This window comes from Chelonia mydas, chromosome 25 (assembly GCF_015237465.2).
Source record: "Chelonia mydas isolate rCheMyd1 chromosome 25, rCheMyd1.pri.v2, whole genome shotgun sequence".
NCBI classification, from domain to species: Eukaryota; Metazoa; Chordata; order Testudines; family Cheloniidae; genus Chelonia; species Chelonia mydas.
This window is the reverse complement of record NC_057858.1, coordinates 7595467-7712301: the sequence shown is the minus strand read 5'-3', so window position 1 is coordinate 7712301 and position 116835 is coordinate 7595467. Positions and strand designations below refer to the sequence as shown.

The 116835-nt window shown below is 49.0% G+C and overlaps 3 protein-coding genes across 9 annotated transcripts; 1 reads left to right on the top strand and 2 right to left on the bottom strand.

Annotated features, from left to right (window-relative positions):
- The first annotated feature begins 13170 nt into the window (after nucleotides 1-13170).
- ZBTB7A (zinc finger and BTB domain containing 7A) lies at nucleotides 13171-47825 on the top strand. Of its 2 annotated transcripts, none has more exons than XM_037885751.2 (3): nucleotides 13171-13413; nucleotides 31929-33133; nucleotides 38286-47825. In XM_037885751.2, exons 2-3 carry the CDS (start codon nucleotides 31944-31946, stop codon nucleotides 38737-38739), a joined length of 1644 nt encoding a protein of 547 aa, XP_037741679.1. In that variant the 5' UTR covers nucleotides 13171-13413; nucleotides 31929-31943; the 3' UTR covers nucleotides 38740-47825. The 2 variants fall into 2 exon arrangements, with proteins under 2 accessions (XP_037741679.1, XP_007072171.1); XM_007072109.4 differs by lacking the exon at nucleotides 13171-13413 and adding an exon at nucleotides 14701-15355.
- Nucleotides 47826-50367: 2542 nt separating this feature from the next.
- LOC102942053 (forkhead box protein L2) lies at nucleotides 50368-67310 on the bottom strand. Of its 3 annotated transcripts, XR_006287488.1 has the most exons (5): nucleotides 63602-67310; nucleotides 61646-61818; nucleotides 58449-60268; nucleotides 51282-51349; nucleotides 50368-51129 (listed from the first exon to the last, which is right to left on the bottom strand). XR_006287488.1 is itself a non-coding variant. In XM_037885749.2 (4 exons), exons 2-4 carry the CDS (start codon nucleotides 63932-63934, stop codon nucleotides 59983-59985), a joined length of 792 nt encoding a protein of 263 aa, XP_037741677.1. In that variant the 5' UTR covers nucleotides 63935-64023; nucleotides 65313-67310; the 3' UTR covers nucleotides 57423-59982. The 3 variants fall into 3 exon arrangements, 1 of the variants encoding a protein (XP_037741677.1); XR_005223359.2 differs by having other exon boundaries at nucleotides 50368-51349; XM_037885749.2 differs by lacking the exons at nucleotides 50368-51129; nucleotides 51282-51349 and having other exon boundaries at nucleotides 57423-60268; nucleotides 63602-64023; nucleotides 65313-67310.
- A 2027-nt stretch (nucleotides 67311-69337) lies between these two features.
- Nucleotides 69338-105666, bottom strand: PIAS4 (protein inhibitor of activated STAT 4). Of its 4 annotated transcripts, XR_006287418.1 has the most exons (12): nucleotides 105513-105666; nucleotides 100731-101160; nucleotides 91903-91987; nucleotides 90115-90156; nucleotides 89560-89650; nucleotides 89030-89158; nucleotides 88836-88941; nucleotides 85376-85449; nucleotides 84999-85159; nucleotides 79185-79315; nucleotides 71979-72430; nucleotides 69338-69564 (listed from the first exon to the last, which is right to left on the bottom strand). XR_006287418.1 is itself a non-coding variant. In XM_043535654.1 (11 exons), exons 1-11 carry the CDS (start codon nucleotides 105537-105539, stop codon nucleotides 72225-72227), a joined length of 1482 nt encoding a protein of 493 aa, XP_043391589.1. In that variant the 5' UTR covers nucleotides 105540-105666; the 3' UTR covers nucleotides 69338-72224. The 4 variants fall into 4 exon arrangements, 2 of the variants coding, with proteins under 2 accessions (XP_043391589.1, XP_043391590.1); XM_043535654.1 differs by having other exon boundaries at nucleotides 69338-72430; XM_043535655.1 differs by lacking the exon at nucleotides 105513-105666 and adding an exon at nucleotides 104249-104401 and having other exon boundaries at nucleotides 69338-72430.
- Nucleotides 105667-116835: the final 11169 nt, after the last annotated feature.

The following is a 116835-nucleotide window of genomic DNA, read 5'->3' as shown; positions in this document are numbered from 1 at the left end:
CGAAATAAATCCATGGTACACTCACAGCTTGAATACTGCATGCAGCTGTGGTCGTCCATCTCAAGAGATGTATTAGAATTGGGAAAAGGTACAAAGAAGGTCAACAAAAATTATACAGGGGTGAGGAACAGGTTCTAGACAGATGAAAATCTGGGGCCTATTGTTTGGAGATAAGAGATGATGGAGGGTGGGAGATATGAGAGAGGTCTATAAAATCATGACGGGGGTGGAGAAAGTGAACAGGGAAGTGTTGTTTACCCCTTCACATAACAAGAATCAGGGGTCACCCCATGAAATTAACAGGCAGCAGGTTTAAAACAAACCAGGAAGTATGTCACACAACACAGTCAACCTGTGGAACTCATTGCCAGGGGATGTTATGAAGGCCAAAAGTATGACTGGGTTCAAAAAAGGATTAGATCAGTTCATGGAGGGTACGTCCATCAATGGCTATTAGCCAAGATGGTCAAGGATGCAGCCCCATGCCCTGGGTGTCCCTAAACCTGTGACTGCTGGAAGCTCGGACTGGACAGCGGGGGATGGATCACTTGATAATTGCCCTGTTCTGTTCATTCCCTCTGAAGCATCTGGCACTGGCCACTGTCAGAAGATAGGATCCTGGGCTAGATTGATCTTACCCAGTGTGGCCATTCGTATGCTTCAAGGCATAAGTTAACCATGGCTGTCAGGAAGAAACTTCTATTGGCAAGTGATTCCTCTAATAGGTAATTATGGGATCGTGCTGCTTGCACCTGCTACAGGCTGCTTGCTGTTGGTTTCTGGATGAGATGCACCAGTGGTCTGGCAGGCCCTGTAAGGAAGCTGCAGTGAGATCCATTCTTGTATCTTAAAGCTACGAGCTGCTCGGTTTCACTGAGCTGCCCAGCATCGGATTCAACCCTGGCCACCTCCAGTGGAAGGTAGGGGATGCAAAATTATTTCAGCACCATGGATCTTGGACCTTAACAGCAATCAATAGTATGTCGAAGCAAGAGGCACTTCTCGTTACCCTGAATTCTGCCCCCAGAACATTGTGTGGGGGTGTGCTGGGGATCGTGGGTGCTAGTGGGGAGTGAATAACCTCTGTCTCCCTAGCTGTAGTGGAGAAGCATAGAGTTTGCCTCTACAATATTGTTTTGGAGAAATCCACAATTTAAAAGGGGGATGGGCGCTGAGTCAAAAATGTGTCACTGTTCCCCTGCCTTCACAGCAAGAGAGACACGGTTGACATCGCTCTTCTTCCAGAGAGAAATCAGCCTAGTTTAGTGCCCAAATGTAGCTGTTCCCAAAAAATTCATCATATGGCTTTAAAAAATAGTTTCCCTGAGTTGTAAAGTGAAACTGACCCAACCAGTGCAGATGCTTGGAAAGCAGATATGGATAATCAGCTGCTGTTCGCAGTATACACGGAGTCCTGCATTCGTTTTTGAGCCTCTGGACAGAGCAAATGCTGGGCAAAATGGCACCCTCCGACGAACGGAGTGGGGAGTGTGGCACGTGACGTAGCAGCGAAGCGGACCCGGCTTATGCCCCAGGCAGCCTGAAACACTTAAAATAATGGCACTCGAGCAGCAAGAAGCTAATTAAAGAAAAGCTACCCCATGCTCTGGACGGTTGCGTGTGAGAAATGGAAGGTGAAATCCTGGCCCCGCTGAAATCAACCGGAGTTTTGCTGTTGACATGAAGATGACCAAAAGAATCTGCTCGTGGGTGCTCCTGGAACTGGAGCTAGTCGGGGGGGGGAGTCAGATGAAAGTTTTTGGGGGCCAGAATTTGCCAGTGCAGAAGTGAAAAGCTTTTCCACGACAGTTTGATTTTGATGACGGTTTGAGGGAACGCAGCGCTGTTCCTGCCAGCGTGGGTATGCCTACGCTGCAAGGAAATACCCGCAGCTGGCCCACGAGCGGCAAGGGTCCCAGGATCTGGGCTTTTGCCCAAGCCCAAATTGTCGATCCTGCACGAGACCCCCGGGCTTCCAGGCTGCCTGGTCCCCATCCCCTTCCACTGACAATTTTGAACTGTTTGGGCTTCTCTCTGAATGGGAATGAAACAAAATAGCAAAATCCTCGGTGAACAGATTTTCCTTTCTCAGCCCAGCTCTGTTGTACAGATGTTAGTTTGGCCTGCTCTGTTGCGTGGTGGCCTGCCTGTCTGGAATTGGCTACGGTTCTTGGACCACTTCTTTTTTTCTTGCCACTTCCCTGTTAGGGTCGGTGACTTTAATAGCCTTCTTTCCAAACTCAAGATTTTACGCCTGACTGTCATGCAGATTGGTGTCTCTACAGTCTGCTGATATCTGGTCCACGTACCCAGCCTTTGGGTTCCCTGTTGGCCATCTTCCAGCCATGATCCTTGCAAGGGCTGGCTATGGTTATAATACACTTCTCAATATTCAGATCATTTGTTTAGATGCTAACAGGCCCCTTGGGAAGCCCTTGTTTAAGGTTCCAGATCAGTGGTTGGATAGATGTACAGATAAATCAAAGGCATTAACACAACAATGTCCACTGTCATGCAGCTTTGGGAGCCGAACACAGGCACCCAACTCCCTTAGGCATCTTTGAAAATCCCAGTCTGGGTTTCTGAGGTTCAGCTTCCACCAGCGGCACCGAAAGCAGAACGAGAAGCTGTGCTGGCTCAGGCATTTGACATAATTCTTGAGGAGCCCTGACAGCAGCAGGTGAGAATGTTCCTACGTGCTTGTTTCAGACACGAGTCTGGACCAAAATTTAGATTAAAAAATATATATATTTTCCAAAGCCTCATATCACTGGAAACATCTTCATAAATGGAGATGTGCGGGGGTGATGGGCAGGTGCACTGGAAGAGTCTTTAACCAAACGCTCGCCAGCCACCGGTAAAACTAGCTGGATGGATTTTCATTATCCAAGCTCAGAAACGGAAATGGATACAAGTCAGGACTGCAGAGGGAATTGCATTTTAAAAATTCTCTCCGTCTTTAACAATCGGCGGGATGGTGGTAATGCAGGTAAGGAAAAGTAGTTATAAAGCTTTTGTAGAACGCGGACTTAACACCCGCTTGGAACTGGGCCACCAGAACCCCCAATGCAGATGCAATCGAGCACCGTGGAGAGCACTGACGGATTGTCTACCTAGGCTGCAAGCAGGAAATGGTCGCAGGAAATTGAACGTTCTCTGAATGATAGGTCTCCCTACCTCCTGTGTGAAATCCGTGTCTCACTTATGGATGCAAAAACTCCCTCTCCAACAGTGAGTGGAGGGGTGCACCCCCTGCCTACCTGGTGCTGCCTGCAGGGCTGCCCCAGAGACGTGTGGATTTGCAGGATTGAGCCAGCTCTGGGAGCTACACTACATGAAGTCTGGTGCGATGCCATCAACCATAGTCCCTCTGGCTGGCACAGTGGTCCTTAATAGACTATGCGTGTTTGATGAAATTCACACAGGGTTTTGCAGAACATAGGGCAGGATGCTGCCCTGAAATGTTTGATCTCAATGTTTTCAGTAGACAGCGCCCCATTATTTACTGGGGAGATTGGCATTATAGTGTTTTAGGTACTGTACACAGGGATAACAAGACAGTCAGGTACCAAAGCGGCCCTAATTCTGCCATTTCCTCCCTGGGGACGTCAGTGGGGCTCTGGGAAGGTGCAGAGGTCGCCCTGTGCAGATCCGGGCGCAGGACTGCGGGCTTGAGACAAAAGAAAAGATTGTCCCCATTTTGCAGAGGGGCAGATGATGGGACTTGCCCAAAGTCTGCTCCTACGTGCTGCAGGAATACAAATAATCAAGTCACCTGGGAAATCTCTGGCGGAGGTGGGAATTGAATGTACAGCAACTCCGCCTGAATGCATTTCTTTAGATATCAGTGCTTTCTGTCTCCAGAAAGATTTACCTGGACCAGCTCTTCCTCTGAGGAGTCTAGAATAAGTTTAACAGGCAGCTTCCAAGGCATCTCACACATGCGTCCATCCTCTTTCTGCCTGGCCCTGCTTGCCATGTGGAACCAGCTAATTGCAAAGTATGACAATTGCTTAGGTGAATGCATTCATACGCATGGAGCGTAATGATGCCTTCATTCCCAGCTCTCTGTCCCTGTGCTATCTGGGGGTGTCCTGCATAAAGTAGAGACATGACCATCTCCATACTGGCTGGAGCCTTGCTAGCTTGGGGGTAGCCTATCTGTCTGTGATCTGATGTAGCAGGGACCCTTTGGCTGATGGAGACCAGGGGATACCTGGTAGGGGGCAGGGAATTCTTGGTGGCACTTCTGTCTGAGTCCGAGATTAAATGGAGTCAGTCCTGCTGGCTTCTGGGCAGTGTGTTTAAACTCCTCTCTTGCCCCAAGTGGAGCAGCAGAATCGCCCTGCCCTTGCTGGGAGTCTGTGCTTGGAGAAAGCAGAGAGCTGAGGGGAGCCGTGCTCTCTCCTCCCTGTCAGTGCTTGGCCCAGTGAGGATGGGAGAGCCTGGGGGTGACCTGGAGCCCAGTGCTTCCAAACCTGCTGGGTGCGTCCATGCACAGGCCCACGCGTGGGGCTGGCAATGCAGCCAAAATGGGGTCAGGCCCTGGCTGAGCAGGATCGCCAGTCGCGGAGAGCTCCTCGGTCCCAGGTGCTGCCTTAAGAAAAACCCAGTGGGGCAGGTGCTTTTCCCTTTTCAGTGGAGGATTCCATACCTAACCCGTGTTTAAAACCCGTCCGCACTCGTGTGCGCTGTGGCCCTGCGGGCTGAGGCTCTCAAAGCACTTTGCAATCATTGGGCGAATTGTAGGTAAATATGGTTCCCCCCCTGGTTTTTGGGTTTTTTTTTTTTGGGGGGGGGGGGGGAAGAACTGAGGCACAAAGAAGGGATGTGACCCTCATGGAAGCAGCTCCATCACTGTGTGACAATCTCACCAGAGTTGTTGGGGGCACTAGTACCTTCCCCACCTGCTGTGAAAATCTTTCTCCATTTGCACGCTGTTGCCTTGAGTAACAGCAGCGTTGTGCTTGCTCTGAATGAAACGCTGGGCTATTTATCAGTACCTAGCTCTTATACAGAGATTTTCATGTTTAGAGCTTAAAGCGCTTTGCAAAGGAGAGTAGCAGCATGCTCCCCATTTTACAGATGGGGAAACTAAGGCACAAGGCAGTTGAGCTGACATGCTCAAGGTCACTCAACAAGCCAGGGGTAGAGGAGGGCACTTGAACCCAGATCTCCTGACTCCCAGGCTAGTGCTCCAGCCACAAAGCCATGCTGCCTCCCTCGCATAGTGGACAGTAGCTGATGTCAGCATCAGTCCTCTCTCCCACGGTGGGAATGACTTGGGACCAGGAGTCTGTCCCGTGAATGCAGCAGTCGTGGGAAAGCACTGGAGGGCAGAGCATTGTAATTACCAGCAGCGTAGGCAGCAGCCGTGGTGGCTCGTAGTGACATGGACGGTGAGCACCGAGTTTGGTCTCTGTGGTCTTGGCCGAAGCTACAAAGAAAGAGGCCAGTTGCTGTCAGGGCTGGTGGAATAATTCTGCTCTCGCTTCGCTGGACCCTCAGCCTGCAATGACCAATCCACGCCAGCTGAGGATCCGTCTCCGGGAGAGGAGGTGGGGAGGGAGCTGCCGGAGCTATTGCCCTGAGGTTACAAGCCCTACACCTCCTGCCATTCCTTACGGGGGACGCCCTTAGCCCGTGCACGCACCTCACGAAAACGCCCATCGGCCGGTTTCACTTCCTGCCCCCCAACCCAGATCCTCTTCTCCCCGCCGGGGCTAGGAAAATGTGCCCTGTGCTTTAAAATAACCGTATCCCGTCTGTATTTGATGTAGAGGGTGGGTGGCATTGTATTAACACAGAGCACTGTCCCGACTCCCAGTCTTCCGCCCGCACAGCTATAGGCCTTGCTTCCCCCAAATAAAGGGGAAATAAAATACCAACCAACCAACCAAACCCACCTTCTAGCGTGTTGTTAGAGACTAGAAAGAGCTGGGTAGTTTAGAGAAGGAAGGAAGGTCTTGTGGACTCCAGGCTCTGCTATAGGCTTCCTGTAGCACCTAGAAGGCCTAACTGTTAGCGGGGCCCTATTCTGTTCTGGTTCTGACACCACAGCCTTTGCCAGAGCACTACACACATAGAGGAGGAGACGATTCTCTCTCTGGGGAGCTCACAATCTACATAGACAAGACCGCCAAAGGATGGCAGAAAGGAAACCGTGTTTAATCTCTCCGGACCTCCATTGCTCATCTGTGCAAAGGTAATAGCACTTCCGTTGTCTCTTGTGGCTATTTAGATTGGAAGGTCTTTGGGGCAGGGACTGTCTCGTACTGTGTGTTTGTGCAGCGCACAACACAACTGGGCCCTGGTCTCAGCTGGGGCCACCTGGCATACCACAATACGGCCAACATTCCTGGCATTGTCCCTGGGCGAGTTCAGGTAAAGGGTTGGGTGTTTCCGACACTCTGTCTGTGAAAGTCTCGGGTTCGGGGCTGAGATTTAAATCTATATAGTCCTAGAGCCCAAAATACCTTCCCATGTGACCTTGGGCAAGTCACATGCCCTCTTTGCCTCAGTTTCCCCACCTATGGATTAGAATGTCTACCATGCCAAGGTGTTGTGAAGGTCAGCTCGGTAATGTTTGTAAAGTGCTTTGGGATCTGTGCCTGGAAGTGTTGCTATGGATGCACCTAGTGCATGGTACCTCCGCACAACTTCCAAGCTCTGCCAGCCTAAGCCGCAAGGGGGACATGCTTTGTTCTAAGCCTGCGACTGCAGTTTCGTAAGCCCGGCGGGAGTGGGGCAGTGAATCCTGACTGCTCTAACCAGTAGGCTATATTTCCATGTGCCAAATGAGCTAGGTTCCCAGCATGCTTTGAAATGTGATCCCAGCTTCTGTTCCCGAAGAGTCCTAATCATGCCTCATTAAAGTCAGAAGATCTCTGTGCACAGCACAGTTTGGCCTGCCTATGTTATGCTGGCTGAGGGGGTATAGCCCATTGTCATTATTACTTTATTATTTGTATTGTGGCAACATGTAGGAGCCCAGGTCCTGGACTATTGTGCTAACAGGTGCTGTATAAACACGGCATGTTGTCTGACGTGTGAACACGCCTTCTGAGAGTTCTGATGAAAGGCACATTATGGTTTTACCTACTCCAAGCATTCAAAAATCACCAGGTTGCCTTAACATTCATGCAGGTTTTTTCAAATAATAAATGTTGGGTTCTTTTTAATTCGCTTTCTGGTCTTTGAACCTTCAGGGGTCACATTTTCAACCCTTTCTTTGCAGTCAGGAGTGCCAGAAATTTACTTTGTTAAGAAAGTGAAAGCTGAGAATCACCGAACTCCAGAAACTGGGGTTTTACGACAAAAAAACATGTTAAAGGGGGAGTGTTGGCAAAACTGCACTGGCCCCTCCATTTAGGCCCCAAATGGATTTTTATGTTTTTGAAAGAGTTCATGCAAAACTGCCCAATAATAGGGATATTTTGGTGATTTTCTTGGTTTGCTTCCTTAATTCAGGCAAAAAGGCTTCTATGGGTGGCATGATTTTAGCTTTTCACCTGCTGCTATGGAAACTCAAAGAACAGCCTAGTGCAAAGAGAACAAAACTGACTAGTAATAGAAAGTGAAACTGACCTGGCTAGTGTATTTCAAAGTCTTTGCTGAGTGAGTGGCAAAGAAACAAATGGTGTCACTGAGGCAAAGTGATTAAAATTATTTATAATCATCTGACGTGGTGTTGGTCTAGTGTGTAAGGCAGGTGGGGTACGAATCAGGACACCTGGGTTCCATTTCCAATGCTGCCCCAGCTCAATGTGTAACTTCACATCAGTCACTTTCTCTTTCTGGGCCAGATCCAAAGTCTTTCAACGGGCGTTCGATCAGGGCTTCTGTTCTTTGCTCTGCCAGGGTGAAAAATGAGGACGATGATACCTACCCATTTGTAAAGTGCTTTGAGCTCCTCACGTGAAAAGTAATGAAATAAAGGCAGGGTATTATTAGTAGCAATCCAGGTACTGAATGATAAACAGACAAGCGGTTTTTATCTTGAGTGTCGCAGTAAGTCTGCAGATCTGTTGATTAGTCCTCACTGGGATGGTGGGGGAGCTGTTTATATTTGATCCCTTTGGGTTTTGTTTCTCTCTACACGTTTTTGAGGTTTTGATTTCTTCCCTTTGTGAGTTGATGCACTGAAAAAAATCGGTGACACTTTAAAAGCAAACAACGCCTCGCCCAGCTCCCTCTTCGTGTCTCCCCAATTGGTTGCCAAATGTTTAAGCTGATTTGCTCTAGAAAAGCGTGTAAGTGTGTGGGGATGTGTGTGGGTGCATACACACTCGTGTGCACATTTGCATGCTTGCTGTGTAGCCTAGCGGATAGAGTACTGCACGGTGGGTCTCGAGCCCTGCGTTCTATTTCCAGCTCTGCTACTAGCCTGCTGGGTGACCTTGGGCAAGTCATATTCCCTGCCTGCAAAATGGGGCTAATGATACTGATCGTCTTTGTAAAGTGCTTTGAGATTGACTGATGAAAAGTGGTATGATAGGAGCTAGGGATTAGTGGGTGGGGGGGTGCATGATTGCACTTGCTTATTGGTGGTATGTGGGCATTTGTGCTTGTGGGGCTGTGTGAATGCAAGGAAGCCTTGTCTGTGCTTTCAACATGTCAGCTCCCTGATTCTGGTGGCCACTGGCAACACGAGCACTCCCCTGTAGGCCTCTGCGGGTTAGCGATAGGCACACGCCAACCCTTCAAGCGTCTCCCTGGAGGGCCCAGCCCTTGATCCACTGGCCACTCGCAACATTTGCAAAGACGCTGTCAGATCATCTCTCTGCTTAGCACACAGCACTTAGACATGTTTAAAGGGAAACAAGCACAAGTTAGTTGAACAAAGAGAAGCAATTCGAGAGATAGTGAGTCAAGTCGAAGTATTGGAAACAAAGGGTTACGCACAAAGAAAAATCATAACACACATTCTAGAACGTAGACTTATTTAACTAGATATGTTCACGTCTTACAGAACCGAGCTCACCCCAAAGTCCTGACAGCGATTTACAGCTGGGCCTGGCTGAGATCCCTGGGTCATGAGATGAAACACACTGCCAGCTTGTCTCCTAGGTGAAGGAATCCTGAGTGTCTCTTTCTGCAACCCCAGATATATCAAAACAGTCCTTCCGTCTTCACTCATAAACCAGACAGGACCCTCTTGCTGATTATTCCTTTCTGTAGATTTTGCAATCTCTTGTCGATTTCACAGTCTTGATTAGTTTGTGGCTCAGTTGCAAATAAGCATCCATTGTGAAGCAGTCAATACAGATACGACCAGACAGAGAGATAAGCATCTGTTACCCCCTGCCTGAAAGGGTTATCCCCTGTTACCCCCATGTGTGAGACACGCCACCTTCTAATTACCTGCCTTAAGAACATAATTTTCAGTATAGACACATAACTCCTTAAATATTATCCGTACATACATTTTGCAATGGTTCTGATGGTCAGCAGGATACTAGCTTGATAGAGACTTTACATGCCATCCTTTGGTGAACTAATATGCCTATATCTGGACCAGGGAATCCCTGTAAAACTGTGCCCTCTGCCAGTCAGCATCAACAAGTCCCTGGGTCACAGCGAGTGTGTGTGTGTGTGTACACGCATGCACAATTTTAAACATGCCCACTTTCCCCTCCTATGAAACCCAATGTTACCATGGGGGCAGACTTTAAAAATCACTCATATCTTTCAGGTGAGATCTGGAAAGCAAAGGTCCCCCTGTATATTCTGTGGTGACATTAAAGTACCCAGAATACTGTTTATAGAAGCAGAGGTCATCACCAGGGTCCTTGGCCAAAATCCACCCCCCACCTCCCATGATCTCTTGTATGGTGTGATGTGCAGCAGTTGGCGACAGCCCTCCCACCGATTGTGGTGACGCTCCAGCAGTGCTATGGGGAGCTATGCTGTGCGACTCTTCTGTATGAAACGCGTTAAAGGGGCATTGCTTGTAACCGGGCTTGGCAGGAATTGATTTTTATTTTTTTCCCCTAATTTCAACAGATAACGTTGATGTTTAAAAACAAACATTTATTTTTATCTATTTAAATTTTCACAGTTGCATAAAATTATGGGGTAAAGTATCTTTTTGCCCCCCGATTTTTGGCTATTTAAATTTTCATAGTTGTGGAGAAATCAGACACTAATTATTTACTAACAATCGATGTTGTGATTCAAAAAGTTAAAGCCTTATAAATGTTCAAACACAAACTGTCAACATCACATGTCAAAACATACCAAGTAAATAGCCTTGAATCAAACTCTAAGAAGTTTGCAGGCAGCTTTGTCCTAACTTTGCCTATCTGTACATTTCTGTTGTTATTAATGGAAACATTAAGTGTGCGGTGAAATTGACATTTATTGACATTTACTGATAAACATTGAATCCTTCCAGACCCACTTGTAACAGCTAGGGAGGTCTGTGCTGAGCTGGATACTCCAAAGGGGCAGAATCCCACATTTTAAGGCTTTCACAGCAGAAAGTCGACCCCCTACCTTAGTCTTAAAGGGCTCGTTGCCCTAAATTGCTTTGGTGGAGTCCCTGGAAGGCCAGGGGTGATCAGACTATGGAGACAAGCAACAAGTTTACATACCAGCTCGTTATGTCCCTGTCCTGAGCTGATTATCATGCTATTCTGTGCTGTACCCAAGCAAGGCCAAAAGCCATCTGTGGACTCATCTGTTCCTACCCCCTTCCACTTGATCAGCACTGAGGAGCATTTCTATACTTGTAACTTTGCCAACACCAAGCATTCAAAAATCACTCCCCCGCCCCAAAAACGAGACAACAATAAGGTTTTGAGCTTCTATTTTTTTTTTTTGGGGGGGGGGGGTAAAGGGGAGTCATGTTATCAAGCTTTTTCCTGCAACCACCGGAGCTAGAAACTTACTTTAAAATGAAAGCTGAGCTTCTCCCCAAATCACATGACTCTGGGAGCTGGGGCCTTAAGTGAAACACCAAATAATGGCAGCCCTGAGCGTGAGGACTCGCACCCACAGATCTCCTCCTCCGTTACCAAACTGCACGCCTCGCCAGCTGCCCAAGCAGGCTTTCCCAAAAAGACCTTGGGGCGGCACCAGTGAAAGGTGATTGAATAATGAATTTGACAAATATCGTGCTTTTTTTCTAAGGCAGTGGTTTTCAACCTTCTTTCATTTGTGGACCGCTAAAAAATGTCAACCCCTTTGGAAATCTTAGACATAGTCTGCAGGCCCCCAGGGGTCTGCGGACCACAGGTTGAACACCACTATTCTAAGGATTTGATTTATATTTTTCCCCCCATATACAGAGCTGGGGCAACCGTTCAGACATAGGCATCAAATAGTTCATATGCCAGATTTCATACCATTTTCCAGCTTTCTAAGGCTTGTGGTGGTTTCTTCATCACTGGCCATTTTAAAAGCAGGATTGGGTGTTTTTCTCAAAGATCTGCTGTAGCTCAAACAGGAATTATTTTGGGGTAAGTTCTATGGCCTTTGGTATGCAAGAGATGGGCCAAGATGATTTCCATGGTCCCTTCTGGCCTTAGAATCCATCAACTATTCACCCAAGGCCAAGATTTTGAGTAGTGTTGGGTGATTTTGAGCCCCTGAAATGTTGGGGTGCCAGTTAGAGATACCTTACGTGGGCCTGATTTTCAGAAGGGCGAGTGCTAAGCATTTTCTCAAAATCACAGGAAAGGGGGGGTGATCACAGTGTGAACATCTGCACAAGCTGCTGAGCGAAGCATCTCATTTTGGCATCAAGTAGGTGCAACTGGTTAATTTTTTCCAGTCTGAGCTTTGGGTACAGATTATACAGGGCGGGTTGTTCTGATTTCATTGAAGGGGGGAGATAGTATACAGTTTCTTGATTGCAGACTGAAAATTTATACGGGAACCTCCTAACGGGAAGAATATATTGAGGTCCATTAATTGGGCTGAGACACACATGATCTTGGTTCTAGTCTGTTCACCAGGTTCTTAGGCCGTGCCCATCGCCCTAGTATCTGAGCATCTTCCTGCAGAGCATTAAGCGACGTGAGGAACATCTGTCAGGACCTACATCCTGGATCTGTCATAGACTTCCTGTGTGGGTAACTCGGTCTCTGGTCGGGGGGTGCTAATACCCAAGAGCTGTTCTAAGGTTAACTGGTTAATGTGTTGTCAGATCTGATGGCACTATAGAAACCCCTGCGAGTAAATAAAATGTAATTGGGCAGCCTACGGGCCGAGGCAGCATAACAGGATTTTCCCATCTCTTGTTTTTTGGAGCTGGGCAGTTTGCTTGAGGCTACCTCTGGGGCGTGAGTGATTTTCTGTGGACCACTCACTGTGTCACCCCCCAATATGACACCTAGTAAGAGACAGTCCCTGCCTCAAAGAGTTTACCGTCTAAATAGACAAGACAAACAAAGGGTGGAAGGGGAGACTGAGGCACGGAGCAGGGAAGTGACTTATCCACGGTCACCCAGCAGCTCAGCGGCTGAACCCAGAGGAGAACCCAGGTGTCCTGATTCGAGGGTGACCAGATGTCCCGATTTTAAAGGCAAAGTCCTGATTTTTGGGTCTTTTTCTTATATCGGCTCCAATACCCCCCCCCCCCGCCCCGATTTTTCACACTTGCTGTCTGGTCACCCTACCTGATTCCCAGCCCTCCACTCCAGCCACTAAAGGGGAACGATTAGTAACAGTCCAATTTGTACTCGGCGGTCTCCAGCGCTTTCCAGTGGCGTCTCTCCAGCCTCTTTCCAAATATCGTCACCCCTGTTGTACCCAGGGGGTAAACTGAGGCACAGAGCGGCCGCTGTGACTGGGCGAAAGCGGCCCCGGGAAGCACGAGGCCAAGATGGGGAACCGGAGCCCACCTCTCCCCATGCCTGTAGCCATGACCCAACTCCCCAGGGGGGGGGGCTGTAGCAGCTGAGACCAAACAAACTGCTTCCACGTGTGAGCACGTGTGTGTGTGTGTGTCTGGGAACACAACAGCTCCCTTCTCCCCAAGTGTGCGCTGGGTTAGATAACAGGGATTGCAGCCAGGGAGGGATGCAGGGGAATGGTGCAGATCCCCTCTCCCGCTGGGGCTGAGGCTGGATCTCTTGGGGAGCCGGGGCAGGAGTGTGTCCTGCCCACTCTCTCTCTCTCTCTCTCTGTCTGCTGGGACTGGCAGAGCCTGTTTGCGTTGCCCTTGCACTGAGGCTCGCCGCCGGGGGAGGGCGAGGGGAGGCTGCTGCACCTTTAAGAGAAGGGAGGACCCCTTTGCCCTTAGAGAAACCAGGAAGGGAGTTCAGCATCATACGGGGCTTTGCATATACAGTTACAGTAGGGGCAGTAACACCAGAGAGAGAGAGGGAGAGCTGGCCGGGAACTGACTCCAAACTCCAGGCGGACCCCCCCCCACCCCCCAGCCCCGCCACCCCCAGGACCAGCAAGGTAAGACTCCGGGGGGATCGGGCTGTCTCTGGTGGCCCTTTGGGGTGGGGAGGTGCTGAATCAAGGGGACATTTCACCCCACCCCCCCCCACGCCTCCCCCCCACCCCCACCTCGAACAGGGAGGCTGCTTTGGAAGGAGGAAAGTCCCTTCCCCCCCCCCCGCCCCCGGCTTGTGCTTTACTTTATTCCCCCCCTCTCCCCCCAACTTTATAAACCTCCAGATTTTTTTAATGGGGGGGGGGTTGTCCGAGAATTTATAGCAGCTGAGGGGGGGTTGCAAAGGGAGGGGGCAGAGGGTGAGCAGCGCGCGTGTGTGCGGGGGGGGGGGGATTCATTTTCTTCTCCACGTTCTAGGGAGGGTGTTTTTAATCTGCTTGCTTGTCTCTCTGCATTTGGCAGTAGCAAGGCTGGTCCAGGCTGCTGGGGTTGCAATGTGGTGGGGGGGCAGCTTGGGGGGGTTGCAAATAACTTTGCGGCCATGCAGTTAATGCAGTCCCCCCCCCACCCTCTATTCTCTGCTGCGTGCATACGTTGTACTTGGCTGGGCTGGTGCTTCCTGGGGGGGGGAGTTTTTTTGAGGGGGGGCTTGCAAGCAAATGGGGGGGAGACTCGCAAAGAGGGGTGGGAAAAGGAGGCTCGTGGGAGTTGTAGTTTCCCCGCCCCTCTCGGCCTTGCAGGTGCAATGGGGCCGTGGACTACAACTCCCAGGTTGCCCCGCGCAAGGCCGGGCGCCTCCAAACCAACCCTGGCCGGGAGGTGTGTTGAAGGGCAGGCGGCCGAGCCAATGGGAAGAGGACCTCCGCCCCTCCTTCCCGCCCGGCTCCGCCTGGCCAATGGCGGACCGAGGGCGCTGCGAGAGTGGGGGGCGGGATGCGGAGGCGCCGCCGAGAGGAGCTCGGCCAGCGGGGCAGCGCCCCCCCCCCCCGGCACTTCCGCCCCCCCCCGCCCCCTTCACGGGCAGCCCAGCCCTGGGGCGGGGGAGGCGGGGCCCCCGGCCCCCGCGCTCAGGAAAGGCCGCGGATGCGGGGCCTAGTGTAGGCCCAAGCCTGGGTGGTGGCCGCAGGGCTCAGGCCCGGCCTCCTGCCCCCACCCCCAGCTCAGGCCTCCATTGGTCGCTGGCAGCCCGGCGAGGGGAGGGGTGTGGCGCGCGGCCAGGCTCCCGCGGGGAGGGGGCCGGATTGCGGTGGGGCTTGGCGCCCTGCTGAGGGGGGAGGGGCGGGGCCGGGCCTCGGCGCCCAGCCCAGGGCAGGGAGCCGGGTGGGGGCCCTGGGGGGGCTGGGCCCAAGGTCGCCCAGGAGCACAAGGCCGCCCCAGGGCGCGGGGAAGGAGGGGGGGGAAGGGGAGCCGGCTCTCCCCTCCCCTCCCCTCCCCTCCCTTGGCAGCCAGAGCAGGCGTGGGGAGGCAGCTCCTGGGCTCCCGCCTCACGCCCCCGGGCAGTGGCACCAGGCTGCAGCTGGATCATCCCCCCCTGGCGCGTTGCAGGGTGCGGGGGGGGGGGGGAGCCCTGGGGAGGACCCCTCCCCATCGGCCTGGCTGTGCACGGATTCAGCCAGTCAGTGGCACCGAGAGGAGAAACCGCCCTGCCAGCCCCCTTGGAGCGGTGCAGCCCTCGAGTCTCTCGAAGCTGGCAAGTTGCTGCAGAGGCTGGAATGTGGAGACCAAGCCAGTATCGCAAAGGGTTCGGCATCACTGGCTCAGGCTAGTGGGACCGAGGGGCTTCTCTACCTCGGCCCGTGTTCAAGGCCTTCCTTGGCCCCCCTCCTCTGAAACCACAGCTGATCCTTGAGTTGGGGATCGGGGAGCTATAAATCAAGCCCATGCTTTGGGCCCCGAGCCAGTCTAAAAAGCTCTCCCATAGAGGCCAGGAAATATATCTGAAGGTCATTGCACGCTTCCCATCGTGAACCACAGCTCTTGCGGGGCTGGTCCATTAGATAACAGGTGGGTGAGTTGTGGTGACCATGGTTTGGAGCTGGAGGCTGGTTCCTAGCTAGGTAGCTAGCTAGCTGGGGAATGGGAGTGCTGCTGTCTGTTCTCTGTAGGTAAAGGTTTATACTGAGATCATGGAAAATGTTAAATGTGAATTTGTTGAACCTGTATGTAGCTTACAGTTCACAAGATGTCAGACCTTTCTGTCATTCTTCTCGGGGATCTTTATGCTCCCAAAGTTTGTGCATTAGCTACTGCTTGGTCTAATAAAATGCATCACATTGAGGACCAATATGGCTACCTACATCTTCTACTTACTACAGCATTTTTAGCAGACTTCCCAGTGGTTCCCTGGAGGGTCCATTATTTCCAAGCAGCAGCCTGGACAGCGAATGGTCCTGACTCCCTGTAATGGCCTCTTGGCAGGATTTACAGCTGGTTCCTGAGTTAAACTAACAAGATTACCCACCTCTCTGCTAATTTTCTGCCATTAAATGTATTATTTATATCGCTCCCAAAGTGTATTAGGCACTTTATGGACAAATAGTTAGAGAAGATGCCTGCCCTGAAGGGTTTACAGTCTAAGCAGGTGGAAGGATGAGGATTGGTGGTTGTGTGCAGTGCAACAGCAGAGAAGCAGTTAATTCCATGATTTTTTTGTTAGTACTTTGGTTGAGGAGATGTGACAGAATATTACAGTTTGCCTTAGAGTGAAGGAGCAACCTATGGTCATTTATGAGGGTTGATTTGGAGAAAGCAGCAGGTTTACCAATTACAGCAGTTTGCTTACGGATGTTGTTTTTAAACTTTTTTTTTTTAAAGTCTCTGAACGGGTGATTGGAGAGGAGCCATTGCTGTTTAATATTCATTCTGGCCGTTGTTCAGGCTTGTTCTGGGAAAAGAGGGAGTGCAGCGGCACAACCCAAATGTGGATGAGGTGGTGGGATTTTTCCACCATGCCTTAATTGTGCATAGGGAGAGTTTTGCAGTGCCGGAGTTCTAATAAATTAGATGGTGGATAAAAGTTATTCCGTGCTTTATGCTGATCTGTGGCTTTGTGTGGCCTTTTCTGAGCTCAGAAATGCACCTTGTTGCATTGTGGTACTGGGATCGGATCATACTTAGCCATACTCTATACTTACTTTTTTCTTAAGGGCATGTGCTGAGCACTGGAGGATCCTGTTGACTTTGGCTGGACTTGGGGCTACCCATAACCTCTGAATGTCAGGCCTCCAGTGCTTTACAACTCCAGTACTGTACTAATCTGTATGAATGGGAATTGAAGACTGAAAGGTTTTTTTTCTTATGGCTACGCTTTTGCAGCCATAAGTAACTGCATTTTGTCAGTGAACCCAAAGCTCGCTAATAAGTTAGAAAGTCTAAAGTTGAGGCACCCTGGCCCAGATCCTCAAAGGTGTTTAGGCTCCTAACTCCCACTGATTTCAATAGAAGTTAGGAGCCTACGTACCTTTGAAAATCTGGGCCAGTGTTACCATTAAGCTGTTAAATTAGCATTTTGTTCACCTAAGTGGTTATTTGGGTGCCAAAGTACAAATTTTAGAACCCAGTTTAGAATTGAACATCCGAACGTAAGTGCCTGTTTTAGAAATCTAGGCCTGTGAAATTGCACTTGTAAACTTGAAAATCAAACCCGAACATTGGAGATGTGCCACTGAATCTTGATTAAAAGTGACAGTCTTAGGATACTACGTTTATTGAACGCAAAGTCATCTGTGACAGACAATTAGACTTCCACTTGTTATCTTGCTAATCAAAGCAATAAACAGTCATCCTGAACTTTGGAGAGACCAGCATGTCTTTGTAATTAAAAGCCTTTTGATGAGCAATATTTGAGAGAGAGAGAAAATTAGCATCTTGGATGGTGAGAAATATTTGTGCAAAATCCCATGACCCTTGGAGCCGAAATGGGATTGGTTTTTTTTCTGTACTTCTGATTGGTCACATTGCCAGCCAGTCAGTAGTGTGTCCATGCCTTCAGTACCTGAACTCAGAGCATCCTGCTAATCCTGGAACAGCTCCAATACGGTGTCAGAACAGGAGTAAAGGAGGTCACACAGGCATTGGGATTCTATACAAATACCTGAGACAATTGTTTTGTTTCTCCTCATACTCCCATACAGTATCTTGATGCTGCACATAATCTTGCATCACACTGTCGAAAGCTCAAATGTTGCGGATGGATTCTGGAGAAAGGACTGGATAATGTTCTTAGCTGTCCAAATGGCAGTAGGGTGGAGCAGGGCGTAGGGTGATCACTTGTGGAGTCAGAGAAGAATTTCACCTCAAAGACCCAGTGCATGATGTGGTTTTTCACTTTCCTCTGAAGCATTAGGCTTTGGCCTCTGTTCTATTTGGGAGACAGGACCACAAGTGGGTTCTGCTCTGATATGACAGGGGGTGGGACACTGTACTAAAGGGACTGCTCTGGTATGGCTTTAGGTAGAAGACAAGACTCAATAAGGGGAGCTAGTGGTCTGCTCTGGTATGACAAGGAGTGGGAGACGGACTCCTGGTGTGCTCTAGCATAGCGGCAGGTGGCAGACAGGACTAGTGAATCCTCGGTCCCCAATGACACACAGCCCCAGAGTTTGCTGTGGGTGTTTGGCACTTCCATGACTACTTTTCTTTTTCATTTTTTCTTTCCATCCCTACTGTTCTTTAAAGCCCCTCAGAGTCATGGTCTGAAATGCCACAAAATTATACCTCATTCTCTGGAAGGGCACGTAACACTCCTTTCACAGCAGATCATGCATGTGGAGCAGTGCTGCCCAATGTATTTTAACACCATCTATTATTCTGATTGCACTCTTAAAGTTCTGATTGACAAACCCAGCTATTCTGCACTGGAAACCAGGAAGTAGACAATTTTTTTTCTCCCTTCCTGTTTCTGAATGCATCTCCAGTAGAGTGCTGTGCAAGTCACTGGAGCTTGGGCTTGTTGCTACAGGTAGATATTCTCTCCTTACCCAAAGTCTCCTGCCCCAACAGGTAGAGAGGACAGGAGGTGCTGTTCAGCATTCCCCTCCTTCGTATCTGTACAATCAAGTATTATGCTGGAGGAAAAAAAGTTAATGGCAGGACAGAGTTCCTAGGAATTTATTTTATTGCATGCTTACTCCTGGGATTTGTTTTTGCACTTCAAGTAATGAGCAATAAGACAAGAACTATCTGCTTATCCACAAACCAGGCATTACATAAGTGCCGGTCCTGCCTTGTGTGCTTTGCTTTGTCAGTGAACCTAAGCCTTCGTCTTTTTATTTTTTCCTTCCTGGTATGGAAAAGATTATTAGCCTTTGAGGCAATCAGAATGATATGAGACCTTTAAACTCTAAGGCTAGAGGGAGCAGGAAAGGAAACGTATTTGAGGGAGGGTTTTGGTCAGGGTGGAGGGGAGTAGAGACTCAAAAGGGAAGCTGTAAAATGGTTGCAGTTTTGAAGATGACTGACTGGGCCTCGGAATCCGAGGGCAGTGGGGAAACTAGGTTTCAAAACATATCCAAAGCTAGCCTGAATATGTCTGTTTGCAAGACAGAATAGTAAATGTGCGTGAGATCATGTGGGGGTGAGACATCATGGGAGGGGTGCGTGAATTGAAAAGAGAATGTGTAGATAAAACAATAAAGGATGGGATTGCGAAGAAGTGATTTGGGAATGAAGGGGACTAGTCCTGTGAGGTGCCCAGTTCTGCAGGTTGCCCAAGGTTGACGCTCTGAGAGAAGCTCTGGTTGCATGATGGGAGTCCTGCTTGAGTAAGGAATGCAGGATTTGGCCTCAAATGCCTGGTGTCCGCTTGTGCCCTGACTTCCAAGTAGCTAGAACAGAAACATGGCCTCTGTAGGAGGCCCGTATCCTCACCGTCTTCTAGTCCAGATGGAAATTTATGGACTGACGCCCCCTCTCCTCCACCGTGTGCCAGAGTCCCTCCATGGCCCCCTGCCAGGTGAGGTCAGAGAGTCCTTCCTCGGTGGTGTGCTGTGGAGTGGGTTAGCACTGGAGCCTGTTTCATTTTTTTTAATGGTGATTCTTCAGACTGATGCCAAGACTATTTGGTGACGGGTGTTGCTCTTTGAAATTTTGTTGGCTCTTTTTTGTGTGTGCAGAGCTTGGTTGCCTTCAGGTTTACAGAGCCAACAAGACACAACGCTTCAACTCTGTCCTTAAAACAGAAGCCCTCATGTCTTAACTAATTCAATTCCAGGAATGCTCCCTCGCACCCCCCCGACCCCTTTTCAAAAATGGTGAAGTCTGAGGTTTCCTAAGGGAGTTAAGTGCCCAGAGACTGTAAGAGTTGGACATTTCAGGAAGTAAAGCTGTCTTTGAAAATCCTATCCTAACTGTGGTTTTGTAGTGATGCATTCTGGTCACTTTAAATATTTCCCTCTTAAAAATAAGTAATGATCTTAAAATCACCACAATCTGTTTGTTTGTTTATGGCAATACCAGAGAAACTTAGGGGGAGGAGAAAGTCCATTGGACTGTGATAGGCATGCAGATAAATTTGCTCTTGGCCTTGAGAGTTTGATCCAGCAGTGGAAAAAAAGACCTCCCATTAAACCATGTGTATGGGAGGAGATTGTCATTGGTGTCTGACTGTTTGAATAGTGCACTATTGTAGTGTACAAGCAAACAGGTTTGGTACGCACACAGGTCTTGACTGTGTTGCTACACATAAACATGTATCAAGACACGTTCCTGTGAGATTAAATGTGATCCCTGATGACACAGGAGAAAATTGGCAAGGAGATCTGGGTGGAATAACCAGTTAAGACAAACCTTGCAACACAGAAGTTTGCCCTACTTTTTAATGTCAGTGGTTAAAACGGCCGTTTGTTGACGTAGCATAGAATCATCCCCTGGTGTCTCCTGTGCTGCCCGTCTATAGGTTAGCTGGCTGGGCTGGGTTGTATTTAGCCGCGTGTAGGGCTTGCTTCTGCTATGCCTTAACTGAAGGGTTTCCTTGTCTTAATGTACGATGTGCCATACTGGGTCAGACCATTGGTATCTAATCACTGTCCTGCTTCCTATGTTAACCAATACCTCATGCCTCAACAGAAGGTGAACTGCCCCAATACACTCTGCAAGTGTGATGCAACACACGTGGGTACTTCCTGACCCCTGCAGTAATCAGGATGTGCCGTAAAGCAGGAAGATTTGATTACCCCAAGTTAGTTTGCATGGCCACAGATGTTGACTATAATAGCCAGTCCTTTAATAATCAGCTATAGTATTTTTCTTATTCCTATGGTAAAACATTCAAACCATGTAGGCCTTGTCCTGAGATACACGGAGCACCTGCCACTCCTCTCTAAGAGTTCAGAACATCTCGGGTAGGGCCCTACGTAGAGCGATACTGCTTTTTGTTCTGAATTTACCTGTTGTCATTGTCAGGTGTCCACTTGCCTTGTGGCACAGCCAGAAAAAGGAGTGGCTTTCGCTTTACCCTCCACAATCTTAATTCTCACGCTCATCCCTTCTGTTGTTGTTTGTATTATGGTAATACCTAGAGGCCTGAGGGGCTGGGCACTGTGCAAACACACAGCAGGGGATAAACTCTGCCCCCCTCCCCCAAAGAAATCAATTTAAATAGAGGAGGCAGACAAAGGGAGGACAACAGAGGCGCAAAGAAGTGAGGTGACTTGCCTAAGGTCACACAAGTCAGTTGCAGAGCTGGAATAGATTCCAAGTCTCCTAACTCCTAGTCCAGGGTCTCTACCAGTTAGATCACACTGCCTCTGATTTTTCTAGTCTCTAAACTAAATCCTAGTGGATTTGTCCTCATCATCAGACAATGAATCCGGTCTATTTAGCTTAACAAAGAGAATGTTAAGGGGTGACTTGATCATAGTCTGTAAGTACCAACATGGGGAACAAATATTGAATAAAGAGCTATTCCATGCCATCTAGCAGAGAAAGGTGTAATATGGCTGGAATGTGGCTGGAAGCTGAACTTGACAAACTCAGACTAGAAATAAGGCGGATATATTTATTGGTGAGAGTAATTAATCACTGGAACAATTTACCAACGGTCATGGTGAATTCTCCATCACTGACCATTTTTTGAATCAAGATTGGATGCCTTTCTAAAAGTATGCTCTAGGCATTATTTTGGAGGGGTTCCCTTGCCTGATTACATTCAGGAGGTCAGACTGGATTATCCCAATGGTCCCTTCTGGCCTTGGAATCTCTGACTATCTTGCTCATCTTCTATAGCCATATGTCTAGGGCCCTACCAAATTCTCACTCCATTTTGGTCAATTTCACAGTAATAGGATTTTAAAAATAGTAAATTTTAATGATTTCAGCTATTTAAATCTGAAATTTCCTGGTGGTGTAACTGTTGGGGTCCTGACCCAACTCTGAAGGCAGCCGCGCAGAAGTGAGGGTGGCCTGTTATGGTATTGCCACCCTTACTTCTGCGCTGCTGCTGGCCGGGTGCTGCCTTCAGAGCTGGGCACCTGGCCAGCAGCTGCCGGCCTCCCAGCTCTGGAAGCAGTTGCAGTAGTAAGGGTGGCAATACCGCACCCCCACTACAATAACCTTGTGACCGCCCCCCGCACCGTTAACCTCTTTGGGTCAGAGCCCTCAGTTTGAGAAGCGCTGGTCTCCCCTGTGAAGTCTGTATAGTATAAGGTAAAAGTGCACAAAAGACAAGATTTCACGGTCTGTGGTGTGTTTTTCACAGTCGTGAATTTGGTAGGGCCTTACATATGACTGAAGAAATTATCCCCTTTTATAGAGGCTTTCTCTATTGGGTCGTCATGTGAAATGCATGTACATTTTAACAGTGCCAGAAACTGAAGGACAAGTAATGAATCTCTTTGCTGGTGGGGTGCAGTGTCCCTAATAATCTCCTCTCTTACAATGAGGAATCCCAGCCCTTTAACCTCTTATTACATTCAAACAGAGCCACTGATGCCAGGAAGTCAGTTCAATTTGGGTAGCAATTATCTCCCTGTTTCATCCCAGCTCTATGCAGGAGGAAGTACGGATCCGGGTCGCTGTTTAGTCAGAGAGAGGAGGAGGAGGGAGGAGGAGGAGAAGATAGACATTCTTCCTTGCAGAAGTTTCAGTGATTTGGCAGAGGGCAAGGCTGGAGGAGGGTTGTCCCTAATCCTTTGTACTTAATAGCGCCTTTGACCTGAGCATCTCAAAGAGCTTTGCATGAAATTGTGTGTCAGACCAGTTCTGAGGTAGCTGAGTGGTGAGGTGCCTGTCTGATAGATGAGGTACAGAAGGAAGAAGTGACTTAGGGTATGTCCACACTGCAATTCAACCCCTGCAGCTGGCCTCTGTCAGCTGACTTGGGCTCGCACTGCAGGGGTGTAAAAGTGTGGTGGAGATATTTGGGCTTGGACTGGAGCCCAAGCTTTGGGACTCCTGAGCCCAAACGTTTACACCACAACTTTACAGTCCTGCAAGCTGGAGTCAGTTGATGTGGGCCAGCCAGGGGTGTTTAATTGCAGTGTTGTAAACACACTGAGTGCAGAGCTGGGAGTAGGACTTGGATGTCCTGACTCTCAATTCTCTGCTTTAACCACTCCAGTGCACTGCCTCTCCAACACACATGGCTGGTCAGCATGTCCCGGAGTAGGGCGGTAAATGATATCTAGTCAGCTGGATCTTTGCTAAGTCATCCCTCAGCTGTTTTCATCTTTGACACAGCAATAAAAGGAAAAAATATGAATGCTAAAATTGTTGTAAACAGGGTGGCTTGTAAATTTCAAATCAGTGGCTTGGGATGCCTTCCCTCAGCTCTCCGTAACTTACCCGGCTGATGGGGCATTGCTGAATTACCTGCTAATGCCATGTGTTTCCAGGAGTTCCACCCATACTTCTGGGTGGTGGTAATGCTCGGTATTTGCCTAATGCTAGAGGTTCTTTTGATGATGGTTTTTACCTAGTGCTGGGAACTGGACAAGACCTGTCTGCCTCCTGAGTTTAAGATCTAACTCAAAAGAATTCAGATGCCAAAACAACAGACTGGAGTTTTTGTGTGTGCCAATTTTAGATGCAAATGTCCCTGACCAATTCAGATGCTCTGCCAAATATATTGGCCCTAGACTGGCTTCTCTGAAGGCACACACAGGATGCAGCCGTTTCTGATCGAGGAAATGGTTGACGATTTAAGGAGGTTTTTCCGTGTTGCCTTGCCCCTTTTTTGGTCAATGATCGGAGAGGAGAGCTCCGAGGAAAACCTGCCTTGTCATTTGCCATCACTGGAACTTCTGCACGGTACTGCGCTGTTGGAGGTGTTTGTATTTTTTTCATGTGAAGTAAAACCAAGGTTCTTTATCACTTGTGGTCAGGCGTCCCACGGCACTTGTTGGAAGACCAATGGGCATTAATTCAACTTCTTTCCAAACTTCAGATTGAGTAATTACTCTGTAGTCTTCCTGTCTAACACCGCCAGGGGAATTTAATGGGATGTGGGAGTCCTCTTTTCATTTTGTAAACTGTTGTGTGCTGTGTACGTTCCACTCCAGAGGTGGCTGCATTTCAGTGGTGGGTAGTTCCTGCATGCCAAGTATATGGCTTGTACAGTACTTTGGGCTAAGAAGTGAACCATAAATACAAATGGGGAGCAAGCAAAACTCGTTGTAGTTAGAGGCTGGAGAATTGGTGGTAAAAAAATCCAAAATGTTTTTTTTACTTTTACCCTTGAACAGGTACCTGGTATAAAAAGCAGAGTCATAAAATGGGGATCTGGTATCCCTATATGCCTTGCTGCTGCTTCTACCCTGACGTGCTCTTCTCCACAGCAGTAAGAGGCAGATCTCTGGCAGGTCAAACCTGGGTCTGGCAGGTGAATGGGGGCAGGTTATGTGATGGACCCTAGGACAAGAGCAGGTCATCTAATGATCTGATTGAAATGGATCTGTTTTTGCCATAATCTAGGTACGCTGGTGCCTTCTCCAGCATCTCATCCATTTCAGCCTTAGTCAACAAATCTAGGGTTTGTGGCCCCAGAGCCGCAGTCCCATAGATCCAAACATGGCAATGTTTGTAAGGAAAAGAAACCACAAAATGCACCTTTTGGGGTTCAGTAATAGCCCGTGTGGCATTTTGCTTTTAGATTCACAAGTCGGTCTGGGGGGGTGGCTGAAAGTCATTTCCATCTGACATCTGTGCAGCAGCTGACTTGAGATGCATGTGGTGGTCAGTTTTGATTCCTAGTAGAGAGGTGTTCACGTCAAAAAGCCACTGCCACACTAGGCACTAGTGCCAAGGCCCACCTTTTCCAGAACAGGGTTGGGGGGGGCATTCTGGGGTACCCATGATAAAAAGGGAGGTAATGTAATCAGCATGGGGAGTCAGGAGACATGGGTTCTGTTCCTGGCTCATTGACTTTGGACAAGTCGGCTTACCCTCTCTGTGTCTGTTACCCCAGCAGTGAAATGAAAATGATGCGTACCCCCCATTGAGATCAGTGGATGTAAAAGTTCTCTCATTGCTAAGGAGGTACCATTTATCTGTTAATACAGAGCATTTCATCCTCCTACACTGTCAATCCAGTGCTTTGCACTAGCTCTGAATTGCCTTTTAATATTCTAAACCATGTCATTGGTTTCTATTGACATCCAGGGTCTTCATCTCAAGAACATCCTTTTGTTTTGAAGGTCCACATAATTCAGATACTCTGATGGCACTACATTGCCAACAGCACATTCCTTTTGGGAAGCGGTTGAATTTTAATAGAGACATGGTGGCATGGCAGAGATGAAGCGGGCTGCTATTGAGTAGGCAAACACCCTACTTTAGGAATGCTTCATTTCCTCCTGACTGCCATCTTCCCACCGTTGGCTCTGTGCTGTGTTCTTGAGGCCTCTGCAGAGTTTAGGGAGGATCCTAGGCAGGAAGAGACCTGCTCAGGCTTGCCCTGTAATGCTGCAGAAACTGGTGGCGGCAGAGATGGCTCATGCTCCGAATGGACTGAGAGCTGCGTTTCTCTCAAGAGATCAAGGGCTGCAGACAATGAGTGGGAAGGGGGAACGAGGATGACTGTTCCCTAAATATAAATTGAACAGACAAGGACTTGCGCTGTGTGACCTATAATGGGGGTGAGCTATTCATAGTGGGGAAAATTCCCATTTCTCCAGCTGGTGGTGAGTGAGGGATCCAGTAATGTTTGGGCTTTGGGCAACAAGCTATTGACTTTTTTTTTTTTTTTTAAAAGAGCAACGTTATTTTAATAATCCTCAGCAGCACTCCTGGCTGTACCCTGAGCAATAGGACATAAGCAGTGGCCTTGTGTGACATCTGGGGTCAAATGGCAAGCACCTTCAGCTCTTCCATGCTGTTATTCCCATGAAGCCTTGCGCCTTAAAACCAAGTAACAATGGGACCCTGAAGCCATCCGTCCCTCTCACCAATGAGCGAGATGATTTAGCCCTAAACTATTGTGTAACATTGTTATTAAACAGCTGATGTGTTGCAAGAGCTGGTGGCATTCTGGCAGCGGGGAAGGAGCCCTGTACTTTATTTATAAAGTGCTTTGGGATCTTCAGGAGGAAGGATGCTTTGCAAACATCTAGTACTTTTACTGGCTAACCAACCACCTGTGACTTATCTGCCTATACCATATGGTTCAGAGCCCTCATTAGCCAATCAGATTCCTCCTTTCATCCAGCTAAACTTTAAATAAATGCAGGACAGTACGAGAAAAAATTAAACAAGCTCCTCCCTCAGGCAAACCTGGTCATTAAACAGCATGACATCAACCATTTTAGCTTTGACCCTGACATGACACGGGCATGTCACTTGAATTCAAAACCTCACCTTTCCGAATTCCCATAAACTGCTGACTCCAATGGCAGTCATTTTGGAATCTGTCTTAAATAAACCAGTTACAATTTGTGAGTTGTCATGTTTCTGCTTTTTTTTTTTTTTTAATTAATTTGTCTGCAAGCCCTGAAAGGAGTTAAAATGACCTTTCTTTGTGAAAATAACTTCCCTGTTACAAGTAACAGCTCAGATTATCGAAATAGGAAGAGATGGGAGTAGGGGGGAGTATTTCTCTTCCACTTTGTACATTTCATATCCCTTTGTGTATTGTCACTTTCAGTGTTTCCCCAGCAGAATCTGGGCCTGTCTACATTAAGAACAGTTTTGCTGGTACAGCTATCCCAGCAAAAACCTTTACTGTGGATGCAGTTAGGTTGGTATAAAAATGCTTGTACCAGTATAGCTAACCAGCTGGTTTGTGTTAAACAGCATGAACTGTACTGACATAAACACAGTTACACCAATATAACTCTGTCTACAATAAGGCTTTTACCAGCATAGCTGCGTTGATCTAAAAAAAAAACCCCCCAGACCACCCCCTAACTGCTATGTCAGTAGAATTTTTTAGTGTAGACCAGGTTTCAGTTAGTTTCCCTTGTTGTATGGCCCTTTTGAGGGAAGGGTTACTGTGCGACCCTTTTTTCAAATTGACTGTATTTAAAGTTGACAGTGTACCTTGATACACATGGATATAATTTTGGAACCTCTGAAATGCAGCCCCTTCTGGGGTGAAACGTAGCATCTTTATAACAGCACCTAGCAACGCAATCTAGGACAGCGAGCGTAGACTGTCGTATTCAGCTGGAGAAAAATCTGCATGGGAGATTTAGGTCAGCTGCGGCTCTGTGGCTCACTCAGCCCTCGGCTTGGCAGTTGTGCATAGCCTGAAAGCCCTCAGCACACCTGTCCGTTGAGCACTGCACTGAGACCCATCAAACTCATTTCATACAAGTCACCGAAAACCCCATGGCTCCTGAGGCCTTAGAGTTGCTACTGACATGGGATGCTTTGCAACCTGTAAGGGTGCAAGTCTCCCTGTCCCATTACTAACCCTCTGCGTGTTTTAATAACCTTGCCATTCAGAGTCCCTGAATAAGGGAACAGTGTGTGTGATTTCTGCCAGCTGTTCGGAAGAACTTAGCAAGCGGTAGGCAAGGTGAAAAGCCTTTGTGCTGTTGGCTGAAGTTTTCTAACCAGCGCTGCTGTAATACAGAAGCTGTTTGCTCACGGATAACTGAGGATGCTCACTGGGGGGGTTGGGGAAAATGTGCTAGGAAGTGTATGTTTTTTAAGCTCCTTCACGTTCTCAGCTGCTGTAAATTTGAACCCCAGATCACCACAAAAGGCATTTTGTCCAGAATAAGTTGTGAAGTGTACCACTTTCCATGCCAAGACTGGAAAGTCTCATGACCCAGCCACCATTCCCACACTATGCTGTCGATTGTGTCGATTGTCCCGGCTCCCAAGTTGTGTGGGATTAACCCTTGCTTGGATGGTTGCCTTGTGCCCCAGCTATGGCTGGGCATGACAAACCCCAGCTGTGTGAGTGCTGCAGGCTGGCTGGCCAAAAGATTATTTCCCAAAACTTCCAAATGCTTTACCCAACTCAAATTCTTTCTAAAAGAGGGGGAACCTCCCTCCAGCATCTAATCTGGGGAAATCTCTAAATTGCATTTTTAGGACCAGACCAAAACCCACTCGCTTAGCGGGATAGCAGTCTGTCTTGCACGTTTGGCAGTTCCTATTTTCAAAGGCAGAATTCTGCCCATAGTCACCCACTTGTGAGCCCCCGTGAGTCAGTGGGGATGCATGATTGTAAATTAGGCCAATTCCATCTATTTAGGTACTATGTAGTATTTGAACACCTTACCATTGCTAATAAACATATCCTTGCACAGCAGCCTGTGAGGAAGGGAAGGAATTATTTACCCCCATTTTACAGATGGGTGGAGGGGGGAAATGAGGTACAGAGCAATGAAGTGACTTGCCCAAGATCACCCAGAGAGTCTGTGGCAGAGCCAGGAATTGAACCAACATCTACTGAGTCCCCATTCAGGGCTTTAACCACGAAACCATCTTTCCTCCTCCCTTTTCTCTGCACTTCATCTCAAAAACCCATGAGCCCAGAATCTAGGTCAAATTTTGTGCTTAGTTTTAACCTGTGCAACCATATTTCATCCCTTGCAGCTGGGGTCTGTTCCTTCCAGGCCGGGAATGTTTCAGCCCCTGTAAAGCGTCTGCATTTTACATGCCGTGAGACACCACAGCCCAGCTGATCCGTGTTAGTGGCTACCCTCTAATGGATGTGCTTAAGGCCCTTCTCCATCAGCTCCTATCAGTGTGAATGGAGGGACTCCCAATTGCTTCCTTGGATGGATGCACTTGCACCATGCAACTTTGGGATTTTAAAGCCGGTTCGTGCCTTGCTGCTGCTCAAATCGATATGTTTCATTAGGATTGAGCCCTTGGAGAACGTCTGCTGTGACAAGCGCTCTCAAACGCCAAAACCGTCCATCCAGGACCCCGTTTGATTTCGTCCCTGACTGACCCATGTGTGTGTTAGGCCGGACCTCAGGGCGAGGTTTGAGCTGGTCTTTGAGCTATTTGAGTGAGCAAAAAGGTAGTAGGAGTTTTTTAAATAGAGGAAAGTGCAGCAAAATCCCCTCCTCTTGGGCTGAGATAACTCATGGAAAGTTTCAACTTGAAAGCGCTGCTGGGAAAGTTAAGGAAAGTAGGCGTGTGCATGTCTATAAAGACTGTTTTACAACCGTAGCTATTGTGACCGGTTGCTGCCTACTGCTGCTGTAACATAGCGCTATCAATTGCTTCCTTGTGTAGTTAGTTCTGTGCCTGACTCTGCCACTGATTCATTATTTCACTTTGCACAGGTCACGTCCCTTCTCAGGGCCTCAGTTCCCGCTGCTTGGGCACCCCACGGCCAGCGGTATCAGCTGCTGCTGGAGCGACCTGGGGCCAGCGGCTCTGGCCGCTACTTGGGAGGCCCCAGGCAGCTGGCTCTGGGGACTACGTGAGCAGCAGCCAGTGCAGCTGGTCCCACAGACCGTCCAAGAAGCGGTCCTGGGGGCAGCCCTGGGGAGTGCCTGAGCAGTGGTCCTAGAGCCAGCCACACTGGCTGCTGTTCTGGGGGGCCCCAGGCAGCTGGCTCTGGGGACTGCGCGAGCAGCCGCCAGTGCGGCTGGTCCCAGGGACTGCCCAAGCAGTCATCCTGGGGGTGGCCCCGGGGACCACCCGAGCAGCTGTCCCGGGTCCAGCCATATCAGCTGCTGCTCACATGTCCCTGGGCAGCTGGCTCCAGGGACCTCTGGAACAGCGGCCAGTGTGGCTGGTTCCGGGAAGCACCTGAGCAGCTGTCTTGGGAGTGCCCTGGGGATCGCCCGAGCAGCAGCAGTCCCGGGATGGCTGGAGCAGCAGCCCCAGGGGTGCCCAGAGGCCGTCCGGAGAGCAGTCCCTGGGAGCAGCAGCCAGAGGGCAGTCAACCCCCAGGGCTGGAACAGGGCCCCAGAAGTAGAGATTTAGGCAGGGGTATTTTTGTAAAAGTCAGGGACAGGTCATGGGCTGTGAATTTTCATTTATTGCCCATGTTCTGTCCATGACTTTTACCAAAAAGACCCATGACTAAATCTTAGCCTTAATTATGATTGATTGTATTATTATGCTAGAGACCCCTGCTGAGGTGGGAGGTCTGTTGTAGCAGGCGCTGTACATACTTAGCGAGAGCCAACTCCTGCCCCAAAGAGCTTACAGTCTTAACAGGCAACACGGACAAAGGGCGGGAGACAGGAATTATCCCTATCCCTGTTTTACAGATGGGAAACTGAGGCCAAGGGAGGTGAAGTGACTTGCCCAAGGTTGCCCAGGGACTCTGTGCTGGAGGTTGGAATTGAACGTGGATCACCTGATTCCCAGCCTAGTGCCTTAACCACAAGACCAAAACGCTGCCGTTACTCCTGGCTGGCAGGTCACTTGAGAAAGTAGAAAAGGTCTGAATGGCCACAGTAGGAAGTTAAGCAGAGCCGCTTTGTCTAGCTTGCCTGCTAGGGCTCATTAAGAATGTTAGAAATAGGTATTTCGCTTGGAGAATAACGTGTGTGAGGTTGGTGCGCCAGGTGAATCGTGGCCTTTGTACAGGGCCGAGCACGCTGTCAGCACTTCCCCATCGTTTCAGGAGCAGCTTTGTCGCAAGGCTCTTTCCTTCCGTGAATGGGAGTGCAGCTGATCAACTGCCAGAGCGGGGCTCGTTGGGGAAAGGGGACCGGGGGGGGGGGGGAAGAGGTACAGCCTGAGGTTTTATAGGGTCCAGTGGGAGCTAAGATGGCCCCTCCGCTCAGTCTGCCAAGGCAGTGGAAAGGCTGCTGGGGTGTCCAGCTGGCATGTCAGGAGCACAGGCAGCTGGGCGAGTGGGGGGAGGGTGTGACGGAAAGTGCTCCACCGGGGCACCCTGCTTCCATTCAGTGCATGCGGGCAGAGAAGGAACAGAGGTGGAGCCCATGGGCACTACAAGTGGCAATGCAGCTAAAGGGATGGGGGTCGCTACTCAGCTGCACGGTGGCCCACTGGGATAGGACGAGTGGCCCAGTGGGTTGTGCACCGGGCTGGGGACGTGGGAGGCTTGGGTTCAATTCCTGGTACGGCCGAACGCTTCCTGCGTGACCTCGGGCAAGTCCGTTAATCCATGCTGGGCCTCACGCCCCCGCCTGTCAGCCGGGCTGATGCCTGCCTATCTCCCAGAGCCGGGGGAGGGTAAATCCAGCCAGCACAGTGCCCACATGCGTCCCCAGCTGGAGCAGAGAGAGGAACTCCACCAGAGGGACGATTCATAGGGGCAAGAGGGATTCAACCTCCACTACCCGTTGGGTCCGTGGCGCCTCTGCTCACTGTGCCAGCTGCTCTTGGGGCTATTCCGGGAGCTGGGCTAGGTTGCCGTGCTCATTTCAGCCGGGTTACAGTGGGCTGGCGTCCTCGGTTCTGCTGCATAAACTTCAGCAGCTTCCACAACTCTAGGGGGATGCTGTGTGGTGATGGCTGGCGGCACAGGGTGGGGAGCCGCGGAGGCCCAGAGAACAACAGGGTCTGTCTGTGTCCGGCAGCCTCAATAATGAAGCCCCTTCATATCCATCGAGCCCAAGTCCTGTCTCTCTTCTCCCACAGGGAACCCTACTAATTCCACAAGCGTTTAAATCCCCGCTGTCCTCAGGTCTCTGACCTGGGCCCGTCCTCCTATGGTGGGGCCTTGGGCAGCAGGTTGGGGAAGGTTTCGTTATTTCCCTCTCCCTACAGGCCTGTGCTCTTCAGTGCTGTGGCTGTCTGTGCCCTTCCCAAAGGGCGGGATGTGTTGGTGCGTGTGCCCTGAGCCAGGCATTGCACCAGAGCTGCTGAAGCTGTCTCACTCCTTCCCCAGCAAGTCCTTTGTGGATTGTGCCACGAGTTTCTCTCTTTCTTTTCTCCGATTGCCTCTCAGACCTAGGGCGACTTAGCAGGGGATCTCTCCAAAGGAGATGGCAGGGTGGGAGGAGCAAGAGACCAACCAAGTCTGTGACTGTAGAAATGTTCAGTGCAAAGAGGACCTGGGGGCCGGGGCGGGTGCACTGGATGTCTAGTATGAAGGCTGCATGCGTGTCTGGCACGTAGATTGCCCCATGTAAAGGCCAACAGACAATAAATAAGACCCATGGTGGGAGATGCTTTTTACAGTCCGAACGCCTTTTAGCAATGAAGGGCTCTAGATCTGATCCTGCTTTTTTTTTTTCTCGTCTCTTCCCAGCCCTTGGTGTTGAAAATGGCTGGTGGCGTGGACGGCCCCATCGGGATCCCGTTCCCCGATCACAGCAGCGACATCCTGAGCAGCCTGAACGAGCAGAGGAACAACGGGCTGCTGTGTGACGTGGTCATCTTGGTGGACAGTCAGGAGTTTCCCACCCACCGCTCTGTCCTGGCGGCCTGCAGCCAATACTTCAAAAAGCTCTTCACCTCAGGGTTAGTGGTGGACCAGCAAAACGTATACGAGATAGACTTTGTGAGCGTGGACGCCCTGTCGGCTCTGCTCGATTTCGCTTACACTGCGACCCTGACCGTCAGCACTTCGAACGTCAACGAGATCCTCAATGCCGCCAAACTGCTGGAGATCCAGGCGGTAACAGAGGTTTGCACGGATCTCCTAGACAGGAAGATTCTGGCCAAAAATGACCAGATGGATTTAGTAGATCAAATTGATCAAAGGAACCATCTCAGAGCAAAAGAGTACCTGGAGTTCTTCCAGAGCAACCCCATCAACGGCCACCAAGGCAACTTTCCATGGACCAACCAAGACTTGAGAGACCTTCAGAGACTGAACTTCCAAGGGCAAGAGGATGACAAGGAGCCGGATTGCAACGGCATGGACTTCTACTCACAAGCCCCCCCAAATGAAAGACCAAAGGTGAACGACGGTGACCCCGACAGCAACCATGCCATGTGGCTGGACAGAGAGGAAGAGGAGGCCCCGGGAGCCTTATTCCCACCTTCCCAGAATGGACATTACAGTGGACACAGCCTGACGGCACAAGGAGAAGAGGAGGCAGCTTCAGGGGGTCACCTGGACCAGCAGGAAGCCAGTAACTCTCCCAGCTTCGTTCCTGGGGGAGCAGAGGCTGAGGAGGCTGAGGCTAGAGAGGTGGACGGGCTGGCCGCCAGTGCCCTGCTGCAGCAGATGATCAGTTCCGTGGGAAGGCAGCAGCTGGGTGAGGACGACCAGAAAGACGACGACGGGGTGATGGATTATTACTTGAAATACTTCAGCAGCTCTCATGATAGCGACGTGTATCCGTCCTGGTCCCAGAAGGTGGAGAAGAAGATCAGGGCGAAAGCATTCCAGAAGTGCCCCATCTGTGACAAGGTGATCCAAGGAGCTGGCAAGCTGCCCCGCCACATCCGCACCCACACGGGCGAGAAACCCTACGAGTGCAACATCTGCAAAGTCCGATTCACCAGGTGAGGGGCAGAGGGGGGCAGCAAGGGCGGAGGAGTGGAATTGCACAAGCTGGCTGGCTGCTTATGGCTCGGGTGGGTTGGGGGTGGATCAGCCTTGCACAATCCCCCCCCCGCCCCGCCTGCAGTGAGTCATTTCCTTTTTTGATGGGCAAGTGACAAGTGATTTTTTTTTTTTTGGGTGCCCAGTTTGAGAAACCCTGACTTAGAAAGTGCTGAGCTAGCCCCCCTTCTGGAAATTGGGGCCCTTCAACAATGTCAAATGCCCTGAATCTCTATAGTCACTGATTTTATCTTGGCCATGCCTGGGATTTGCAAAGGGGACCAGTGTAGGCTGGGCATCTGGGGGAGCTTGGATTTCCGAGCAGTTTCCCACCCCCATATCCTTGCCATCCTTGGGTGAGTCGCTTTCTTTGGCCAGCGGGGGCTGTTTAATGTAGATGACCCTTTAGAAATGGCCCCGTCTAAAGACTGAAACATCCAGAGCCCGTAGAATTGCGCAAAGATATCTGGAGGTAGAATTTGGCCTGTCCTCTGCAAACTTTCTCTCTCTGCAAACTGCCCTGAGCAGAGCTGCTGCTGCCTGGTGATGCTGGTTCCGAGAGGAAGGGGTCGGGACTGTCTCTCTTCCTCCCCCTTTCCCCCACCAATTTAAAAATCAACTTTTTGTGGCCCCCTAGGGGCATGGGTTGTTTCAGCCCCATTCCTAATGCGGGTCTGTCTGTGCTTCCCTCTGCCGCGGGTGTGCCGAAGAAAGGGGTTATTGTTCGAGTTCCTCTGATTCACTTTAGTCCACGTGCTACAAAGAGGCCTCCTCGTTTCAGCCTTCACGTCTGATTGCAGCGCGAGGCTGGGGGTTCCGCCCAGATCTCTCCGCCCAGTGCCAAGCGATTGCGTGGGCTGGCTGACAAAGAAGCCAAACAGCCTCGCCCGCTGAGCCTGTTTTCTGCTTACGTAAATAGTCCTGGACTCAGGAGCACCAGTGGGGTTCGATTCCCGCGTGGAGCCTGGGGGGGAGGATCAAGCCAAGTAAACGCTGAGCTCACGGGCCTGATTCTGATCTGCCCCCTGCTGGTGTAAATCAGAAGTGACTGGGTAAGGTGGAGCAGCAGCCTCATGGGTGAGAGCAGTAAGCGGGCGAGGGGAGAGGACGCATCACACCCAGCTCTCCGCATGCCTAAGGCTCAGTCCCCTTGATTTCCATTGAAGCGGGAGCCTGAGGAGTTGGTGCTGAGACCCTTGCAGGATCGGGCCGAGTCCCACTGAAAGCAAAGGGAGCTGCACCTGCTGGAGTGTGAACAGCAGGCTGGCCCGTTCGCATGGAAAGCTGCGTGCAGATACGGCGCGGTGACCTACCCGGCAATGCAGTGGGGAGAATTACCTTGCGAGAGGGCCCTGCATTTGTTAGCTGTGGCATGCAGATAATGCAGTGGGCCTGCTGGGCTAGGGTGCCAGCTGTACCACTCCTGCAACCCACTGGGCCAGCTCAAGCTCTGGCGTGGGCCAGGCATTGGCCCTGACCGGCGGGCAAGAGACGCCTCCCGCCCCTGCCAGTGAATCTGCCGGCAGGGAGAGGGCAGAGTCCTTGAAAGCAACGCGTCTGTGGTATGCATAGGTGCATGTGTGCGTGCAGTATATGTACACATGCGTGTGCGCTCACACGCACATGAGCCAACCCACTTCCTTCTCAGAGGTGCTGTTGAGAAGCCGGAGGATGTGTCTGTCTCCTGGGCATGTCCTGGTTGAGATGCAGACAGCCACTGTCCTGTTACTAGATCCAGCCTGCCTACCAGCTGCAAAGTGTGGGTGTGCGGGGGATAGAGACCGGTGGGAACGCAGTGCTCGCCTTGCTGGGGCGAGTTTGGAGAAAGATTTGATGATGAGGCAGTGCAACCTCATCGCTTTTTGATCTCTCCCTCCTGCCGTACGCCTGTGTGGTTGTATCTCTTTGACACACACACACACCACCACCACCCCCCACCCCCCTCCCGAGCCCAGCCTGCACGTATAAACAAGGCTGTTTCATAATGCTAAGGCCGAGTTTCCAGACTGAAATCCAGGAAGCCCATATGTGGCCACAGAAACCCTCAAAATCAGGACATCTATAGTCTGGGCTGTCTCCCACCATGTCCTCTCTGCCCCCTCTACCCTCCCCCCCGCATTAGCAAGGATGCCCTTTAATTGCAGACCCAATGTCACAGCTGTCCCACAAAGACCTGCTGTTCCACCCCCTGTTTACGACTGCAGTTTGTTGACCTCAGAAATGCTAAGTCAGGCGAACGCTAGGGTTATGGAAAATCTTTTTTTGGGTTCCAGACAGAAATCCTGACTGGTGTCCTGCTCCCCTCCTGCTCTGCTCATCTGACTTGTGCCTGTCGGTCTTTGTCAGATGTTACATTGCTCTGCGTGAGGCGTTTGGGGTCCCGAAGGCTGGGGGGTTGGTCTAGCCAGCCCAGGAACCCTTGTGTCTCTTGCTTTTTACCGTAGTTCTGATCCTTTCAAATGAAGGTGGTGAGAGCAGTTGGGTTCTGCTGCCTTCCCTTTGACCTCCTGAGTGATGCCACCTCCAGGGTTGCAGCCTGGGTTTCCCATGAACCCCTCTGGGTGCTGAGTCACCATGTGCTTTCCTGTGCATGTCTCCTACAGCTTCCCCTGCGCTCTGCCCCGCCACTCCCTTCGTTAAAGAGACATGGGCAGGTTAAAGCTCATCTGTTAAAAATAAAGGTCCTTATCTGTGCTAGCAATAATAATGAATAATAATAAATTGTCCGTACTATGACAGCTGCTAACAGATCAGGGACCCGGTTATACTGGGCCCTCTATATACACAGAGTGAGAGACAGTCCTTAAAGAGCTCACTTTTAAATAGTTTAAATAGACAAGGCAGACAGAGAGGTAAAATGACTGGGATCAACAGCAGAACTGGGGATACAACCCTAATCCCCTGAGTGCTAGCCCAGTGCCCTACCGACTGCCTCTCTGAGAACGCCCTACACTAATAAAGCAGGCCCTTGGAAATAATCTAGTTTGCTCATCACCACTTACGCTGTTTGTTTCCCTTTGAGCTTCTCTCAGCTTGGAGAATCGCACAGGGCTAGTCAGTCTGAGGTTAGTTTCTAGTCAGTTTCACTTTCTGGGTTTCCTGCACTAGCCCAGTGAGGAATGTTGGGGGGGAAAATCATAAAAGAAAGGAAAATCATTAAAAAAATTCTGTTACTATTCACTAACCAATTTATTTGAGCATGAGCTTTCATGAGCTACAGCTCACTTCATCGGATGCATACTGTGGAAACTGCAGAAGACATTATATACACAGAGACCATGAAACAATACCTCCTCCCACCCCACTCTCCTGCTGGTAATAGCTTATCTAAAGTGATCATCAAGTTGGGCCATTTCCAGCACAAATCCAGGTTTTCTCACCCTCCGCCCCCCACCCCCACCCTCCCACACACAAACTCACTCTCCTGCTGGTAATAGCCCATCCAAAGTGACCACTCTCTTCACAATCTGTATGATAATCAAGGTGGGCCATTTCCTGCACAAATCCGGGTTCTCTCACCCCCCGGGAAATGGCCCAATTTGATGATCACTTTAGATAACCTATTACCAGCAGGAGAGTGGGGTGGGAGGAGGTATTGTTTCATGGTCTCTGTGTATATAATGTCTTCTGCAGTTTCCACAGTATGCATCCGATGAAGTGAGCTGTAGCTCACGAAAGCTCATGCTCAAATAAATTGGTTAGTCTCTAAGGTGCCACAAGTACTCCTTTTCTTTTTGCGAATACAGACTAACACGGCTGTTACTCTGAAACCTGTTACTATTCAGTTTTTAAGAAAACCTTTTATTTTTCCAATGATGATTACATTTTCGGCTTAAACGATTGGACAATGTTCCTTTAATGGGAGCCAACGGAATAACCACTTAACCCATTGCTAACCTACAGGGTGGCCTTTTCGAAACCTGTGCCGATTTCTTCCCCTTTTGGGGCCTGTTCAAAGACCAGTTGTTGACTCATCGCAAACACTCCAGTTCTTCCGAAAAATGGTCAGCAAAGCTCTGAGGTTGCGCTGGCTCGTTCTAGTCCGCCGCAGAATTTTCACCGGGATATGTTCCTCAGTCATGGGATAGGGCCCCATTGTTTGTGTGCTGTACGACACGGCCCAAAACACCTGTGCTTGCCCCAAAGCCCCGACAGTATAAGCAGGCCGCTCCAGGAAGTTCTATGTGTGGCTTGTGTCTGAAGATCAGTGCTGGTGAGCGAGGCCTCCGTCACTCACAGACACTCTCACGCTTACCAGGGGAACGGGGATAGCCGGAGTTATAAGGACACAGGAATCCTCCCGTGTCAGAGCATGAGCCAGACCCTAACTAATGGGGGTTGGGAGGAAATTTCCCCGGGGCAGGGTATCCCAGAGCTGTTGGGAGGGAAAGGGGAGTTGTGGAACCATTCTCGAAAGCAGCTGATGTTGACCGCAGTAGGTGAGAGGCTGTTGGGCTGGATGGACCCGTGCTCTGCTCAGGCAGGGACACGTGCCTCCGGATTCCTGCGCACCAGGCCCCAGTCGCAGGGCTGCCTCCACGGCCTTGCGGCAGAAACGGCCACCACATGGTTCACATGCGGCTAACTCTAGTGGGGAGTTTGGGGACGTGGACGCTCGGCCACCAGCTCACATCACGCAGGCCAGCAGGCAGCGGCCCCCTCCGCTAGGGGAAGGCTCCATAGGCCGTTCTCATGGGGCTGAGCCAGCTCGTTCCCTGTGGTAAATCTCCCAGTCCTTAGCACAACCAGCCCCGAGGGATCATGTTGCTGAATGTACAGGGCTCCCCCAGTCGCCGTGGGTCTGGGTGGGAGGGTCAGCACATGGCAGGGTGGGGGTGGAAGATCCTCCCTCCGGTCGCCACATGTCTGGGTGAGGGAGAGTCGCCATGTGGCTGCGTGGGAGTGAAGGCTCCCCCAAGCCTCCCCCAATCGCTGCGTGTCTGGGTGTGGGAGGGTTGCTGTGTGGTGGGGGTGAAGGCTCCTCCCCCTGCCCCTCCCCCGGTCACCCCACGGTGGCATAAAGGTGAAGCCTCTGCCCACCGTATGGCAGCCCTGTGTTCAGGCGCAGAATCCCAGCCCCGCTCCCTGACACCATCTCTCTCTCCCGTGCAGGCAGGACAAGCTGAAAGTTCACATGAGGAAGCACACAGGTGAAAAGCCTTACCTGTGCCAGCAGTGCGGGGCTGCTTTTGCGCACAACTACGACTTGAAGAACCACATGCGCGTGCACACTGGCTTGCGGCCTTACCAGTGCGACAGCTGTTTCAAGACTTTCGTCCGATCCGACCACTTGCACAGGCACCTTAAAAAGGATGGGTGCAACGGCATCCCGTCCAGAAGGGGGCGCAAGCCCCGGGTCAGAGATGTGAGCGGCCTGCCCGCCCCCACAGGGAACCCCGAAGACGGAAGCTTTGAAGCTGGTGGCGAGAGACAAGAATCACAGGAGGACACCGTGCAGAAAAATGGCCAGGAGCAGCACTTTGAAGATAGTTCTAACAATGAAGCATCAGGAAGATTGAATGTAGAGGAGGGGTCGTCAGAGGGTAACACACAAGGACTCTCCTAAACCAAAAAAAAAAAAAAAAAAGTGTCACAAAATCTAGTTAGTACTTTCCTCCGATTTCTCTTTAAAATATTTCTCTCCCTTTTAAAAAGATATATATATAATGTTTCCAATCCTCCCACCACAACCAGTCCCATGGGGACACCTCTAATAGCTAAGGACCTTTCGTTGGAAGGCAGATGCTTAGGAAGTGTGAGATCAGGAGAGTTGAAAGTTGGTCTCTAACATGGAAAGAAGCTTCCATGCAAATCCAAAGCTTTATTTTGTGTCCAGACACACTTTAAAAAACGGCAGAGATGCATCTATTTAAAAAAAACAAAACAAAAAAGGCCAGAAAAATTCCAAGAGGTGAATGGATTCTTCCTGGGCAGTCACTACATTTCGTGCCTCCGTCTGACTGGATGGGAAAGAATCGAGTGCAGCTTTCTCTCCATTGGCAAGTGAAAGCTCCTGATGCCTGAGATGGTCTTTTGTTGATCAGGGATTTGATTCTGCCGTAGGGAGTTCAGATCCTTTCTGGCCTGATGCTGAGCAAAGCTGGCTGAAATCACCTGGTGCATAATTTTTATAATGATAATTGGATGGGGGGAAACTGATGATATTTTACATATTCATTTTTTAAGAATGATTGCTCATGCCACGTGGGTGGGTGATCAGAATTTTGCAAGGCTGCTCCGAGCATCACGTTTGAAATGCCTAGATGCCAGGTGAAACTGTGACTCTCCCCAGGAGGTTTAGATTGGTGCTTCGTTCCCAACTGGGAGGCAGGGCTCCTGCGTTCAATCTTGGCTCTGCCACAGAATTGCTGGGTGACTTCGGGCCAAGTCATTTTCCTTCTTCAGGGCGCAGCTTCCTCAGCTGTAAAATGAGGCGAACGCTGTTTTGTGTGAGGTTTGGGAAGTGCTTTGAGATCCAGGGAGTGCACGTTGCGATAGGTGCGAACTCCTTCCTCGGCAGATACACTGGTCCATTTAGGGGTTACTGCGTGAGGGTCTCTTGGACAAAAATGGCAGCCCTCTGTGCTCTGTGCAAAGATCTTTGGGGCACTTTTCCTGAGGATGTTTGCAGAGTTCTTGGCCAACATTTCCGCCTCACCCACCCATTGGGCAACACATTTGTATGCCTCACTCTTATCCTCCACCCCAGAGGTGGCTGCATTTCCATGAGTGCTGCATGTATATAGTTTGTAATGTGTTGTAGCATTAAAGGCCCTGTTTTAGTAAGATAGCCTTGTGGCTATCAAACTTCTCTCTCCCTAGCACACTGAAAACCCTGAATCGGGCAGGAATCTGAGCAATCTAATAAAATTCCAGGCAACCTCTGATTCAGGAATGGGCTGGTTTTGTACTTTTATGACTTATCGCCTGCTCTGGTGCTTGGCAAATTGTGCCCCAACAGGAGCGGAGTGGGGGGTAGATTTTGCTAGATCAGATTGTTGCATCCTGAATCTTAACCTTGCCTTTCAAGATGCAGCAATTATTCAGTCCTCCCTGATGAGTCCACCTCTCTGATATTCCCCTCCACCAGAGCTGAAGCTGGAGCCCTCTGGGATGTGGCAGGATTCTTCTGTATCTTTGGGCCTGCCGGGAGTTAACGATCAGTAACTGACAAGATTGGGCGTTTAGTCTTTTGCCACCGTGACATGGAATGGACAGCGCCTGTGTGACTGAGCTCTTAGCACTTGTTATAGCAGCTTTCATCCCAGGATCTCAAAGCACTTGATTAGTTGGTTCTGTTAAGTAAAAGAATCTCTCGGAGCAGGGTAGCCCCCAATATATTAGGAATCAGATGAGAGCATCCTAAAAGCAGTTAAAACCGAGGGTTGTTTTTTTTAGAAAAGGGTTATTTAAGGTCTCCCTGAAAGGTGCGGGGAATCTTTCTGGAGATGGAAGCTACTGGGGTAGAAATAAAAGCACTCTGGGGCTGCTTCTCCTTTAAGGCTTTGGAGTTGGAGTTTGGAATTTATCTCCTCTGGGGCCCTCAGGCTGGGTCATTAAATGCACAGGCTTCTGGGATGGGTATTTCTCCGTCAGACTGGCACCAATGTATTTACTGTCCAGCAGAGGCAAAGCCTAATTTATTTATTTGAATAGCGGGCACTGAAAGACTGGCCCAGGGGATGTGCACAGAGCTAACGTGGTGGGGTGGAGGAGACGGGTGCTGGGGCTGACCGCGCCTCAAGCCCCGTCGTCCTTTCCTTGCTACGGTTACTAGAAGAGTGCCCGAAGCTTCACCCAGCGCCCAGTTTCAGTCCCGAAAAGATGCGGGCGTGACCTGCGTGTGAGATGATCAGAATCGCAGGCTAACCTGGTCCGAAACGGGCCACGACTCCTTGAAACGAACGGGATCAGGGCCTAATGCTCAGTTACACCAAGGCCTTTACAACCCTCTGCTAGCACAGAAAGACCTTGAAAGTGGCTTGTAAATTACTCCCACTGTAATGGGGCCAAGGTGGCGTGGGTGTTAGGCCTGGTCCACACACGGGTTTTGTACCAGTATAACTGTTTCAGGTAGGGGTGTGACTTTTAACTGATGCAGCACAATGCCTGCTGTGGATACAGTGATACCAGTAGAAAGATATGAGAAGGGAAATAAGCAATGCTGGTATAAGCACCTTTCTACCAGTAAACCTGCATCCACACTAGAGGGTTTGTACCCCTTTAACTATTGCGGGACAGGTAAAGGGGTCCAATGCCCTAATGTGGACAAGGCCTTAACACTGAGGATTGTTCCTAGCCAGTCCCAGCCCTGTGATCTGAAACATATCACATGGGTCAGTCTCAATCAGTCCCTATTCCCCAGCTGTATAGAGTCAAGTATACGGATATAAAGTAAATATTGGTGTGTACTACCCAGCTCCTCCAGCTTAGCAGAGTCTAGAAAGGGCACCTTTCAGCCATTCTCCTGTTTTTTAAATGCACAGTTCAAAATGAAAAGAGATTCTAGTCCTTTTATTTTGAAAGCACTTTTTAGATTTTATTTTAATTTTAAAGTGAGAGCAGGTTTGGCCGAATGTAAACTGGAGAGGGAGTGAGAGGGGAGTGTGTGAACTGGGGGAGGAGGGCGGGGGGGGGGGGGTAGGGGAGAGAAAGATGGATGTTTATTTAATGCAGAAAAAGCAATAAAAATTTAAAAAACCATTATTAAAAAAACATAAAAAAACAACCAAGAAGTCTTAGCACTTTGCGATGGAACGGGTACTTCGAAATCACTTTATCTTAATTTAAAAAGCAAAAGCGAAACATGTTTACAAGTTGAAACCAACTTCTATGGAAAAAAAATTATTATTAAAAAAAAATTCCTAAATTTATTTTTGTAAGAAAAAAAAGTGTATATATATATTAAAAAACAAAACAAACCCCAACCTAGGCAGAATCCAATGTCTATTTCATGGAATAATAAAACAAAAAGATATCCAAGGAGAGGAAGGATGCTAATTAGGTTCTGTGACATGACCTGAAAATAAACCCCTCAGAAGTGATTGCACTTCACAAAACGGAAGCTTGAATATTAGGCAGGAATCATGGGTGTTTTTGTTTTTGTATTTTTTTCCTTCTATTTTCCTTTTTTTTTTTTTTATTTGTTTGTTTGTTTCTTAAATGTCTTATAGCCAGTGCTAGCCCAGATGTCTCTCCCAGCTTCCCCCATGCCCCTCCCGCCCCCAGGAGCATCTTAGCTTGTGTAGCAAGGAGGAAAGAAAGTGTCTCAACTGCTGGGTGATGTAGTTGATCAGGGGGAAAGGACCATGGGACGGGGCAGCCCCTGTGTTCTTCCTTGTTTCATTTCTTCTCCGAGGGATACTCAGCCAGACTTGGGTAGATGATGAGATACGTCTCCTGGGTATAAAGCTCAAAGCCAAAAGCATACTCAATCTTTGAAGTTAATCTAGCGTTTCCCAGCTCTGCCTCCTGCCACCCCACTGTTTGGACAGCAGTAGACGTGTTTCTAGCATGAAGCAGGGATTCAGGTTTGAAGTCAGTTTGTTGATGTCTAATTCAGGATAGAGACTTTTGTGGCTTGATGATGCACATAAACCCTCCTCCTCCCCACTTGCCATGAGCCCAGTGACTATTCCAGAATCAGATGCTCAGAGTGGAGGGGGGGGGACCCACCTTACAAATTAAATACAAAGAAAACAAATATCAAAAATAATGTACCCCATTGCTTTTCTTTACCAACCGATAGGCTGGTAGCCAGATCTTTGCCTCACAGGAGCGCCCTGCTTCTGGAGTAACGTAAAAGCCCCCCAAAATTTCGCACAAGGAATTCCCCCCCCCCCCCCCCCCAAGGGCGAAGAGAATAAAAAGGGTACAAAACCTGGCACTCCTGACTCAGCGTTTCCCGCAGGGCCTAGGCCCGGCCTTAGTGTCTGAACGTGGGCTCGCTCCAGGGGACACGGAAACCTCTGGGCTGGTGCCTTTGCTTTCAGGCTCTAGTTCCTGTTTGCAGAGCACGAGGCTGGGCTCGGAGGCACTGTAAGATCAGGGCCTAGGAGACAAACTGTTGGGAGAATGTGCCCTGCCCTCAAGGGGATGGAATTGACGACCTAGGAGGTCTCTTCACCTTTGACTCTTCTGATCCCATGACAGTTGAGATACATTTTAATAAGATGGCTCAGTAGTCAGTTGCATTTAGTGCCGGAAGCAGGTGTCCCATCTATTAAACTGCAGGGGTTGGAGGCTGTCGGTCAGCTGAAATGTACAGCCAAAGGAGGGACCGTATGTCCCCATGCAGCAGCCAACTAAGGGTGACTCTGAAATGCCCCAAATCCAATCCCAGTTTCTCTGTAGTGTTGGTGACAGCGCAGATGCTGGGTCCTTCCTCCGTGCTGTAAAACACCTTAATCTTGGCCCCTGCCTTCCCATCCCAAAGAGAGCGGAGTGGAGTGTCCCATGACCTGGGCACTAGCTGGATGTGGCAAGCCACCTCTTCCAGGGATGAACCTCTGCTTAGCACTGGCTACCTATTGCATATGCAAAAACTAGTGTGGACTTGTAAATAGACAGTTACTTGAGGTTCTTTATTGTAATCAAAAGTTGTGGTATCTCTTTTCTCGTTTGTGTTACCCCTTCTCTGCCCCCACCACCTTTTAAAGCTTGTGTTTCTCTCCAAACCTCCTTCTGCCATTTCAGGGGGGGGGGGGGGGGGAAACCCCCTCCCCCCTCCAAAATGGACAGGAAAAAAAAAAGTCTCAGGATTCTTGTTGGAGAGAGCGAGTCAGACACCTAGATTCCTTGTAAGAAATGAGAGCAGCCCTGGGGCCTTGACAGTCCCAGCCTGCCGAGCCCCCATCTTGGAGATCCCAGGGTGAGCCACTTTGGAGGTGCTCTCTGCCTCTGAGAATGAACAAACAGGGACGGGGCTGTTCTTAAGGGCAAAAGTCCTGTCCCCTCCTCTGTGAAATCTGCACAGCAGAGCTGGGGCCTGAATTAAAAGCCCAGATCCCAGTTCCAATCCCAGGGCCCCCACCCAAACCAGAACAATCCCACACTTTGGGATAGATCCCCTGGGGAGCTGGAGCAGAAAACTCCCCGGTCAGTCGGTTAACTGTGGGGATCCGGTGTTCTGGTCTGTGGTTTGGGTTGGGATCCATCTCTGCTACAAGCCAGGGGGCATCCTTCCACCCCCGGAGGAACAGAGGGCAGCTTCCACATGATGTAGGATGGCACTACAGCTGTCCTCCACGCCCCCCGACCCACACCCTGCCAGTGTCCTCTCTCCAGAGCGAACCTCCTCTCCCTGTCCCCTGGGGGCCCCTGGGCAGAGGTGGGTTTGGAGGCAGATCAGCGATGGCTTCTGAACAGAGATACCGCACCTTATATGTGATATGAGATGCTTTTACCTTTATTAGAGATCCGGGGAGCCGCCGCGTGAGCTTTGATTGATACATGAGTGCCGGCAACACTTTAGCACAAGCCTTGATAAGTTTGCACTAAAAACCAACCAACCAATCTTCTCCCTTCTCCGTGTAGGGAGGCGTTGCCTCCACGTACATTCTGCCTTAACTTTTTGACCTGTCTTACTCTGTGTACCAACCGACGATGAACAGATTAGTGCATGCGAAACCTCCCCAATCATATACTGTATATAAGCATTGATTCTTAATGTTGTTAAGGTTATTATTATTCTTTTGAAATTCAGGTTGTGATAAAGTGTTGCCAAAGATACTGCTGAATTATGACGTTTCAGGAAAAAAAAACCAACCCAACCCATAACTCCTACGAAACAAACAGACAACACCGCGGACTTTTTAGTATTGCCTCTCTTCGTTTCTTGGTACAAAACAAACCCTGTAATTTCAGTTGTGGTATAACTGTGTGTGTGGGTATGCGTGTCTCAGACAGTGGGTTCCCCTAGACTTGGGGGGATGCCTGGGTTGTCCAGCCACCCTAGATGGGGCTTTATCCCCCTGGTGATCAGGAGCGGGGGTTTCACGGGGGCCATTTGAGAGCTCTCCTGCTTTGGGGGCTAGTTGAGGATCCTAATTGCACAGCCATGGGATCATAGCTTCTACGCCAGTGCCAATCAGGAAGAACGCCCTTCGAAGTCAGCAGTGTAAGTGGGCTCCGACAGAGGCCTGGAGTTTTTGACACTAAACACAAAACGTCGGTGTGGTCCCATCACCCTCTAGTGTTGTGGGAGGAAAGCACAGATTGTCCAATGCATCTGACCCGCTACCCACCCCCCCAGTCTAGAAGGAAACCTACAGAGACGCACATACTGTCCCGTGTCTCCCAGCCATGGTGGGATACAGAGAAGCCACCTCTGCTTGCACCTCTGCTCTAGGAAACCATGGATTTGGGTTGCACCCAAGGCTGTCAGGCTCACAGAGGGAATGCTATTGACGTCGTTTTAGGTTGTTATCTCCTCCCTTCTTTTCCCTTCTCCTCCCCCCGCCCTCCCCACGTGAAACCAGTGAATGTAAACCCATGACTGTGGCGAAGGGTTAAGGAAGGCGGGGAGAGGTACGGGCAGAGCTGCCCAGCTGTGTTGTAAAAGATCCTGTTTGTGTCCAGGCCTAACGGTGATGAGATCAGAACCGTGAGTTCCAGCGATTTCTTCAGTCAATACCAAAGTATACTCCACCCTCACTGCAGAGCTCTCTCTGGGGGGCAGGAAGGGGATTTCTGACAGGACCCCTTTGATCCCTTCCCACAGACCGGGATTCGTTCTTCGATTGGCTGCTGCCCCAGCCCGCGTGGGGAACTTCCTGAGGGTGATGAACCAGCAGGTGTTGGGTGGGCCGAGATCCTAGTGCTGCGGAAGCCGCCTGACGTGAGCGTGGGGTGTATTTTCCTCTCCGTTTGTCATACTCTAACCCCCCCTTCCCCATTTTTGTGCCCCCCCCTTCCCCTTCTCTGAGCTCCTTTTAAAGATGCTGCATCTTCTTGCTGAAACCCTCCCCCAGTCTCCGCTGGACCCACATGTGAGTCGACAGCTTTGCCTGCGGAGGCGGAAAACCGGCCACGCCCAGGTAGAGCTTGGGCCGGGCGGGGGCTGCCCCCAGTTCTGAATCTGGGGGGAGGCGGGGGCGGAGAGAGAAAGGAGTCACGGCACAGAGCAAAACCATGCGGTGGGAGCGGCACAGCTGCCCCCATCCATTGCTGTCATGGGGGAGCATCGCACGTCCCATCTGCCCTAGTGTGGTTGCAGCCAAGGAAGCTGCCCGCTCTTCCAACCCAGACCTCGAGTCACCTGCCCCAGAGCGGGGGTCTGAGTAAGGGGCAGAGACTCTACTTTCCCCCAGGCCTTAAACAAGAAAGAGGGATGCAGCATCTTGGAGGTGCAGGAGGTTTCTTTGCACTAACGGGACCCATTAGACTCAGTGGGAAGTTGTTCTGTGGCACATGGGAGCTAGGCTAGCGGCTGTTCCTAGGCGAGCCCAGGCTGTTGGGGAATGGGGAGAGGGCTTTCCTAGCCATTTCCCTCATTTCTTGGGAGCCGATCTCTGCATGCAAAGGGCTCCTTTTCCTTTAGCATCTGCTGTTCAATGCTGCGAGGGAATTTTCTCCCTTCTATCCCCTCCCCTCCAAAGCTCTCACCAGCCACAGCTACCCTCAGAGCCTGTGGAGCCCAGCTCCAAGGGAAGGGGGGGATAGGTTGAAAACCCGGAGGGAGAGTTCAGCTGTGGGGTGTGGCAGGGGCGCATGGAGGTTTCTGTGCAGTGCAGGTATTAAGCCATTGGGACAGCTCCTCAAGGGATGGGTGGATTCTCCGTCCCGTGGTATTTTTAAATTGAGATTGGCTGTTTCCGATAAGATTACACCGTTGTCCAGCCACAGGGTGCCGGCTGGAAGCAGGAATGGTCAGCCTGAGCAAGGAGAACAGTCCCTTGAAATTGACAAACCGTCGTAAGTCCCTACATCATCCCCGAACATTTGGGATGCTTGAAATGACCCCGTCTTGAGCCCATCCGTCAGGTTAGCAAACCAAAAGCTCTGTCTGTATTCTCAAAATGCCGGTGTGAGGAGCATTCGGGAGGCCTGATTCGACTATTTAAAAAAATCTCTATATATTTATATTTTTGATTTATTATGAAAGTTTTATTTAAATAAAGAGGAACACTTTTTAAAGAGCAGGTAGCAGATTTAGCTTCCTAGTTGGGAACCTGTGTGGGTAGCATTTGTACTGCCTGGGACAAGTAACGAGATGCTGTATTGAAGTTATGTTTTCTAAAATATATATATATATATGTATACACACACAGAGATTAATCTTTAATCTGAGGTGGGTAGATTTTAAACTCTCCCATCACCTCCCCAGAAATCAACTGATTTGATACCAGGAGGAAGAAAGAGAATATTAAGGCTAGGGCCACATTTCCTGCGTCTTTATATATAAACAAACAAACACAGAAAAACGAATTCTATATATAAAGCACTCGCAAGTTTCATCAGTTTTATGTGTAAACTACTTTGTGTGGTATCTGGGTAATGAGCGAGGCAAGAAAAGCACAGAAAAGACATTCCATAGATTGTAACTTTGGTAGTTCTTTATAAAGTGTGGGAGACGAGAAAAAAAAATAATAAAAAAATGCACTTTTTGGGGGCGTTAAAAAAAATAAAAGAGATATATTAAAAATATAAAAATGCAACCGGTTTTTCTTCTTGTATATAAGAACCACTAAACCCCACCACACAGCAATGTAACAATCTGCCCGTTACGAATGTGGGGGTAGTTTTTGGTTTTTTTAAAAACTTGTTTGAAATCAAAAGAGAAGAAAAGAAAAACTACAGCTGCATAAAAACTGCCCGTTTCTGGGCTAAAACTTGAGGCGAGCTAGGATCCTGGTGGGATGAGAGGCAGCAGCTAACACGCGCACTCCTGGCATGTCACCAAATGCATGGCAATTCCAATCCCAGTCCCTCACGATGCCCCAGTACTTTCCCCTGCATTCCTCAGGGGGGAGAGTTTAGGTTGCAGCTGCTGTTCACCCCAGAGCAGAGAGGCTAACACCTCTAATGGCCTGGAGGCCTTGTACGGACTCCTTTGCACCAGGATGGATGCGACCCTGGGATCCAAGGACAGGCAATGATGGCAGGCTGTGGCGTTGAGCTGAACTGGTGCACGGGCCTAGCAGATGCCACAAGATAGTGGAGCGGATGCGGAGAACAACCCTCTTATGCCTCCCACGTGTACAAACCTCACCCCCCACGTCCTGGTCCTTAGCTGGCATAAATCACCTGTGGCTCTCTGGACTGAATGGAGCGAAGCCGATTTACGCCAGCTGAGGGTCAGGGGAAATTGTTCTGACAGGTGTTTTCACTGGAGCTGATTTCCCTTTTTGTTGATTTCGCTTTTATTTGGATTTGGGCTATGCAGGATCAAGCCAGGCAGAAGGAGGTTTGGAGCTTTGTTAACTAGGTTGCTGCTCTTGGATTCTTTCTACTCCTTTCCCCCCAGCGCTGAGCTTGGAACAGTGTTGGGGGAAATGGGGGGGAAGGATGGAGATTGGGGTTTTATAGCCATGCTCTTGGCTTTGTTTGCTGAAGGAGGGCAGGGGAGTCTTTGGATGGGGCCATTGCTTGGTCATTTGCCTGCATCCCGCTCCTCAAGCTCACTGCACTCTGGCTAATGGCTCTTTCTGAAAGCTGCCTGTCTCACCCAGGTCCTGTTTGCTGGGCGCCTCGCAGCTGGACTTGTGACTTGTTTCACAGCGACCAGCCACTTTGGACTCTCCTTTCTGTCTGGCGCTATTTATACGAGGGAGCTGATCCCATTCGCCCCGGATGTGGGTCTGGCAAGTCAAATCCCAGTGCTGAGGAAGGCAAGCGTAGGTGGGGGTGGAGGCAGGTCTGCTTTTCAGACCCACCACCCCAGTGGGTGCCTGAGACCACTGAAAATTAGTCCCCAAGACTGTGGGGCACAATCCTCAGCTGATGTAAATCCGCATCACTCAGTTGAAGCCAGTGGGCTGATGCTGGTTTACGCCAGCTGAGGATCCAGCCCTGGGTCTACACTGTGAAAATGGCCTGTTGTTGGAAAGTGGGTGGCCGATATGGCTTTTCCCCACCACTGCACTCCTGTCAGCGTTCTCCCCTGGACCAGGATCTGAACAGTGCTGTGGATCTGTCCTGGTTCCCTCTGCGATAGGGGATGTTGATCTCATTCCTGGCCCGGTAAGACAGCCCATTCCCAGCCCCAGCGGGACGGAGGCCAGGAAGGGCTGGTAAAGTTTTGGGGCCCAAACTCTACCCCGTGGTACCAGGTCAGTGGCTGTCCTCCCGACTGCCCGGGCTGGAATCTGGAGTAGAATCAGAATCTGGCCCTTTGGTAGTCCTGGTATTGGAGAGAGGCACGTTTCTCCCAAGCTACTTGGCGCTATCGACAAAGTAACTCAGAGCTCTTTGCCTGAACTATTAGGTCCCATCTGAGGTTCTGCTCGGAGTCTGCTGGGTTCTAATGCAAACCGTGTGCCTGGCCTGGCCAATTCCCCAAAACCAGCCCCCAGCCCAGGCAGGGAAAGGTCGAGGGCTTTGGAACCCGCTTTGTGCCCATCCTGGCTGGGCAGAGTCTAACAGCGGTCGATGGACCAGTTTTCACCAGCATAGACAAGGCCTGAGTGAGCTCAGGGCCCCGACCGAGCCAATCGATTCACAGAAGTTGGGGATTATTCACCGCACACCCCTGGGGCAAACGCCCATCTGTCCTGCCCTGTACTAACTGCTGGGAAACACCAAGTCACCGCCCCAGGAGCTAACCGCCTGATTTTAATTGTTTGGTTTGGGACCTACCTGCAATTGGAAACGACGCAGGGATCCCTGCCAGTCTGGTTCTATCCCAGGCCCCAAGATGAACCCCAAAGTCCTTTTGCAGGAAAAACTTACACAGGAGTGAGGACTGGAGAGTGGAAGAGGCCAGCGGCAGAGAGCCTGGGAAGGGGAGAGGGGTGACACTTAGATTGGAAATCAGGCATTTGACTTCCTGGCTAAATGCCAGAGTGGACTTTCCTCACCACTCACTTCACTTGGGTTTTTTCTCCCCTAGTGAGCGGTAATATCCTGGAGGGACTGCTCAGGAAGGGAGTGTTTTCAATCACCTTCCTGGGGTGGATCCACTTGTTTTAAACTGGCTCAGTTCGGCAGCAGGCCTGAATTCCCCTCCCCACCCGCCCTAGAAGAAAGAAACCAACCAATGACTCCACCCCAGCCCCAGAATAATCGAAGAACCCGGCTCATTTTGCCCAGGATCTAGCAGCAAACATGCATCTTCCTCGCAGACACCCTTTTAAAACCCAAGCGACGAGGGGAGCGCGGTCACATTTTGTTTGGGCCCGAGTTCCGACGGTGGAAGAAAGTCAAGCCGTTGGGCCCACCGCACAGCTGTGTGGCTCGGACGCTTGGCTCGCTCCCCACCAGCCGCTGGTCCAACAGAAGATGGGACCTCGCCCCTCTTGTGGCTCGAGTAGCCGGGGCCGACACAACAATTTAAAAATCAAGTCAGGAGCCTTCCCCGCCCTGCCCGTCTCCTGCTGAAAGTGACAATGACCCCGGGGAGGCTGAAACAGGGACGCTCCCACCCCGCCTCCCCATAAAGTAGCTCCCTCCTGTAAATGGATGATTGCAGTAGTGCCAGACTTCACTGCGGTACCTGCTCCAAACTGCAGAGGAGGAGGAGAGCTGCACTGGCTCGCCGATGGCCTCGAACCCGTCTTTCCAGGCCCGTTACCCTCAGAGCGCGTCTGCCCGAAGCGCCGGCAGTTCACGGTGTCGCTCTTTGGGCTGCCCTGAGATGCGGGGCGCAGGCCGATTCCGGTGTCGCTTCGGGCTCCCCCACGTCGCTCTGGAGTCGTCGTGTCTCCTTTATGAGTCGACTAGTGACCGATGATCAGGGCGGCTGCTAACGCCCTAGGGGACGAGGGCTGGAGAAGGCCTGGCTGGTTTGCTGGGAGACCTGGGTATTTTTTTTTTTAATTATTATTATTAATCGACATCCAGGCTGGGGCAGCCACCACTAATTTCAAGTCTGCGCAGGCCACGTTCCCGTCCCCTGGATTTTCTGTCTTGTAAGGAGACGCCAGTCGAAACGCTGCGTTTGATTCTCACCTGCTCTTGTTCAGGATCGGCTGCTGACTGAAATGAAGGCCGTTGTCTGTTCCGTTCCCTATATTGTCCTGTAATAGAGAAATGGTCATTTTTGCACTCACAGATTGTTGTCTCTCTGACTTCCGGCATCTGCTCCGTTTACTTGTGTCCGACTCTCATTCCCGCGGCGGCTTCCTCGTGACCACTGGCGTTCACGACTCGCACGTGGCTCCGCCGGCCCGGGGAGTCGTGGCTCACGCCCTTGCGGCCTGTCCCTGCGCGAGCGCTAGGGCACCTGAGAGCTCCCTGCGTAACCAGAGCTTTCCCAGCACCACCTGCTGGGAACGGGCCCCGCAGCCCACGCTCCTGCAGCGCCTCCTGCTGGAAGCTTCTTCACAGGCGCTCCTCCCACCCCAGCTCCTGCTGGGGGAGGCTGAGACTGGAGAAGCTCTGAACTCTCCCGGCTTCTCCCCCTAGAAATCAGCTTTGCAACCCCACTCCTGAGAGCTTCTGCCCTGTGACAGGCAGGGGAAATAAGGAAATCAAATGCCATCGACCCACGTGGCTCGCCAGCCCCGTTCCACCAGCTCCCCCCAAAGGAGGGAGGCTGGAGCGCCGCAACCACTCCCCTTCCACTAGGGGCTCCAACGCAGCAGGACCCCAGCAGGGGCAGGGGCTCCTCTCCCCCCCACCCATCCCCCCTCCCCAGCAGCCCGTGCGGGGAGGGGACGCACCGCGCTGGATGGCGCAGTGATCAGGGTGCGAGCCGGGGTAGGCCCGTAGGCCCCGATTCCCCCCTGAGCCCTGCCGCAGAGGTGCGGGGGGGCTGGGGGGCTGTGCTGCGGGAGAAGGTGGCGCGGGGCAGTCTCAGGCCCTCTGGGAGATGCCAGCTCAGCCCCCCTGCGCTCTGCAGTGACTCCTTGTGGTGGGAGCTGGAACAAACCCAGCAAGCGCCCGGTACCAGGCCCTGTGCAGCTGATGGCCCCTGCTGGGTGGAACATGCCGGGGGGGGGTTCTCCCCACCCCTGCCTCTTGCTTATTTATTGGGTGACACAATGTGGCCCATCTTTGCTTATTGTCTTAAAGGAGCTTTCCCGGCGCTCAGCGCTCTAAGCCGCTTGCCGGCGCTGGCAAGAAGTGCGAGGTGATGCTGCCGACGCCGGGATAGAAACACAAAGCACGCGTGTAATCCTCGTTTTGCTCAGCTTACTGCCTGAACGGCTGCTAATGCCCCCCCCACCCCCCCTTTGCGCAGCGTGTTAAGGAGCTGGGCCAGAGCCGCTGCTGAGAGCAGGCCAACCTGTCGCCCAGCGGGAACGCGGCAGCATATGGCACGGGCTTAACGAGCCCCCCGGGGGCTCAGCTGTGGGCCAGGGCCGGGAGTCAGCAGCCCCGCTGCCGGCCCTTCGCAAGGGGGCGGGGGGGGGCTGTGCATTAAGGCAGCCATTAAAACAGCAAGGATGGCTGGAGCCACACCGCCCAGGGCGGTCAGGCGTGGTTTTTTTACAGAAGGCCCACGGGCCGTAAAGGCTCAACAGGCCGGGGCAGCCTTGGCCTGATGCACAGGATGGGGGCAGGGCCACGTCCGTGAGCAAAAATGAAACTAATCCCACAGCCGGGCCGAGAACCTGAGGCCTGACAGTTGTTCCTCTTCTCCCCACCGCCCCTGCAGCCAGGAGCCCTGCCGCCCATCCCTGCCCCCCGCCCACCCCTTTCCCACCCGCCCGCTATGTGTCAGCCAACGCAAGCCCCGGGTTCTCGGCCGCTCCCTGCCTCGGAGCGCTGCCCCGCGTCATGTTACCCCACGGATGGATTCGCCCTGAAGCTCCAGCACCATCCCCCCCCTTCTCCCCCCCCCCCCAAGTTGTGTGCTGCCCCTGGCAAGGGTCGGGCCACTCACGCTCCCCTCCCCCTCACTGCTGGGGTCAGCTGACGGCCCCCGGAGCGCAGTCTCGCCAGCCCCCGCGTGGCAGCGGGGAGGTCTGCGGGGTGGCAGGGCATGTGCGCCAGGCATGGCTGTGCTGATTAACCCGGGTCTGCCCGGCCCGGGCTCGCTGGCTGAGGGCCCCACGCATTCAAAATCTGCAGCTGATCCCCCCTGGGCTGGGGGGGGGGCGGGGGGGCTGCTCACGCCATCGTCCAGCCGGGGAACTCCAAGCAGCCGAGCCCATCGCTGGCAGGGAACCCAGCCCTCGCCCCCAGCGCCCCTGCAGCCTCCCTGCTGCTGCTGGGGGCCTTCGCGCCTGGCACAGCGCAGCCTCCCCCCCCCCCCAGCCAGGCTATTTCAGAGCAGCAGTGGGGGCAGGGGATTGGGCCAAGCCCTGCACCCGCAGGGGCCAGCTCAGCCCGGCTGCCGCTGGATCACCTGGGCGGCCTGCAGTTTGGGGGTGTTGGGATGAGGCCCCCCCAGAAAACTAAAGCACCTACATGGGCATGAAGGCCCCACCCCCCCAAGCACGTCCCTATACAAGCAGGTTTGCCTGGGCCGCCAAGGGCCACAGCTGCCCCCCCCCCCCCCCGAGTTGGTCACATTTTGCTGGCCCTGGAGCTATGGCATGTGCAGTGCTCCGGCCACTTGTTCCCCCCCCCCCGGCCCGAAGGTGGGGCCTGCCTGAGAACAGGAAACCCTGGGCGGGTGGGAGAGGCCATGCCAGGGCCTGGGGGAGCTGGGGGCGGGGGGGGGGGCACACAGCTGTGTCATGCTTACATAACTGTGGACGCGAGTAAGCAGGAACGTAGGCCCTGTGAAACGCATGGGATTGGGTAACACTTCCTGCGTGCCAACCCCCTTGGCCAGCATGCCCCCCCTCCCCCGAGGCGGCCAATGGCGGATACTGGTGCAAAGCAAGCGCCCCGCGTGGGACGTGCACCAGAGCCCAGCTGGCCCCGCACTAGCCTGGCCTTGCACAGGCAGCATAGCCAATGCTTAAGCCCCCGGCACCTCCGGGCTCGGCCGTTCCTAGCCCCCCCGGCACCTCTGGGCTCGGCCGTTCCGAGCCCCCCCGGCACCTCCGGGCTCGGCCGTTCAGAGCCCCCCCGGCATCTCTGGGCTCGGCCGTTCTGAGCCCCCCCTGGCACCTCTGGGCTTGGCTGTTCAGAGCCCCCCTGGCACCTCTGGCCCCGGCAGCTCTGGGCTTGGCTGTTCCTAGCCCCCCCAGCACCTCTGGGCTTGGCCGTTCAGAGACCCCCTGGCACCTCTGGCCCCGGCACCTCTGGGCTTGGCCGTTCCTAGCCCCCCCGGCACCTCTGGGCTCGGCCGTTCAGAGCCCCGGCACCTCTGGGCTTGCTGCGTCAGTTATGAAAGTAAAATAATTGCTTGAGTCCAGGCCCCTCTTTCATTACAAATTAAGTGCTGGGTGTATTGGGTCCTGGGGTAGACATGCCAGAGGGAAGACTCAGCAGTGGAGACTCCAACAACGCGCTGCAGGGCGCGAACGGGCGAGACGGGAGAGGAAAGACAGTCAGATGGTTTGGTGCCAGCCCAGGCCTTGGGACCTCTGGGTTTAGGTCTCTTTGCTGAGTGACCCTGGGCAGGTCGCCTAGACCCACATCCTCAAAGGCATGTAGGCACCTAACTCCCATTGGACCCCATGGAGGAGCTAGGCCATAGGCGCTGCGTGCCTCGGTCCTGGCCCATGGGGACTACAACTCTGCCCGCCCGCACAGGGGCAAGGGGAGGAGAGAGGCATTACAGATTGGCGGGCGCAGCGTGGGGAGACACGCCCCAGCCCCGGGGAGCCCCTGAGTGCTGCATCGTCAGCCTCACTAACAGAGATTAGAGTCTCTCGAACTCCAGGGCTGCTGGTATTAGCAGTGGGGCAGTGACGCCCAGAGGCCCCACCCAAGAGCAGGGCGCTGCACGGACACTGAACGAGAGAGTCCCTGGCCGAGGGTTTCAGCCTAAAGGGGGCAGGATGGGGAGCAGATTGCTCAAGGATCCAGCGGTGGGATTAGAACTCAGCTCTCCTGCGGCCAGCAGGTGGCCCTATGCCCCGGTCAGGCGGCCTCCCTCTCGTGGGGCTCAGCGGGCCAGAAGATGAAGGCTGTGCAACTACAGGGCTAGGTTAGGGGGGGTCAGGAGCTGGCTCTTTACCTAGAGAAACGGCTCCCCAGGGCAATCACAGCAGCTCTGTTCCACCTGCACCGCCTGGGCTCTGCCGCTGACCTTAGACAAGCCACTGCCCTGCTCGCTGCCTCAGTTTCCCCACCAGTACCCTGGGACAGTGCTACTGACCCGCCTCCTGGGAGGTTGGGGGTTTTGGATGGGAAGGTGCTTCCTTGTACTGCCAGGCCCCAGGAAGTCCAGCCCAAGCTGGGTGTTGGAGGGAGACAGGCAGACACCTGTAAGCATCCCCACCTCCCTCAGTAGCCAAAGGCACCGGGGGTGATGCTGCAACCCCACAGTTATGTGACCATGTGCTCATCCCGCAGGGGTGAGACAGGCCCCAGCTGCCCCCCGGACACAGAGTGGGGCACCCAGCCCCGTTCGAACGTTGCACCTGCCCATGGGGGGGGAACCGTGGTTTGGCCCTGCCAGGCGCCTTGATTACCAAGTGGTCAGAGCCTTGTTCTGACTGGATCCCACGCCCACAGGCCAGGCTGTTCCTTCAAGAGCTTGCCCGGTGGCAACGTGGTTAGAAGCACAGCTGGCCGTCAGGGTCAACCAGGGCTATTGTGGTAGCAGGGGGAGGGGCTTTGATTACAGGTCTCACCACCTGGAGGAAGCTGGGACAGCTCCACCCAGGACCCTCCCCAGGGTGGGCAGCGGGTGCAATTCCAAATACCCCAGGGCAGAGACTGGTGCACAAAGCCGCGATGCAGGGGGACTGGTTTGAGGCCCAAACTCATTTCCCAAAGGCCCCCACCCAAGTAAGGAGGTAAAAGTGGCGAGTCTCAGCCTCTGCCGTGACCGCCCCCCCGACCCCCCATATCATGAAGTCAGGACCCTCCTCCCATGGAGCCATGGGAAGGGCAGGGTGACCACTGTGTGCAAGGGCCCCTGCGGCCTTAAAGGGTCGAGAACAAAACTATCCCCAAGCCTGCAGAGAGAGGGGGACCCGCGTGAGAAATCAGGCTACTTTTCTTTGCCGGGGGAAGGGAAGCAGGTGTAGTTGGGTCTATAAGACAAAGCCTCAAATATCGGGACGAGCCCAACATTCTCGGGCCGTCCAGCCGCTCGCTGCGGAGCCCGTGCGCCCGAGCTCGGCCTCAGGACCCTCGCTGGGTGGGATCCAGGCATTAGCTGCTAGTTAAATAGAAAACAATCACATCTCCGGCTGCTTTAGCATAGTGGCGCCTGGTTCGCCCGGGCCCACGCATTACAGCCCTACCCCCACTCACCCTGGCACGGGCCACATTTACTCTGCTAGAGGTTCAACGCTCAAGCCAGGGCCCCCCCGAGGTAGCAGGGGAGGGACTTGAGCTAGGAAAGGGCCCTTCTTTGTTCACAGGAGGGGCGCAGGATGTTCGGAGAGGACCAAGACAGCGGCTTCCCCTCTGGGGAAAAGAAGATGAGGGCTTGCGGGAGGTGCAGCGGAAAATCGGCTCAGGAAAGGGGCAGGTAACTAGCAGCCGAAAGCCTCAGCGGCCGGACATTTTGAAAGAGAATTTCAGTGCACCAGCCCCCTTGCAGTCCTCGGGCCTGCACCTACATGTACATTTGACCCAGGGGTTGAAATGTGTTTCCCCAGCAGCCTCAATCCAAAGGGCACGGACCACGTTAAAAGATTAGTTTGTGTCATAAGCTTCCTATTTTGCGAGGCCGCTATAAGATTTGGGGGGCTTAGCCGCTGGGCTTAAACCAGCAAAGTCGTCTTTCTTAGCAAGGCTGCTAATGCCACTTAGGGCCTGGGATCTGCGATTTTCATTAAGGGCGTCAGGAACAATTAGCAGGGGGAAATCAGGGCAGGGTCGTTCTTAAATAAAAATGGAGGCTTATCCCATCAGTCAAATGAATTTCCAATCAAAGCACCGCAATACCCCTGCCCCCCATGCAAGGAGGAGATTTTAAGCCCCATATGTGTAAGCGGCTTCGGGGAGGGGTGGGAGGAACCTACATGTGCACACTTCTAGAAGTCAGGAGAGAAAAGGAAGTGGCCGTTCCCAGAGGATTCATTGCACTGTCCCAGGAACAGACTTTCACACTGAAGCGTTGATGCTTGGACAGCGCTTTAATACAAGGCAGGGTGGCGGTGTATTTCCACGCTGGGGGGGGGGGGGGCAGAGGGGTCGCTCGATTTCACTCCAGCTACATCTGAAAAGTGTTCGTGCTGCACAAGACCTTACCCCGCAAAGAAACCCACCCGATCGACTTCACAAGCCAGCCAGGGTCGGAGTCATTAACACAAGAGGAGGGTGGGGGTCGCTGGCTGGGTGTCCACAGAGAAGGGGTCACCCAAACCCACCAAGACAAAGCGCAAGGCAGAAGAAGAACATTACTGCCTGGTTCAAACCAAAATGCCACATCAAAGTCTCAAGGGAATTAAGAGCCTGCTAGGTCCCCGCTTGCCCACTGGTGATTGTTCTCTGCAGCCCGTTAGCGAGTGCTGGGCCCAGCTTGGTTGTAAGTGGCATGGGAAGAATCATAGAAATGGAGGGGGAAAGGGATCCGAGAGGTCATCAACTCCAGCCCCCTGCACCGAGGCAGGACTAAGTCAACCTAGACCATCCCTGACAGGGGTTTGTCCAACCTGTTCTTAAAAACCCCAAATGACGGGGATTCTACAACCTGGTCCAGAGCTTAACTCCCCTGAGAGTTTAAAAGTTTCCCCTAATATCTAACCTAACTCTCCCTGGCTGCAGATTAAGCCCATTGCTTCTTGTCGTCCGTGGGCATGGAGAACAATTGATCACAGTCCTCTTTATAACATCCCTGGACAGATTTGAAGACGTATTAGGTCTCCCCTCACCCCCATCATCTTTTCTCAAGATTAAACATGGCCATTTTTTTAACCTTTCCTCAGCGATCAGGTTTTCTAAACCTTCCCACACTTTTCTCACTCTCCTCCGGCCTCTCTCCACTTTGTTCACATCTTTATTACAGGGTGGTGGCCAGAACTGGACACCGTGCTCCTCACCGGTGCCGAGGAGAGCAGGACAATTACCGCCCATGTCACCATGACACTCCCGTTAATCCATCCCAGGCTGATAACAGCTGCGAAAAAGGCCAGTATCGCATTGGTGACTCACATTCAAGTTGTGATCCTCTGTAACCTGTTCAGCAGCATGGCCACCTAGCCAGTTATTCCCCAGGTAGTAGCTGTGTATTGGATTTTTCCTTCCTACGTGAAGTTCTTTGCACATCACGGGTAGTTGTGCTTCCATCCCATGTTCCCTCAGTCGCACGAATACACTTCTGTGTATTGCAACCCCGACTCCTCCTCTCTATCAATACCTTCTGGCTCCACCGCCAGGGTGGGTTTGCACCGGCTGGGGGTGCAAATTCCGTCCCCGCTTCTCGGCCCTGAATAGGGGAGTGTGGGCCAGGCTAACCCTGGGCTCAGCGGCTTAGCCTACAAGGCAACGTTGAGCGGATCAGTTGCCCAACTGGAAAATGGTTTTGCTTGTGAACATCAGGCCATGGCCCAGGGAGGGTCATTAGCAGCAGAGCTTGAAGGTGGGACCTCCGGCTCTGGCTGCCTGAGCTGACGCACCCGTGTGCGTTCGCCACGGCTGCAGATGGGTCGTCAACATCTATCTGTGACCCAGACGTCCCTAGCGGGGCCCAGAGAACCACACTGAAGGGAGGCAGGTCACATTGTCTTTATCTTCGGCATCAACATGGTGCTAATCCTGGTATGTGACGGCCCTGCGTTTGGCCCCAGCCCAGCAGGAGAATGGAGACTCCATGACCTATTCAGTCCTTGGCCTGTCTCCAGAGGTTGCCCACAAGAGTGGTGTGGGATGCAGACAACTGGTTATCATCACATTAATGACCAGCCCAGCGAGCAGCTGGGGCCAATCTCCTCCCACCGTACTGCACTTTACAGTCACCCGTGAACCATCAGCGGCTGAGCCGAGCCATGCTTGAGCTCAGGAGCTAGATGTGAAAGGCTCTGTGCATCCCTTTACCGATGGCCTGGGCCCCCAGAGCAGGAGTGGCCAAGTCTGAGGAGCTCATAGACCAGAATTGGCAAAGCTTCTGGGCGCATTGCAGAAGACCTAGCGGAGAGGGGAGGGGAGGGCTGGAGAGGATTGCATGCATGCCCCTGGAGCAATACAGAGGTGGATAGATGTCCTGTAGGTGGCTGGCAGGCTGAGTTCCTGCCTGCTTGATGGTTTAACAGCAGTGGGGTGCTACGGAGCTTTAGGGCCCCTTCAGTCTTGCGTAGGCCTCTTGTCTTTTGAAATCAAAACCACGGAGACACACAGAAAGGAGCAGCCCCAAGCAATGAGGAAAGGCAGCCCATCAGCATTCAAACGCTAAAGACGCTGGGCAGGTATGGCCATGAGCATGGACGGTTCCACGGCTGTACGTAGGGAGCCAGATGGAGCGGGGCTACTTGGGGGCTGGAGTTGCAAGAGTTACTTCCCCCTTTGAAGAGGGCGGAGGTGGGGAAGATCGCCAGGCCCCAGGGACCCAAAGGCAGACCACGCCGAGCTGCTCAGGGGCTGCTCCAAAGCCACGTCCCAGGCCAAGCAGGGGAGGAAAAGCGCCCAAAGATCTCCTTGCTGGGACGATCCCTGGTGGCCCAAGGCTCCCCGGAGGCTGGCGAAGTGGAGGCTACAGGTACGGATGAGCCTGCAGGGGGCGATGGAAGTGGGGTCTGTGCCAAGGCCAGCTGAGCGGCTTCTCCTGCAGGCCTTTGTGGGCGCCCGCGGGAAGGTAGGGGTGACGCTGGGAGGCGGGCGGGTAGAGAGGGAGGAGGGGGAATCCAGACTGGCAATGCGCAGAAGGGCCGGGACCAGCAGGGTGCGCGTAGGGAGGGCAGCAGAGGCAGACACGTCCCGGGCAGCAGCTCAATCCGTAGAAGGCGTACGGGTGGCAATAGCTCAGGTTCACCGCCATCCTGCATCGGGCAAGGAGAGGACAGTCAGACAGACAAAGGCCCCTGCTCCCAGCCTGGGGCAGATTCAACCGAGCTGGCTGCAGAAGAGGAAGATCGCGCCTCCCACGGCGGCCAGCTCGCCAGGAGGGTTGGCCCTGATGGAGGGGAGGGAGGGTCACCCCCGGCCCCCGCCAAGGCAGGGAAGCTTCAGCAACCCCATGGGAGGGTCAGTTGTCTCAGCTACGTCCCCTACTGCAGCTTCCACCCCACTGGCACAAGGGTTCATATTGGCCCCAATGAGGGAACATAAGAGCGGCCACACTGGGTCAGACCAAAGGTCCATCTAGCCCAGCGTCCCGTCCTCTGACAGTGGCCAGTGCCAGGTGCCCCAGAGGGAATGAACAGAACAGGGAATCATCAAGTGATCCATCCCCTGTCACCCGTTCCCAGCTCCTGGCAAACAGAGGCTAGGGACACCGTCCCTGCCCATCCTGGCTAATAGCCATTGATGGACCTATCCTCCATGAACTTATCTAGTTCTTTTTTGAAACCCGTTATAGTCTTGGCCTTCACAACATCCTCTGGCAAGGAGTTCCCCAGGTTGACTGGAAGTGGGTCTCTCTCCAACATGCCCTGATTTTCCATAGTCCCCCATCTCTTCCCATGGGACCCTTATTTTCCCTTCCCTAGTAACTTTCACATGAGCGCCTCTCCGAACATGCTTACCCGACATCAGCCCTCTCTCAGCAGCTGGGGAGGGAGGTGAGCGTTATGCCCATTGTACAGATGAAACTGCGCCCCACACGCTGACTGGTCTAGAAGCTGCACAGCTGAACCCAGGAGTTCTAGCTCCTGAGTGTCCATCTCCTGCCCACAGAAGAGCTGGAGCCCCAGAAGCCAGAAACGAATGAGGCTGCATTTCATTAAATGGCCGAGAGCCTGCAGTGGTCCTTGGTCTCGTGCACCAAGGAATGTTTGGTAAACACGGGAGGCCAGGAGCCCTGGTGCACTGGGCAAACGCCCTCCCCGGAGACCTGACTTGGTCTCTTCACGCCTCACCACAAACCACCACCAGGCCGAGTCTCCCCAGCTGGCTGAGAGGAGACGTGGCAGTTTTTCTCCTTCCAAGAGCAGAAGGGTGATTTTAGAGCAAGGGTGGAGACGAGGTCACCTGCGGGACCAGGCTCCAGTGAAAGGAGAATGCGGGTAGCATTTGGGGTCTGGCAAGGTCAGATTCAGGTCAGCATGAAGGAATAATGGTCTTAGCCCTGAAGGGGGAGTAATGCCGGCTGGTCATCAGGCTAGAGGCTAAGAGTCCATTAGGGAGGGGGTTACCGGAGGGATAAGCGGAGGATTTGAGCGCCTGGCCCCACTCCCCCACCCTGAGCCACCTCTCACCTGCGGATGCGCCTCCGGGCTCGACGCCGGTGGTAGTCGCCCTTGGAGAAGTCGTCCAGGTTGGCCGGGTGGATGGCCCAGAAGTGCCCTTTGCCGTTGTCGCTTCGCCCGGCCTTGATGAAGCATTCGTTCAGGGACAAGTTATGCCGGACGCTGTTGCGCCAGCTCTTCTCCTGCAAAGCCAATGAGCGGGGGAGGCGGGGGGATTGAGATACGGCAAGCGGGGTAGGGACACAGGCAATCAAACCTCCATGGCAAAAGCCCACGGGGCGAGGCAGCGGCTACACGAGCCGCAAACCTGTTTTCATGCTAGGCTCCCAGATCATCGGTGGATCCCTCAACCGTCCTGTCACGTCCCCAAGCTCTACAGATGGATAAACCGAGTTAGAGGGGGCCCAGCAAAGGACTTAAAAAAATAAAGCCCACCATCTCTGGACTTGAGACTTACACACTCCTGCCATCTTTCTAATGGATAAAGGAAGTTTTTCCCTCCCCTGGTGTTTTCCCCCCCAACTTTAGAAATATCCAGTCTGCTCTTCTCCAGTTTTGCTGGAGCAAGGGTGTGGCTGGAGGTGCTTGCGATTGCCGGACGTCTCTTAACAGAGACGTCTCTGCTCCAAACGGTTCATTTGCCAGTGGAATTAAAGCAGCGTCGAATGACCCGAGTTTTAGCGGTCGGAACAAACCGCTTCCCTCCCTCAGTTGCTGCAGCTTGCAGCCTCTCCGCTCGTGTTGCTTTTGATAGGTCCCCTCTCGCCCCGCTGCCATCGGAGATTCTTCCAGGGACGACCAGCCCTCACTTTGCAATGTGAACAAGCAGGGGTTTTGTTGTAACTTATGGAAAAAACAAAGGCAGATGCGGGATATTTTTCTGCCTCCTTTGCGGGTCACTTAAATGACTCCCGCAGCAAGCCATGAGTTGGCCCCACAGCTTGGTTCCCCTCACCCTACTCGAAGCCCTAAGCAGAACCAACGACCCCTCTCCCCTGCACAGGGGCACCCCTCCCATGTACTCCAGATGGCAGTGTCACAATTCCCATTGTGTTTGCTCAATCGCTCGGACGACCCAGGGACGGGGACGCTTTCCTAGTACAGTCACAGTCCGATTGTTTTCAAAGATGAGTCTGACCTGAAAACAAACAAACCCCAACCCAACACCACTCCAGGCCCGAAAGCTATGGTCCCTCTCTGACCTGCACCTCAAACCGCTGCATTCTCCTGCAGGCTGGAAAAGGGCCTTTGCATTCCTCCAGCAATGGAGGTTTAGAGCAGACTTTCCATTTCAATGTTTCCTGACCTTTTCCATCCCTTATACCCAGAGTGGCCAGAAGGCAGGAGAGGGAGCGTTACCTTCACCCTGCCCTCTCTCGCAAGCGGCAGATCACAAACAGCAAGTCTGAAAATCAGGAAGAGGAGACACAACAGCAACGAACAGGATACAGCACCCTGAGGACTCAACTAGTTCGGGGCACGAAAGGGCGAATGGCTGAGAACTTTCCACTCGCCTTCAAAAAGAGGAGCTTTTCCCTAGTTCTGACCCACCGCCCTTCGTCTCTGCTGGTCTAATTTCAGAGGCCAGGCGATCTCGTGTCTATTACTCACCAAAGAGGGAGAAGTTTGTATTGGACAATTAAATCCCCCCAAAATCCCAGTGAAAACATCAGAGAGAGAGAGAAGCAATGCTTTGCGATTCAGCTGTGCAAGCCCCCACGCCGATAGGCTCAGACGGGACCGGTGGGTTTTACAAAAGAAAGCGTCACCGAGTTCTATAGAATCGCTCTGCTCCCCTTGGGAACGTGCCAGGGGCCAAAACACAGCCCCAAAGGAGTGACTCCGGAGCTAGAGAGGTTTGGAAAGCTTGAAGCCCAGGGTGTGAACGCACTGGGGACTGCTGGACCTGCTCCAGCCCTCACCCCGGCCCAGAAAGCCTACCAGCCCAAGAGATGGGGAACTCACCTTATTTTTGAAGTAAGGGTAGTTATCCATGATCCACTGGTAAATATCCGAGAGCAGCAGCTTCTTTCCCGGGGAGGAGAGGATGGCTGTGGAAATGAGGGCGATGTAAGACTGGTTGGGTTTGTCCAGTGGATCCAGAGACTCTGGGACGGGCGGGTTCCCCCTAACCACCTCCTCCACTGATTTCCTTTCAGAGGAGCCAGGGGTGTCCTGTGGCCGGCAGCTCCTGGGCTCCCGCTCCCTGCTGGCTGGCTTCCCCTTAGCGAAGAGCAGATAATCAATTGTGAAGGAGGCTCCAGGTTGGCGTCTGCTCCCAGCTTCTGCCTCCTCCATGGTCTGGGCAATTCTGGGGGTTTCACCTGAGCTCTTGCCCCTCTCCTCCTCCAGCACGAGGAGCGGCTTCCAGTGGGGCCAGGGAAACCCTGCGGGAGCCGAGGGAAATGAACCTCCTGAGTGCTGCCTGATAATTAGTGCAGATTACAGGGTTTGCTAATTGTGTTTTCACAAACGGGCTGCCTTTGCAAAGCAGCCTGTTTATCTGGCAAAGCCCCGGGTTTAGCAGGATTTGGCCCGTAAGCCTAATAAATAAAATGATTAATCCGCTCGAGGTGGAGGAATTCTGAGCCAAGCTCTCCAACAAGGCCAGGGTTCACAAAGAGAAGAGAGCTGCTCGAGCGATGCAAGGGAGGACGCAGAAGAGGGCTGGGAGATATTTAAGGAAGGTGGCTCTTCCGGAAAAACAAAACCTGAAAGCCATCAGCATGCTTATTCGCTGGCTCTGTTACCGCGGAGGGGCTGCAGATCCATAAGCGAGGGACCCAAGATCAGCTTTCTCCCTTGGGTGGAAAGGTGTCAAAGGAGAGTTGGGGGACCAGTTGTGGAACTCCATTGCTGAGCAGGATCAGCAAAAAGCCAACTAGGGAAGTCGATAAAAGAAGCCAAGGTACCGGCGTGGCTCGAGTGTGCCCGAGGGGTCTTGTGCTCCAGGCCGCTACTTCTGATGTCAAAGAATCACAGAGCAATGGGTGTTTTTTCAGCCGTGAACAAGGAGCACAAGACTGGGAATCCCACGGTGAGGGTATCTCTGAAGAGCTACATTTCTCATACTGGTCACAGGATAACTGATCACAAAGAATCATAGGATGAATCGAAAGCTTTTGAAGGGAAGAAATTTCACATCCTCAGCCAGCAACTTAAGAATGAGGCGCTAGCCAGGCAAACCAGCAAAGATGTATTCAAGTAACAACCCACTCATGTTGCATCACCAAGCACTAGCGGCTGTTAGGGCCAGATTTCCAAAGGCGCAAATGAGAGTTCAGTGCCCAGCTGGCCCGGCAAATCATAGAATCATAGAATATCAGGGTTGGAAGGGACCCCAGAAGGTCATCTAGTCCAACCCCCTGCTCGAAGCAGGACCAATTCCCAGTTAAATCATCCCAGCCAGGGCTTTGTCAAGCCTGACCTTAAAAACCTCTAAGGAAGGAGATTCTACCACCTCCCTAGGTAACGCATTCCAGTGTTTCACCAAATCAACGGAAGTTGGGTACCTCACTGACCTTGCGCCTTTAATCTCTGACCCTGAGGACAGCAAGAGGGGTGAGATGCTCAGTAACTAAAAGCAAAATTGCTCTAAACCACTGAGGTTAGAGCAGCTGCCAATTCTTAAAACCTTCCTGTGGCCACAAGAAGGTCAATACGAAACCATACTGACCTTCGGCGTTAGGTCTGTCCACTCCGATGTGCGTATTTGTGCATTTAGGATGGCTTGTGTCTCTTCTACAATTGAATGATGTGTCGAGCTCTCATCTCAACCAGCCTCCCGCTTACTGTGTTCTCATTTTCTTCTAGGCCTGTCTTGCAAAAGGACAATTTCTACCCTTAACCCCCCCGCACCCTTGCCCTTCCCACTTTCCCGTTGGAGTGAGTGGCCCACCTGTTTAAAAATAGAACTGAAAGATCACCTCACTCCACCCCTGCCGTGATCAAACAGACACGCTCCTTCAGAATAGAGAACAGGCCTTGGTCTGATAGAAGCAGGGCATTTTACCCAATTTTTTTGAAGTGCCCATAAAAATTAACCCAACTTAAAATCCCAATATATTTTAATACACAGGTTAAGAGAACCAGCTGGCAAGGTTCCCACTTGGCCTGTCTAGTCAGCCTCGTGCATGAGAAATTAACTCCCCTTCCTCCACTGTACGGACCAATTCAGAACTTAGGGCCTGATTCACATTTAGACGTAAGGTTCTGCCGGACTTAAACTCGAAGCCGTTTACACCCAAAGGGAGACCCCTTTGCACCACCAGAACAGTATCAGGGGGCCCTAGTGTAAACAGAACCAGGCTTTTGCAGAAGGCCCTAAGGGTACATCTATACTGCAGATGGGAGGTGTAATTCCCAGCTTCGGTAGACGGGCATGGGCTAGCTCTCCTCAAGCCAGTGTGCTAAAATAGCAGGGTGGCCCTGGCGGTGCGGACCAGCCCCCAAGCATGTATCCAGGATTTTGGATGGGTGACCCAAGGTGCTGTGGCCACGCTACCATTTTTCACGGGGTAGCTTGCGCAAAGCTAGTGCAAGTTGTTCTACCCGCGCTGGGAAGCGCCCAGAGGTAGCCGAAGGAATGCGTCTACACTGCCTTGAAACGCCTGTAGCTGGCCTGGGTCAGCTGACTCACGCTCTGGCTGTGGGGCTGTAAAATTTCAGGGTGGCCGTTCAGGCTGGAGCCCAAGCTCTGGGGCCCCACGAGGAGGGAGCTCAGCCTCCAGCCTGCATGTCTACACCAGTTTTACAACCCCAGCTCGAGTCAGCTGGCAAGGGTCAGCTGCACGTGTTTAACTGCAGTGTAGACAGACCCATAGTGACTTAGGAGCACGCCAAAAGCCAATGGGACGTGTGCTCATAAGCCATTGAGGCGCTTTTGAAGATTCCCTCCAAATCTCATGATCTTAGGCCCCGGATGGGCCACCCTTACCCAGCATCCGTGTGCTCCTGCAGTAGGGCACAGGAACGTTAAAAACTCTGTGCAACTTACCAGGTTTCTTTGTGCTAATTTGTACTTTCAAGCCACGCATCAGGGCTTTGGCTACTGGTATGGGAAGATTTTTATGCCCTTTCTAGGGAAGGTTTTTCAAAGTGGCTTGATAGATGGTGCTGTAACTGTGTTCCTCGCCAAATGAAAGGCTGAATGCTCTAACGCTACAGAGAACGCATGGAGAAACCAGAATTTGACTGCTACGTGGGAAGACTCCTTTATCTGCAGCAGCTAAGACAGCTGGTGTTATCCACAGGGAACCAGCCCACCAGAGGCTGCGGTCTCTCACCGTCTGCGGGTGGATGGGCCAGCGTTCCAAGCGCTTTAAAGCCAATTTCCAGCCCATCAGTTTGTTGGAATCGCTCAGACATTTCAAAGCCAGGATTCGAGTCCTACAGCAGGATTAAGCTGGGCCGCATCTTCCAGGAAGTCCAGTGCTTGGCGTATTTTGCTTTAGACCTCTGCGCTGGGTTGCCTGTTAGTGGATCTCATCGGCCCAGCTCTCACTGATCCTCAGTCATTTTTTGAAGATTACGTAGCAAAAAACTCTTCCAGGACAGAAGAGAGTTATTTAAATTACAGTAACACCTAGAGGTCCCAAAGCCCTCGGCCTTTTACTTACACAATGGCCCCCTGCTCCAAAGAGCTTACAATCTAAGTGGACAAGTCAAACAAAGGTTTCAGAGTAAAACCCGTGTTAGTCTGTATTCGTAAAAAGAAAAGGAGTACTTGTGGCACCTTAGAGACTAACCAGTTTATTTGAGCATGAGCTTTCGTGAGCTACAGCTCACTTCATCGGATGCATCATGCTCAAATAAACTGGTTAGTCTCTAAGGTGCCACAAGTACTCTAAGTCAAACAAAGGGTGGGAGGGGGAAGAGGCAGAGAAAGGAAGTGACTTGACCAAGGTGTCACCGCTGTTCAGTGGCAGAGCTAGGAAAAGCTCTCTTAAATCCCAGTTCAGTGGACCATGCTGGTTAGGGTTTGGAAAGTGTAATTCCTTCCACAATTCTGGCTGCCACGTGCTTTTTGTTTCAGTGGCCGTGCCCAAGGACAGGCTGTTGCTGATTGATGCCCTCTTAACATGGATAAGAAACAAAATGGTGCACTTCTGTTTTGGTGCTGATCTAAATTCCAGACATTTATATGAAATAAATGGGTCAGTGTATAAAGCCTAGTTTGGTTCAGTGTCCTATTTTAAGTGGTGATTTGAGCATATCTGCAGGGAATGGAGCCAGAGCTCAGTGTGAATGCTGATGGCTCATAAGACCTCCAACACCAAAAAAAGCCCCCAACTTGACTAGGAGAGAGGAACAAGGGCTGGTCCCAGATTTAATCGGTAAAAGGATCCATGCAAGCTCAGAGCAGCCTTTCCCACTCAGAAGCCCCGTTAATGATACAAGCAGGAATGCAAAATACAGGACAAGGCAGCCACTTTATTCCTAATGAATTCAGGAGTTATGGTGGGGGACATGTGCGAGGTTCATTGCTATAATTTAACAGATGTACGCACCCCCCATTTATGGTCAGGAGATGAACATGCTCCGACAGACCAAGGCCCCATATAAACTGAGATTACAGCTATGTCTTAGTAACCAGTCTGTGACACATTTCTGGCCCAGGCATGGAGTTGTCCACACAGCAACTTATTCCACAGCAACCACACATCCACTAAGCTCGTCCCCCATAGCGCCTCTGAACAGCTGAGTTTTAACTCCATGCAGTCTGGGAAAATGTAGGCAGCTATCGCCCCGTGCCTCTGCCGGGAACACGCGCCCACAGAGTGGCAGTCCACCTGCGCATTCTAGGATGCCCTGCCTGCCGCACTGAGAATTAGGAGGGAGAAGCAGGCAAACTGGTTAAGTGGTTAAAGGGAGTCTCCTCCACACAGCCAAAAAGGCGGCTGTGACCAATTTGACATCCGTTTTCCCGCTTAGGATGCATGTGGTAAGCTACTACAACTCTGAATATTAATCATATGTTGCCGCAAACCGTATCTGAAGTCAGCCACGTCACTATCGAGTTATTAACTCAAAGTTACAGCATAGGAGTTGCAATGTTACATCTTCCCCTGGAGAGTCACAGATTAAGGATGACCATTATGATCATCTAGCCTGGCCACCTCCATAATACTGGCCAGAGAATCCCATCCCGTGACTCCTACATGAAGCCCAACGTACAGTGGAGCCAGACCATCTCTTTTAGATGTCTGGACCACCGGATTCTCCCTTGCCCTGAACTTCTCACTGAGTTTAAAAGTGCTAGTAAATCACCATGGTAACATTCACGCCCACTTCCCCCGGTGTAATTGGGAGCCCGATGCCTTGTTACCCAGCGTTGTCAATCTTGACCCCACACAATGGAGAATCCACCATCTCTCCCGCCCGCTCTACACTTAAAAATTAGATCGACCTAGCTCTGTTGTTCAGTGCTGGGAGAAACGTCTCGCTCGGTGTGACATCAGGTTGACCTCACCCGTGGTGGAGGCGCAGTTAGGTCAGAAGAATTCTTTCACTCTCGAAGAGGTGGATTAACAACATCAACGGAAAAACCCCTTCCATCCATATATGGAAAGCAGGGTCCACATAATGGCACTCCAACGGCCCAGCTCTGGTGTAGACTGTGGAAGCAGCTGTAAGGTAGACATGCCTTCAGTCAGAAGAGGGAGACCCCAAAGTACACAACGGAAAAGGACAAGCTGGGAATTAAATGTAAATCTTTCTTTTTATTTAACAAACACTAGAATTCTGAACGCTGAAGAATGTGTACGGAGGGAAAGAAAAATAATTTTCTTTTGTTTTGTTTTTTTCCTCTTCTTTACAAAAAAGAAAAAAAACCAGGCTATAAGAACAAACATATGTACAGGAGGAGCTGGCCAACTCCAAACAGAAAGCAGTAACAGAAGCATGATGTCTCCAAACAGTGGCTCGGCCTGCAAAATTTAAAAACAATTAAATTAGGATACAAATATTAGGAAAAAAACCAGACTGTAACACTACCGGGCGGCTGGGGGTGCAAGCCGCCAAACCCTTTATACAGTAAAACAATTGGAACTCTACCAAGGTTTTATTTATTTATTTGTTTCAACCTGAAAACATATTGCTTATTTGCAAAAAAAAAAAAAAAAAAAAGAAAAGAAAAAGAAAAAAGGAAAAAAGTCTTCCATACAAATAAAGGTTTTCCTGTGGGAAAGGAACTAAAATGGTGGAAGAGTGAATGAGATTCCAGGGTTGCCTCTTTCCCTCCCGTCCCTCATCCCCTCAATTGCTCTTGAGGGGGGCCCTGGGCAATTCCTTCACCATCGTGTTTTCACAGGCTGGTGCTGCTGAGGAAATGCAAGGGAGGCTTCTTGACAATCCCCCCGCCCTGATGTGCACCTGCCAGTCAGCTTTGCAAGTGTTCGTTTGGGGGGAGGGAGGGGAGAAAAGGCAGAAACATGCCTCCGCTTCCGTTTGCTGGGCCGAATACAGATTTGCAGGAAGGACTTTTCCCTTCAAACATGCCCATGCGGTCCAAGGTGATCAGCTCTCGCTCTCAGAGGATGCAGAGTGAGATAACCCACCACCGCAGGGCACGGGATTTCTTGAAGCAGCTTAATCTGAGGGACAACATGCCTCACTGGAGAAAGCTCTATTCATACATCATGCAACGAGCTTCAGTGAGAATTTGGAGAGGGAAGGCTCCAAAAGCCAGGGTCTAGCTTTCTGCTCAATAGCCTCTATGGGATAATATTCGGCTCTCTTCCTACATGCTTTAGAGTAGGTCCTTAAAAGGGTATTTTAAAAGAGTTCTAGTGGAACTTGATGGCTTTTAAGTTGATGGGGTATTTTAAATGCATTACTTTTTCTTAAATGCATCAGAAGTGCTTTGGAAAGCACCATCACTTTGGTTCTGTGTTTTAACATAGCTGCCTCCTTTCCTCCAGGCCCAAGCTTTAGGGGAAGAGGTAATTATAGGAGATGAAATAGGGTCCATGCTCCCCATGTGGCCGCACTTTCACCGCAGCTGGGCTCGATGGTTAGAGAGTACAGTGTGCGCAGAAGGGGTGGTGGGGCTGGAAAGGAGAGAACGTCCTTTGCCAGCAGCTGGGAAGTCTATACACAGCACAATTGGAAGCTACTCGCATGGTCTTGGTTACAGCATCTCTGCTCAGCTGGTGGGGTGGTCCAGTGCATTACTAAGGGCAGTTACTTTGAGTTCCACCCTTCCCTGGTACACGGCCAAAGTCAACATGCCAACTTCCTTCTAAAGTTTATTCTCATCCACAGACAAGAAAGTCAGCAAAAGAGATGCAGACTTCAGAGGCTTTTAACTAGGAACAGGCAGAGCGGCATATGCAATTTAGTTACCAAAAAATCTTTACAAGACAAAGGAAAAAGTTACCATTTGGAAACTCAAAAGCAACAATGTTTTGCCATTAAGAGCTTAACAGTAGCTTTGGGTCTGGGATCAAAGTCTTAAAAGAAGTGGAAAAGTCCAGAGGCCATTAATACGTGGTCGCTGTGCTCCACTTAGCCCTTGGCTAAGTCTCCAAACACCATGACATGAATGCGGTCAGCAGTACCAGTGATGGGCTTTGCACTGTTTCATGACTGAAATAAACCTGAATTGGAGTTACCGAGGTAGTTGGCTAGAAACTGAGATTTCCCCACCTGGCATTTTCTTGAAGGCCATACATCCCCTCCACCCCACCTCACGCCTACACAATGCCACGTGTCCAGGTGATGGGCGTCAGCTGTCCTGCAGGCTCCTGGCACCGATTCCCGAGACAAAGCCTTCTTTACAAAAGGGAATGCCCAGCCCTTTTCGTCTTCAAAAACACCAAGTTATTGCACTTCAAAAATACAACAGATTTGTGGTTCAAGCCCTCCCCACCCTCCCCATGGCTTCTGCTCAACTAAAATGATTCACTATGCACGATTTCTACATTATCTTCAGATTAGATTAAAAGGATTCAAAATGTGTCTCTTTACATGAGGTGCAGAGCTGCTGGAGCTCCTAACTAGAACAGTGCGATTCCAATCTTAAGTCTCTTTCCTTTCATTCCTTCCCCCACCCCTAAAAAACCCTCTAACCTTGCTGGGATATATAAACCTCCCCCCTCCACCCCAAGTCCCTCTCTTTCCCACCCTAACCCACCCATTCACATGTCCAGCAAAACTTTAGATAATCAGGAATGGTTATTTAACAAGACAATAAAAATGCACACAGCTTTGGAGATGCACTGGAGTTAGCCATCCCGTAGATTTTCAGGGGAACTCCAGCGATTCACACTGTAATGCTGAATGGCAGCCGAGGTCAGTTAGCTCTGGATCCTGGCTGCCTGACTTAAGACACTTTCCTTACTTCAGACTCCGGGTCAGGTTGAGCTGGCAGAACTCGGGTCAGGCTGTTTAGTGGGGCAGTTTTCCAACCAAGAAGCAGCTCAATGGTTTTATTTTTCGTTTTAATGGTTAACTTGGAATAGGAACGTCAAGAGGAGACCAGGGAGGAAGGGAAGTGAGGCGAAGGAGAAATTCCCCTCCCCTCCAGTTTAGTAAGCACCAGAGTATTCAAGTCTGTCCATTCTGAGATTCAGAGCTACTTCCGCAGTCAGCAGGCAGAAACTAAACCTTTCTCGTAAGAGCAGCGTCGTTTCGGTTGGGGTCCGTCATCGTCGTCGTCGTCTTCTTCGTCTTCCTCCTCCTCTTCCTCAGATGATGAACTGTCCAGTGTTAAATCCACAACGTCAGCGGCGACCTTGCCATTCTCTCCATTACCGTTGGGAGTGGGCAACAGCCCATTCACATCAGAAGAACCTGGGAAGAAAGACTTCATTAGAACATCTACAAAACTTACTGGCTAACACTTCTCAGCAGCTCTTTCACCATCATCACCACCACCACAGCAAATCCCAGAGGGATGCAACCTCCTTGCATATCTGAACAGTATTTGGAGAAGGGGCAGATAAAACATTCCTTCTAGGGAGGCTGCGTACGGAAATCCATCTACTTCAAAGACCAGTGGGGTAAGTGAATACTTCCTGAGATGCCCTGGAAAGCCCATACACCCTGGAAGGAAGATGGTTACTTATCTGTACTGTAACTGTTGCTCTTTGAAATGTGGGTGCAGACATTTTATTCCACTCACATGTGCACATACCCAGAGAACTTTGTTAGCAGTACCCATCAGGGTACTGCTCATGCACTCTGGCCCCCAAAGCCCCTCCCCGTAGCTACATACGGGCCGCTCCACCCTGACCCCCCTCAGTTCTTGGAAACCAGAATCCAAGACTGGAGACTCTGATGCAGACACGACAGAGGGCGGGACTGCAGAAGATTGTTCTTGGAGATGTGGGTGCAGACCTGTTACAGGTAAGTAACCATCTTTTCTTTGAGTAGCTGCAGACGTATATTTCACTCAGATGATTCTCCAAGCCCTACCTCCTCCTGGTACTGCTTGAATCTGCTCATACAATGACTTCAGACCTGCCTTCCCTAAGTTTGCCCCTGACCTAGATGCCACCACAACAGCATTATGTTTAGTAAAAGTACGTATGGAAGACCATGCAGCAGCCCTGCAAGTGTCCCCTATCAAAACACTGTTGAGAAATGATAGATGTCACTAGGGCTACTTCATAAGCGGTCATAATGTTGGAAGTTCTCCCGCCTGGAAATTGTGTGTGTTGAGACCAGGTGCCCTTTCATCCAATCCGCATAAAAGACAAAAGGCCAGTGCAATGATTGAAGTGGTTTAGTCCTTTCCACATAAAATGCCAAACATTGCCTCATATCGAACATATGAAGACACCGATCATCTGAGTGTGGCTTAGTAAAGGATACAGGGTAAGTAAATTACCTGCTTATGGTGAAACTGTGAAATCACTTTGGATAAGGAACTTCAGATGTGGCCTGAAGGACACTGTGTTTGAAGAACTGTGTAGGAGGAAATCCTGCCCTTAGGGCCTGCAGTTGGCGGACTCTTCTTGTGGATGTTATAGCAATAAGAAAGGCAGTCTTCTTGGAAAGAAAAAGGAGAGACAAAGAGCAAGCTGGTAGCGGCTCAAATGGAGGATACGGGAGGGTGGCCTGTACAGCATTAAGGTCTCACAATGGGACCATTTCCTTCACAGGTGCACACAGACGGACAATACCTTTCAGAAATCTCACTGTTATGGAGTCTGAGAAAACTAACTTCCCCTGGATTGGAAAATGGAACGCCGAGATAGCTTGTTGAGAGTTCAGTTAACAGCTAAGAGGCAGACGGGAGGACTTCAGATGTAACAAGTAATCCCAAAGCATCCTGAGCACGAGCGAACATCAGCTGAATTCCCCTAGATATTGACCAAAGGGAAAAAACACTTTCACTTGGCTAAGTTGGTGGTCCTAGAAGATGATTTTCTACTATTAAGTAGGACCCTCCAAACTGCTTCTGAATACTGCCTTTCCTCTTCATCTAACCATCCATACCATGAAGTTTAGACAGCTCAGCATAGGATATGCAACTTGGCCATGGTGCTGAGTCAGTAGGTTGGAAAGGAGACGGAGAGATCTGGGAGGTTGGACAGACAGATTGAGAAGATTAGAGATCCAACCTTGTCTTGACCAAGCTGGCACAATAAGTATCAGTTTGGCAAGGTCTGACTTCAGAGTTTGAGGATAACCTGAGAGATAAGAGGAACTGGGGAAAGGTATACATCAGGGCTGATCTCCAATTCAAATGGAAGGCATTGGTTAAAGATCCTGGACTGAGGCTTGGTCAAGAACAAAACTGATGGCACTTTTACTATCCTTTGTTGCAAACAGGTTTACTGAAGGGCTGCCCTGTTCCCCGAGGATAGACCTCACCATGCTGCTTTTCAGAGACCACCTGTGGTTCTCGGAGAAAGTCCTGCTGAGATGGTTGGCCAATTGGTTTTGCGAAGCCGGTAAGTGTGAGGCTGTAAGCATGATGTCTTTGATGCAAAAGTACCAGAACTCTATTGCTTCCTGGCAAAGCTGGTTGGAGCGGGCTCCTCTCTGGTTGTTCACATGAACCATTGTGATGGTATTGTCAGTTGGTACGCTCCCCTGATCTGATCCCCAAAGGCAGGACAAGCATCGTAAGTGGCTCAAAGCTCCAGTATGTTGATATGAAAAGACGCTTCCATCTCTGACCACAAATCATGAACCTTTAATGTCCCTAGATGCGCTATTATGGAAGCATCATAGACTGGAGTCCTGGTCAGTAGAGGACAGGCAAAGGGAACCTGACATGCATTGTTCTGTTTAGCCCACCACAGTAGCAAGACCAGTATTTCTGGTAGCACTCAGACCAGCCTGTCCAATGACTGGCAATTCAGGTGATAGGCCAACTTCAACCACGACTGAAGAGGACAAAGATGCAATCTCGTGTGCTGGACCACATAAGTGCACAGGGCCAATATGGTCTAGTAATTTCTGGTATACGTGGACCAGGGTCGAAGGCTGAGATTAGAGGTCCAGAGGCACACAGGCATCATATTGTTTGGAATCGCTGACACAGGAGAAAGGCCCTCAAATTCATAGAGTCTAGTAGGGTCCCCATAAAAATCAATGTCTACTTTGCTATGTTCAAAATCAGGTGATCAAGGAGGTACAGCGTGAACAGAAGAGGACTGAGGACTTATTCTTTGGATCTGCCCCTCACTAGCCAATTGTCTAGGTACGGGAGGACATGATTTCCCCTCCACTGGAGATAAGCCACTACAACCATCATCATGCATTCACTAAAGATACGTGGGGCTGATGACAGGCCAAAGTGGAGACCAGTGTATTGATAATGATTGACTGATGACTAGGTAACTTTCTGTGGTCTGGGAAAATCACCAGATGGAAACAGGCATCCTGAAGATTGAGAGCAACAAACCAGACGGCATGATCCAATGTGGGGAGAATAGTAGCCAGGGTAACCATACGGAATTTTATGCGTTTGATGTAATTGTTGAGACCATGGAGACTGAGAAGAGGTGTCAACCCTCCCTTGGACATGGGGATCAGGAAGTACCAGGAGTAGAATCCCTTTCCATGATGAAGAGGAACCACCTTCTCTCCAGCTCCCAGAGCACAGAGTCTGGACCTGCTGAAGCAGCAGCAGCGGCTCGTGAGATGGGTCTGTGAAAAGGGATGGGGGTGAACGTGTGGAAAGGGGAAACAGACAGAAGTTGGATGGCATAACCTGACCCCACAGTGCTTAGTACCCATCTGTCTGTAGTTATTGCTTCTCATGCACTGCAGAAGTGAGACAGCCCGTCCCTGAACTGAGATGTAGTTGAGACGGTCACAACTGGTAAGCTGCTCTCGATAGGCAAGTCAAAGACTCTGCCTGCCCAAAGATGGAGGAGGAGGAGGATGGGCTGGTTGGTTAAAATTAGAACCAGGTCTCTTCTGTGATTTATGCCCTTTTCTGAAGAAGTCTTGTGGCCTAGCAAGGTAGGATAACAGCTGGAAGTATCACTGTAGACAATGTTGCTGGGCTGTTGCTGACCCCGCAAAATGACGACTCTTTGTGGCCTGGGTATAAAATTCCTAATGACTGGAAAGTAGTACAAGTCCTCAAAATAATGCAATGTATCATCAGTTTCTTAGAGAACAAAAAAACTGACCATAAAAGGTAAGTCCTCTATGCTCTTTTAGACCTCAGGAGCTATGCCAGAATTCCGTAACCTCAAGGCCCTTCTCAATGTTACAGATGAGGCCATAAATCTGGATGAAGCATTTGCCACATCCAATGTTGACTGCAAAGAGGTTGTGGCCACTGAAGGGCGTTATGCAATAAATGCCTAAAAACTCTCCCTGAAGGATTCTGATAACTAATCTGTAGACAAGGACACAGCGTCCCAATTCACAAAGTCATATTTAGGTCATAGTTTCTGCTGGTTGGCAACGCACATTGGTAATGAAGAGACTGAATAAACTTTCCTCCCCATCAAATCCAACCTCTTAGATGCCGACGTGAGGAGTGGATTTGTATCTCCCCTGTTGTAACTTCTCGTTTTCACCATCACAACCAGGGAATCAGGAGCTGGATGTGAGAAAAAACACTTGCCTGGGAACATAATTTCTCTTATCAGTACACTGTGGGTGTTAGAGACAAGGTGGGGTATTTCACAGATTTGGGAGGCTCTAATTTATAATGAGAGCCACTCTCCTAGGAGCTGAGAGCTGAAGGATATCCAGTAACGTCTGTTTGTTCTCCTTAAAAACCTCAGCTTGAATAGCTAAGATCAAGGCCATTCATCTCAGGAGATCTTGATAGGATTTTAAATCCTCAGGTAGCAGAGATGAAGAATCCAGCAATATAGTATCATCTGGTGACAAGGAAGAAGAGGGAAGCAGTGGAAGTACATGACTATAACAAGGGATCCAGGATGCACCGATTAAGAGGGAGCTTACTCAGTGTATGGCTGAAGCTCAAGCAGCTCACAAGGGGAGAGAACAGGTGATCTTCCCTGGACTTAGTGGAAGATTGGGACCTTGCCGAATAAGGATCCACCCAAGGATGCCAAGTAAGCCACTTTGGATAGGGTATGACATTAGTGACCAGTAGAAGCTACGCCAGGTGCAGTTATCCCTACTGCATGAATGGTACCGATCCCCATACCACTGGTAATCGCCCAGAAGTTTAAGTGACCTCAGAGGTGGTACTGTGAACGTGAAGGGATGGAAATGCCTCCTAACTAGATCCTGAAGACCCTTCCACGTAGTCTGGCTGTAATGGAGAAGCCACTCCAGATGAAGCCAGTAAACGCCTTGCATCATCTGCAAGAGATGGCACTTACAGTCCTGATAAAGGCATCACACTCGGTATCGAAGCTGGCATTGGTACCAAAACCAAAGTTGGTCTCAGACTCAGAGTTAGACAGCGCTGCAATCGTTGTCGGTACTGAAGATTGTACTGAGGGGTTTGCCAGTGCAGATGCTGACCAGGAAGCCACCTGCAACCCTGCCCCATAAGTACGAGGTGCTGCAGTCGACAGAGCCAACAACAGTCTGCAGCCAGTCCCAGTGGTACCAAGGACACCAAATACTAAGCCACCACTGTAAAATGCTCCTGAACAAGTGGTGAGTCAGGAACAGAAAGCCACAGCAAATCCACTGCTCCCCAATACACCGCCAATATGGGAAGCATCCATGATGACACCACTGTTGTTGGTACTGGACTCAATGGATGTCCCACAGGCGGTACCAGAGTTTACTGTACGGTCTCTAACTGGTTTCACATTGGTACTGCAGGGTGGGTTGACAGTCCACCTCTACGCCACATATTGAAAGACTCACGGTGCCGGTCTACATTCTTCTTAGAAGGGGAAGAGGAATCTCTCCAAGCTCTGGAGCGGCTCCAGTCCATTCTGTGAGAGCTTTTCCTCAGATTTCCAAAGGAAGGAGAACAATCGCTGTTCCTCCTGGGCGAGGAATCCAAGTGTGACTGCGGAGTCGCAGCCCGTACCAGCTCAGGTGCTCTCCGAGGGGCCTGATGATCTGTGGCAGTCCCCTATGCTGAAGCAGGCCTCATGTTCTGCTCTAGTAGGTGCTAATTTAAGTGCAAGGCTCTAAACACCTGCATTCTCTTCTTGAGCTTACAGATGGAGCATCTTTCCTTAATGTGCCCTTCCCCAAGGCACAATAAACATTGAGTGTGGGGATCACTGGTAGGGATAGCTACTCCACATGGTGGACAATGCTTAAAACTCAGAGAAGGCGTCACACCTGGCTAAAAACTAACTACACTAAACCCTAAGGTACTACTAAAGTACCTATTTCTTGTTTTTTTTCGGATAAACACTGCAATGGAGAACGTGAGGTGAGACACTACACTGAACGCTCCAACTCAAGCCGCGCCTGGGCGAGAAGGAACTGAGGGGGGTCAGGGCGCCGCCTCCCTATATAGCCATGGGAGGGGCTATGGCAGCCAGCGGGCACGAGTGCCACCCCAACAGGTACTGCCAAGCAGAGTTCCTTGGCTTCAGTGCTGTGGACAAGCGCACACGTGAACGGAACACACATTTGCAGCCACTCAAAGAATTAGTGTTTGCTCGGGAAATATTTGCACAAAAGTAAGGGACTGCTTCAGTCAGAGATGTTACAGAACAACGCAGATGGATTTGTTGGTAACACCACCACTAAGGAAAGGTCTGGCCTTCCACTGTCCATGAGTGGAGGCAGAACATTTCAGGGTTATTCCATAAGTGAATATACAAAAGATATTCATTTCATGCCACTTTGAAGGCATAACTCAGTTTTGCTAAACAACTGATCTGAATGCTAACTCAACCATTAGGGATTTATTCAAAGGGCTGGAGGACCCCAACCAGAACGATCCCCTCCTTACTGTGCAGTTACTACCTCTCTGATACTACTTACTCCTTTGTGTAGAAAGACGGGGGAACCTATTAGCTGACTTATAATGGTATTCTGAGCAGAGCTCATAAGGTGTTCTACAACTCTCCAACACTGACCCAGCTTCCTGATGTTGTATCAAGTGATTTGTGTATGTTCTTTACAGTTTATCTTTCAGTGCATTTAAAATCGTTCACCCCACTCACTACACACCCACCTAGTACCAATATTGGACACTGAGGGCTGCAGCTTCTCTCTTTCTCAGCTTTGATTGGACACCAGGATCCATCCACCAAGTATTCTATTTCATCTGCATCCTCGCATTCCGTCAATATTTTTGATAGCAGCCTGGAGAGGAAAAAAGATGCCATCTGTTAACCTTGAGGCAATCAGCAGAGCACCTTTGATGACAGAACGCTAAGATGGATCCTCACCTTAAATGGCCCTAAAATTTATGTTTGAAGGGAATTTGGTAGTGAAAAGCTGCTACACCCAAGTCCTATTTTCCCCCCACACAACAGGTACTGGCAGTGCCAACATCCCCAATCCATCCTGACACGGCTTAAACCATGAATCAGAGCAGCCTCCATGCTCAATTCAGTCCTTGGTCTCTGTTGACGCTGCCCATGGTGTGGGAGAGGACAACTACTGTGACTTATGACAGGTGGTAGTTATGTAATGAAGACTTTCCACTAGGAAGTGGGCCGAGATAGCAGCTGTTATTAGACCACTTTTGAACACTATGCCAAAGACTCAGCTCCTCACACCCCATCCTGTAGCCCATCAGATCCCTAAAATTTTAATTATAGTAGAACACATTCCCACCCCGCTGCAAGTGGGAAGTTAGACCAATAGACAAGTCCCTTGTGCTGCTCCCCAGACAATATTCTTACGATGCCACATCTATAGTACACTGGGTGACTTGTGCACACATATTCAGCTTATTACTTTATGAAAGGACAGAGTAATCCACCAGATTAAGAAAATCAGGTAGGAAGTGTAGCCTTACTCTATCAGTCCAGACGCTGGACTTCCCAAGCTAGTGCTGAAATCTCTGGGGAAAGTATAATGCATGCAATGTCCTCCTGCCAGAGGCTGCATCAGAAAAAGCTTCTGTGCCCAGCCCATATTGTGTTGAAAATACAAAAATGATGGCATAGATCCAGATGGCCACCTTACCTATCTCTAATCACGAGGAGATGGACCTCTGACTAAATAGAGACTACCTCTCTGGTTCATCATGCCTTAGAGGTTGGGCATTTGCTTTACTACAGTTGAAGTGTTTCTCATCACTGGCCTCAGGAGGGTGCTTAATAGCTATTGGAACAGACCATCTAGAATTCAGATTGTAGAAAGCATCGCTCATGCCTAGGCTGTGGAGTTTTTCCTTTATCAGTATGAGGGTGAACCAACACTTGATTTGTAAAAGGCCATTCGTGAAGTTTCCTTGAAGTGTGATACCATTCTGAGCACTGCTTTGTCCTGATTGAGTAGGATCTGCTATTTGATTCACGACAGGATCTGGACAGCTCTAGTCTCCTAGCCTAGCAAAATGAATACTAGAAATAGAACTTTAAGGATGTAAAATGGTTCAGGGACGCTTACATGAGCTCCCTCAACTAGCTTGGTCTTCAGTAGCTTCTTTGGATCTTTACTGGATGAGTTGTGTTCCTTTGCTTGCTGAAACGGACAACATCCAGATGAGACTCCAACATCGTCCGTTCTAGTTTACTCCTAAAGACTGACTATTACTACCAATTTTACAAAAAACAAACAGGTAACAAGTCCAGTTGTCTAGAGAAATGCCAGATTAGTGACAAAGGCACGGACTGGATCGAGTTCATCTTCTCTACATCAGTGTTTTCTGCTCTACAATAAAGACAACGAAGCTTTGCCAGTGGAGATAGCACTACCAGAACACCCTTTCTTCTATAAACTAGTCCTCCATAGCCAGGCTATAAACGAGAAAGGGAAATGTTCCTGTTGTATTTACTCCGGGGGGAATTCTGCGCACAATGTTTTAAAATTCTGCAAAAATCTGCATATTTTGTCAAAATAATGCAATATAATCATTCTGGTTTCAATTATTTTGGTAATTTATTTAAACTACCATACACTGGATGGAGAATGGGAGTGGGGAGCATCGGAGGAAGTACCCAACCCCCTTTGCCTAATAGTAATGTAGCTAGGTTTGACCCTTTATTTCTAGTTATTAGTCAACAAATATATGCAGCCATATGCTCAGTGTTACATCATAGGCAACTGAAGAGCACGTGAGGGCTGGGGAATGAAACTCACAATTTACATTGGCTACTAACCATCTCCAGAAAGGCCAGTAGCAAACAGTTCATGGAGCACATTTTGATAGGAAATGTTTTCAGTCCAAAAACTTAGACCAGTTCTAATCACAAAAGCACAATAAGCATTTATAAGGCGATACTGTCCTTTACACCCTTCTAGCAATGTGAAGGAGCCTTAAAACTTTTACAGCTGTTTTATACACCTGGGGGGAATTCACAAAGACAATGGGAACAATTCACTAAGCGGGCAGGCTGCTACATTCTGCTCTGCCTGAGGGGACAGAGCCTGCCCCATGCCTACCTCCTCAGAAACACCCTGAAGCCCTGCCGCTCCATGCCGAGCATGCTGCAATAGCGAGTGAGAGGGACAGAGTGGCTCTCTCTTTCACTTGCACGACTGCCCAGCTCCTCCCTCTCGGCGGTGATTTACGCCTCTACCGGCTGCTCTGGGCACCTGAGCCAACCTGCCTGTGCTGTCGGGAAGTGGCGCATGGCTGCTCTTGCAGCTTCCCTTTGCTTTCCTGTCAGAAGTCATTTTTCTGCGGGGAAGCAAAGAAATCTGCGGGGGACATGAATTCTGCACACACGCAGTGACGCAAAATTCTCCCAGGAGTATGTATTGGTAGGCTTGGCAGAATTTATTTAATAATTTTGAAGGATAATCTCAAAGACTATTTAAGCACCTTCTTCTGTTTTCATCTGTTTAAATAATTGTTTGACCCCACCTAATATCCTGAAACTGTGGAAAATTTAATGACAGTAGATGTTGAGATTCAAAAAGTTAAAGCTTTATGACTGTTAAAACAAACATCAAAATATACGAAGTAAATATCTTTAAACCAAACTCTAATAAAGTTCTCAAGCATTTTTCTTACTTTGCATATCAGTAACTTTGAATTTTTACTGTTTACCAAGAAAAATCTAAGCCTATGTATTGGCCACAGGGCAAAGTGAACACGTAATCTAAGCCTAGGTTGCTTCAGATTGACCGAGGAGGACACAAGAGCCAGAGAAGATCAGTAACTATGAATTCCTTGATGCCCTGAGTACTGTCTGCATGACTAAATCCACGGGAATATATAACCTAGGTTGAAGTTCACATGTACTCACTCATCTGCCCTTTGTAGAATTCATCTGAGCTCTTGTGATTGGGTCCATCAGTATATTTGAGGGAATTCCCATTAGGAGGTTTGAGATATCTGAGGGGGGGAGTTCATTTCCCAGAAACAAGGAGCTCTGCAGCTTGTTGCCATCACCATTTTTATGATTGTCAGCAATTTCCACACTGGAGCTCAGTGAATAGTCAGGCTGTCTAGCCATTTCCTGACTCCTGTGCTGCCTTGTTCACATAGGAAACAATGGCATTCATCACTTTGTTCCTTACTTTGCTCTTGGCAGAGCAGGCAGCCAGTTTACTGAGCTCTCCTTTAAGGTGATCAGCATCTAAAGCCATGTTCCTGGAGCTATCAGGGATCCTAGTCAGGTCTGTAACTTGTTTAGGGTGGCATCTGTTGCCAGGACTAGCTAATTCAGTGGTTCTTGTAGAGGACTCTTGTCCAGGTTCTGCATATAGAGACCAGATCTCAATGATAAGAGGCAGACATTCCTTGGATAGGTCTATCCTCTTGATAAGACTCAATTCCATCTCTCCATGTTTCTTTATATGATCTTCCAATATCAGTGAATCAAACCTTGTTCAGAGATGCACAATGGAAGCAGATCACCTCCAAGGTGGTGGTCTATTATCAAGCATTAATCTTTGAGCAGCTAACATTCTTAAAGGTCTTCCAGGCTAAGGGTTAAGGACTTTCTTTGACTCAGCCAGTTGCCCACGTATGGATAGACTGTGAAGCCTTCTCCCTTCCAGGCTGATGTATAAATGGTCACCATGTTAGTCCAAAGAAGAAAGCTTGGTACTGGTATGTGGACCCCAACACTGAATATTGCATCTGTAGGACACGCCCCCTCACAGGCCAGTTGTTCTCTCATCAAGTTTTTTCAAAGGGAATAGAAACCCCCTACGGTTCACAATCTGAAGGCATGGGCTTTTAGGGTCGCCACCCTAATGTTTGGGACCCACAAGAACACACTGGGCAGCATAAGATGACAATGAAAGAACTCTCCTCCAGATATATTAAACACAGTCTCCACAAGGGGCAAAAAGGGGAGATTGGTTTGGGGTTGGCCAGTCTTTAAGGACTTTCCTTAAAATTTGTGGCTTCAGACCCATGCCCCAGCTTGGGGGTGACAAAATGCAGGCCCTCCTGCCTCCCAATGTGGACCATAATGCTCTTGGTTCTCTGGTCTTCCTCCTTCATATGCTGTTTTAACAAAGTGATCCAAACTCGACTGGCTGGATCAGAGCCCAGCAGGGCCACCTACAAACCTTAGAGACTTTTTTGGAATCCTACTGGCACACTTACAAACAGCATGGAAGGCACAGTAAGCGCTGGGGAGTGCTACCAGACCTCGTAACGTTGTTAGAGGTACAATGCACAGGATCTTCCATCTGAAAGCTTAACGCTTACTCACAAAAAGCTCCTCTCAGAAAGCAGCACAAACAACTAGTGTGACGTTATAACAAAGACGAATCAGTTCTTAACAGCTTGAGGTTCTTTGAACCTACCAAAGTAAGGTTATTGGATGCAGACTCTGTACTACTAGAACCATGAACCAACAAGCCCCTTTTATTCATGGAAGAACATTATAAAAGCGTCTTTGTTGTACTGTCTCCATCTACTGGCAGGGAAGAGCCTGGATTAGTACTGAACGATGCAAGACTACAACCCTAAGCTGCTTTGATGAACCCAGACCAAAAGAATCAAAAGTAAAAATAAAATCATTTCAAGAACATATTCGTAAAAACAACGGCTAAAAAGCCAGGAAAATTCCACACTAAGCTTACAAGAACCCCAAACCTTTGAAAGTGTGGATATTCATAAATAAGGTGCCCAAAGTGCCCTAAATATACCCCTACAAAGATTCCAACCCCATTATCTTGTTCCTTTTATAGGAACTCATAATATATATAAAAATTGCCAGCAAAGCTTTTTCTAAGGACTTTAAGGAGTTTGCAGCCTACCACTACAGACACTATTTGCACAGTTTGCAGGTGGAGTATCCAAAAAAATGTACCCACAGAGCACTGGTTTATAACTGCATTCATACCTCCATCTTAGATGTGCTAGCTCTGCATCTAATGACACCTGGATTAATGGCTGGCACATACTTATGACGTGCTGAGAACTGCTTGTGAGGTACTGAGCACCTTCAGCATCTTGCAGGATCAGGCCCTTAACGAAGGAGTGGGAGAGGAGTGCATGCCGAAGGCAGCCTGTCTTGTCAGGAGTGTGTAAAGTAGTTTTACTCTAGGGAGTGTAAATGACAATCAACAATCACTGCATGGAAAAGAGCAAAGCATCCTAGCTTTTGCGGTCACCAAGATGAAAAATGAATACGGTTGTATGAGTTTCAGAGCGAGCTGATGAGAAACTACAGAATCAAAAAGCAAAGACTAATGACCGAGTCTCACGCAAACCCACTACCACCCGTAACGGGGAGGTTAGTCTCTTCATGTCCATGGAGCAATTATATATTTTAAACTTAAAAATAATTTTGAAATGGAGGTGGATCAGCTATAAGGCCTTAAAAATCAGAGCATGAGCCCAACGTGGAAGAGGGTGGGGAGGAATAACCAAAGGGGCAGAAGAGGAAAGAGGGTGTGAACTCACCCGTCAATTATTAGCTGATCATAGGGTGCTGGTTTGTCACACACAGGGCACATCCAAGTGGGTTTCTTCTCATTCATCTGGAGGTAGAAGACTGCATCGAAGCACTGTAGGTGTGCACAGGTCTCAGCCCGGCATGGGACAGACAGACGCATCTTCACCAGCTACGGGACCAAGAGCAGACAGACCAGTGACCCATCCCACCATTGCATCACTAGATGCTTCCCCTTCCAAAATTGGATACTGGTGCCATGTGCAAATACACAAGAAACTGCTTCTAGATGTTTCTGGTGAAAAAGATGATTATCCTGTAAAGATGGTTTGGGCGGATGAATAGGAGAGCTAATGTTAAAAGCCTGGATTGCTGTGCAAAAACTTACCGGGCAGATGAGAGAGACTCGAACACCTGTAGTAGCAATTTCACTGTCTGGATCCAAACGCAATTTCTCTTTTACTGTATTCAGGAAGACAAGAGGGGATAACATTAAAGCAATAAACATTAAGTTTTAAACCTGGGAATAACACGTAGTATAAGAGGCAAGCTTCTGCGATTGTCACATGGGGAAAAAACTGCTGATGCCAGGGGAGGATGCAGTAAATTCTCTGCAATATGCAAGCAACTCAGTCAACCATGGAGAGCAGGGACAACAGGGTGGGAGGTGGTAGTAGGTCACTTCGCTGCAACCTCAGGGCAGGTACTGGACAAGTACCTGGCACTCAAGCTAGGGGCTCACCAAAAAAAAAAAAAAAAAAAAAAAATCATAGTAAAATGCAGAGTAATGCACAGCAATATTGAGGCAAGCACAGGAGATAGCGAGGCAGCTGGACTCCTCGTCCAACTGACCCTCCTAGTCTCACCTGAGCTGAATAGACTAGCTCTATCCAGACCCCAGTGGGATGCAACTCTGGAGCTAACCAATGAGCTGGGCTGTGGGCATACTGGCCAGTTTCTACACTGCAGCAGCCTTTGTCAGGTCTGGGAGATTAACATGTGCAAAGCCAGAGAGCAAGCAAGGCAAGAGGTCCGGCCAAAATGCTGTTTTCCAAGGAGGGAATAGGCATATTTGGAAGGAATCAACACATTAGGAGAGGAGGTAAGGAGTTCAGTCTCTGCTGAAGCTCACCGGTGTAAAAATCTGGTGGGACAGCAGACAGAATCAAGGATGATACTCTAGCTGGCAGGTGAAATGTGGGGGCCTACATGACTGCAGAGGCCACAGGGAGACAACCACTTACATCTTTTGGAGGGACATGTTTTTAATCAAACAGGTGCTGAACAAACACAGAATACTGTCCCTAAACAAAATCACTCCATAAACATTACAAAAGCTGCCACTAGCGCGGCTGTTCATACAGGTTTACTGCATTTCCACCATCTCCTCTCTTTGGGGAAGGGTGCATTACCTTGGCTGTTTGAGACCATAATAAAACAGCTCTATATAGAATCTTTATGCAATTTTGAAACAGAAACAGCTCTATGCCAAGATGTTGCTTTACAACTAAAACATAATGGCTTGTGGGGTTGTATAGTGTTGTTTTATGAGAAAACCAAGCACTAAATTCTGCAAACAGTTAAATTAATTTTCCATCCAGTCCAGCTGATCATGGGAAATGAGAACAACTATATCCTAGGAGCTATTAACTAGCATCATGTTCTTTTTTTTTTTAAATGGGTGATGAAACTTTGGCTTTCAGCTCCACAGTTAGGCATCTAAGTACCTGATTTCAGAAAGTGCTCTTATAGCAGTCAACAGAAACATAGGCAGAGGACGATAAATCAGCCCTGGGAAGCAAGTGGAGTTAAGGGCAGTGTTAGTGGTTAATGAAATATAGAGGTGATCAGAATCCAAAACTATCTGTCGAATGCACTGGTGAGCTATCGTAGCAGGGTTTACAAGATACTTGGATCTGGCAGATTCAGATGCCCACAAAAAATGAGTTTGTGTAAACCCAAAGTGATGGTAATTCTCATTAGCTCATAACGTGACCAGAGAAACTAAACAAAAGAAAGATAACTCCAGCGTTAAAAATTTAACAAAAGTAATCCACCTCTGCCAGCCACATGAAGCCAAGGTTTTTATTAAACTATCTCACTGGAGTTTGAGGTGATGACAAAAATCAAGCTTGCGAACACTGAAGGCAGGAAATCCTGTTTGTAGAATATTTGCACGATGGTTCCAGACTTTGAGGGGATATATCATAAGCACTAGTTTTGAAAAGAAGAGCCATTCTACTCTGATTACCCACGGTCCTGTTTCAAGGAAAAGGAAAGTGCTGAGCTCAAAGAGGAATGATGGGATCTGGTTTTATTTATAGCACTAACGGCTAGGGGAAATGGGAGTGCAGTCCACAACCGCTGCTTCAGATACGCTAGATACATAAGCCTCACAACAACTAGCGACTGCCAAACAGTTAGCTGGTTGCCACTTTCCTTCCCCTTATGCTCAGACTGTCCTAAGCAAACATGCAACAGTTCTGCTGATGTCCATCAATCACATGGGACCGTTGGTTATTTAGGCACAATTGTGCCAAAACCACTGCCAGAATGTTGAGCTGGAAGAGATCAGCATGGCCATCTGCACCACACCTGGGCAGGGATGGGAGCAAGGGGCAAGGTACAAAGGTATATTGGGACCACAGAGAACCCTAAAGATAGTTGTACAAATGGATGCTGGAGTTTGGCTGAACTGTTGCAATGTAATAAGTCTTATCTAGCGCTTTTCATCAGTAGATCTCAAAGCACTTAAAGGAAGTTAGTATCTTTAGCTCATTTTATCAATGAGGAAACCGAGGCATGGAGCAGGAAGTGACATGCCCAAGGTCACCCAGCAGGCCAGTGACAGAACTGGGAATAGAACCCAGGTCTCTTGATTCCAAATTCAGTGTTCTACCAACTAGGCCACACTGCGCCTCCTAAAGGCATGTTGACTTCTCTCTTTTCAATATAATCAGTCATTAGTAGCTAGTGACCAGGCTACAAGGACCTGATACATCTGAACCATGCGTTTTCCCCTAGACATTAAATAGACCCTTTTTTCAAATTGTGCCCCCTAAGCCCGGTAAGTGCAGTCTGTGGTTAGTGTAGAATACCATAGCATGATCTTTTTTATTGTCCTCTTATACAGAATTAAGTGCTGCGGCCATTATGTCATAATATAATTTGGAATCACTGAAAGACGAGGTAAATTCCTTGGACTATTAGGAACTGATGGTCTGGCCTTGCCTTTGAAAGGTAATTTCCCTAGATTTCCAATAAGGTTCTCCATTTACCCAATACCATGATCTATCTGAATGGGTTCGACCAAGGATCACCTCTTTTCTAAAGGTCTATGATCGGATTTGAAAGAGGTGCTGTGAACTCCCGCTCTCAGCCCTAAGAACTGAACACAGGGGAATTGGCAGCAGGGCATCTCCACAGAAGAGTTCTTTGCTCCAGAGATTTCCTCTGGACATCCTGCAGGTGCTCTGGCAACATTCATAATTATTCAGCCAAAGGCAGGAAACCTCTCATCAGAATGACATTGACCCTCAGCAGCACTCACCATAATATGATCTGGGAATGAATTCTAAATCCAACTGAATGTCGCCATGATTTATCTGTATAGCCACAAGAAAAAGTGCTGCCAAAATCTCTGCACAGATCTGGGGCAATTTGATAATGTGCCTAATACACAACTTAGCAAAGTCACTCAAATTTGACAAATGTTTTTTTATAGAATTGCAGAGGACGATTCTATAGAAGTTGACAATTGTTTCTGCACAAAATTTCTAGTAGCCTTACTTCTCAGCCTTTCCAATCTGATGAAGGCTGCATGAACTTTAACAATGACATGGACTTACCGAGTGCCTTGCAGAGCTCTGGATGTTTGATTCCAATGGTTTTCAACCTCTGCAGCAATTCTGCTGAGGTCATCTGCCGTACTAAGTATAGGCCCACTGAATAACTCTGAAGAGAAAGGAAAGGGACAGGATGAGGAGAAAGGGCACACTCCACACACACGCTCGTTTATTTCCCAAGTCACACAGTCATTTACCTTTCCATAATTCCCCCATGTAACCGTGATACGATTGGTCGCTGCAGACAGGTACATGAGATGCGTGAGGTTAATGGGACGACAGGGCCTTTTAGGCTCCACTCCAGGCTTGTTGGATGGATAGTAGCCCTATAGCAAAGACAGACATTTCTCTCTTTATTTTACCAGACACGCTGCTGTGGATTTTTTCCTTTTCAACTACAAGAACATCAGCCTTGCAAAATTCTACTCATGCACAGAGTAACTTTTTTGGATAAGATCATCAAGTCATAGTAAAGAGCAGGGAAGTTGACACTGTACTTTCATGGCAGTTTCGCAAGAATACTGTTAATGACCTCTACAAAACAAATCCATTACACAAAACAAATCCATTACACAATGAGCTTCAAAGCCAAAACAATCTACTTCTAGCACTGCAGCTCCCCTTCTGTATTCGCCAGATAACAATTTCCAGAAAAAAACAGAACCATTTAAATTGCACACATTCTCCCTGTGCTGTCAAGTGACACTTTGTGGCTGGGTTGACTTACCGGTACCGAGCAGTAACTATGATTCACTTTTACTGCGATGTTTGGAGGGTACTGATCCTCCTGTGGGGAACTAGTGTCCGTGTAGCAGATTCTGGAAAGAAATGGTGACCTTTAAATGTCTACATCCCATATGCGATTTAAAAGATCTCTAACCTAATATATACTATTGACTTCAACAGCAGCCAGCTATGAGTACCAGCCAAACTTAACTAGGCTTGTCATCAGGTCAAACCAAGCCCATTAAACCCAGGAATCTCTACTGAGGACATGATATAGATTTAGCATTATGCTGTGAAGCTGAATTTGATGTAACCAGCGGTTTCTATTAAAGCAATAACTCACATCATCTGCAGAGAACCAAGAGGGTCAAAGCAGCAGAAAGTTATGTTGTAGACGCTTGTGCTATCCTTGCAAACAAGGGACTTGCTTAAAGTGATCAGTTATTTTAGCTACTGAACACAGAGCATTGAAATGGTTACCATGTTGTGCTAGTGATCTCTCTCCCCTAGTTTTCTGCCTCATGGGTTTAATTAATTTCATGCTATTCAGACGTACCTTAGCACAACCTGAACAGATTTCACACCGGCTTGCAACTCCCTGGTAAAACAAAACACAAACAGACTTTCATTTAACAAAACCTCAGTTTTCTTCTTTATCCAATCAACAAAATAACCTAAAGCTATTAGAACTGATTTTTTTTTTTTTAATCACTTGTCAGGGTTTGTGCCATTTACTTTTAAGATTTCACTTGTTCTGGAAAATAGGAACAGTCTGGTTAGTTTCATTTTCCAGCTCTCGTGCACTAGACCAAGGCTGTGGTGTTTGGGTTTCCAAAATTGCAGAGAAATGTTTAAAGACAAATATCTGTCTTCATCAAAATATGAAGTGACCATGGAAACATTTCCCGACAGATGAGATTTTATAAAACATTCCCACCCTCTGCCCCCCACTATGCTTAGGCTGACAATTTCCCTACAACATCCTCTTCATTCAATTAGTAAACTAAAACTGCTCCTTCAAATCAAGGAATCTGAGCATTAGGGTACCAACAGAATATTCCTGTTGACACTACTCGCTTTATCAAACTGCATATTAACTAGTTTCAGAAAAGCTGCACAGCAGAATACGGGGTTCTTACTAGAATGTTTTAGACAGAGGCACAAGATGTACTCTAACTTATGCCCAGACTGAATTCAGAATTTTGCCTGGATCTGACAGTGAGCGTGTTTCACAATCCAATCCTACTTTTAAATTGTTTAAAGTTTTCAGGAGGTTGAGTTCAGCCCGTAGCTTATAGGAAAAGGAGTTACTCTGACAGCTTTAAAGAGTCCATCAGCAGGGACCATATTTAGATACTTCTTGCTGGTGTCAGAGAAGGCAGGACCTACCCCGAATGAGCACTGCATGTGATGTCAGGAGCTCACTAGAACCTCTACAGGGAGTGCATGCTACATTCTAATCAGACTACAGGTGATGAGAATCCCCTCACAGATCCAAACAGTCCTGGCTTTTCTTTTCTCCACAGTCACGATACAGAGTAAGCAGTCTTTTGTTAGATCATCCCGAAAGGTCTGCCCAAGTCTTGGTATATTGTTTCCTCTCTGCTGGTCTTTGAATGGCATTTCCTGGCACTACTTTCATCTACGTAGATCACCATATTATTTGGGTACTTAATTTAAAAATAAATATTCAAGAAGGAAGCTCGCCCCGATCTGACACATTATTATTCGGTTGTTTACTGTGGGAAAGTTGTATCAGAGTTTTTACATTTCACTCAGAAGCCCAAAAGGTTTGTCATCATTCTGATCTCTCATGGCAACAAAGTCACAGGCCAGCTGCAGAGTAAGCTTTATCTCCTGCACTGGTGTATCTTGCTCCTGGGGTTGAAAGTTATGTCACTGAAGAGGAACATAGTTGTCATGGGAAGTTCTAGTGGCAGAGTGCAAGATAATTGCTCAGGTAGCTCTTATAAGAATCCTCATGTAATGGCATTAAGTGTAGAGCTTTTAACCTGTGATTCAAAAAAGATTCTGCAAACCAATTCACACTGTAGGCTTAAAAGAGAAGTTTCAAGACCTCAATAATTGCATGCTGTTTGTCCTGCCTAAACTTACTATTCTAACTGGGATTTATTGCACTATCCAGAAGGAAACCCTACAGAGACCAAGACAGATTGGACGGTGCCAAAAATGGTTATGGGCCTCATGTTGGGGAAAAGCCTGTCTGCTGGTGTTCTCAAGTGAGCAGTGTTACCAGACAGAGAACAGAGACCCAATATGGAGGGAAGACTGTCAGGAAAGTTATGCATTTAACTGGGTTTTAAAAATACACAGCACAGAGTACCTGGAATTTCTGATCAGCTCCACTTGTCTTGGTGTCAGTGCAAAAATGCACGGACTCTCCTGAAGCTTCTCGTTATTCTGTGGGACTGAAGAGAAGGAGAAGAAAAAAAGAGGAGACTTTATACTCCAATGTACATCCAAGTGCTACTGAAATGAGTAGTGTTCAATCCCTCATTTCGCTTCCTGTTTATCAATACACCCACAGTTTGTTTAGAGAGATATTTGTTTCTTTAAATTGGCATTGGAGAAGAAGTCGTCTGCTGGGCTTAGAGGAGAGGATGCTGCTATAAAGCCAAAGAGATGCATGGATAGTCCAAAAAGGGAACCTTCTCATGGTAGGATAATGAAGGGAGAGATTAGTGAGACAAATGTCTTTGCACCATTGATCAAAATGCACTGCTCACTCCTTGCCTGCCTGTTTTGTTACCCATGCAACTAACACACGGTGGAATCTGTCCCACCCATTTTTTAATGTGTTCCCTCAATTTCCCAATCAGGCAACAGGTGCATACTTTAAAATAAGAGCACATTATGAGTGGAATCACAGCATGAAGACTAGAATTCAGGGGGAGAAATGTAAGCATGTGTCAATGCATAACATGAAAGTATTTATAGATAGGACCATTAGACTGGCTGAGGAAAGGGAAAAAAGCAATCTAACATCAACATCAGGTGATAAGATAGCATCAAAACGCTGGCCCCAAAGGGCAGAGAAAAGAGGTGTCAACAAATACAGTAAGTTAATGGTGCAGTTTTAGGTATGGTAACGTAATGATCTGTAGACCGATAAGGAGATATTGTTAGCCACAACCCAGAGCAGACAAAAACTGGATTAAAAAAGTCAGTTTAATTTTAATAAAAAAATCCAAATGACATACGTTTTTCTTTTTTAAAAGAAGCTTATTTAAAATTAAAATAGAAATTATGACAGCTATGTTGAGGCCTAACCTTACTCTAAGGTATTAAAATATTTCACACTGAACAACATTCAAGCAGTACATGTTTCCAGACGACATTTTTAAAGAAAGCCAAACCATGGCACTGGTGGAAGTCAGAGTTTAAGGCCAGAAGGGACCACCAGATCATCTAGGCTGACCTCGTGTATATTGCACACCACATCATGGGGGTGATGAAGAGGGAGGGGATATTCCTCCTATCCCCTGTTGCTGACCAGTTTAGAGGCAGCAAATCTCATTAGGTAACGAGTGCTTAGCCAAAGTGCTAAGCAGCAGTAGCCTCTTCTGCAGGTACAGACAGAATATTTTCTTCATTTCAGTTTATTAGACTAGATCAGTCCAAAGACTAGATCACTCAAATTTGAAAAACAGATTGGGAGTTGGAAAAGCAGGAAAGCTTTTTTATCTCTTTTGATCTATGAATAAAAACTAGGTGTGAGGACTACATCTACTAGTTCTAAAATCTTGAATGACATGGTGACCAGAGACCAATTCACCAACTGCAAATAATACTTCCTTTAATAAATTAGTTTTAAATGCAAATAACTAAACAAAACAATTTTTAAAAGCTGCCTTGTGCATTTGCAGTTGAATTCCAATTTTCATGCAAATGTAGCTGGACAAAAATTACCAGTAAAAATGAATCTAGTAAATAAATATTTCATTCACCATTTTCTAATGTAATAAAAAGTCAAAATTACAAATCTGAATAAATGTATATGAAGTTCATACAATTGCTTAAGTGTGTACAGGGTATCCTTCTGGTTAGCAAAAATAGTTTCCAAATTACACCAGTGAGAATCAACCTCTTCAGAAATTAACTAAAAAGTACAAATAAAAAACAATTAAAATCAATGAGCCACATCAAGGTTTCCTGCTTGGTGATTTAAATTACTTTGATTTATTTTTTTAAAATCAATCCACCCTGCAAGGATCCCTCTTCTTTTTCAAAGCAGCCACCTTTTGCAAAAGGAATGCCTGTACCCTGATTGAGAGTACAAACCTCAGCATCAGCAGCGAAGCCATGACCCGAGCAGTCTCCCCACTTATCCCATCATCACTGTAGGATTCGGTTTTCATCTGAGGCTACGATCATCTCTCTTCATCAAAGTATTGCCCAGCAGCAAGATATCTAGCATACCATCTACCTCAAAATACATAAAAGGCCTACCTCTACAACATGGCAAATGGCAGCGGGCAGACACCACGGGTGAGGTGTCACTCCAAGATTACCTCTTTCCCTTGTCACTCAAATGTAATTGGGCTACAAGTCCTGCCAGAGGCTGGGGAACAAAACAAGTATGACTGTGAGGCAGCATAGCAGTGCTTTCCTCAGACCACAAAACAGAGACTGAAGCAACAGCACCCCTGGTCAATACGACTCCATAGGAAAAGCAATATCTACCAAAGCAAAACTCTCCCTTTCCTTCTGCAGCTAGTGGGCTATCCTTGAAAGACAAAAGGAAACAGAATTAAGAGACCTGAGCCACATGGGTCCCTTTAATCTTTCTTTATTCCTCTCCATGAAGGAGCTGGGCAACTCATCTTTCCTGGCAGAGAGTTCGGCTCCTCTCACCCATAGCCAGTCAATACCTCTACTGGGTGAACCAGAGGAGGCTGCTAGAGGCTGATGTGAGTGAAGAACTCTTAGATACTCCTGATTCAAAAGAAGCTAGAAAAAAAAACGTAAACTGGGTCAGCCCAGTGGTCCATCTACTCCAGTATTCCATCAACAGAGGCCAGTACCAGATACTTCAGAGGAAGGGGTGTGTGTGTGTGTCCGGGGGGGGGGGGGGGGGGGAAGAGAAGAGAGTGGGGGAAAACAGTTCATTAAGTTGTTATGGGATAATCTGTCCCAAGGGAGAATTCTACCTGATCTCAACTAGAGGTTGCTTTATGATCTGAAACATGAGACACTAGTCCCTTTCAAAATCTTACGGTAAGCATTAAATAACTCATACATGAACTATCCTTGGCCAACAGCAAAAAAAAAAAAAAAAAAGTCATGTAAAACTATTCAATACTTAGAACATAAGAATGGCCATACTGGGTCAGACCAAAGGTCCATCCAGCCCAGTAAAGTGGCCAATGCCAGGTGCCCCAGAGGGAGTGAACCTAACAGGTAATGATCAAGTGATCTCCCTCCTGCCATCCATCTCCACCCTCTGACAACAGAGGCTAGGGGCACCATTCCTTACCCATCCTGGCTAATATCCATTAATGGACTTAACCTCCATGAAACTGTCCAGTTCTCTTTTAAATCCTGTTATTGTCCTAGCCTTCACAACCTCCTCAGGCAAGGAGTTCCACAGGTTGAGTGTATGCTGTGTGAAGAACTTCCTTTTATTTGTTTTAAACCTGCTGCCCATTTAATTTGGTGGCCCCTAGTTCTTATATTATGGGAACAAGTGAATAACTTTTCCTTATTCACTTTCTCCACACCACTCATGATTTTATATACCTCTATCATATTAACACTTAAGAGTTGGGCACTTTTAATCAAAAGCAAGTTTCAGCCAAAAACCTTTTCTGAAAGTGAGCTATCCCCAGTACATGAGTTACAGCTTTTCTGAACTGTGTGGCTTCTGTGACTTGCTGGGATGAATTTCTGTTAAAACCCCAGGGTAGCAAGATATAAAGAAGTCAATTAATTATGAAGTTTGAGCTAGATCAGCAAATCTCAGACTTTATGACAAGACATAGAACCTCGAACACTTACAAGTACTTGGCATAGCCCTTTAGGATTTTAGTCCAATATAATTATAATGGATTCTTATTCTGAGAAGCCAACCCACAAGCCAGTTTGAGAACAGCTGAGCATGTTCACTTAAAGCTCACGCTCAAATAAATTGGTTAGTCTCTAAGGTGCCACAAGTACTCCTTTTCTTTTTGCGAATACAGACTAACACGGCTGTTACTCTAAAGCTCTTTGATGTCAGAATGATCGTTAGTTTTAGGGTTTCCCTACACCAAGCTGTATGTTGTATCAGTGCATCATATTTAATAGCCTGGGAGCCTACTACCTAACTCACCACCTCTCTTTCTGCAACATACTCCCACAGTTGTGGTCAGTGGAGGCAATGCTAGATTCTCCACTTGATATATGAGAGAAGGGGCTGCTGGCATGGGAGTCTCTGTAAGAGCTCCAGAGCTCTTAAGTGTCCTTCCACCCCACAATCCAAAGTAGCCCAGATTTGATGACTTTCACAGTATGGTGCAGTGCCCATTCATTTCCCTGACCTTTGAAAATACATATTGACTAATGTAAGGGGATGGTAGTGGAGTTCATACTGTGACTTGGGTGAGAGCCCATTGCATTTTGTTTTTATAATTTTAAATACAGTAACTGGCAGGGTTCTCAGGGAATATGGATGGGCACTTTTTATTCAAACTCAAAGTGAACCAATAAATCCTCCAATCTGTTCACCTCTGAGAACTAGCCCAGAGAGAGAAATGAAGCAACAGCTTGAAAATATGCTCTTGGGAGGATTTCTCAGCGGATGTCCAATGCGGGGATGTGTGTTTTGCAATCAAGAGAATGCAATTGCCTCAGCCATCACAGGTATGTCTACACTGCAAGTAGACACCAGTGGCTGGCCTGTGCCAGCTGATTCAGGCTCGCAGAGCTCTGGCTAAGGGGTTCGTTTAATTTCGGTGTAGAGGTTCAGGCTCGGGCTGGAGTCAGAGCTCAGGGTGATAGAGCCCAGGCTCCAGCCTGATCTTGAACATGGGTTCCCTAGGGAGGTGGTGGAATCTCCTTCCTTAGGAGTTTTTAAGGTCAGGCTTGACAAAGCCCTGGTTGGGCTGATTTAGTTGGGGTTGGTCCTGCTTTGAGCAGGGGGCTGAACTAGATACCTCCTGAGGTCCCTTCCAACCCCGATATTCTATGATCTATACTGCAATAAAACAGCCCATTAGACTGAGCCATGCCAGCCTGAGCCACAAGTTTTTAATTGCAGTGTAGACATCCCCCAAGGCAGACTGAATATACACAGGAACTGAGCATGATCTTCAACAGGGGAGGAAATATTCTGGCAATTGTATTACTCATAGCTAGATAAAAAGCAGTACACAAATTGCCAAGTAGATACCATCAAAAGGTATCAAGCAAACTGAGATACAGTTTACTCTGACAGTGGCTGGAACACGCAGATTATGTAGCCCTCTGTTCCCACAATGATACCAGCAGATCCCCCTCAGGCACTGCCTCCAAGTGAAGACCACAGCACTCTGCATCCACAATAAGCAAGCATCTCTCCCCTCAGGAGAACCAGCCAAAATTCCCTACCACACCACATTTCACTATTACCAAACCATGTTCATCTTTGATAAAAACCAAGGCATTTACTGACAGCCACAGTACAGCTAGGAAAGTCTACAAAAACATCCTGTCAGCAAATACTAAGTTTTAAGCCTTGTCTACACACACAACCTGTACCGATTCAACTAAACCAGCACAACTAACCTGCGTGGACAATCTTAAAACCAATTTAGAAGTGTCCACACAAGGAAGTTGTGATGATTTTAATTAAATCCATTACTAAACTGAATTGGTATAACGTGTGTGTTTATGTAGTTACCAAATATGGAATGTTACCAGGTTCACAAAACACTTCAAGTCTCCTCGCCCTAACACCTGAAGCTGTATCTTTGTCTGCAAGCATGGTAATCTGACACTCTCCTGCAGAGAAAGCATGTCTGCCTAGAGACACAAAGTGGGTGATGTAATATCTTTTAACTTCTGTTAGTGAGAGACGAGCTTACACAGAGCTCTTCTTCAGGTCAAAAGAGCTCTGTGTCAGCTCAAAAGCTTGGTCTCTCTAACCAACAGAAGTTGGCCCAATAAAAGATACTACCTCACGCACCTTGTCTCTCTAATGTCCCCTGGAACCCACACGGCTACAACACCACTGCATACATATGGTAGAAATCTAGTTAAATATAGCCCACCTTTTGATCTCAATGTGATAATTTAAAGGAGGCAAGAAATCCTCTGTTGTTTCTCAGCACATATTAGCTTTTGATTAACAAAGATCCTTCTTTAATACACAAGTTACAGTTCCCTGGTTTCCCTCATCACAGTACATATGCTTAAAATGTCTTCTGTAGCAGGACATTTACCCAGGCCACATTATGATGTGCATGTGAAATAGGTCTTTGATCTCAGATCTGTTTCAGGTATTTCTATGGGATACCACCAGTAGCATCTGAATTTTCTACAGAATAGCTCTCGGGATTAGTCTACACACAGGAGTTGCACTGCTTTAACAAAAGGTGTAAAGTTAAGAAGAGATAGTAAACCAAAGTAACTGATAAGCCTTTGTTCTTCTTTATTCTTTTTTCGGTCTCATCAAGTAGAACTCCATAGACATTTAACTTTGCATTGGTATTCTTAACTTAATACTCTTGGAGTTAAATTGTCAACATGCCAGTTTTCAAAACACAAATAATTAGTGTGTATTTGTGCGTATAGTTCACTAGCACACTCATGAGCAATTGTTCTTGGGTTATGATAACTGGAATCTTACTGAGCCAAGTACAAAAGTTAGCCGCTCAGATATCTATCACCTCTGCTAATGTTAATGCTAGGAGAGGAAGAGTCCAGAACCAGATCTCGGTAGAGATGCCTACTAGTCTCATTTCTAGTTACCAGAATGAAAGAGTACATCGCAGACATTCCGCCATGCTGAAGTCTATACACTGGGATCATATACTGGGCTTGCTCCCCATTAATGATACTCAGCAATTGTACTCCCTGCCATCACCAATGCCGGACCTCCAGAGTCGGTAACGTGAAGTAGAAATGTAAATAATCTATATTTTAGTGTGGATTCGGAGTGATAAATCACATAAATCAGGATTAAAAAGAGCACCTGTTCCACACCTAGCTGCCCTACACCAAGTCCCACAGATAAAGCACAAGTTACACCTATCAAAAGAGAAAATTTGTCAAACATGCACAGGGAACAAGAGGACTTCTAGGAGGTGCTAGCTTTCATATGGAGTAGGATGCCAGTCTAGCCAAACTAAAGATCTGATCTGACATAGAACTTTTATGTATTGTCAAACTTCAGTACCCTCTGGCAATCAGGCTAAATATATGTATCATCTTTAGATGCTTCCACTCCTTTTTCTTGGAGCTATAAATAGGAGATGGGGTTGTAGCTGAAAAAAAATTAACTTTTTTCCTCCCCCTTCAAAATATTAGATTACATTGCATTTGTGTTTCCAGTGGACTGGCACACAAAGTGTTCAAGACTGAATTAACCAATTTCTAAAACTCTGTTTAAGTCATCACAGCCTTAACGTCTGTACTGCCTTCTTATGCAGACAAATCACATACATCTGAAGCCTGTATAATATAGTCAATACAGTTTTCTTTTTATACTGGTAAGTAGTCCAGAAGCTAAGAAATATGGAAAATAAGAGTAAACAGGGAAACTCCACAAGTAGTAACAAACATATGGAATAAGTTAACAAGGAAGGCAACTAAAACAGAGGATATAAATAACCTCAAGGGATACCCAGCCTAGTTTGTGAAGGCGGAAGGGAGTGAAGGGTTATGATGAAAACAGCAGGAAGATGGGATTAAGAAATTATGAAAGTGCAGGCACACAGGGCCAGATGGCTGTTTCCTGTTCCTAAAATTTATGTTCTCTCGAATTAAAGAGAGCAGTTTAAGTATTATCTGATTTGTGTTCTGGCAGGTTTCTCAGAGCCATGTAACAAGGTTAAAGAAAACGCCTTTTATGTCCACATTAGAGAAACAAATCCACACTTCTGCCTAGTGAGGGTATTCAGCAATGGCTGCTTCCCACATGCCTTCAAATGTCCAGTCCATGTTCAGACACTGCAGCAGTTCATCGAGCTGCATCTTGGTAAGATGCACTACCTTCATTTATCAACACTTCTTTCATCTCTGTGCACATTAGGATCAAGCCTTTCCAGCAATGGAAGATCCTCAAGTTCAGTCTTTATTTTGCTCAGAACAAGGTCCGTTTTGTAACAAGGCCTGAGGCTACCATGTTTACTCAACGGGCCATTGAAGACGGGTGTAGTGTGATGGGTCACAAAGCAAAGGGAGCCACAGCCATAGCAAAAAGGCACATTTTGCCTACGCCATTCACAAAAAACCACATTACAGCCAGTTATGGCAATCCTCGTCACTACCTAGAACCATAACCATGCTAACCCAGACTCTGGTTATCATGGCTTCAAGGTGGAAGGAGCTGCTTCTTTCACCTTCCAAGCTCCTCTAGCTGCTCCTCAAAACACAAGGTATGGTGCATAAAGAACTGCATGACAGGTTTATAAAAGTAAAAAGAGAGGTGTGTGTGTATTAAAATAGTAAGTCACCTTTCTTTATATGTGGGAAGCTTTAAGTCTGTCATGATTAAGTATAGAACTAACTGGTATCAGCATAGAAAGGGCCACTGTTCCAGTTTAGCAGAGTTGTGACAATGACGGAGAAAACAGCCGCTCTCCTAATATACTGCTACGTTAGCTAGAGCAAGGACAGATTATGATTCAGTACACAAGGATGCAATACGTTAAAAAGGTAGCACCTTCAGCGAAGGATACAAAAGCTACAGCAAAACAAGACAGACTTTCAAGTCACTTATCAAAGTGACTGCAGCTCCTGCTTTAAGAAAGGTTAAAAAAAAAAGCAACAAAAATTAATCTAGGAATATTCTGAATAAACACACGTCAACTAGAAGAGAACCCACTGGTTTTCTCTTTCTCTCGACTATGTGGCTTCACTGCTCACCAGAAATGCTACCATCATTTCAAAACTTGTATGCTTTTTCACCGTTCCTTCCCAGATGGAGTCCTGGGCATTACTAATGTATCTGCATATATGAGAGAGACTCACCTAGCTCGGTTGGCTTCAGCAGTTCATCCAAGGTGGTATAGAAGGGAAGTTTCACCAGCCGCACTTCAGGCTTTACAACTTTGGGTGGCAACCTCCCCAGTCCGTTAAGGTATTTCCCATAGAGTGCAGGATAGTCAATGTTAGGCGTGGGAAGAGAAGTCCTAGCAACAGTGCTCCCACGGTCATAGGAAGAATGTATGGAGAGTGCCTCTGGAGGTCGGTGCTGCTGTGGCTGCCCCGGTTCAGAGCTCTTCTTAGCATAGCGAGTCTCATAGAGCTCTTTAATTTTCTTGAAAACTTCAGGGCTACAATCAAACTGGACCAGCTGCAATGCTCTAGTGACCAGCTCATGTTTAAGTCCACTCTTACTCCGGCCAACAAAACCCAGTAACATCTGAAGATCTGAGACTCTGAAACTCATCACCATGTTCTAGGAAATAAAGGTAAAAAATTAAAATAAAAGATTCTTAAAGCTATAAATAGATCAAGTGACAATTCTCTCCAAAGCCTGTACCCTGGAACTCAAAAGATTAAAATTCACTTGCAAGAGTGACACCAACCCTTCTGTTTAGATCACCTGCTTTTCAACTGATTTAACGTGCCATGCATTAGACACCTGTTTGTGCAATGGGAATACACAGTAGAACTACTGAACATCAGCCAGTATACACAGATCGGAAAGCAGTGACACAAGCTAGTCACTGAATTACTACAAAAAAAAACTGTGATAAATACTAAGTAATCTCATGGTAACAGCTGGAAACAATGGCAATCACAAGGATACTAAATATCTTGCATCAGGTTGTTGGAAAAGCAAGCATACTGGGGGTTAACAACTACTTCAGCTCACACCTCGCTTCCTTCAATCAGCTCTCCTGTGAATAGGACCAGTGCCTGCTTCTTTTACTGCTCTGAGGCAGCACCATGAAACTACCTATTTCAAGGCTGATCCTCAGGTTTTGAACAACACTGAAACTGACCAGTCTTGTCAACTTCACTTTTCTTCTGCCTGGGGAAGCTCAGAGGGAACCTGAGCTGTCTGTAGACTCAAAGACAACACAGAATTGATCTACACAGGGAAGATTGTCTTCATAAGGATAAGAGTGAGATAATAATAATTAAAATTAATGCACTTGTTCTGCAGAGATGGATTGTTAAGGCCTTCCTCATTGCCAAAAAAAGCTTCACATACACTCAGGGTGAAGAAAGTGTTTTTCAAGCCCTGAAAATATGTTTGAACATTTGCATTTATTCTTGCAGCTTGCTCGCTGGTTTGTGAAAAATATAGGAGAAATTTTCCAGAAAACACTCCTCCATGTCCAGCTGCAGGCAATGGAATCAGACACGCACTAGGTGTTTTCCATATTTATTTTCTGATTATATTGAAAAGGCATACAGAAATCAGATTATTAGTTTACCAAAATAGGTTGAAACTAATATTCTTACTGATCATTGAAAAAACTGACAAGCCAACTTTTAAAGGAAAATGGCAACTGATTTAAATCAAGAAATGTTCATTAACACTGTTTGTAGGCCATGAAATTTAACAAAGGTCATGTCTACACTATGGGGGCTATAGGAGCATAGCTATGGCACTCTACCTCTGCTGGCATAACCCTGTAATGTAGACACAGCCTACAGTGACAGGAGGAGTTTTTGGTCACTGCAGGAACACGACATTCCTGACCGATGGTAGCTAGGTTGATGGAAGCATTCTTCCCTTGAATTAGCTGTGTCTACACTGGGGGTTAGGTGGGCATAAGTATGGCATTCATGGATGTTGGTTTTTCACCTGAGTGCCACAGCTATGTCAACCTAAATTTTAAGTGTAGACCAGGCCACAGGAAGAATTAACCTCTTACATTTTATTGTTCCCCTTTCCTGCGAAATCCCCTTGGACTTCCTATTTCACTGAAGCTGTCCTAGAATGCAACCCAAATGCATCTGGGTGCAAGGAGACATTTAGTAGTGTGATGTGTTCTGGAATCTCTTCAGTGAGAAAAAGAAAGTGAGGGGGGTTGAGAGATAGAGCTTTGACAAACCAAGGAAAGATGTTCAGTGGTTAGGGATCTAATCTAGGACTTGGGAGACCCAGATTCAATTCCCTACTCCACCACATGCTTCTGGTGTGACCCTGAGCAAGTCATTCAGTCTCTGTGCATCACTTATCCATTTGTAAAATGGGGGTAATAGAACTTGTCCATACCCCACATGGGCATTGTTAGAATAAATACATTACTGATCACGTGGTGCCTAGATACTACAGCAAAGCAGGCTGCATAAGCACCCTAGACAAGGGAGTTAGCCCTGTACTCATTGTTCCTCATTTCCTGTTCTCTTGGTGTATTGGGCATATAAACCAGCGCTTAACTCAATTGCTTTTTGCAGTTTACATTTACCCAGATTTCAGGTCTAGAGATGTTATCAGATTTGAACAATAAAAAGCAAAACAGGCTATTTTGGCACAGAGAAATATATGTCTAGAACCTCACACCTCTAACTCTGAGTGAGTGGTATGAATATGCAGTTCTCATTAGCTAGTGAGATTATTCATTTTAAAATGAATATAGATGTAGGCTTTGGGCAGCAACAAAAGACAGGAAAATGTGTGTTCAAGGAGCATGGAAGATAATGAATTCTCACTATAGCCAAGCAACAGATCACAGAAGTCTTCAAGATGCTTCCTTTCAGAAGAGTGGTGGGCTTCTGCCCAAAATAATCAATGAGGAAGGGCTAACATATGGAGAAAGGGTCAGCCAGTGTTATGCCTACATTTAAAAACAGGGTTCTCCACATTTTACTTCTGCCCTACATCAGCATTCACTGGGTCTGCCCTGTCATTCCATTACTTAATGCCTAATCCTGCCAGATGCTGAGCATCTTCAACCATCACTGAAGTCACTCAGAGGTGCTCAGCATCTGGCAAGAATGGGAACTTTACCATGAAAGCCCTGTTGTGTGCACTGAGAGATTACAGTTCTGCTTCACAGACAGTACACCTGTGATTCCACTCATTGGCAGGCAGGAACTGAAGAGCCCCACTCATGCAGAGAGCAGTATCACATAGCAGAACTGGACTCAATAAAAAGAGAGGCTTGGAATCTGTGCTGCAAGTCTTCCTCTCCCCAAAGAGGCTCGTTATGCACAAGGTATGTTGTAAGTATAATACAACTTAACATATTTTAAAAAACGGCACATCACTAGACAATCTCCAAATACATCAGACATCACAGAATCCTCTAGTCTATGCAGATTTATAAACATATCAATATTTTCTCCAGAACTTTTAAAGCACTGGATCCCATTCATTATCCACCACCATATTCACTTCTCTGAAAGCCTCTTCATATCTTCAATTTAGATAATAAAATAATCCATTTATGCTTTCATGGAGGGGTGGGGGTTTAAAGTTTGCAAACAATCTGACCCACTGGAGACATTTGGACAGTTCACTCACCCCAAAACTATTTCCTAAAATGTCAGGGGAGGAAACCCATATGTCATCACTTCACACTCACCCCCCAACTGCACTTGCAAACTCTTCACTCTGAAGCCCACTGAGCTGAGATTGGAACAGGAAAGGGGGTGGCATGAGGGAGTCACAGAGGAAGGGGAAAATGAGAAGAGTAGAAGTGAGGATGGGAGAACTGCAGGAGGGACCTGAGGCAATGACTACATGGAGGAGGCAATAGTGAGAGAAGATGAAGCAGCATGTGGGGAAGGAAGCCAAGGTGTGCAGGGAGCAGCATGCCTGTTGTAATGATTTTCTAAGGACAGTTATAAAAAATGATGCCCTGAAATGGGGGAGTAAGCTACGGATCTTCAGGTTCAGTGCTGGGGTGAGAAGAGGCTGAGACAGCAGTAGGTGGGGAACGTGTTAAGTAACAGTCACAAGGAGCGAAAGCAGGGGAAGCATGGGTGGGGGTGATGAAAAGGCCCTGAGGAAATCTCAGGAATCAGCATGGGGATGAGAAGGGGCTGAGCCAAATGGACTCTGGAGTTGGCGGGAATAGGAAGGCACTGATGCTGGTGGTATTGGGGAGGGATCTCCGGACTGGAGGGGAAGGGCATGACACCAGAGGGATGGGGGCTCTCTGGGGTCGTGAGGGTCAGGAAGGCGCTGACACGGGTCTCGGGTGGAGTCTCCAGAGTCAGGAAGGGGCTGATGCTGGAGTCAGCTGCAGAATAGCAGGATGGCACTGATGCCAGGGAGGGGGATTAGGGAGAAGCCTCCAGGGAAGATTATTGGGGGTGGGGGAAGGCAGGACGGCACTGTCACCAGGAGATGGGGGGTGTCCAGGGACAGGACGGCGGAGATGGGACTGCACCAATGCGGGGGTGGGGTGGGGAGGGAAGCGTGTCTCCAGGATTGGGACGGCGCTGACGTCGGGGGGGGGGGGGGGGGAAAGGTGATCGGGACGGGACGGCGCTGACGGGGGGGGGCGGTGATCGGGACGGGACGGCGCTACGCTGAGGGACGAGGAGGCGAGCGAGGGCTCAGACCCGCAGAGGCGGGGCTGGTCGAGGCCCAGGCCCCCAGGGAGCTAGCGGGTGAGGGCCCTGGCGGGGGAGCGGCGAGCAGGCCGGGCCGGTTCCCCGCGGGGGGCCGGCGGAGGAGGCAGGAGCCGGGGGCGGCTCCCACAGGGAGGTTCCTGGGGCCCTCGTGGCCCGGGGGTAACGGGGCCGCCGCCCGCGGCCCTGTCGCCGCCGCCCCCCCCAACCCCGTGCCCCCGCCGCGGCCCCACCCCCCCGCCGGGAGGGGGGGGGAGGCCGCTCACTCACTTTCGCCTCCACCAGCTCCGCCGCCATCTTGGCTTCCAGCGTCCACCGGCGCGCCGGGAGCCGCCGCCGAGTCACGTGACCATCAAGGTGGGGCGGTGCGAGGGAGGACGGGGGAACCAATCAAATCGCGCTCCGCCCCCTCCCCCCCTCCCTCCGCCAGCCGGCGCGAGCGCAGTGCCGCGCGCTCGCGCCCCGCCTCTGACCCCGTTCCAGCCGCCTCGGGGCGCTTAAAGCGACAGGGCCGGGGGGCGCGCCAAGCCCGGCCCGGGGCGCTGCCCCTCAGCGCTCTTCCCGGGGGGGGCTGCCCCCCCCCCGAGCACAGGGCCAGGCCAGGCCATGCCATGATGGGAACCGCTTCAAGCCAGGGGGTGCTGCCCCCCCCAGCACCCCTAGTTCCAGCACCTATGGAGGGGGGTGTCCTCCCTCAGGCCCGTTGTTTAGAATGAGGGGCCAGATCTCCCTTTGGGGAGATTTCACCTGGGTTGGGGTTTGCCCCTTCCCATGGAAAAGGCTGGGGGAATAATCCCTCAAACATGGCAAATGTCCCAGGGTCCTCCTCAGGGAGCTCTTCTGTGTTCTTGCCCTGCTCCCAAAGCCAGCTCCATGGCAGAGTGGCTCCTTGGAAGCCATGTTACTAGAGCAGCAGCCTGCCCGTGGAACCGGACTTGGCTAGACGAGTACAGTCCTGGAGCTGCCTTACTCCCCGCTGCTGGTGGGAAGATGAGGAACTTCCATGCAGGCTCCCCCACTGCACCACACCTACCCATCCAGTATCCTCCGGCTCCTACCACGGTGTGGACCCCAGACTTGTGCAGTGAGTCCTGCAGGGTCTGGATGGAGGGAAGGGAAAGTGCCACAGAGGTAGCTGATATCCCGTCTCCTGCAGGGCAGAGGGATATTTGTACATGGAGCGTCTCCTTTGCACATGGATCAGAGGGGTTTGAGCCAACTCACTGTTAGGGGATATGTTATAGAATCATAGAATATCAGGGTTGGAAGGGACCTCAGGAGGTATCTAGTCCAACCCCCTGCTCAAAGCAGGACCAATCCCCAATTTTTGCCCCAGATCCCTAAATGGCCCCCTCAAGGATTGAAGTCACAACCCTGGGTTATAGTATAACAATAATAATACACCCGCTTTAGGTGGGACAGCCTGTAATGGAATGTACTTTATAAGGACCCTCCCAGGCTAGCGCTACCCTGTTACAGGATGGAACAATGCCTGTGAAACCAAAGACAAGGTCACTCTGGGGGAGGAAATAGTCTTAGGGAGTTCGGGGTGTGGAAAAACCATTGCTGCTAATTCTATTTAGGTCTCAAGGCCCGAGTCCCCAAGCCAGTTCCATGAGCCGGAACCCACCTCAGCCCCAGTGAAGAAGAGTCAAGCAGTTCTGAGGAATGGGGCAGCGGGGAGTAAATCTGCTATTTCATTAAGGAGATTGGGGTGGTGGGGAACGGAGGACATGCCTCACCGCTGTGACTAGGGTAGGACTTGGCGACTCCCACATTTGTTAATCCTGTTTGGCTGGAGAAAGGCCATGTCTATACCTACAGGCATGACAGTGGCACAGCTACCAGCGCCATAGCTAGGCCGCTGGAGCCCTGTAGTGTAAATGCAGACTGCAGTGGCAGAAAGTGGTTTCCTGTCGATGTAGGTAATCCACCTCCTCGAGCAACGGTCGCTAGGTTGACGGAACCATTCTTCCATCGACCTAGTTGTGTCTGCATCCGGCGGTTAGGTTGACATAGCTACAGCACTCAGGAGTGTGGATTTTTCATTCCTTTGAGCACTATAGCTGCGTTTTATGTGTAGATCAGGCTAAATTTTACTGCAGAACTGGATTATATATGGCCAGATTAAGAAATCCCTTTCGAGTGCATCTGAAATGTTCTTTCTGGCCTGTTTTTGAAAACAAAGAAACAAACTGCCTTCCCCGCCAGACACACATACCCATCCTAGCAAATTAAAATAGAAAAACCTCTGGGAAACCAGAAAACCACTCTACAAAACAAATAAACCCTTTCAGGCTTCCTTGACCCATCACAGAGAAACATAAAAGGACACAAGCTCAAATTTGTTTTCCTTTGCAAGTCACCCTTTAAGAAACTGTCTACTGAACAGTGAGCAGTTTTCAAACTTGTATATTTGTTCCGGCCGCATTTGATTCTAACTTTGTTGTGCCAGCCCCAGGTGTTCAACAATCATAAGTCAAAATATCACGAGAGTGGCTTAAAAATCATGGGATTTCAAAAGATAATATATTTGGGGTTCTTTTAATTTCTCTTCTGGTTTCTAACCTTTCTACTCCGGTCATGATTTTAGGCTTTTTTCACAACCACAAGGGCTAGGAACTTAATTTTTTTTTTTTTAAAAAAAGAGAGCTAAGGGCTGGTCTAAAATACAAAGTTAGGTTGGCTCAACTGCATGGTTCAGGGCTGTGAAATATTTAATGTCCTGTGCAATGTAATTAAAGCCAACCTAAGACTTGGTGTAGACACTGCTAGGTTGATGGAAGAATTCTTCTATCAACCTAACTACCACCTTTTGGAGAGGTGGATTCACTACCTCAGTGGAAGAACCCCTTCTGTAGCTGTAGTGTGTGTCTACACTGCAGCACAGCTGCAGCGTGGACGCTCTGCTGCGTTAGTGTTTCCAGTGTAGACGCACCCTGAGATGTTCATGGAATCACTTGCTTCCAGGAGCTGGGGCTTTAAGAAAGTCACCAAATATCATGAGACCTGGTAATAAAACTGCAAGCGTTGGCAACCACGCAAACTAGACAAAAGGCATTAGTGCTCCTTGGCCAAGATTTTCTGCAAAGTCTTTATGAGTATGGTTAACGTTATGCACTGTGAGGAGTCCTGCAGTGGGTTTTAACAATATATAACTTTAACAATATATAAAGTTAACCATGCGCATAAGCATGTCCATAACTCTTTGAAGGATTGGGGCTTGAAAGGCCTAAATTTATTCTCGCTCTTTTTTCTTTAAATCTTAGCCTTTAGGGACAATGAGGGAGATTTGCACAGCTACAGATGGCGTTTAGGCAATGAGAGTTGGGTGCCTAACTCCCGTTTGTGCCTGTGAAAGATTCTAGTCCGAATGTTCGAAAGCACCCAAGTCTGTTTGCAAAAGTCACAGATGTGTGTAGGAGCCTAAATCTCATAGAAAGTCAATAACAATCCTCATCCGGAGTTCTTAGCCAGCCCTTCTTACCAGAAGAGATTCAAGTGCTTTGCAAAGGAGGTCAGTATCAGTGTCCCCATTTCACAGGTGGAGAAACTGACGCACAGAGTGGGGATGTGATTTGAAAAGTCACCCAACAGGGTAGTGATAGAGTTAGGAATAGAACCCAGGTCTCTGAGTCTGACTTCCGTATGCCAGCCATGAGGCAACACAGTTCAGGCTTTGAAAGGCTACATTACATGCAGAGAAGCGTCAAGTGGGTTTTTAAATGTACTCAGGTGCCTAACTCCTGCTTGTGGGGAGCCCCATGTCGTCAATAAATAAATAATCCCCAGTTTTTATATACTACTTTTCAACAGTAAATCTCAATTGTCTCTGGGATTCTCCCCCCCCCCCCCCCCGCCCCAGTGCTTTACAATGGAGGTCAATATCCTTTAGTCCCATTTTACAGATGGGAACATCGACACACAGAGAGGAGAGACTTTCCCAAGGACATGCAGCAGGCTGTACATGGGTGCAAGGGTCTATTCAGGTGGGTCTACCTACAGGATCTGGGCCTGAATGCAGGATTCTGCATTAATGTAACATCTGGATTTCTATTATTACCCCTTCTGTTTTCACTCGATCAGAACTTTCCAAAAAAGTTGTCTTTGGAGTTGAAACTTTGCTGAGGGTCAGCCCAGAGTTGATTTTTTTTTTAAAGGCAAATTTGAAGAAAATCTTTTCAGCTGGTTTTGAGTTATGGGGGAGTGGGGGGAAATATTTTTTTCATCTTGAAAAAAGAAAGGGAGTCTTCTTTCCCTTACACTGTTCTTTAAACCTGAGTGAGGCCAGGTCTGCACTAGGAAATTAGGTCGGGATAATTACGTCAATCAGGGGTGTGAAAAATGCACACCCCTGAGTGATGCAGTTAAACCGATCTAACCCTTGGTGTAGACAGTGCTAGGTCAATGAGTGAATTCTCCCGTCAACCTACTTACCGCCTCTCGGGGCGGTGGAGCACCTACATTGTCCGGGAAACCATCCCGTTGGTGTAGGTAGTGTCTTCACGAGAGCGATACAGCTGTAGCATTTTAACTGTAGAAGAGCCCTAACTCCATCGACTTGAGTGGAGTTACTCCTGATTCAGAGAAGAATCAGGACCTAAAGACCAGATTCGCAAAGGCATTTAGATGACTAACTTGACATTGGAAGTTAGGCACCTAAATACATTTGAGGATCAGGGCCTAGGCCTTTTTTGCTCACCAGTTGAATATGACTTGAGTGATGGACTATGCAGGGCCAGTTTATACAGAGCATATTACAAGATGCACCTGGCCAATCATATTCTGTAACATGGATGGATTCCCTCCTGACCCTTGTTGTTAATCAATTTATGTTCTGAAGCACGAGGATTGATCACCCTGGTCATTTTAACTCTATATGTTTATGGCAGCCAAGTCTCAGCTGGTGTCAGGGATCTGCTCCCTGCAGTTTATTACCCAGCCTTGGCAAAAACTCTCTCCAGCAGCCCATTACCCTCGCTGAGCAGTGACCCCTTTCTTCACCAGCCAGTTCACTTTGATGAGGGGGTAAAGTCTAGTCTTTGTTCAAGTCAACAAGCTGTTGTCTTCATAGCCTGGTTGGGAAGATTTATCCTAACACCAGGCAGGCCAGTCCCCCATCCAAACTGCAGCAGGCGTCAGGGTGCTTTATTAAAGGTGTGAGCTCAATACAGACCCGACGTAAAAGGGTGCAGCTCAGCTGAAGTCCCTGCCTGTCCCTCTTCTCCAGCTAGTGCTCCAGCTCAGCTCCATTGATGGCAACACAACATGGGCCCTCTGGCTGCTACCACCATTGAAAGCACTTTGACAATTAGATCTGCTCTGTGGGGAGGGTGAAGAAGCCTGTAGTTACCAGGAAAGGGACCTTCTAGCACAGTGATGGGGCGTATACACCCTGCTTAGTGGACGGCAGGGAGGAGGTTAACTCTCTCACTTACTTTTTCTCCCTGAAGAAGGACCACAGCTGCAGGGAGCCACTCCCCCAGGAAAACCCCTCGGCGCTCAGGGATTGTTGGGGATCCAGGGGGGCAGGGCTAGCCCCAGTTGTGGTGAACGGTCATCCTTCTGGACACTACAAGACGCATGTGTTTGGAGGACTCTGGGCTTGCCCTACACTAGGGGTACGTCGACACCACAAATTACAGTGCAACTGTAGTGCAGGTAGGCACAGCCGTGCCAGCTTGAATTTAGCCAGCGCAGCTACCATTAGCGATGAAGACGTGGTGGCATGGACCCTGGGACAGGCTAGCACAACCCACGTACGTACCCAGAGTCCCCAGTGGGCTGGACAGAGGTAGCCAGAGCCCATACGGAACCCTGCTGCCTTGTCGTCACTACTATTCTTACCTGCGTACGCTGAATTAAAGCTAGTGCCTCCTTGTGCCGCAATCCCACCTTAATGTGCAGTCAGTTCCTTGTTGGGCTGCTTCAGGAACCTATCTGAGCATATGAGCTGTGCAAAGCCACTCCTTGGTTGATTTGGTTGAGAGACGTGGGCAAAGGGAAGCCCCTTCCCAAACTTTTCAGTGTAGGTAACTCCCTTAGCTATCTGTGAGTGTTGCCCTGGCTCTGTAAAGCCTGAGACATTTAGGGTGAGAGGGGTGCTCAAAAAACTCATATACCGATATAGATAGATATAGATATATTCGGGCTGTCGATTAATCGCAGTTAACTCACGCGGTTAACTCAAAAAAATTAATTGTGATTAATCACACTTTTAATCGCATGGTTAAACAATAGAATACCAATTGAAATTTATTAAATATTTGTGGCTGTTTTTCTACATTTTCAAATATATTAATTTCAATTACAACACAGAATACAAAGTGTACAGGGCTCACTTTATATTATTATTTTTTATTACAAATATTTGCACTGTAAAAATGATGAACAAAAGAAATAGTATTTTTCAATTCACCTCCTACATGTACTGCAGTGCAATCTCTTTATCGAGAAAGTGCAACTTATAAAAGTAAATTTTTTGTTTGTTTGTTACATAACTGCACTCAAAACAAAACAATATAAAACTTCAGAGCCTACAAGTCCACTCAGTCCTATGTCTTGTTCAGCCAATCACTCAGACAAACAAATTTGTTTACATTTACGGGAGATATTGCTGCCCACTTATTATTTACAATGTCACCTGAAAGTGAGAAGAGGCGTTCACATGGCACTGTTGTAGCCGGTGTTGCCAAGTATTTACGTGACAGATATGCTAAACATTTGTATGCCCCTTCATGCTTCAGCCACCATTCCAGAGGACATGCTTCCATGTTGATGATGCTCGTTAAAAAAAATGCATTAATTACATTTGTGACTGAACTCCTTGGGGGAGAATTGCATGCCTCCTGCTCTGTTTTACCCATGTTCTGCCATATATTTCGTGTTATAGCAGTCTCGGATAATGACCTATCACACACTGCTCATTTTAAGAACACTTTCACTGCAGATTTGACAAAACACAAAGAAGATATCAATGTGAGATTTCTAAAGATAGCTACAGCACTTGACCCAAGGTTTAAGAATCTGAAGTGCCTTCCAAAATCTGAGAAGGAGGAAGTGTGGAACATGCTTTCAGAAGAGTTAAAAGAGCAACACTCTGTTGCGGAAGCTACAGAACCTAAACCACACCAAAAAAAAAAAAATCAACCTTCTGCTAGTGGCATCTGACTTAGATAATGAAAATGAACATGCATCGGTCTGCACCACTTTGGATCGTTATCGAAACCCGTCACCAGCATGGACGCATGTCTTCTGGAATGGTGGTTGGAGCATGAAAGGACATATTAATCTTTAGTGCATCTGGCACATAAATATCTTGCGACGCCGGCTACAACAGTGCCATGTGAATGCCTGTTCTTACTTGCAGGTAACATTGTAAACAAGAAGCAGGCAGCATTATCTCCTGCAAATGTAAACAAACTTGTTTGAGCGATTGGCTGAACAAGAAGTAGGACTGAGTGGCCTTGTAGGCTCCAAAGTTTTACATTGTTTTACTTTTGAGTGCAGTTCTTTATTTGTACATAATTCTACATTTGTAATTTCAACTTTCATGATAAAGAGATTGCACTACAGTACTTGTATTAGGGTTAATTGAAAAATACTATTTATTTTGTTTTTTACAGTGCAAATATTCGTAATCAAAAATAATAATATAAAGTGAGCACTGTACACTTTGCATTCCGTATTTTAATTTAAATCAATATATTTGAATATGTAGAAAATATCCCAAACTATTTAAATAAATGGTATTCTATTATTGTTTAGCAGTGCGACAACTATTGCCTTATATTATGGAAACACAAAGGGTTTTAAACCTCTCATTAACTCTTCACCATTTACCTTCCCTGTTTGCATCAGACAGATTTTCAAAGGTGCTCAGCTACCATTTACACACCAAAAGAAGTGGCCAGATTTTTCAAACGCAGGTCGGGTCCTGCTGAGTACTTGAGAAGCTGGCTCGAGAGCCTTTCGTGGATGGGAAACTGATGACAGAGTGATAAGTGCCACTCTTCTCTAACCTTTTCATTTTCCACCTCTTATGCGTTAGCATCAGGCTGCAAAGTCTGGCTTGCAAACAGCCTGGAAATATTTCTGTTCCCTTTAGGGCTCATACCCTCTGCCACTTTTGTTCCAGCTGTACCTTTGGGGTCTAAATCTAGTAGAGTCCATTTAATGCTAATAGCTTCTGGACTCAGGGCAGGTTTACACATAAAGCGCAGCATCAGCGCAGCTGTTAAGTGAAGACACCCCTACACGACAGGAGTGTTCTCCCATTGGTGTAGTTAATCCACCTCCCAGAGGCGGTAGCTAGGTTGGCGGGAGAAGCTCTCCCATTGACCTAGTCCTGTCTACACAGGGGGAGTTAGGTCAGTATAACTGTGAGTCGTGCAGACCTGGCCTCAGTAAATGACCATGGGAAATTCCAGAGTGAGCTCTCCCCAAATAAAGTCTGCAGCGTTGGTGACTCAGGAAGTGGCAAATCCTGGAACTCAGCACACCGCCTGAATAACTGGGGTCACCGTGGGGAGCACACAGAAGAATCCCCACCAACAGCCCAGGCTGTGGAGCCACTCTGCAGCGGCCCCTGCAGCTTGGGACTGCAAAGCCAAGGTAGCTGATGTGCCACCTACAGGAATAGTCACTGATCCACCTGCCCTGCACCACTCCTCCCCTTCCACCTGCTGCACAAGGAGCCCACCGCGGAGCTGAGCTCTGTGGCATGCAGGGGTTATGTGCCTTATGTACTTCCACGCAGCCTGGCTCCGGGCACGGTGGGAATGTGCTTCCAGGGAGAGGGGCCACGGGGACGGGATTTGCCTATAAAAGCCCAAATCTTCAGTCCTCATGCAACCAACACTGCCATTGACTTCAAAACTAGCAGCCTGAGTGTGCACCTAGGATCTTGGATGGGGGCGTACTCAGGCGGCTAGTGCTGCTCTCCCATCAAGGTAGGAATTCTTCCCTCGACCTTGGGCTGTCTACATGGGGGAAGAGGTCAGCTTAACTATGCCATTCAGGGGTGTAGATTTTTCATGCCTCTGAGCAACGTAACCAAACTTTTTAGCATAGCCTAGGCCTACATCTACCCAGGAATTACACCTCCCAGCTGCAGTGTAGACACACCAAGAGGAGAATAAGCTCCCAGACATGCAAAGGGAGTGCATGTAACCAGTGCTGCCGGGGAAGAGAGAAATTTCCAAGAGACTTTCGCACATTGACAACAGCGACAAATATTCACTGAAGACAATTTCCCTGACAGGCCGGTGTGTTAATCTGGCCAATGGTGCCCAACTTAAATTCTGGCAAAATCCAGGGTTTGTGCTAAAAATGCAAACAGTTACCGTAGCAACTGCAACAGCTGATAGCACCTCATGTCACAGGGAGAAAGTACACCCCCAGACAGACTCAGTGGGGCAAAGCAATCCCTGATGTAACGCCCCTGAAGCCACCAGAGTTACACTAGGAGTGAATTTGGCCCTTTCTCACCCATACACGCTGCCAACCGCTGTCTGTGATCATTCTTAAGTAAGCTGGGGGAGGAGGTGTGAGGAATTCAGCAGGAGACTGCTGACTGGCACGGTAGTTATGAAACAAAGTGACTTTGTTGTGCTCTAACTTTTATTATTGTAGTTTATTGAAGTTTGAAAAAAAAGAAATACAGTTCTTATCCCATAATGCTGTTTATCCTGATTGAAAATAAAAGAGAGGGAATATATCTATCCTCTAAAGAAGGAGAAAGCAAGAGTTGGGCCGCCTGGATTCTATCCTGCCACTAACTCACTGTGTGACCTTGGGCAAGTTACTTAATTGCTCTCTGCCTCAGTTTCCCCATCTGTGAAATTGGGACAAGGTGACTTCCCTACCACACAGGGGCTTGGGGAAACTTCATGAATCAACATGACTGATTTTCCTCTCGCACCAGGTCGACACGGGTGTAACTCCACTGCCTTCAGTGAAGTTACTCCTGACTTATCCCCACGTGAGATATGAATCAGAAGAAGTTTTTGAAGCACTCTGAGATCCTGTGAGGGAAGCTGTTCATGGGGCAGAGTAAAGTATGAGATGGAGCAGGGTAGATAGCTGATATTTAGGCCATGTCTACGTGTCGTAGTGTAGACGACGCTATCATCAGCCTAACCATCCCCTGATACAATTGGGCTTTGTGCAGTGTTGCTGTGGATCTTTTAAAGGGATGCGTCCTGAATGCAAAAAAGTTACCACACAGCCTGAATCAAGCAGGTGGCTCAGCTCAGTGATGGACTATGCTGCCCCACCCTCAGACACTCCACTTCCCCGTGCAATTTAGGATCCTGATTTGATCCAGCCAGCTTCACTGGTCTGGCCTCGCTCTACCCCTCTTTCAGCTCCTCCTTTCACCTAGCAACCACCTCCTCTCTGTGCCTTCATGCCATTTCACCGTTGTTGTGAGAGCCGTCCCCCCTGCAGCTCCTGCCTCTGCCAGTAGTGAATACACTTGAAGGGGAGCCTGCCTTTTTAATGTTTCTGCAGTTCATATCAAGTCTGTGGAGGGAACAGAGCCAGAACCCCACCCTGCCAGGAAGCAGGATGAGCTTGCATCCTTCAGGGCCCAGTGCAAGATGCATTTGTTTGCACAATCCTCTAATCTATGCTAGTAAGGAATAGATAGGCCAGCACTGGCTCTTCTGGAGAAAAAGCCAGATCACTTAAAGGAGCCGAGTAAAACCATGGCAATATGGAGATCATTAGATGCTACGTTTCATTTTATCGATGCTCAGGTACCACAGCGATGAGCCCAACTAGACAGATATGGGCCACCCATTCCTCCACCTGCAATGAGCTGACCATTCTGCCGAAGCGGGAGGAGTTCTGCAGTGTGGATTTCAAGGACATATTTTAAAAGCCTCCCTCGCTGCTGGGCGCAGGCAGAAATCTCCCCCTCCCGACGAAGATCTTCGCGAAGGTGACTCCTGCGAGAATCAAAGCGCACGACAGAGCAATATACACAGGCACCCAAGAGCCAGGTTTCAGTGGAGGCTCTAAAAATAATTCTCTTTAGCACCTGATTTATGCAGGGCTGCAGACCAGCCCTGCTCTCCCCTCTTGGCAGGCCAGCAAAACACAGGAGCCAGCTAAAGCAGCACCCCTGGGACCTCTTGGCTTGCAGTGGAACCTCCCGTGCTGTAGGTGTAGCTGCTGCCTCCTTCTCTTGCAGAAAGTACATGCGCAGCACAGGCTCCCTGCAGAGGTTTTCATCTCCCTTCCCCACCCCCTCCTTCAATATTTAATGCAGGCCTGTGAGGGCCTCCCCCCCGCTCCCACCCCCTTGGTATTTTGATTATAAGCACAGAAATAATGGAGCTAATGCAGCAGTAAAGATACAAAAAACAAAACACAGAGGCCAAAAAAAAACCAAGGGAGGTTAATATCAGCCGGGAACCCAAAGTGCTGAATTATTCCAGCTTCTGATGAATTGTAAGCATCTGGCAGCAGCTGCATTTTGAAAGCTCTGACAGCAGCGCTGTAGGGGGCAATGGTTTCAAGGAGAATAAGGGTTTTAAGATTCAGTCCACAAAATAAAAGCAACCCCGAGCAATCGGCAGTGCTATCT

What these genes read in the sequence shown, in the direction of transcription:
- ZBTB7A (XM_037885751.2), top strand. Translation starts at nt 31,944, where the DNA reads ATGGCTGGTGGCGTGGACGGCCCCATCGGGATCCCGTTCCCCGATCAC. An exon ending in TGCAAAGTCCGATTCACCAG is followed by an intron (nt 33,134 to 38,285) that starts GTGAGGGGCAGA and finishes TCTCCCGTGCAG; the next exon opens with GCAGGACAAGCTGAAAGTTC.
- LOC102942053 (XM_037885749.2), bottom strand. Translation starts at nt 63,934, where the DNA reads ATGGAGGAGGCAGAAGCTGGGAGCAGACGCCAACCTGGAGCCTCCTTC. An exon ending in ACCCTTACTTCAAAAATAAG is followed by an intron (nt 61,819 to 63,601) that starts GTGAGTTCCCCA and finishes TTGGCTTTGCAG; the next exon opens with GAGAAGAGCTGGCGCAACAG. An exon ending in GCCCGGAGGCGCATCCGCAG is followed by an intron (nt 60,269 to 61,645) that starts GTGAGAGGTGGC and finishes TGCCCGATGCAG; the next exon opens with GATGGCGGTGAACCTGAGCT.
- PIAS4 (XM_043535654.1), bottom strand. Translation starts at nt 105,539, where the DNA reads ATGGCGGCGGAGCTGGTGGAGGCGAAA. An exon ending in ATAGTTACTGCTCGGTACCG is followed by an intron (nt 89,159 to 89,559) that starts GTAAGTCAACCC and finishes TCTTTGCTATAG; the next exon opens with GGCTACTATCCATCCAACAA. An exon ending in CATGGGGGAATTATGGAAAG is followed by an intron (nt 88,942 to 89,029) that starts GTAAATGACTGT and finishes CTTTCTCTTCAG; the next exon opens with AGTTATTCAGTGGGCCTATA.